Source organism: Neopsephotus bourkii, unplaced genomic scaffold (assembly GCF_033783945.1).
Source record: "Neopsephotus bourkii isolate Nb327-2 ecotype Australia unplaced genomic scaffold, CSIRO-AGI_Nbou_v1 NB_1542, whole genome shotgun sequence".
Taxonomy (NCBI): domain Eukaryota; kingdom Metazoa; phylum Chordata; class Aves; order Psittaciformes; family Psittacidae; genus Neopsephotus; species Neopsephotus bourkii.
Window position 1 is genome coordinate 3,703,765 of NW_026902018.1, and position 127,772 is coordinate 3,831,536.

The window sequence follows — 127,772 nt, forward strand, 5'->3', positions numbered from 1 at the left end:
ACTGAGGCACACGGTTACACAGTTTGCAGGTCGCACACAAGTGGTAGTGCCAGAAACATCTCGCTCCTCTCTGCCCTCCCCTCCCAACACCAGCTCTCTGTCCTCTCAGCAGGGCTGAAGGCAGCTGACCTTTTCGGTGAGATAAACACATGCAACTTAGAAACATTTGAAGTCAAACCCACTTCAGAAATGGAAAGACAAATGTGTCGGGTTTCTTGCCCTGCAAACCCTCCCCAGCTGATGCAGTGTTAACACTAAGGGTTCCGCAGCTCCTCCCAGTCTCAAAGCACAGACTGAGGTTCATTTGTGTGGGGAAACGTCAAAACCAGTTTCAGTGACCCCAGCTGGACAGTGAAGCACTGTGGAAGGTTACACAGGGCAGTGACCTGCAGCTTCCAGCCTAAGGTTGGGCTGGTTTCTGACACAGCTCCTCCCAGACCCCTAAATGCACCCACCAAGCTGGTACCACAGAACACCATCGGGTATTTCAACCTAATCCTTCACCTTCCATAGCACCCTCCAGCCAGAGACCTAAAAGTGCTTTAGCAAACGTGAACTAAGCCTCACAACCACCTCACAAATCCAGGCTGAACTGCCCCCATTTTACAGATGGGGAAACTGAGGCACGGTAAGGTTTAGTGACTGGCCCAAAGTTACCCAGCTAGTCAGGAACAGAGTCCGTCTCTCCCAGTGTCTTCTCTTTAGGCACAAAAGGAAGCCCTTTCCCAGTCAGCCCTGCTCTGGTTTCCAGGGGCTGAAGAGGAGAAACCAAGGGCGAAGGTCTGAGCTCTTTCCCCCTGCAGCATCGTATTAAAACTCACTCTAACATCCTGGAAGCTGGGCTTTGGGAGAATGGCACGCGATTCAAATACAGCAGTTTACAGGTTGCAATGCACCCCAAAACACACACTTTCAGGTGACTGGGGGTGGGAGCTATTCACAGTTCACCTGCCTGTGCTAGGAGAAAAAACCCATACAAGTCACATTCCCTTCCCTGTACGATTCCAGCCCCTCCCAACCCGCAATAAAAAGAAACTATTGAATGTTAGTTAGGCTTAACAAAGCGTTGAGGTTACAGATGCAGTAACCAGCACAACTGGCACACTGCCTAGAACAGCACAGCTTGATATAAAAGTTGCTTTCTTAAAATCACTTCAAAATCAATTTCTGTATAAGAGGATTAAAAGTAAATTAGATATGAATTCAAAATCAGTGTAGAAATCTACAGTTCTTATCAAAGACAGGATACAGTATTTGCTTGGATAGTAAAACCCCAAGTGTGTCACACACCAGACCCAAGGGACGTGTTATACCAGTAACAGTCAATATAAAAGGTTATTGCTCTAGCATCTCTCAGTAGAACATGTTTAACAAGAGCACAGAAAAGGAAAATACCACGGGGCTGACAAGTCTCATTAGCAAAGAGAGGAAGAAGAAAGGATATAAAGTTTGGATCTTTTTTTTTCCTGGCTTCTTAAACCCTCCACTTCTCCCCGCTCTTGTGATGGTTTCAGGCCCTGATAGGGGAGAGTTTCAGGCCAGATAAACACACACACGTCACACACTCGTGACAGGGATGGATGAAAAAGGCTGTGCTCTAACCTGTCTGCTCCTGCTTTTAAAGCAGTGATGATGCTTCTTCCTCCTGGGAGCCAGCAGGCAATGGGAACAGATGCCCTGAGCAAGCCTGGGTGCTGACAGAGGTGTCTGGCACAGGATGTCACCCACAGGAGCGCACATCAGTGCTAAGGGGTGGTTGGGGCTTACTCCACCTCCTGCTCCAGTGTGTTGAGAAAAGGCAGGGAATAACAAACTAGGGGCAAAAAAGAAAACAAAACAAACACCCCACACAGTAACACCTTGATTCCTCTTTAAAAAAGAAATAAGTGGTATCATCTCCTTACAGTGTAATGGAACTGGAGAGACCCTTGCAGGGTCTTGGCTGCCTGTGCTGATGCTCTGATCTCAGTAAGTCACACACCCCCCTTGGCTCTAGTGAGCAGAGATCTGAGGGTGTCACTGAGATCACAGGGTGCCCTCGCTGTGCTATCGCTCAGCCTGCATGCACGCAGACTAAAGCCTGAGAAAGGTGTCAAAGCAGAGGGCTGTGCTGTCTGCAAGCGTCACCATTTGCTCAGGAAGCTGACACAGGCTGAAATGTACTGGCAAAGACTCCTTCTGCCAGGAGGGGGCTGGGTAAAATCTCCCTGTCGGAGCCCTTGAGCTAAGCTCAGCTGTCAGTCACACACACAGACTCACACCATAACGAGGGATCTCGGCCTCTCTCTACTGAGACACAGCAAGGGCATTTCCAGTTTAATGGTCCGTCTCATCTCTGGATCTACTGCCTCTCATAGCAGCAGAAAGCACTCCCCCCCACTCCCACCCACCCTCCTCCCCTGCCTGGTCAGGTTTCTAAATCACAGTAATGTTCAGAGAGATAGGACTGCCAAGGGGGTGGCAGAAAGATGCTTAGCGCCCGTCTATGATGCCTCTAACAGAAGAGCTTGAGAAAGCAGTTCTGGCAGTAGGGCTTGTCGTTCTGTTCTTTGAAGGTTCCTTTGTTGAGCTGCTTGAGGCAGAAGGCACAGACAAAGTGTTCGGGGTGAAATTTCTTGCCCATAGCAGTGATGCAGCGTCCTGTGATAGGCTTCTGGCAACCGGAGCAGAGCGAGCCGCGGCGCTCGTGGTAATGCACCTCGCAGTAGGGCTGCCCGTCATGCTCGAAGAAGCTGCCATTGATGAATGGTGTGAAACATTCCTGCAGGAGGATAAAGCACAAGGGCACAGATTGTGTAACTGGGGATGCAGGCAGCTCCTCAAGCCTCCTCTGCTCTGTGGCACAGCCTAGCTGTACTGTGGCCAGGGTGAACTGCTGCCTTTCAGCATCGTCCTGTTATCCAAAGAGCCAAACCCTGTCCATCAAGATTTTCCAAGGAAAGGCTGATAGATAGGCAGTTACAGCCACAAGCAAGGGAATTCACCACACACCTTCCCCTAGCTCGTTTCACTTCTGCAAGGAAAATATTACAGATGAGCTACCAGGCATGCCCAGCCAGGAGAAAGGAGAACACCCCTTCCCCTGAGATGGAAAACACTGCAGCACCTTTCCCTGCTGGGTTTTGTTACATTGGGGTTTTTCTGGTTTATTTTTTAATCCCACTCCAGCTTCCCCACAATGGCAGGAGAAGCAGGGATCAACAGAGACTTTAATGCAGCAGAATTCTGATGAATGTGGGATTGGTTCCAGCTGAGAAAACGAGGCAGGACTAATCTTTACAAACGATGCCTCTGGAATGGCTGTCATTACACAGGAACACTGCAGGATCATCAAACCTGAAACATCTCCACCAGGTACCTAGACACTGCTACTGGGAGAAACTTAGTTCTACAGTGCTAATGATACTGAGCAGATGAGAAGAGGATACACCAGCTATGTGCTTATTAGTGCCCAGAGCTCCTCACCCAGTGCCAGGCAGCTGAGGATGCTACACTTCAAAACTTATAACAGAAGCATCCACCATCCCCACAGGGCTGGGGTGACCCCACTCCTTGTACAAGTGGGAAACTGAGACAACAGGGAGTGGGTAACAGTTGAGGATGCTGCCAGGTTTACCAAATGTACCAGCAGCAAGGCCCAGAGAAGCCACATTTCCAGAATCCTGGTTTTGCTGAGCCCCAACACCATCCTCTTCCCCAGGGAGGGAACAGAGTATCACACAGAGCCAGGCCCTAATGCGTACACAGGAGTCCAGCAAACAGCCTGCAGAGCCATGGATAGCTGAACATTCACAATACTGGGATGAATGCAGTTTGCCTGCAGCAAGTCCCAGACTTTTCTGATGCTGACAATTAGTTCAATGAGCAGCTTCCTCCCTCAGTCAGGACAGTTGAAAAGTCTGCTCTGCTTTAGCAAAAACAGGAAGAGAATCACATCTCATGTCCTGGAAGCATTGGTGCTGGCCCCACTAGTAGAGGCTGTGTGGCAGCAGGTGGAAAGAAAAGCAAAACTGCTTGACAGAAATCTCAATCTCTGCACAAAAAGGCACAGCCTTCCCCAGCCCCACAGTCAGGACTGTAGCCTTCTGCCTCCACTCTGCACACCACTGCAGGGGTCACAGTCAGTCCCAGCAGCGTGGTGAGTCTGCTCTGAGCATCACACCAGGTATCGACAGCTCATGGTTCTGGCTGCTTGTTCTGGTCTCTGCCCTTCTTTCCCACCCTAGGAAACACTGGTTGATTTTGTCACCTCTTGGGGCCTGGAAGAGTTAACATTTGCAGTGCTCTCTGAAAGAGTGCCAAACATTTAATCTGCAGTATTCCTGTTTATGATGCCTGTTGTATGGAGCCTGCCACTATTTCACTTACTTGCATGTTTATCTGAGCAAGGTCAGTCTCATTAGTTTACGTTGTCAGATGGAGCATGGGAGAAAGATCCTCACAATCTGATTGCTGAGGCAAGTGCTTAGAAGAAAAGCTTAGCTTATAATTACTTAAAGGTCACAGAAAATGTCTCTGTTTATCTGTGAGCTGCTGCAGAAGCCATAATTTCAGCTGGGAACAGAAAGAGCAAAACAGCAAGAAAGTTTAACATAAACAGGCAGAGGAACAAGAAGGTGTTTGGTTGCTGACATGTTTTTATCTTGTGGGTCTGGCTGTCCTTCACTACTCCACAGTTGCCTTTTCCTGATAAGGGACCAGATGCCTGTAGGGTAGAAATGAGAGGGGTCGTGCAGCAGCAGCAAAAGACCTTGGGTTCCTTACCCGACAGACAAAGCATTCAGGGTGCCACAGGGTGTTCAAGGCAGAGATGTAGTTTTCCAGGATAGCCCGGGCACAGCCTCCACACTTGGGAGCAAACATATCAAAGTAGTCCTTGCGGCAATAGGCTTTGCCATCCTTCTCATGAAATCCTGCCAAAGAAGAGAGGCACAGTCCATCAGTTCCTCACCTTTACTTATGGCCAGGCAAGCTCTGAGGGATAGGCAGTGTGGGTAGGATCATCCTCCCCCTTCTAACACACACAGCAAGTTCCTCATTCTGCTGCCCTTCTTGTCCCATGTGCACACAGGCACATGCATACTCTTCCTCCCCAGGGAGAAAAGACTACTGGTAGCATCTTTTCCCCATAAACAGCTATAGCCCCTGGGACTTCCATCTTCAGTAGTTCCCCTGTCATCTCTCAGGCTGTCCCCTACTAGCATCTCTGCTTTACACACTTGTCTGAGCTCAGGGAGGACACTGTTTTCCCCTTACATAAACCAGCAATACCTTCAGGCCCAAAGAAAGCTCCACACTGGGCACAGAAAAAGTGTTCCGGGTGCCATGTCCTGTCCAAAGCCGTCACCACTTTCTGTTCAGAAGAAGACACAAAGTGTAAGTTGTGTAAATGATGGCTTCAGCTTGGAGGTGAGCAAGGAGAGTCTCGGTGGGGGGAAGAATGGTGGTGCTGACAAGAGCATGCATTAAAACAGACTGTCATTTAGAGAGCTGAGTCAGTTCTCCCCTGCCTCTGGCTCGTTCAGGCTTTCCCCACTGCACACTTTTTTTACCCTAAAAGGATCTTAGGCTCTGCTTCCTCCCTTATACAGGGCCCCGTCCAGCTCTTACAGCACTGGTGCCTGTTACTACAGGCTACCAACAGACAAAATCATTACCAGAATGATGTGGAGCTCTGAAGGAACTTCAGTGAAGGTAAGAGGGATTAACTCCTCTCACTGGTGTAAGAACTGGACTGAGACAAGTTGTTCCCTTTAAGAGCCAGGGTAAAGGGAAAAAGTAAGTCCCCAAACAAAATCTTCCACCCAGGACACATTGGTGGAGTGGAGTTTTTACCACCCAGGCCTGCAGCACCTTGCCAGCACCCTTAATCTCCTCAAGGAACTCACATCAAGGATCGGCCCATTGCAGTAGTAGCAGCGAGGGGAGAAGAGGTTGTGATAGTCCTTCTCACAGTAGGGCTGACCATCCCGCTCAAAGAAGTTTCGCGACCCGATCTCCTCCTGGCAGTGGGTGCAGACGAAGTGCTCAGGGTGCCAGGTTTTCCCCATGGCTGTAACGACCTGTTGGGAAGACAAATTATGAAGGACAACTCCATCTCACTCTCCCTTAGACCACACGACAAGATACCAGCTGCAGGTCAGCAAGAATGACAAGTTCTACTACTCAAGTGAGCCCTGGACTGGGGTAGCATGAAAACTGAATTACCTATCATCTCAGGAGAGGGCAGTCCCTCAAGGGCAGGGTAGAGGTCACTGGAGGAGCTTACAGCGTACCTAGCCAGTGGATAAATAGAGTACTTCAGTTTCTCCAGCATCTCCAGTCTCTTCAGCCTCACGAAACAGCCCTCCCCATTACTCCCAGCTGCAGCCCAAGATCCAGCAATGAGACAGCACCTTCCACTCACCTGCCCAGCAATAGGCTTCTTGCAGGCTCCACAGACACCTTTGGCAACTGTAGCTACACCCAGTTTGTTTAGATCAGACTGCAGGCTTCCCAGCATGGTGTCCAGCTGACTGCCAGGCTTGGAGGATGTGGATGGAGGGGAGCTGCTCCCGGCTTTCCCCTGTGCCATGAACTGCAGGGAAGGGAAAACAAAGACCATAAGGTGAGTGCTGCTGTGCTTACAAGATAAATGCCTGCTGTTGCTACCCATGGCTGGCTCCTCTGCAGAGAAGAGCAGGAGATTGCTAGGAGACAGCTACACTCTCTGCAGAAGCCAGTGAAAGCCAGGATCAAGTACTTATCTGTATTCTGCCCATGCAGAGACCCTGGGATGTGTAACAGCAGAGCTATAAACTGAGGATTTGATTTTCCTTCACTGCACATACAGCAGAAGTCACCAGCACATCCAGGCAGTCAGCACAGTGCTCTCTAAGCCTCTGCCAAAAATCTCCCTTTACCTCATCAGCTCCTGGCCAGCTGACAAAGCAGAGACACCATCCAGAGGGCCCCTTCCCCTCAGCCTCTCTGTTCTGTGCTGTTGCTGACTCCCAGTTGTCACTCTCTCCTCTTTGATGGAGATCCCTCTTCCTCACCTCCCTTTCAGCTACAGTAATCTCCTCTCTTCCCCTCCCTCCCTTTGCACCACCTCTGCAGACCTTTTTGCCAAGTCTCCTTGGCCCCCATCAGGTGGCTCTCATCCCATGCCTGAGCTAAGCAAGTGGAAGCAGGAAGGGAATAACTCCCTTCAAGTTGCCTGCTGTTTACCTACAGAGAGGGCAGTGCACCCGCAGCAAAGCCCAGCAGACAGGACTGCAATGGAAGGACTGCCACGTCTGTTGTGGGACCGCTGGCAGTGCATGGGAATGGGGGGAAGGGGGTTAAGGTACTTGTCTCAGAGGCTGTTTCTGAAACTCACACCACACCACAGCACACATGGCTTGGAAAGAACTCCCAGAGGAGGGGGAGAAACGTTTTACTTGGGTTCATAACTTATAACCAAAGTATATGCTCTCCCTGGAGAACAGCCCCTTTGCAGACAAACTGCAATAATGAAACACAGATTATTTCAGCTGACTTTGCACTGCAATAGCTACTGTCAGGTTCAGAGAGAGCCAAAGAAGTCCTTCCCCGAGGTGGTGGTCTGCAGCACACGTTTTCTCTTACCAAGAGCACAGATTAAAACACATAAAATCTACATTTGTGAACAACCCACCAGCCTCCTGCCAGCACAGCCAGGGCAGCAGGGACGTGCTGAAGAGCCCCAGAGCCTTGGCAGAACCTGCCCTTCCAGCCACAGGAGGAGCTCTATTCTCCATCCTGCTGCTGGTTGTACTTGTAGCCAGTTTACTCAATGACAAACTCTGCTTTCTACTTGTTTGGATAAAAATCCTCATGCCATACATAACTTTAGCTGTTTTGCACACACACATGCACACACTCCACGTCAGCCTTGCCTTGCATGCAGCACAATTCCCAATGGAGCCTAACACACAGCTCTTCCCCTCCTATCCTAGCCATTCTGTAACTTGCAGCCCCCATTACACTCCAACATCCTGAACCTAAAACAAACCCTCAGCCACACTGTGGTTACTTCCTACCAAATAGTTACAGTGAATGTCTCCAGAGCACATCACTGCAAGAGGACTTCTCACAGAGACAACAGGCCTTTGTATGCAGAGCCAGGCCAGAGCCCCAGGACAAAGCCAGGGCTTCCTGCACAGCACAGCCGGAGGAAGAGGGCTGAATCATACCCCCTTCTCACTCTAACCAGGGCCTTGTGGCCAACACCACACACAAATGGAGAGAAAAGAGGAGTTCAACATGCAGTGCTTCATCCTTGCCTGCAGCAACCACACACTCCTGCAAGCCACAGCTAACCTCAGTGCATGTACAACAACCCATGTACACTAATTGCCACCTGGCCTGGCAATCCAACCTTCTTGACAGTTCATAGATTAGTCCTTACCTAAGAGGTTTGTTTCTGCCTCCTGCACACAGTGCCTGCTGTTTACAGGGGACACTCAGCACAGCATCCATATAAATCCATCATGCAGAGGCCCTTCAAAGTCCTACCCTTCATTTTTGAGATCTGCCATCACTCCACTTCAGCCAGGGGCTCTATGAGCAGCAAACCATGCACTACCGGACACCATTGACATTAACAGCACTGGGAGCTCCAGGGACAGATCCCAGCAGCATTGGCAGCACACTCATGAACCAGAAGAGCACACACCATGCTAAGGAAATAGAAAGGAGGTCCTGCCTTCTCAGGGGTGGGTGGGCCCAGGGGTGCATGAGCAGCCAGCAGATTGGTACTGTGGATGAGGGGAGGAGCAGAGGTCACCTGGAAAGTACAACAGGTCAGGATGCAGAGGTGTTTATTGCTTGAGCTGCCTGTACACATAATACTGCACACCACTGCACTGCTCATCTACATTCAAACTTCCCACCACCCTGGAGATACAGCCCTTCCCAAGGAGATGCAGAACACAGCTCTTAAATCACATCATCTCCTCCCCAAAATCTGCTCGTGCTGTGGACACCCGTCTAAACAGGCAAACACAGGAGGAGCTGCTCATTTGCTCCTTTCAGTATGGAGATTTTGCCATCTTTTACTCCTGCCACTCCAAGAGAGATCATGGCAGGGAGAACTGCAACCTGTGGTTTGGAACTCCCTTCTTCATCCCAGAGGAAAACAGAGCCCCTGCTGCACAAAGTGATCTTCAGGACAGACAGGAGCCACACATGCCCAGCAGGTTATAACAAGACATGTATTTTGCAGTGCCAGACAGGCACAGATGGAGCTAGATATTGCCAATGAGTCCTCTCTCCTACCTAGCAGTTCAGTACCAGTTTTTTCCTGAATGCTGTACCTACTGAGCTATCAACTTGGGAGCAATAACTGAATGGGAAACACTGCTAACAAAATAAACCAGAAGAGAGAAGCCTGCCTGCACCTGCAGGAAGAAAGCATCATCTTCAGTCTGACAGGCAACAGAAACAACTGTCTTGGTGCTAGGGGTCCAGGCCTGGGGAGAGCAGCAATGCCTAGGATCTTCAGAAGGAGGGGTGCCCACAACAGAAAGCTCATGATAATCATCATCAGAAGTTTCCCACTGGAAGAGAGGCTGGGGAGCCAAGCTAAAGGAAGAGGAGGAGACTGGACTAGGAGCTGGGGTGGACGGCACATGGGAAGGCTGAGGTGTGAATGGGAGGAGAGGTGTAGGGTCAGAGATATGAGATAGAGCAGCACTGGCAGAGACTGTCTTTGTAGCTTCTTTGGAAGGCTGGAGAGGGGGAGAGGCAGGAACAGAGACCGTCCTCCTTGGAGGGAATGGGAATTCTGGAGGAAAAACCACCTAAAAAGACACAGAGGAAGAAGAAAGGTGAATAAACCCAAAGAGAGGAACCCACAGGCACTTCCTGCAACAGGAAGGCTGGTTGTTACCAGCATGTTTATCTAAGGGGAAAAAAGCAGCAAGAAGGAGAAGGGAACTAGAAAACATGCTTCCTTTTAGCTCCAGGAAGAGCACCATCTTACACCCAGAACTTCCTGCACAGGTACAGTACTGGGGACAACAAAGCACACCTCTGTGACAGGCTTCCCAGAGTGGTTTTAAAACCACATGTGGTTTTAATCCCCACATGACATTTGCCATGTGATAGTAGCAGACTGCCCAAACAGATATCAGCACTCTCAGATCCTACTCCAATTCTTAAACATCAAGAACTAGGCCCTGCACGTAGGCCAGACAAGGGCGAGTAGAAAGAGTTCTTCACATCATGTTGCTTAGGACACACAGCAGCTTCACCTGCACCTCCACACAAGGCTATCGGGACAGAGGGACATGCTGGAATTTCCAAGAGCATGCCCCTGCTTTCTACCTTCTCTACCTGCTGTCCACCATTCTGCTCTTCCCCCTGGGCTCTGGCAGTGACCCCCTCTGTCAGCCAGTCATCCTGGCCTTCCCGTTCTTCCTGCTCCTGCTTAGTGACGCCCAGTCTGTCCTGCAGCTCTTCAATCAAGCGGTCCTGGGACTCAGTCTTGTGCAATATGGCAGGGCCTAGTTTACGCCTTGGAGAGGGGTCCCGATACATTGGATGCACATTCGCAGTCTCTTTTGTCCTCTTGATTAAAGATTTAATCTAAATGACAAAGGTAATAATATCAGCAGAGAACAGTAATGTCAGAGCAAGCCCCAAGATGCAACAACATAAACTCAAGCCATTAGTGACAATTGTGAGCAGGAGAGTGATGATATTTATTCCATAGTGCCAAAATTCCTCTTGGCACAGCCCAGAACAGTGAGTCAGTGCAAGGAAAAACCCTGTAAGGATAATCACGGCAGCCAAAAATAACTATCTAGAAAAGGAAGGGAAAGATTAAACAGCAGGAAGCCAAGATAGGAGGTGCAGCATGACCACGCCACTGAGCATTAAAGAAGCCTCAGCGTCACAAGGACACCGAGCAGCCTCGCTGTGTTTGCCCTTTACAGGCATAGGACTCTTAGTCAGAGCCTGTCTGGTGCACAAAGGGTACTTCCAGCACTGGAAAGAGCACAGCTCCAGGAATGAGAGCTAAAAAGGTGAGTGGAAGAGCTGCCACCCCAAGTCAAGAACATGTGGCATGAAACAGCCCTTTTACCTTATCAGAGGCCTCTGTGGCCTGAGCCGTACCCCAGCTAGGGAATAAAAGTCCATTTCACAGGGAAGTCCCTGCAAATTGCCATGTTCTGTGCTGCTGACTGACATGCAGAAGAGACCACAAGATAAAGCAGAGGATTTCAAACCTCTGTGACATGCAGCTGTCAGTAACACTCTCAGAGCTGCATGCTGTTAGTGTGGGTGAGCCCAGGCACACTCACATCACACACAGAATGTTAGTGTGCTGTCACAACAGTCCTAGCTAGGACTTGTCCTACTCCTACATTCATTCAGTGCCTGCCTGGCCTGATGCAGAAATCCTCTCAATGGGTGGTTTGGAGGCGCATGGCAGATCCAGTTCAGCTTTCCAAATGTGTTCAGGTGATTCTGGAGTGACTGCAGAGCTTCTGAACTGCTCATTTTCCTGGTCTCCTCCGGCTTTGGTCGTATGAGCAGCACTTGCCTTCTTAGGAGTTCTGTCTCTGCTCTGCCTCTTCTTGACCTTATCAGGACAACCATCTACCTTGGTTTCATTCAGTACTTCAGCCTTTAGCTCCTGTCCTTTCTCCACTGCAAAGCCCAACTGTTGTTTAGTGTCTGGGAACACATCCCACCGATCCAGGGCAACAATAGAAGGTTCATACACAGGATTCAAAGTGCTGTCATTCTTTGCCTGTACCTCTGGTACATGGGCAGACAGTTCCAGGGCCCACAACTCATCTAAAGCTGTTTCTGCACTCTTGCCCTGGGAAGGAAGGGTTGAATTGTCCCTGAATGCTCCCTGCTGATCCAATTCTTTAGGTATCTGCCCCTTTCCCTGACCATTTAAAGCATCTGAAATCAGAACATTTGAGATTCTGGGGTCAGTTCTCTGCTCCTTCTTCCCAGTCTCTTTAGCCAATGTGTGCTCCAGGCCTTGTGCCTCCACATTAGCAGATCTACACAGAAGCTCCAAACTGGAAGCTGGCACAACCTGGGAAGCATTTCTAGAAGAGTCAGGCTTCCTGCTCAGCCTTGCAGAGGTCATTTGCTCCCCACAGGTAGCATAACCCGAGGAGCCCCGTGGTGGGGGCACAGGGGCTGTTTGTGGCAAACAGGTCATACGTGGAGGAGGAGTGGCAGGATGCCCTGAAGCAGGCAGAACTACAGTGCTACTGCCTTCCTCAGGGCAGGGGACTGCCAAGGGGGCAGATGTTGGCACTTCTGAGTCCCCACTGTGACTTGCACAAGGGTGTTTGGAATGGGATAGCACTGTTAAACTGCGAGGGGTGTTGCTGGAGTCTGCACTGGCTGAACTGGGAACTGGTTCTAGAGAGGGTTCAGAAATCAGAGACATAGTAGAACTGGTCTGCAAAAAGGAGACAGAAGGAATAAGGAGAGAAAAAAATAAAAGACAGAGGTAAGGTGATGAAAAAAAGCAAAGAATTGAGCATTATAACAATCGTGATCTCCAAATCAAAGAGCCCTATTGATCCAACGCCTTGCTTCCAACAGTAAGGAAGGAAAATGAGTTATCAAGGAGCAGAACTAGTATGACATTGTGCTGATCTTAACATGAGATTACAGGAAATGAAATTCTACAGCCATGGAGATCCTTTTCCTTTGCCCTTCCTAAGTGACAGCTCATGTGTTCACCTTCAGCTTGATGGAGTCATGAAGCAGCCGCCACAGGGAAGCCAGCTACAAGCCTAGGACTGTCCAGACTGTGAGTAAAGGTCACATTAACTTTACACATAGTTGGAATGTAAATTTTACATTTCAAAGCTGAGGAAAAGCAATCAATGAACAGAACAAAGCACAACATTTTCTTCTTGATACACTAATAAAATGCTCCAGTATGATGAGTTCATGGCAATGAAAACAAAGCTTCAGGGCATTCACAGCAGGAACAGATAACACAGGCTTCATTCTATTCACATCACTAATCTCACCTTGTAGAGACACATACTGAATGTACATGAGTCTGTCAGTCACTCCATGCCCTTGTAAGCATTGCTTAGGTGGCTAGATTAGCCTCTTCCCCTTAGGCCAAAGACTCCACATTTATACTGTAATAAAATCAGTATTAATTTTGATCCAAAATACATTCTCATTAAAGCAACCAATACAGTTTTTGCATTTCCTTGACTTACAGGGTCTTTTGAAAACATGGGTTTTGGAAAGACCTGGGATCATGGGTCCTCCTTTCCCCATTTTCAGCGGTTCCTGGCTAAACCCTAAGAGACAAACTGGCATTACTCCTTTCTTTAGAAGGGAAATCAGTGGCTTGGACAAGTTCACACAGCCATTAGGGCTGTTCACCTAAAACCACTGCTGAGCCCTCCTAGTTTTAAAAATGTACCTACAAAGGATTTCCAAACCCAAGAGCTATCAAGACCTGCTCTAATTCTTAGTCACATTTTCCAAAGAAGCCTCAAGAAGCTGGATGTTTATAAGGTAGCAGGGCACAGAACTTCCTAAGCCCATGTAAGGTATCTCAGTCTCTACTACCTTTCTGAGATACTTATCACGAATAAAAGGATGAAATTAACCAGAACATGAACAAAATCTGCCAGCAGATCTAAGAGACACTTTCAGCTGCTGCCATCCTATGGGGTCAGGAGCTGGCACACACACACACAACAGCAGTGCCATAAGGAGACCATGCTCAGAAAGGAGCGAGCAATAGGACAGCTGTAAGGAAGAAGTTATTTACTGTGAGAGTGGTGAGGAACTGACACAGGTTGCCCAGGGTAGTGATAAATGCTCCATCTCTTGCAATGCTCAAGGCCAGGTTGGACAGAGCCTTGGGTGACATTGTCTAGTGTGAGGCGTCCCTGCCCATGGCAGGGAGGTTGGACCTGGATGATCTTAAAGTCGTTTCCAACCCAACCCATTCTATGATTCTATGAATAGGAGACCACAGTTCCTTACAGATTGCTCCTCCCTTTGAGGAGCACAGCAAGACCCACACTCACAGCAGAGAGGAAAAGGCCCAATAAGTACATTCAGCAGTTAACATGAAGGAATTTCCCAATATTGCCTTCCCTCTGTATTTTGCCCAAGCTGGATGCACCTGTAAAAGTAACCTGGGTTTCTGCTGTGGTTCACATTTAGGTTTCCAGACTTCCTAAAATGAAGTCAGTCATTTTCAAGGCAAGACTAATGTTTCACTTAGTATTTCCAGCATATTAAAAATTTATTAGCTCAAAAATAAGAGCTCAATAGTAATAGAACAGTTAAATACAAGCATCCAGCTCTGCAGTAAGCAGGCATTGTATTACACAAAATGGCAGGGGTCAAAGAAACAAGAGCATTAAGTAATCTCAATGCCCACTGACTGATGAGCTAGATAACCAAAATCAAATGGATTCTGGAAGCAAAAAGAATGAGCAACTCATTACAGCAAGCAAAAGATGTAAAAGGGTAATGCATCGGTCTGTAATGGTACCTTTTACTCTGGGTGTGAGGGAAATTAAACAGCAGTGCCTCCACTCCCCCAATCCCAATCTAGTGCAACTTCTAGTTGTACTAACTCCAACTGATTACACATTGTACTGAGTTTTTCTGTCCCATTTCTTGCAGCCACACACGGGCCTGGTACTCAAACAGGAGCCTTTCATCCTTCACCTCTGCAAAGACTCCACTTCTCTCCCTTACATCCTAGTACCAACTAGAAGCACATTTTTACAGACAACCTAAAACCACTAGCCTGGCACAAACAGAGGGGGTCAAAACAAACAAAAAGGGACTGAAGGGAACATGAAGCAACATGGAGGTCAGGAAAAAGGGAAGTAACTGTTAGAAACAGTCAATGACAATATTAACACAAGGAAAATGATCACAGAAACCACACACTTTGTGCTTCGGGAAGAATGTGTAGGCACAGACAAGCTCAGTATCTCACAGAAATGCTAAGGCTGTGTTTATAAAGCCCAAACCTTAAAATCTTGTTGCAATTCAGTTTGCTCTCAGAGCTCAGCCAGACACTAAGGCAGGAAGGTGGACAGTACCACAGAAAGCAGCTAGTCTCTGTCATGTAGGTGTTACAGGAGGTGCACAAATACTCTGAAGCCTTTTCTCAAGACTGAAAAGCATTTGAACAGCCATAGTTAAAAACGTCCTCTCCTTGTATCTATTAAGGAAATCCTGTGCTGGGCAAGGTCATTCTTAGTTGCCAAGAGCTCACCTAGGAGCAAAGGTTGGTAGCAACAGCCTCACCCCAAGCCTATTTGCTAAGCCCTGATAAAAGCAGGTGGGGGACAAGGCCATGGTGCTCAAGCTCCCAAGGGATGCAGAAGGAGCAAGGCAGGGTATGCCAGCAGCACGGGTGGGAATTTGCTCCAGCTTCACAACTGTGCAGCTTTTCAACCAGACTGACCAGACTCTTGTGGGTATCCTGTGCTCTACCCTAGGACCTGGTATGGAGGGAAAAAGGCAACACGAAGGTGTCAATATTTGCAGTTGACTAAATGATCACTACAGGAAGTCTCGAGAAAACAGTGAGTAACTCCTAGGTTCTCACCAAATGAAGTACACGTGCCAGAAAGGGCGCACTAGACTCAAGCCCAGCAAAGGCTCACAGAGCATGCACAATTGCTGCTGGGTTCTGAACTCAAGCACTAGGGCAAAACTCAGGGCATTGTACCAATGTCCATGAAACCCCTCTCCTGAACGGTGGCACAGAGGAAACAACAGCAAAGATGCCACTGAATTTCCTGCCTACATCTCCTCAGAAACATCAGCTCTGGCTGCCCCACCTAAAGTGATGGCAGGAGGAGGTGGAGCTCAGCACAGACAAGAAACATGAAGCATCAGCAGGATTGTCCATATGAGTAAGGGACTTCCCTACGATTAGAAAGCACTTGCCTGTGTACGTACAAAAAGCAAACCTAACAATAACAACGAAGAGACATTAGATGCTTGATTTCTCCACCTATCTGAACAAATTCAAGTGGATAATTCAGTAAGGCTATAAGCAAAGCAACTGAAAGTAGAAAGTAAGAAAAGGAAAAATTTCTCATTTTGCTATTATGATGGGTAAATGAAGTATCATGGAAGTAAGCTCCACAGTTAACCATTGAGTACAAGAATGGTAACATACCTACTGAATACAGAACAAGTTATCCAAGTACACATGCTAAGTAGATATCCAAGTATCATGTAACAAGATGATCATGGGCAGGTTACTCCTGAGCTTATCCTATTATGGGATTTTTATGTGCTACTTGTGACTGAAGTAGCAGTTCTTTTCCAACAGAGTAGTTTGGCTTCCAAGAAAGATTCTGAACAACACTTGCCATTCTCTGCCCCCACAAGAAGCCCAGACTTTAATCCCATTTTGAGGTGAATAAGAGATACTGTTCTAAGATGGAAACCTTTGAAGCCTCCAGCTGTCTGCTGCAAAGGCTTCAGTGCCTGCTCCACATGCCTGGAAGATCCTCCTTAGGAAAAGCACATCAGAGCAAAAATACCCTCTGAAGAGGAGGGTCAGCCCAGAGATCAGAAGAGCCTGGTCTCTGTCAGTAAGCAGACTGATGTTCCATGCTCCCCTACCTCTTGTTAAGTTGTAGCACAGCAAAATAATTCATGCTGTACTGAGCAGTAACTAAGCTCATTATCTTTGACAAACAGACAAACTGCAGAGCCAAAGAGAAACAGAATCCAGAACTGCCTTACCCTGCCAATGATGAAAATTTATAGGAGTTGAGAGCACCTACAGGAGCACTCAGAAAGCACAAATACCATGACAGGAAATTTCCCAGAGCAAGTCTGGGAGGGAAAGAAGGCATTCTGGAGACCAAACAAGGTCAGCAAATGTGGCTAACAAACAAAGGGAGTCCGAGGGTGGGGAGGAACAAGATGAAGTCTGAAGCTGTCATGATAGCGTACCTTAAAGTCAGAAAGAGATGCCATCAGCTCATCCAGTTCTCGTGTAGCTGAAGAAGCAGATATACGGGTCTGCTGCTGACTGGTGACCCGCTGGGGGCTGCTCACCTCGCCCTGGCTCACAGTGATTGCAGGGCTGACAAGGGGAGGGAAACAAAAAATGAGTGTGCTTAAGCCTGGGAGAGCACTCCTAGACTTAAAGTGCCACAGCATGAGGAGTGTCCTCAGCACTGCCCACCCTGGCCAGCCCTCCCCCAGACCCAGCTTCTACAACACACACAGACCCTGTCTATGCCAAGTCTAACATGAGTGTACACACACACCCCCCCATCCATTAAGAAACAGATGATGACCAAACATGCATTTTGTCACATGGTGGATATTTGCGATCAGCTATAAATCAGTTTGAACAATCCACCTCTTGTAATGTGACTTTTGTATTCTTTCATCCAGGAGTAGATAAAAAAGCACCTGCATCCTCATATGCCTGCTTGGTTTCTGACCCCTTTAGACAAAGCCCATTTTCTGTCCATCACTCTCCTGCAGCATCTGCCCCTAAGTCCACAGTCACTATTCCACAAGAACCAGTTCCACCCCACCCAAGCCAGCAACCCCCAAAGCACTACTCACACTGGACTTGGCACAGAGCTCTCCAGCTCATCCAGCAGGCTCTCCACACTGGGACGCACATCTTCAATCCCACGTGCACCATTTCGCTTTGGCTTTTCTTTTGTTGGGGGTGCAGCCTTCTCTCCCACAGAGCTGCTGCTCTCTGGGACAACATAGTGAGGGCCAGTGACGCTGGGCAGCGATGGGCTTCTGTTGGGTTCATCTGAGAAAGGTGAGCAGGAAAGAGCCATTCAGACCCCTGAAGCCATACATACATTTTGATCACAGGCAAGAGCAGCAAAGTGCCCAGGTATCTTGTGAACATCCACCATTGAGGACAGTCAGAACTTAACAGCACAAGGGCCTGAGCAACCTAATCTAACTCCAAAACTTCAGTTAAGAGCCAATTTTGAAGCTTGCCTTGCTTCGAGCAGAGTGTTGCACCACAGACCGCAAGAGATCCCACCCATACTAAATGAATCTTTGATCAGGAGCTGGAGTGGGATGCTGGAAAGCAAAAAGCAGGCTACCATTTTGAGAATCAACCTATCCACTCATACCAAATGTCTTGCTACTCCTTACCTGCTGGGAAGCCACTGGTGGGATTATGTTGAACAGCATTCAGTTCCAGAAGAAGTCTGTCCAGTTCTGAGAGGTTGCTGCCCAGAGAGGAGCTGTTCATTGTGGGAGATGGCTCTGCAGACTTCTGCTTGTTTGGGAAACTAAAGACAAACGGGAAATGTAAAACTTCCATGTCAAGATACAGCCGAAGGATGGAGGGAAACTTATATCAGGTTCACAAAGTCTACACAGGTACTGTATTCTTTTCAAGCTGATGCCTTTAGCTCTGGAGGAAACAAGATGTGTGCTTTGTGAAATTACTACAACACAGCCACATCTTCAACTGTCAGTTACAAAGAAACAGCATTGATGGACAGGGCCTCAGATTTTAGGACTGTGTGCTGCACCAAAGAGTTAACCCCATCTGCAGATCCAGGACACACACAACAGCAGCAGAACCATTAGCTTGCGTACAGGAAAATGACTTGTTTCTGCTGACATCACACCAGGCAGCAAAACCCTCCTCCCTGAAGCAAGGGAATGCAAGGCTAGCAGAGACTGCAGAAAGAGGCATAGAACAAACCTCAAGCTATCAACAAAGTCAAAAGCAGCAGGTTATGTGGCAGCCTCCTGCAGCACTCAAGGTCTCTATTCAAGTCCTCAAGCCTTTAATTTGGGGAACTCTGATCAATTTTTAAGACTGTAATTTGTAGCTATTTTCTACTCTGTTAAACATACACGCCTTGAAAGAACTTTACCTGTGCACAAGTGTGTATGAAACACTGGCTGTAATTATTGCTTATCCTATATGGGTGATTCCATTTACCACACATAACTGCAAACTGTTTCAAAGCAAAACTTAGCACTGATGCAGTGGTTTTTATAGTAATTACACTGTAATAACAATCTTTCCAACATCAAGGGCAGAGAAGTTACATTCTCCTAGTTCTACCAAGGAAGAAATAACTTTTAATGCTCTAGAGGGTCTTATTTTATCAAAAAGATACTTTCCAAATCCAAAATGGCAACATCTTGTGCACACTTCCAGGTTAGGCTGTTGATATGTAACAGGCATTAGGACTTTGACACCTGTGACACGAGCGACAATTATGGAATTCCATAAGGGCAGTTACTATCTTTCTACAGTGATCTGAGGAGGGCACACTTCATCCAATGCTATAATGCGCACCAGAACCAAGCCATGCCTGACCCTTGTACAGAACTTTCAGGCTGTAATTACCCCCAGTTTGTACTAATTGCATGCAGCCATCTGAAAAAATAGCAATTACTGTCTCCATTGGGCCAGCTCTTGCCTCTACCCAGAATTAGTTCTGGTTGAAAGCAACTTCTTGTCCAGCAGAAAGGGCTAGGCATGTAGATCACAACACCAGAGAAACACCAGTCTCCACACTGTAAAAAGGTACCCAGGACAGAGTGCGCTGTGGAGAGCCATCAGAGATGAAATCCTAACAGCCTTTTCCTCACTTATCCCCATGTCAGTAGAAAAGTCTGTCCTACCATATAGCACTCCTCCAACCCCCCACTGTTAAGAGCAGCCACATTTGCAATTATTTGCAATAGTTATCTACCTATCTACCTGTCTACCTATCACTAGTTAAGATGAAAGTTTAAGAAGTTTAAATTTACTTGAAACTTCAAGTCACTGCACATCCTGCCAGGCCATACAGAATCAAGTTTCCTGGGATAACTGACTCCAAGGCCACCCTCCCCCTAAAGAACTTTTGTGCTGCTTAACAGGGGGATGGATTTGCCAGTTGTCTCTGGAGTGTATCCTTCACAACACAATCCAGATCCTGTTCTGTCTAACAGACCCTTAAACTCTTCTGCAGCTGAGCAAATCAAAGAGCCAGGTCAACGTTTGGAGTGAGTATGAAAGTTACAGTGCCTCTTACAACAGAGATAATCGAAATCCACACAAGGCAACATAATATACACAGGGAGCACTACTTGTTTCCACTTATAGAAGACAGCTCAAGCCACAGCAGGCTCAAGTCAGGCTTATCTCTTAACAGGACTAGATACCTGTAGACGTGTTCCTCTTCACTGGCACGGGGAGAAGGAGAGCTCAGTCCATCTCTAGGAACAGAGGCACTGGAGCTTTTGGCACTACAGCTGTATATAGGAGACTGGGACTGAGGCTGTGGAAATGAGATTTGCATTGGAAACAGAGAATATAAAGCAAATATATACACTAGTACATTGCAACCCCACACAGGGGCATGGCAGAACAAAGCCCAGGAGCAGACAAAAACATCTGCTCCATAGCCAAGCCAGCCTCTATCAGATGAGCTACACCAGGAACAACTGTTCTCCACTTGCTTCAGATTTGCCTGTGAGTCGCAGACCTCTGCTGGAAAGCCCCAGCCTGTTTCCCACAGGCTACAAGACAGATGACTAACTCTAATCTCACCACACCATCTTGCTGGAACAATGATGAGGGGGTTCAATAGTTATGTCTATTAATACCTCACACCTCCCCTCATTTTCCCACCCTGTTCATAGCCAAACTCATCCTCACTTCTTGCTACCGTCTCCCCTTGCCTACTTCCTTGAGAGATACTGCACCAACAGAACAAGCAGGCACCCCTCCCTCCCATGCACACACATTCACTTACTTGCTGGTGGACGTATCTGGATGCGTTGGGTTGCCACTGGTCTAAGGGGTCAATCACAGTGCCATTCAGGGCCTCACTGGAAGGTGGCGGAGGCACGGGAGGTGGCACAGCAATCTCCTGGTATGTGTGGTTTCCAGTTGGATAGGAGTAAGGTGTTTCCTCCGTTAGAAACACTGGCCGTTTGGAGATATGGGAGGTGGTGGATTCCAGGTCTGCCAGTAAGGCATCTGCAGGGGGAAAACAATAAGGTAGAATCCTGGACTACAGGTTTTTTCTTTCTTCCCATTCATGGTATGTATCAGAAAGTCTTTGGGAAGACTTTTTACCTAGGGTGATCTGCTAAATGCCCTGGACTGAATGAGTTAACCCAACTGCTAGCACAACAAAACCACTGAGGGGTAATAAAGCAGCCAGAAAACCTGTGTCAGCCTCAGAGTTTTGTCTTAACTGCGAAACTGCCCAACAAGAGGGACCTGCATCCTCCCTGCCCCTGCAGCACAGGAGAAACCTGCACGGAGATCTACTCGCAACAGGATATTGACACAGACTAATTACAGGCCCCACATCATCAGAGAGTCATTTACCGTGGCCGCAGGCACTGCTTTCTGCAGGAAACAAGATCTCAGGAGGGGTTTTCTCCAGAGTCTAAGGTAGTGGAAGAAGCATGGAACTTCCAATTAGTCCATCAGTGCAGCAGGAGCACGTGTTTCGGTTTTGCTCACAAAAATCCCTCTGGATACATCACACAAACAGTTAACGTGCTTCCAGAGGCTGCCAGGTAAACGCCATTTCTTCTCCTGGCAACAATTCTCAACTTGCTGGGTGGAGACTGCTCACAAATTCCTGAAGACAAGGAAAACTTCCACCAGCTACAGACACTGTCACTCATGCCAGGCAGAGGGACCCACGTCACAGCACTGCGCAGGGATTTTAAAGTGGGAAAAATGCTCCCCCCTCACAGGGAGGGCATGAAAAGACATTCCCACCTTTCCAGATCGCTCCCTTCAGACTGGCCTCTGCCCATTCCCAGCCCTGCACTGCTCTATGGTGACTCACAGGCATATCCTGACTTGTTGGACCTCCTGTCCTGTGAGCCCACACTGCAGAGCCCACTGCAGTCCCTGGTGAGGAATCTCCAGCCTGCACTCACTTTCTAACGAGAGCCTGGCTGGCCGGGTGCCCGGCTTTCTGCTGGGGCAGCAAGCTCTGCTGCACGCCTCTTCAAGGCAGTTAGAGAGGAGCTGGTTCACTAAGGACATCAGTGCTCTTCATTATAAGAGCATCAGGACATAACTGGTAGGTCCCTTTGGAGATGTGGAATTCAGGCAGACAACAGTAACTCAACTTCATGAGAATTAGAGAAGAGGCTCACAGAAACCCCCTGGATCTCCCTGCCCTCCCAGGCTCAGCAGGATTTGTGTTTCCCCTCCTGCACACAGCACCTGCAGTCAGGTTTGGGGTGTGAGGGCTCAGCCAGAGCGTAGCCATCACAGAGCATCCTCCTCCAGGGTCTCAAGGAGCTCAAGTTATCAGGTGGCCCCAGACCAGCACCTAGTGCTTGCCCTAATGGCTGCCCATCATCTCCAAGAGGGCACCTGCCAACTCAAAGCCACTTCCTGAGCAGAGCAGACCACACCAGCCAATGTACTTAGCAACCCTTGAAGAAAATATATTAAAGGGTCAGATGGAGGACAGTATCACTGCAACATGAGGAAGGTGCTGCTTCTATATTCACCCTCTTCCACAAACCAAAGCATCACACACACCAGAAAGAGCTCCTGCCCTCAGAGAACAGAATACAGCCATTAGCAAATCAAACACTGTGTTAAATTAACTCTATACACCTTTCATTTAGTCAAAAAGATGCTCCAAATCATTCAGGCCACAGGCATCTTCCTAGAGGGGCCAAAATACCCCAGAAGCAGATTGTCCGGAGGGGTACAAGTTTTCTGCAGCTGGGGAAAAATGAACTTCATCTTTTTAAGCAAACGAACAGCTGGTGGATTCCAGAGTGAACGGCACATACCTCAAGGAAACTGCTGCAGAGCTGCAATGCCTTCGACCAGGCAGGTCCTATGACTGGAGGTTTTGTGCACAGAACCTCCAAGAGAAGCGCTGTCCCAGAAGGTGTGGTTTTTGCTTCTCCCCACCAATGACAAAGGCAAAGCAAACTGCACCAGGAAGTGAAAATCCCATGAGGGTGCTGACTCCTCCAGCCCTACAGAGAGGACCCAAACCACTTTGCCACCCTCCACCCCCCCGAGCCCCTGCTGCAGGACAGGCAGATGTAACCATCGCACCACAAAATTCACCCCCTCTGCTCGGTACTGGGCTGAATGAACCATCATCAGACAGGAAACCAGCACGTTTAGGAACGGCACAGAAGAGAGGAGCTCAGCTGCATTTACTGGTTTGCTTTTACTCGTCTGCAGACAAGCAGCAGCCCGGAAATCCCAGGAGCAGCCTGCCCCCAGGTCGTGAAGGAGTTAAGGAGAAGACATCACTGTGTAATGATTAACTTCCCCCATACCCTCCCCCTTCCTGACTTGAGCAAACAAGGCAGAGCTGAGGAATGGGAAGCGGAGGGAGGAGAAAAGGAACCACTGGGTTGCTCTAACTGCACTTCAGCTGTACAACTGAGACTGAAGCAGCTGCGCAAAGGCACCAACCCACCCGGTGGGGCAGGAGGAGCAAGGACAGCCAGGAGCAGGACAGGAGCTCACACGCTGCTCGATGCAGCGTGGCAAAGGACCTCTCCTTGAGCTTGCTGGCCCCCATGTTCTGCAAACCCAGGGTCCACCCTTCCACACCCCACTTGCTCACAGCCATGACAGAGGGAGGGTCTCCCACTGATGTCCATGCCCATGCCCGTTGCTGCTTCCAGCTACTGTTCTCCAATCCCATCAGCAGGCACAGTTCCCTGGAGTTATGCTGGCCTGGGAAGTTCTGACCGTTCAAACAGTCCAACAGGAGCAGCAGAACTTCCCTGGGGAAGGCAGGCTGAGAGCTGCGGTGGCACAGAGCCCGCTCAGCCCATCCCACCTCATGGGCTTTGCCCTGGAGAGGGGACTGACTGCAACCCACAGGCACAGGCTGCAAAATCACGCTCTTGGAGGTCAACCCTAAGGAGTTATGCATCCAGAGACCAAAACCCAACCAAAGCCATTAACATTATGTTTTCCATGCAGCACCTCATCCCAAGAGGTCCCAAAGCACTGTGCATTCATTTAGGATTTGTGCAACTTTTTAATGTTACCAGAAGAAAAAGTAAAATAAGAGATGGGGGAAAGGAAAGAGGATTTATTAATGGAAAAGAAAGATACATTGCTCTCTATCTTTCTTTCCAAAAGGGACCAGACAGCTGTAACGGGATGAACTGTAACAAAGATGCCCCAACCTTGGCCAGGTTGGATGGGGCTTGGAGCAACCTGCCCTAGTGGAAGGTGTCCCTGCCCATGGCAGGGGGCTGGGACTGGATGAGCTTTAAGATCCCTTCCAAACCAAACCAGGCTGGGATTCTATGATTCTATGAAAGATGCTGTGCCTTGTGCAGCGCTGCACCTCACACTGCAGTACTGAGCTCACTATAGTGACTGCTCCTTAAATAGAATATTAAATACATCAAAATATAATGGTTCAATCGATTTATTGGGCAGTGAAGCGTTCCTCCCCAAGGCGACTCCTGAGGGTCAGTGCTGCAGGACGTGTAAATCAACCAGTTAGTCCCCCACAACCCAAAGAAAGCAGTTGACTGGATCCTCCTACACCCACCAGCCATCAGAGGGCACTACCACATCCTTCCACGGGCAGACAGATGAAACCCAGCAGCAATGGCCAACTTGGCAGTAACTTCAGCTCACTTGTTCGTCCCTGTGGAGCTGAGAACCGGTCCCTGTTTCAGGCACACAGGAGTTTTCTGCCGGTGCCACATGTGCTGCACCTCCACCAGCAAACTGCAGCGTCTCAGGAGCTATCACCCAGCACTTTGGAAACAAGCACATGTACTGAGCTCATCACAGTTCTACTGCTGCCCCAAATACTCCCCAAGATAATACAGACTCAGCTCTAGGAGGCAGAGTCTCCCCAGGTTAAAAGATCAGAGATTCATTTATCTCTAGAGAATAGATTTAACTATATTGTGGCACTAAAGTAAAAGAGACAGGGTTATACTAATCTCCAAGCCATTGCTCCTCCACAGGATCACTTTTCCTTCCACTCTCACCATTGTAAGAAGCTATTGACAACCCACAGACACGTGCATGGAGTAGAATCCAGTTTCCAAAGACTCAGTAGGGCTCAACCCACCCACAAAAACAGGCTGTGTACAGAAATGTGTATTTTCCCCTCTATTAACAGCACGCTGCTCAGTGGGGTGTGGAAGAGTGAGGGATACTTGCTAAAATGCCACCAACCCAAGTGCTCCTGCTTGTCATCACGATGCTGGTGCAGTCACTGCAGCACAGTGCATCCCAACATGTGATACCCATGCCTGGGTACTCCATGGGCTCAGGCAATTTTACCAAGCACAGGGTAAAACTGCATGCAAAGATGAGACTGAGGAACAGAAGGAAAGAGTCCTCCTCCCTACACTGGGCAACCCACACAGTTGAAATCATACTCATGCCACTAAAACCACATCCTCCCCAGCATGGGAGGACATTTGTGTTTGCATTCAGGTGGGTTTTCTACACAGATTTTCCTGTGGAGGAGGGACAGTGAGAGAATGATATCACATTTGGTACCTTTACTCCTATAAAGCACTCCAAGACATCTGGAGTTTGCCCCTCTCTCCCTTGTCTTCCTTTTGCCAAAAATCATTGTTAACTATAAGGTCCTTGGGATTCTGGTCTTCAAGCACCACCTTCTCCAGCTTTGCATACACATTAGATGTGTATGAGTGGCTCCTAATAGCAACTACATTGTTTCAAGGTAGTTGCCAGCATCTGCCAAAGCTCTGCTAGTCATTTAGACAGCTTGGGATAAGACCTCTGCAGCTGATGTCCAATGCACTGAACTGCTCAGAAAAGAAAATGCCTTTTACCAAGAAAATCAGCAAGATAAAAGAGCAAAACAATACCTCTGGGTAAATCCCATTTACCAGTCCAAGCTGCACTGAAGACAATGATCATCTGTCAAGCTATACACTGTGCATTCCTGCACTATCTCCCCAGCCCACACCTCTGTCAGGCCGAGTTGCAGCTCACACATTCCAGGGGCTCCAACGCAGGCTCCTTTGCCACCGCTGCATGTCAGCACTTGCTGTCCTGCAAATGCACTGTCCTCCAGCAGAAACACCCCTGTGCAGCCTCAGGGGCACATTCTTCAGCTTCCCACATCCAAAGTTTGGCTGATAAAGAGCAGCAGGGATCACAACACAGTTCCGAGGTACAGCACAGCAAAGGATAACACAGGGCCCCTTTGTACTGATGCACACATCAATCCCCTTAAATAGAGTGAAGTTATTAAAAAAGGAAAGGTATTTGCATGCATCTTCCCATGCATTTGAAAACCTTGTTCACTCCCCTCTTCCTGAGCCTTCTGTGCATCCCCAAAATGCTCCTGGATTAAGGTGGCACAGTGAGGCAGAGCATATCATGAACTAATTCTGGAAAAACCTACATGACAAGGCATCAGCAAATACACATCTGTCAACTGGCAGCAAGCAGCTCTTTAATGCTCATTTCTCCTCACACAGAAAATAGTTTTCCACTATTCTATTCACAAGCAGTCTAGGATTTTTTATTTTAACTAAGGCAATTTAGAGAAATCTACATTTGCTTTCCTCTGTTAAGGAGAAGCCTTCTACTACGGAGTGTCCAGCACAGCTCTAGCCTGTGTGAGGGCTAGAGAGACACAGTACATGCAGTCAGCTCAACAATGACAGCGTTAATGCCAAAAGAGAGAAAACTACCCCAGATTTCCATATGCAGTTCATTTCTCTCAAGAACTGAGGATGAGCTATTAAGCCACGCTGACACAGCAAATCAGAGCATTATCAACAGAGTAAGTAGATCTAAAGGGTGGGGGTCAAATTCTTTTCTACATCTCATGTATTGCTGGGGAGGAAATGGAAGCATAACTTCAAATGCCTCAGATATCAGCCTTTTCTTTTCAACAGCCCAAAGCCACATCTGCACATCCATCAAACTGCACATTGCCTGGAGCTCTGCTTCTTGCACGGGACATCTGGAGAGCGAGTGACACTGGAGACAGGATTCTTCATCCAGCCACCACACAGAACCAAACCAAATGCCTTCCATCACAGTCCCATCTCCCCCAGCATCTCTACTGCCACATGTGACAGCCCAGGCACAGCACCATGGGTGCGATCACAGGTGATCAGGGTGAGATGGCTGAGAACAAAGGACAGTATTCCCTCTACTGCACAGAACAAGTGTCTCCACCTCCCCTGTTGTTCCCCACACCTCTGTTTACCCAAATAACTAGAACTGCTACAGGTTTTCCTGGCTTTAACAGAAGATTCCCAGAGGATTGGCAAACGGAAATAAAAAGCAAGATAGCTGTAAGGGCAGGTCTAAATGAGGACATGGATTTTACATGATAATCATGGTTCATTCAGGGTAAGACAAATTGCAGACCTCTGACTTGCAGAATGACACATCATTCTCCAGTCCTTTTCCCTCAATACCTGCAAGATGCTGAATTCAAATCCTTGGGTTTTTTTTGGTCCCCTAGAAGTTCTGCATCTCCACAACTGAACCCTGAGCTTGCAGACTCATCTGAGCAGCCTCTGCAAAATCCATGAATCCAAACTTTAAAAGCTTCCTTAGGCTCAAGTAAGTCATCTCCCCACCTCCAGGAGTAAATAAAACTCCAGCTCACATATAGGGAGACAGCTTGGAGCGGTAACCCAATCCCTGGCAAGGCATTTTTACACTGTGAGTAATTGCAGAGGAATGGGGAGCTTGGGTATATTTATCCTGTTAAATAGCTGTTCAAAAGAAACATTTGCAATGCTCTAGCAGAGCTGCATCCAAAAGACTTGTTGGAGCCTTCCTACAGGGCTTCTCACTGCCCTTGAGCTGAGTCTGGAAGGGTGGGAAGCCCCAGAGAGGAACACTGATGACAGGAATTCCCTGTTTTAGCAGCTGCTTTTATTTTTCTCAGCAACATGGAAGAGCATTATCAGGAACAGGAAAACCATGAACAAACAGGTGACTGCAGCACCGACTTCCAGGTGAAAAAAACGTAGTACGAGGCTCTTAAGGTATTATATTCTCGTCAATGTTTTTCAATGCAAAAAGACCAGAGACTACAAAAGCAATAAAATACAAAGAGCGTATTCAAAGTAAGACCTTAAAAACCTGAATTGCACTTAGATGCTCTTAGAATCCCGAAGTTCTCCGGTTCACACATATGGAAAGCACGTCAAACAGCTTGACTTGCTTTCCAAACCATCTGAGAAGGAGACATTTAAAAGTTCCCCAAACTGCAACCAAGCTGGTAGTTCGAATGCAGGACACACAACAGCTCCCAGCTCTCTTGTGAAGCAGGGACAGGTTGTTCTTTAAGATACAGAACAACTCTAGGCACAAAAGATAAGTCATCTGCCAGACCTAACCACTGCTGGAGGCCCAGTACAGAGCAGCCACTGGTATTTTTACTTCACAGACCTGCCTAGAGGAAGTTCAGGTGACATGGTCAAAAATCATGTAGCTACTTGTTTAATGTATTCCAGTGACTGATGTTCATTTGAAGCCTTCTGCTTTGTCGTTATCAAGGTACTGGTGCAAGTCATGCCTCGTGTCACTGCTCAACAAAAAATATCCAGACTAGTATCAATACATGCTATGGTTCCACATACAGCTTCAACAAAAGACAATATCTATGAAACCCTTGAAGCTCCTCTGTTCTTTGAAACCAATATTGCCCCTTAGCATAAGCAAGACTATGCATTTGTGGCACTGATTTACAGAGTTGGGTGCGTGCTTCAGAAAGGCTTAACAGCAAAGGCAACCATCTAATAGTTATGCCTAGCTACACCAGGCTGCAGAGACTAACTAAACAAGAATTCATCCCATGACAGACAGAACTGCTTTCAAAATCACGTGATGGCAGCCACCATGAATCCTGTCTATGCCGTAACTCCAATACAGCCAGCCAAACCAGTTAGCTTCCCCCAGTGCAGCTGCCCCTGCATCCAGCTCTGACCACTATCAGCAAATATCTAAACAAAGACAAGACACTGCACTGTGAGATGTGGTCTGCACAATCAGCGGCAGCAACCATTGTGGTTTCCTGTCCCAAGCACTGAGATCCAAACCGGAGACTTGATTCCAGAGCTTGTCGCCAACTAAGCAGTCACAACTAACAGGCATCACTACCACCCCAGGCACAGGGCTGTAAAAGAGTGTGCAAATACAGCCTGTTCAATGCAGTTTCAGTAACTGCTTATCAATAACTGCTCACTGCACACTGCGGGGTGAAATGCAAACCCTCTCAGTGTTCTAGCTGCAGTTTCTGCAGTGCTGACACCACCACATGCTGCCAGTGTAAGGGAAGGGCTCAGGGATCCCCCCTTCCCCAGCATGCAGACCCTGGAACTCACCCTGACCATCAGATGCTTTCTGAACCAGTTCAGCTCGCTAACCCAGCAGACATTGGCTGGGCTGTTGGCATGGGTTTTTTAGATAAACTCATTACATTTCTTGGAAGCACAGCTCCAGCCACTCTATGACTTAAGCAGCTTTTAGAAAATGTTTTAAAGAGACCAGTGCCAGAATTTAGCCCTTGTCTAAGTGAAGTGAGCGAATCAGACTTCTGCTTTGGGAAATACTGTACTTTTACCTCCAAAACTCAGGCCAGGACATAACTGCAAAAGCCCCATCCAGCCCCAGGCCACCTGAAAGAAACCACCCATCCACCCGCCCAAATCCCACAACTAATCTACATCTCGGATGCAGCCCAGAAAACCTGCAGCCTGAAAAGAAGCAAGCAGCAGGTAGCACAAATGGAAATGCTCCTGAATTTTGGAGGCATCCCTCAACACTGCCAGCCACCTCCACCTGAGCCTACACTGACACTGTATTTGGCTTTGCAGCCCTGAAGTTGTAATATGGTTCCATCAGTAAGGCTGCATACATGATGTACCATACGTGACGGTGCTATCTCATTTGTCCCACTGAGGTGAAGAGTTAGCTTTCAATAGAGACTACTCCCATCTATAAAACTTTGAAGATTAGCCAATTCTGAATGCTACAAAATGCACCAGAAGCCATCACGTGAGCTCAGACCTTCCACTGGATCCCTTGGGGGGGCAAGAGGGTTATTTGTCCGTGTGCTGGAAAACCATGAAGGTCACTGCAGGATCCCTCCTGGAAGTGACCACACCGCTTCCTTTTAAATTAACACAAGCACTTCACTGAATCCCAGACCTGCCCTGTAACCTCAGCAACGGTGCATTCGTCAGCATGGTGTGCATGCCAGAGTGCCAGCATCATGAGGGGTCAGCTAGTTCCTGTGTAACCCAGCAGCAAGGCTTTCAAGGGCAAGGAGACACTGGGGGAAACCAGCTGAGCAGCCTGCAGCTTGACACCAGCAGTCCCTGGGAATCCCAGCACCATTCCTTGAGTGAGCATCTCAGACCTACCTCTTGTCATCTTTGATGCAACAGGCTGAGACATCCTTCAACTGGTCACATCACCGAGTTAGCAGGAAGGCAACCTTATCTTAACCAGACCCATAGGGCATGGGATCATAAACACAGCACACAGGCTGAGACACGCTGCAACTGCCTCAAAGATCTGAGTCAGCACAGTTTCCTGGATGAAACAACCCAAGTCTCTCTGCCCTACAGTCCAAGCTGTGTAAAGGAACCACAAAAGATTTTCCTGGAGGATCAGAATTTTTCCACTTAGCTCTTGAACACTAAACCAGACCCCAGCTGAAACGGGCCCAGAGACTTGAACTCCCACCTTACAACAAAGACAGGCACCGTCATTCTGCCTTCCTCCAGCTTCCTCAGAAAAGCTTTCATCCTCTTTCTGCTCCCTCAGAACAGTTCATTAGATGACTGAGACAACAGAAGTCCCACAAGGCACGTAACTGCTTACGTGGTCAGAAAGAAATATTCCTCAATGTGCTATAGGTTTGCTGAGCATCCTCACACTGGAAGTGATTGGTGATTTAAGGACCATCTCCTTTCAGAAGGATGTACCTGTTGCTCCAGAAAAGAAGAAGAAATAAAGTTTATATAAACTGCAACCAGTGAGGTGACCAGACCCACGTCCAAAGAAAATATCGCTTGAATAGGTTTTATTTTGTTTGCTGCTAAACCAAACACAGCCTTTTCAGGTTCTTCAAATCAACCTAAGCTGTCCACTGCTGCAGCTATCACCTTCAGCAGCTGCCAACAGAAACACCAGGAAGAACAAGTTCTTACTGGTACTGAAGATTTAAGGATAGCACAGAGCAAGGCAAGGCCATACAACCCAGCTTAAGTTGGCTGTTGTGCTCTTCACATATGGCCTCCAAGAGGAGTACCTGAACTTAGCAGCCGCACTGTGGCATCTCTGGTTTCAAAGCCTTCTCGCTCCCAAAGGTGTGTCCTCCTGTACAGTTCTCATTTCCAGAAAGAGCTGGGGAGGGGGAGGGAAAAGTTATTTCCTGTCATATACAGCATCCTCTTTTTTATAGCATGGCTTTCTCCACACTCGAAGTGAAAAGCGACGTCTTATATTTACTTCCCTGTGTTTATAGTCCTGAGGAGCAAACAGCTCATGCCAGGAAAAAACACCCTGTGCAAAGACCTGCTGCCTTCAACTGAGGTCATGCTCCAGCTTACTAAACAAATGTTCTCAGCTTCTCAGCTACCAAAGGCTTCTGAGCATGCCAGATCCCCAGCTACACAAGCCTCGAATGCTCCCTATCGCGATCCACAGTCAGACAACGCAGAGCTGTGTGAGCCCGAAGGAGAAAATCCCTTCTGTGGTTCCTCTCTATCAGGATTCCCAGTACTCTCAAACAGAGTCCTGAACAACAGGAAACAATTACCAAAGACAGATCAGCTTGGTCAAAAACATTCTCCCAGTGCTCTATGAACAGTCTCCAGGAGGGTCAGGAAGTTTGTAAAGGGTTTGTAAGTCACGGCTCCAGCACATCCTGTGACACAGCGCACGCAAAAGCAACGGGCTGAGCTAAGCTTAATGCTTGTACAATGTTTAAGAGCACAAAGGATCTGGTTTTGGTTTTACTGGTTTACAGGACAGACAAATTGGAGATTGCACAAGAGAAGTTTGTGATATGTAAAATGCTTCATACGGACTCAACCAACCAAAACTCTTGACCTCCAGTGATTCAGACCACTGTGACTGCAGTACTGCTGTCCTCAGATGAGTGTCCCACCCACAAGTTACAGCACTAACCACAGAGGGGAAGCCATTTGCAGCCACGTTTTTCAGTCATAGCAGTCGACAGCTCCACACCCTAAACCAAAACCTCCACGTATTCCATTTTATATTGATGTAACAGGCTGTGGCCTGCAGCAACTATAGGTAGTAAAGGCTACAGCCACTGCACCTGAATTCCAATGAGGACCATAAATCAGAACCCTTACCCTAATTCACATTCACACCCCCTGACAGCACAAAAATAAATGATCTACCTTTCAGAAATGCAGAACTGATACACAGCCCAGCACAACATGGCAAGGCACGTTCTATCAGAACAGAAAGCAAGTCTGACTCTCAGGCCTGTACTAAAAATACTGAAGTTGGAATTTCCCAGTCTGGATCCGCAGCCTGCTATGAATGAACTCCACCTGCTGCTGAGTCTTTAGTCAGAACCCACTCCTTTGGAAGCAGTCTGGTGTTCCTACAGGCAGTTATAGTTAGCCCTGTGAAACATTACGAGGAACAACAATCTGCACAAATTAGAGAGTTTCCATTTTCTTCCTGTGTGTCGACAGCCAAATTGGAAACAGCTTTGGTCTCCAAGGATGTAAGTACAGCCTCTGATGGTCCTCTCAGTCAAGTGACAGCTCCTTTTGTGCAAGATCTATTCCTGATCTCTGCCTGACAGCAAATGGATCTTCAGGCATTTCCAGGAAGTCCCAAAGCTATTAGCAAATAGCCAATATTGAGCTAAGTGTCTCTGGGAGGGAGAGGTGAGTTGTTGGCTCAGCCAAAAGTAAAGGACATTAGCTCTGTTCAAACACAGCAACGCAGGAACAAGATCCAGAGAGAAATGGATCCTGGTTGAGTTTGGTGGAAGGCACAGCTTGGAGTGAGTGTCAGTGTTTTACACAAGCAACTAAGCAGTTTATTCCATCTCAGTACTGCCCTGGGCTGCTTTCAGCCACTATCCTAGATGGAAAAAATAACAGGTATATAAAAATTAGTTGCCAGCGCACTAACCTTTTTAGTTCTCTATCCATATTATTTTACCCTCTATTTATCCTTACACACATGAAGTAGCAAGTTAACCCTCCTCATGCATCTTGTAAGGATTTTTATTTGCTGCTGCTTCCCTCAAAGTTTCTGGAAACTGCCAAAACAACAACAAAAAATGTTCATGGAAACCAAACAAGCAGCCACTGAACCGACTCCTCAGGGACACTTTCCCAGGGCCAAGGCCTCTGGTCAAAATACCAACTCCCTTTATTCCTACAGGAAGAGGGGCTCAGCCAAGCCAACTATCTGAGGAACCAGACCCTTCCTGCTACATCACCACATAGCTACTCACTAGGTCAAAACACAGCACATGCCATTTCACAAACATCTAACAAATCTAGTACAAAGGAGACCTCCATTAAACAGAGCAAAGAGCCCGAGGATGGCTATAGAAACAGCAGGAAGCAAGACACTATAGATTTCAAACCACAGCTCTGCTAAAGAGAATAAACAGAAGCTCAGAGTTTGAGACATTTCTAGTCCATTGGCTGATCAGTCAGGCAAACACTCATGGAAACAGCAGTAACAGCATCACAGTGCTGGCAAGTTTATCATACCCTACAATTTTGCTACAGCAGATGCCACTCCAAACCTGTGCTGCTTCCTCCAAGTACATCAGGTCTATACCATATAATTAATACCCAAAGTTGGCTTGCCTGCTTGTACAACTAAAGGGAAGACTTCCTTTACCTATTCCTCCCTAGCAGCACACAGAGCTGCTGGGGAAGAAAGTCATGGGTCTCCTCCTGCAGAGTAGCTCTGTTCCTTCAGGTTTGCTTGCTAGAAACCTGAACAGGGCAATCTGTCCTCATGCTTTTCTGGAAACAGAGAGGCAAGGAATGGTAATGACTCTAAGGAGAGCAGAGGAAAACAACTGCCATCATCTGTGGGCCAGCCCCTGTGCTACGGGACTTGAAGACAAACTGCCAAGTGCAGAGGTGTGTGGCACCCAGCTACTACAAAGCAACTCTTTACATGCTCACATTAATAAGGGTAGAAAGGGCACTTTTTAAGCCCTGGGTGGGCTGTATTTAGTTGAGATTTGCGTAACTGTAAGCAGTTGGGTCTGACTTGAACTAAAAATTGTCATAAGCAGCACTGAGGTGACAACACACACTAACCCAATACTGGATAATTCTTTTGAGCAGCTTCTAAGCAGTAGCTTGGTGCCATAAGCAGTGGCAAATCAGAACAGTGTGAACACACAGCAGTGGTTTCCAAATCTTTGGGGAACAGCAACGCTTGCTTGTACTCCAGAGCTCTCAGGTGGAAATAGCAAGTGTGTAAGTGTGACCACCTAAAAGCACACCTTTCAACAGCTTTAGAGCTATCACCTCCGGGAGAGAATTTGGTAACTGCTGATTCTAACTCATCTAGGGAAGGAAAACGTTACATCAGGATTCACACAGGAAAAGAGCACATGAGCTCCACTGGACAGTGTGCACCGTGAAGGATACAGTTTCACAAGATGCAGAAAGGCGACTTAACAGTTCACCACTGCCAAAAATGGAGAGGTTTTACTCCCTCTCCCAGACACGTGCTGCTGCCACTTTACTTGTGCTGGCTCTGGCTCTCACAAGACCCCTCTGTGAACCAGTTCTAAAGAATATACACCCAGCCAGAACACTTGCTCGCTTTCTTTTGGGTTAGAAAAGAGCACAGCAAACAGGAAGAAGGAGTGGGTATGTCCAAACAGCCAGTCGAGGGAGCAAGAAAGGGGTTAAGGATGAGTGAAAGTAAAGCCACCCCCTCTTTCAGCAGCAGCAAGCCACTGTATTGACTCAGCTGCCAGCAGAACCCCACCTCTGACAGCCCAGCACCTCACCCGTGCCCCACAGATAACCACAGTCAGTAGTAAGATTGCTAAAGATGACTGCGATCCTACCCACCTACAGATGTAAAAATGGGTTTGGACACAAGCAGAGACAAAATACTGTCAGAGCTTGCACATTCTAAATTAATTATCTGCCTTTAAAAAAGTAACAGAAACAGGAAAGCATGTGGACCCTATAACCAATAAAGGGAAGGGAGGATTCACACGGTTATGCAAGAACAGACATGAAACTTCGGGGGGGGGGGGGAAATGGCATCTTTTAAACAGTGGAAATCCTATCCAAGCAGCATAAACAGATCTGAATATAGACCCATCCAGGCAAAGTGCCAGTTACAGAATCCGAGACACACATAAAGATGATGAAATGAAGGGCAGAAATATTAGTATAAATTCTGAATTCATTAAAAGCATTAGAAGCACAAATTCTGCCCATGAGATGGAGAATGCTCCAGCTAGCAGCAAAAGGAGGATTCCAGCCATGAAGAATGGGGACACTAAAGAGATGCTACAATCATACGGACAGTGCAATCAAAACCATATCTTGTACAGTCTACCTGAGCCATTCCTATACTGAAGGCTCTTATACAGGAAATCAGAATGCAGACTTGAGACATTTTAGTCCTTCAAGAGAGTATTTTCTCATTAATTCCAGCAATTTTCCATTCAGTAAGTAAGCACATCTCCCAAGAGAATAAATGCAAAGAACATTCAACAAATGCAAATCCAGCCTTAAAACCCAAGGTATCTCAAGTTTTAAAAGCCTGTGCCTATAAGAAGAAATGAAGTCCCAGCAAATCTCATCCAGATACCAGGGCTGCCAAATGAAAGGTTAGTGTATATATATTAGCATAGGTTGAGATATAAATAAAAAGTTAAAAAAAGACCTGCTGGTTTGACCTGCCAACCACTCTGAGGCAAGTTGTTTCCCTCTTCTTGAAGAGCAGCTTTTGTCCAACGTGTTACATGGTTTAACTGCCTGCTACAAACCTAATTACTAAGAAAGTGGTGAATTTTTAAGTCTTCATTTCTGCAAGGGTCCTCTGCACCAGAGAGCCAGAGAGTGGGAGCAGACTTGGAAGCAACACCAAACTCTCTATAAGCCAAGAAGTGTAAGCATCACCAGCAACTTTACTCAAGGCGCTGCCAAAAGCACAATGTAAACTCACAGAGCAGGGCAAGGGAAATGACAACGAAACAGTCAACATTTTTCAGTCCTATCAGTCTTAGTGCTACCTCTAACTGTCACAGGCAGAAAGCTTGACAAGAAAGCTTTCAATCTGATGAGCATTCTGCTAAAGGATAACCCAAGTAATTACAGATAGTGGGCAATGTCTCTGATAGACAACAGAGTACACGGGGGCAAGCAGCACATGGTCAGAAATCTGATTAAAGCAGCAGCTTTTTACTTTAAAAGCAGCTTCTGGGAACAAAGAGAGGACAATGTTTCAGAAATGAATGCGGGAACTGGTCCCCAGTCTACTTAGGGAGAAGATGTGGGTGGTAATTTGATGGAGATCGCTGGTGGCTCTTCAGCTCTAGAGCTCTGCTTTGCTGTTTTGTCTGTTAAGCACTGGCAGAAGAATGTGGTTCAAGAGTTTCACAATGTCATGATAGAGGCCCACTGAAAGAAAGGAAATTGTTAAAGTCAGCCAGAAAAGTACCATTTTTAGAACTGGGATATATTGTAGCCGGTAAGAGCTGGAGAACATGGAAGTTTAACCTCTTCCTACTGTGAGAAGGTACATGACCTATCGTTCCACCTATCATCTGGCATCGGGACAGAAGTATTAGTCACAAGTCTTCTGCTTATTTCATCACCAGCAAGAGGAACAGTGAGGATTTCTTTTTACCAAGAGCAGTATTACTAAAGCAATTAAACGCTTGACAGCTTCTTCATCCCAGCGCCCTGCACAGAAGTTGTTGTTTTCTTACAAAGCAGAGGAAAATTCTATCAACCGAAGGCTGTTTTACTCACAAGAGAGCTCATGACAAGGGAAAACTGCAATGAAAAAACCAAAGAGAAAGTAGGTTTCTGAGAGGTAAAGATGAGTAAGAGAAACGAACCTCCACCACTGACCAAAAATGGAAATGCCAGCAACACTGAAATAGAAGCAGCATGAGAATAAACTTCCCCTTCATAGGTACATGAAATAAATCCTTCAAATTACTTTCTCAGAAAGGTTTTTCAGCATGGTTGCTCCTCCACCAAGTCCTGTGTTAAAAGCCAACAATCATCTGAGATAACTGGAGACAGTATTTTGCACTAGTCAGGATTCCCAGCCTCTACATTTCTGCTTTGCTGAAAATTAAGTTGACTTCTTTGTCTCAACCCATCACATTCTTCCCTGCTACACACTGAAGCAGGGCAGGGTGGAAAATTGATTCATTTTCCTGTCAGGTACCTCGATGGACACGTACCCACTCACACCACTACCGTCCTTCCACTGTTGGGTGCTTCAAAATGCATCTGATCTCCTTCAGAACCATGCCGGCATTCCCAACCCACAGTGACACAGAGAGACCAGGCTTTCCACTTACACACTGAATGTACAAAGACAACTTCCCCCACACATACAGCAGTGTAACTGCCCCCTTGCTGAGAACAATATTCCATCCCTATCTCTGCCACAACCCCAAGCCTGACTGCTTAAAGCAGCTGGAAAATAGACTAACTCTAAACCCAACTCCCCCCCAAATAGAAAATAATTGCCGTTTCTGCCAAGCAAGCACTGAATACACTGCATTCCATTGCATTAAAACAATTACTCCCAAGCCAGCCAAGAATTACATAAAGCTTCCTCCCTGCACCACCCCCAGCCCCTTCCCTTCAACCTCCTCCCCTACAGCTTCCCGACTGCAATGGCAGGATCACACCAGAGGGATACTGCTCCAGAGGAGAGGAAGCGGCACTGAACACCTCACACGGCGCTGGCCATTCCATTCCATGTACAGCGGTTTTCAGACCTAAGCAGTGTCATCAGGGGACTCCATCAGATGCAGCCAGCCTCAAAGGCCTCCGAATTTCACACCACCATAAGGGGTGTACCATGTGACGTGCTTCAGGCCGTTTTCTCCCTCGAATTTGATGGTAAAGTAGCACCCACCAACTGAATCAAACAACAACAAACAAATCTTAACCAACTCCTACAGAAAAATGAATGAGAACCAAACAGATTTTATTCCTAGCTCGCATGGTCAAGGCTTTTAAGCATGATCCCAAGGCAGAATGTGCTGGAGGCACAGGATTTAAGGAATTAAGAAGCAGGAAGCAGCGTGCCAGAGCAGCTGTGCTTGTGAGGCACTGCCCAAGGGAACTGCTCAAGACAGTCAAGTAGCAAATCTCAGATTAAGCACCAGCAGGAGAGATCGAAAACTACAAGCCTGGGGTTCTAAGAACCTCAGTGACACATTCATCCCGAACTCCACAGCTCCCAGCCTGACTGACAGCGCTGAGCTCCTCACATTTCACAGCAGAAATAAAAGGCAGCTTCTTCTGGCCAACGCTGCTCACCCACCCACAACACTGAGTTGGCCACTGATAAGAGATTTCATGACGTTGGTGAAATGGCATTTCATTCCCTCCCCCAGCGCTCCCGCTCTCTGCAGGGATCCAGTCTAACTGCTGGAGCTGCTTGCAGCCAGGCAGAATAGTTCCAGCTGTGTATCATGCTGCCTCACCAGACCTACACAGCCCAAGGAGAGTCTCCCTCATAAACCATAATGAACAAGAGGGAGAGCTGTAAACCAGAAGCACTGCTTGTAGGCATCTTACTCTTGTGGGCCACCTCTGCCCAAAAGGGGTAATTTACCAGCAGCAACCAAAACCCTGAGTCCCAGTACAGCTGGTGGTGAGGAACTGGGAGCAGCAGACACAACTGATGGTCAAACAAGATGAGCAGCAGAGAAGAGCAGCCAGGCCATCACCTTACTCACGGGGCGCCAGTAAGCTCAAGTGACATGGAGTTAACCTTAGGCTCTTCTGTCTGATCCAGCTGAAATTAGTTGTCTCCAGCCCAAAAGAAACCTCTTCAGTGAGAAACCTTGAGCTTGTTTAGAACCATGAAGGAGGACAGAACATGGGAGTATTAAGCCCCTAATCCATGGCAAATCATTTACAGCCCTCTAGCCAATGACCTTTCCTACTTCAGGCTTTTTTTGGTCCCTCTTCTGCTTTTAGAAAATCCCAGTCATCAACCAACCACAACCTTCCCACCAGCACAAAGTGAAATTCTCTGCTCACCTTGCTCTTCAGTGATAGAAATAAAGCAAGATGTTATCAAGCGTCTAGACAGACAGATTAATTCTGTCTGCCAGCTCCATTTTGGGACAAAAACATGGGACTGGTTTATTCCTGGAGACCCCATAGAGTCTGATTTATAGCTGACCCATTTAAAGCACAGTTCCCCACGCAAAGTGTCATTCAGAAAGTATATTCCCTGGAGTGCCATTTAGTTTTTTATGTTCTTCACATCACTTGCAAAATGTTAGAGGTTTAGACACGTGCAATAACGAGTGAAAAACTCAAGAACTCAAGCTACACTCCACTGTGTGCTGCCAGCCAGACGTACTCTAGCTCACCCAGCAAAGCCATCTAGACCAAACTTGCACATAACAAGAACACTGTGAGAAGTGGCATGCCTACCTCATCATCATTTAAATAACTTGAACTAAACTTGTTCACAGTGTACAGACAGTCCAGCACAGGGAAAAAGGAGCCAAGCAATAACAATGCAGGCTGCCTCCCCCTGCGGCTTGCCATAAATTCTCTTGGATGCTCAGCTTATAGTTGGCTTAAACTGCTTTGATAAATTTCCCATGTAAATGCAGAATAATTACTGTCTGCTAAAAGAAAAAGCTGCATTGATTTGAGCAGCAAAAGAGCTTACCAAACTCCTAAACAGCACAAACACATAACCTCAGGGACTCAAGCTCCTGTAACTGAAACACCAACACTTGCTCCACAGCACCCCAGTTGCCGTTTCCACTTTGTTTGCTTCATCAGGATTGAAAAACATACACCAAAGAGAAAGTGTGGATTTTAACACCAGTCAATGAAGGGAGACTGTCCCAGGCAGCTGGTTTCTGCTGCTCTGGGGCCATTTGCAATGAGAATAAGCACAAATGGGAAAAATAGCTGAGTGATATGAGAAAGTCATCACCCACCTCCTATTTTTATGGTATATCTTTAGCACACTACATTCTTTGAATGACTTCATGACGCTCTGTGGTAAAGGGAAAAACTAGAGTAGAACTATTGTGGGGAACTTGGAAGGGAAAGGAAATCTTTTCTCCCTACTCACAGCCTGTCATAGCAGAGGATGAAGAAAGGATGAGCAATCAGAAAGGCAGAGAAGGAACATTAAACAGGGTTGAGAAGGGAATAAAAATTTACCAATCTAATTCAAACGTGCCATTGTAAGCTTTTCCAGCAATGGGGACCAGAAAAGCTTGGAAGAGCTGCTATTCTGATATATTCAGCTGGAAGCATCTCAGAAACACACAGATCTCACCAAACATTAACCACACTTTGCAGGTAAGGAGCCATTATCCCTACTTTGCAGATGGAGAAACAATATGCCAACAGTTGGGGCAAGTTTTAGAGGCTGTGGATAAAATCAAGTTAAACCAATTTCAAGACACAGCTTCCACTTTCTCCCCAATCCATTTAACTTCAGCCTAAAGCGGGAAAGAATTGTGCCACTCCTTGCACTGGATCTAGTTTTCTTGCCGCAAGGCAAGCCAGTTCAGCTTACTGATCCAATGGCAAACCATTTGTTCAGTTTGGGGGAAAGGGCTGGTTTCCCAAAAGGTCTGAAGTTTGAACCAATTCACTCTGGAGCCTGACAGTCACCAAATAAGCAGCAAGCGCACAAGAAATGGGGGAAGCTGGGAATCACCATTTTTGGCTGCCATCTGAAACTGGACGAGATGCGAGGCGAGATTTTACAAACACTGAAACAAGAACAGGACCCAAAGGTCTCCTCAGTTCCCCCTGTAGTGTTTTAAAATATTATAGCTCAGCACTCATAACAAGCTGTACTTCCAGGGCTTGTTATTAAACCTAAGTTAGTTAGGACAGGCTGAAGTGAGCAAGAAACTCATTCCCCAAACCCTATCTTGTTATCGTAGCCCAGAGAAGCTTCCCACAGACAGTATCTCACTTTGAGCAGCTGGAGTAGAACAGCATCTTCATTAACAGCTTCCGCCTCAGACAAAAAGGGACACACAAGATCAGTACACAAAGGGCGGGAGGCGCAGCCTGAGCAGAGCAGGAAACTGGGAGCAGAGATCCTATTCACTCACACTGATTTTCCACTAGCCCAGCGCAGCTGAATTTGGAATCTGTTCTGGCTATCTCTGAAGCTGCAGCAGATCCTGGATACCACAACTAACACATTAGTCTGATTCAAACAGATTTGGTTTGTAGCCATGGATGGGATTTCTCCCCACTCTAGCTGCACAGATCTAAGGAATTTATATACATCTGTCTTAGCAGTAGATCAGGAAAACAACTCTGATCTAACCAGAAGTGCACTCTTACTGCTTGTTCTGCTGCCAGAGGTCAGAATTTTATCCACCATTCTTGCAGTTTCACAGCCTGTTCCGTACAATAAATTCACTTCAAGGGGAAAGAGGTGAGGGGAAACAGGGTCTGGAGAAACTGAAGTATCATGATTCCCTGGGAAAGAACAGGTAGAGAGACAGAGTTAAAACAGATGATGTATGAGAGGTTACCTATTTCTTTCTAGTGGTAGAGATGGTGTCAGAGGATCAATTTTAACCAGGAGGGCAGCTGAACACTTCGGATAAGTTGACCTCTCCCAGCAAGGGACAAAGGAGCTAAAGACAGCACAGAGTCCAGCCTTTCCATGGAAATAGAGCAACAAGAAAAGCAGCCTCTCTCTGCATCACACACTGCTCCAGGCAGAGGACTCCCTGTCTGAGCTCCTCTGGACAATGAAGTCCCTGTTTTAGGAGGGGTCACAACAGCAAAGAAGCTGAAACAAGTCAGAACCCCATTGTGCAGAGTATTCGTTCTGTTTGCAGTCCTCTCGCCCAGCAGCAGGAATGACTCAGAAACCTGAGCCAGGAGAAAGCCAAGGGAACAGATTACTTTACCAGTGTTTTCTCCAGTACCATTTCCTGGGTGTAGGTGACCATGATCAATTTCACACTAAACTTTCAGACAAACAAGACCAAAACCCACTGCACAGGACTCCCAAAGTGAAGGAACCAAGTCAGAAACAGGCAAGCATCCTCCTTACAAGGACAGACAGCATAGCCCTGCAGAGCACAGCAGTCTTCCAAATGTTAGGAGATGACAGATGGAAACACGTGCACCTCCCTCCACAGTGCCATGAAAAATCAATGCAAGATTGCTTCCTTTAAACCTTGAGAGGATTAAACCCTGAACAGAGGGTGGGTTAGAGTTCCTAAACCAGAGAGAAACAACTTTTAAAGTAAAACCTCTTGTGCTGCTGAACCTTTGGACCCAGACTATTGAAGCCACATTGCTAACCAAACCTTCTGCAGCAAAGTCCTTCTAGAAGTGAGCAAGCACATCTAAAATCAGCAGTTCATAGTCTAGTCTATATGCACAGCCAAAACACTGCCATAAATACATTCTCATTAAAGAGAAATAACTTCTTTGTAGAGCATCTTTTCCAAGCTCAGTGAATGCTGATTTGTGTTAGATTGCAAAATCCTGTTGAAAGAAAATCTCAAGCCTTTTAAATAAATAAATTTTATATATTAAAAAAACAAGCAGTAGAGAAGTGAGAACTTCAAAACCATCAAAAGAAAGCTTCTAAAAGCAACAGCATTTCTGTTTGGTGAGTTTGCAAACAACCCCTTTCAGAAAAATGCTGTAAAATCACATCCAAAGTCACAATCAAAGAGTATCCAACTAAAGCAAATGTAAAGTTTCCTTTCTCCTATTCCCCTTACCACAAAATATTTGACACACTACATGAATTTGGTTTCTTCCTCCTCAACCAGCAGGTCCTAATGGGTCTGGTCACACTTACTACTTAGGTAGCACCACAGAAGCAAGAAGTCAACATTTAACTCAGAATCTCAAATTGTCTGAAGCAAATAGGAGCTGTTGGTCACTCGTACCCTGGAATCACAGCACGCAACAACACACTGAAAGGGGGGACACCCTGAGTTAGGATTTTCAGTCCTTAGAGCACAGTTTTACCCTCTGTGCCAATTTACAACAGTGCAGAGCAGCAAACTCACTGAGCAAGGCTTCCTGTCAAACTCCAGCACATCCGCACAACATGCTTCCTTAGAGGTTGGAGGAAGACAACCTGGACAAGCCTGGTCAGCTGCCCTACTCACCCTCTCCTCCCCCCTTTCCACAACGTGCTATTCTGGTTTATACTGGCCCCAGCACTGCGTGCCCTGTGCCACGGAGGCCCCCCCAGCTCATTGGGGTGCACAAGCTCCGCCTGCAGAGCTCTCCAACAGTTTCCTGTGTGGTGTAACACTGCTTCTTCAACACTGAGGGGGAAGAGAAGGAACAAAGGGGTATTTTTCAACCCCAAAGGGATCCCCAAAGCAATACAAATCCATTTGCACATATATTTCATACCCTCTCCAGCACAAGCAGCATGAAACTGAGATAATTCTGGACCTCCAGTTCAGAGTGCACTAGTACACACTGATCAACTGCATCAAAAAGGAGGAGACTGTCGATAAACAGAGGTAGGACAGACACACCAACAGGCTATGTGAGGTGTCCCCTCATGCCCAACAAGATCCATCAATCACTAGTCACTTCTGCATCACACAGATTCAGAGCACCATGGGGAAACAGCCAACCTGATTTTACTTGACATCAGCTCTGAACCTGCAAGGCCTATTAGCTCAGGCCCAACGCTAAACCACTTTTGGGGCAAAACTGGCCCTGGAAGCAGTGCAGCTATGTCCACATGGCATTGTGCCTGAACCAACAAGTCCTGCCCGACCAGTCTGATTCTGGACACAGCCAGCGCAGGCGTCTGTATCCATGGCACAGTTAATCCACAACTCGGATAATCCACCCATAGATAATAAGGAAAGAAAAACAAACTCTCACTTCGGTTTGACTTGTTTCAGGGGAGCTGTATCAGCACAGCATTGTTCTCCTGTGTATGCATCCCATGGTGAATGGCTTTAGAAAAGTAAGTGAGCAATTTGGGGGCTAACAATGATTTGTAGAGGGAAAACAGCCAGTGTGCCTCCATGGATTCTGTAAACCAAAGAAAAGCTTTGAGAGAGTCAGGGTCCCACTCCTTTATTTTTGCTTACTATTAGATAATCAGATCTTGACTGAAAGTCTGACAGACTGCACAAAGATTAAGAAAGGCCTGGTGTAATTGAGACTTGATGAAATCAAGGTGCCGAGACACAAGTCAGATCACAACTTCAACTTTTAGTGCTGCCAATACATTCAGCACTCCAGAAGAATAAAACAGACACAAACTTAGGTCTTGTTCATAATTTCTTTGCAGATCAGCTCTAAGCTTCCTACAGAAGAAAGGACAAATGTGTTGAAACTGTGGCTGCCTGACTGAACAACTGGGAAGTTGGAAGGCAACGATCACAGTGGGCGCAGCACAGCTCCCATGGTTGTTAAAGATGAGACACTAAACTGGCCCTACACAATGCTGTCTGTATGCTCACCTTGAAGGGCCACTCAGCAAGTCAATACACAGGCTGGGGGAATCCTGTTCTGACAAGAACACATTCCTGAGCAGGCTAGAAACTTGCACCCAATCTCCCAGAGACAACCAGGGATATGAGAAGCAGTAAACAGAACTGCCTCCCCTTAAAGAAACAACAACTGCGAGAAGAAGCTGCAGTAGAAGTTCATCCTGTTTGCACCACCAGCTACTTCACCCAGCCGGGCAAAGGGTGAGGTCTGGCTCCCTCAGAACGGTGCACCTTTCAGCAGGAAGCCATGTAGCTGATGGACTCCTTACCCTGTACGTTTTATCATTAGCCCAATTTAAAGTCTGTTTTCCGAAGGTGTGACCAACTCCACACCAGCGCCTCAATGAGCTTCCAGTTCCAATGAGAAAACTGCAATTTTCCTGGAGCATATCTTAACAGAACGCCTGGTTTCTATTAAAGGTAGGATGGAAGTAACGGATCACGGCCCCTCCCCAGTGTCTGATTTAATCAGTTTCATAAGCGGAACTCAGCCACCCTAATGTCTCCCAGAGCACAAGGGATTTTGGCAGATCCACCCCCTTTCCGGCTTGGTACCAAAGGAACTCAAACTCTCTAGATCTTTCCAGTGAGCCCAGCTGCCTGACACTTCCCCGCTACACGGTTCTGGCAGGCTTCAGCACACCTGGGCGAAGCAAACAGAAGAGAATGAGCTCTGAGCCCGGCGGCTCGCTGGGCAGGGGCTGGGCGCTGCTCGCCCCGAGGGCTCCCTGGGACCGCTCCGCACCCACGCGACGTTACCGGTCTCTCCCAGGAACAGCCTGGAGAGGCAGAGGCAGCGGCAGGGTAGGAGGCGCACGCTGAAACCCGGCCACGCTCCACGCTGCCCCCGCGGTACGGGACCGAAGGGCGAGGGGCACGGCCGGGACAAACATCGACGGCTGGGACCGCGGGCTGGGACGGTGTCCCCGGGGCAGCCCGGCCGAGGGCCCTGGGCACGGGCTGCGGCGCGGCGAACCGGGAGGCCCTGCGCGCTCGGCGGGGAGCGGACACGTCCCCGGGCGCCGGCAGGCCCGGCCCGAGCCCCAGGGCGCGGAGCGGGCGGCGGCGCTGAGGGGCGCAGCGTGGCCGGGCTGACCGCGGGGTCTCCCCGGGCCCCCCCCACCCCCCACCCCGCCGCTGGGGTACGCGTGGCTCGGAGCTCACCCAAGTCGTCCATGGTGCCGCCGGTCCCGGTGCCGCTGCCGCCGCCTCAGAGCCTCGCAACTTTGCCGGACCGCCCCCGCGCGCGCCCGCGGCCCGAGCTCGCTCCCGTCGCGTCGCGCCCGCCCGGCGCTGCCCCCTGCCGGCGACAGCGGGAGCCGCCAGCCCGGCCCCAGGCGGGGGGACGCGGTCTGCGGTCCCGGGCGGGGCCGGCCGCGCTGCCGAGCGCCGGTGCGCAGCCCCGGGGGTGGGAGAGTGCCCGAGGAAAGGACGGGGCCTCCCCTGGGCCTGTCCGCGCCTCCTGCCCTCGCCCCGGCCCCGCGGCAAAGCCTGCACTGCCGCCAGCAGCCGCTCTGCCCCCGAGGCTGCCGGTGCCCGGCCGGGAACACTATCGGCTTAGTTGGAGCAGCAGGAGCCTCCACAGGGAACGCACCCCCGAGGGCAGCGATGTGTGCTCGTGCCCGTGTCAGCCGGAGTGCGGCTGTCCCTGAGGAGCCCTGCGCCCCAACAGATGGATGTTTCCAAACCCTACATGATTTACACAATCCACAGGGAAGCTTGGGCAGGTGAAACCCTGCCTGAAGAATTTTCCATGAGTTGTCACCACCATAAGCGAAAGCCACCAAGTACTTCTCCTTTGCTGTGTGTAAAAACTGTACCAACCTTCCTGGATTTATCATGTGCATCTTGAACCACCACTTCCCACTGGCTTTCCCTTTCCAACCACTACCAAACCCCACTCCAAAGCAGTAAAGGCCTCAGCTGTGCCCAAACCACGGAGCAGCTCCAACCTCACCAGAGCCAGTGTTTGCCATTGTGCCCCAGCCAAGTTGACATGGCAGGAAAAACAGCTGCTCAGCCTAAATGTTCAATTCCTAATCTGATGAGAGATACGCTGCGAACTATCAGTGTGGGAACAGCCAAGAATGCAGGAAACATGACTCTTGTAGCACTTTTCCTTACAAAATGACTACTGAGTCAGAGAATGCTCTCAGAGCTGAAAAGCACATGTCCTGTTGCTGGGCTGCGATTACGGGATCGCGTTCCCATAAAGGCAGAGAACATGAGGTCAGCTGCTTGCAACCTCTGATGCTTCAGTTTTCACTCTAGGCACAAACACACCCAGTTCCCCAGCTAGCACAATCCAACAGACATCGTTATTTCCTGTGTTAACATGTGCTATAATGAGAACTATCACTAGGGGGGCATGGAAATATCCCCTCCCTAGCCCCAGCCAAGTTGTGGATAATCAACAGCCTCCGGGAAATTCATTCCAAGTTTGACCCTAAATCCAGGACTTCTCAGAAAATGACAGCCTTACCTAGCTCGAAGTACAAGACTACTATAAGCAAAGGCTTTCACCATCAAGGCCAAGGATTTCACCCAACACCCCCCATGCTGGTCCCTGAGCAAGTTTCAAGTATTATTTTAAGGGACTGCTCTCTTCTCTCTGACCCCCTCATAGGGTGTACAAGGCTGTGTAGTCAAGGTGTGTCCAGAGGCTGCACTTCACCATCAGCACTGATACTGATAGTAATGAACTATTATGTACATAGTAATGAACTATCAGGGGGACAAATCCTACAGGAGCAAGTAGGGATAGGATGAGGGGAATGGCTTTTAACTGGAAGAAGAGAGATTTAAATTAGACATTAATCTCATCACAGGAAGATCCTAACATCACAGGAAACTGTTCCCTGTGAGGGTGCTGAGGCGCTGGCACAGGGTGCCCAGAGAAGCTGTGGCTGCCCCATCCCTGGCAGTGTTCAAGGCCAGGTTGGACACAGGGGCTTGGAGCAACCTGCTCTAGTGGAAGGTGCCCCTGCCCATGGCATGAGGTTGGAAATGGATGAGCTTTAAGCTTCCTTCCAATCCAAACTGGTCTGTGACTCTGTTAAATGCAGTCTGTGAGGCTTCACTGTCACCTGAGGGCCACTGTTGTGTGTACTACCCCAGCAGAGCTGAACATGACAAGCCTGATAAAGAAGGAATATTAATGTTCATTTCTACATTTTCTACTCTGCCCAGCTCCAGTGTAAAACAGCTACCTGGCTATGGGTCTTACCAGCAGAAGGGCAAGAGCATCTGAATAGCACATATATTCAGATTGCTTCCAAGGCGCCCTGCCAGCAGCACCAGCTCGATCTAACTCCTACAGAGTGACTGAGGGCAGCTGCTTCCAGCTCCAGAGGAGCTTCAGCCCAAGGAGCTGGTCATTAGCCTCCTTTCACAGGGTCAGTTTGGGTATTAAAAAGACAACAGCTGCAAATTAGAAATGGATGGGGTTTACATATGTAATAGGGTCTTCCACCAAACCCACAGCTGCTTGTTTCAGAGGTCTGGGATTTCTTTAACAATACAGAGCCTCTATTCTTTTCCAGCAAGTGGTACCAATGGATATACAATAACAAATCCCCACAAAATGGAGCTTGTGGTACTGTGCACTGAAAGCTGATCCTCAACAGCTTTTGGAGCACTTCCGGAGCCAGTCAAGCACAACTCAGATTTTCACTCCCCCTGACTTACTTGCTCGGGAAATACCTCCCATTGCTGCCCAAGCAACCTTCCAAGAGAAAGGATTCTCGTTAGCACGAGCAACCCTTCTCCAAGCACCCCAGTCCCATGTTCACAGCCCAATTCCTCCTTCAGTAGCTTGGGAAGAAAAAGGCCAGAACCCAGCTTTTTATGCGAACGCGCCCTTCATTTATGAAACCGTGATTTGGCAAGAGCACGGCCTGGAAGGACTAGGGAAAACAAAAGCCTTTGGCTGTCGCTATTCCAACAGGAGAGTTAAGAGACCCTGACTTTACGAGTTCAGCCCGCACTCCTACTTTTGTCATTTTTCGCCTGTTTTTTAACCATAATGTTCAGTCTCCGTAGAGACTGTCAAAAATTGCCAATGCCGACTATATTTCAAGTCGTCATGGCGGGGTATTGGGAAAAGTTTTCAATTAGCAATAATCGCGCCTCGGATTAACCTCATTGGCTACGATACTGCCACTGCGCAAAGCTGACCCTCCTCTGCTGCCGCCGAGGCGCCTCGCCCCGGGGCCGCCTCCGAGCTCGGGGCGAGCTCCGCCGTCCGCCTGCGCCTGCTCCGCGCGTCCCCAGGTAACCCCCGTGGTCCGTCCCCGCCCGCCGCTGAGTTCCACACCGCCGCCGGTAGCGGAGAGCCCCGTTTTCCCCAGTCCCGTGCTGCGCGGAGGGGCAGCCGCGAAGCCTAATGGGAAGGATATGCAAAGTACGTGTTACATCAGAGGGGCAACTTCCCGCGGTACGGGGGATCCTCGCTGCAGCGTGACTGCCGGGTATCCCGTGCCCGAGCTGGTCCCCTGGACATCACCGGCCCTGCCCGAGCCGCTCCTCGAACACCACCGGCCCTGCCCGAGCCGCTCCCCGAACATCACCAGCCCTGCTCGAGCCGTTCCCCGAACATCAACCGGCCCTGCCCGAGCCGTTCCCCGAACATCAACCGGCCCTGCCCGAGCCGTTCCCCCGGGCATCCCTGCTCTGCCCGAACCGTTCGCCAAGCATCCCTTCCCCATGCCGAGCCCTTCTTCCTCCGGCATTTCCGGCCACGGCCCGAATTGTTTCCCAGGTATCCCCTGCCTAACCGAAGCCACCACCCGGCATCTGCGATCCAGCCTGAGCCATTCTGCCGGCATTCCCTGCCCAGCCCTAACCGTTCCATGGCAATCCCACTGAAACCCACATTTCGCTGTGTCTGCTATTAACCACGTGTAAGCAGCCTCCGTAGAGGCCCTCAAAAATTGCCAATGCCGACTATATTTCAAGTCGTCATGGCGGGGTATTGGGAAAAGTTTTCAACTAGCAATAATCGCGCCTCGGATTAACCTCACAGGCTACGATACTGCCACTGCGCAAAGCTACCGGATAGCTCCGCCCTCCGGGGCCCCGCCGCCGCCGCCCCGCCGCCGTGGTCAGAGCGCGCCGCTGCAGCCCCAAGCGCCCCGCGCTAACGCTCGTCCCCCACCCTCAGAGCGCGCTCCCGGTGCCGCTGGCGGCGGGGGCTCCACCGGGGGGGTCCCGATGGCCGCGGCACGGGGCACGCAGGGCGTGCCGGGAGGGCATCATGGTAATGAGCACTGGGGAAGGGGCCCGGCCCGCCGGGAGTGGCCAAATCACAGCGCTCCACCCCCCCCGGCCCCGTGGAGGTGGGTCCCGGGGTTCCGCCGATGTCCCGGTGTCACCGCCCTACGGTTTGGAAACACGTTTAAACCCCTAAAGCAGGCACCGGCAGCCTGACGGTTACCGTTACTCACAGGACTGCCAGGGGAGGGTCGTGCCGCGGGACTGACACTGGGCAAGCAGGATGCGGGATTACACATTGCTGGTCACAGGCTGCAGGTCCTCTGGGCTTTAACTGTAAGAGGAAAGAAAAATGGATTAAATATCCCTGCAACGTTTTTAACCAACTGGCACGAGCCATTTGGGGAGAGCGTTGGAAAAGTAGTCGGGTTATCAGCAAGGGCACATAGTGTGTGAGGCAGGTGAGGACCCAGGACCCAGCTGCCACCATGCCACACTCTGGAGTTCCTCCTGTTCAGATCTTCAGAAGAATAAGACTCCTTTGGGAAGAAAAGGACCCAAAATCCCTTTTTGCCAAGCAGTCGGTGCAGTTTATAGTGCAATTATTGAAGGCCTGCAGTTAAAAACCATCTGTGTGGTGTCAGCGCTGGCATGGACCAACAGTGTGTACACAGCACCATGGGGAACGCGCACACAAGGACACAGTGAAGCCACCCCAAGCACCCACCCCTGTGCACTTAGGAAGGAACTGGATCACATGGAAAACACTGGAAGAAATCCCACACCATCCCCCACTAAAGAGGCACAGAGGGGCAGGAGCAATTGGTATGGTTCTGCAAAGATGGGTTGCACTGGTCCAGGAACTCCTCCATCCCACACTTCCAGTTCCCCTTCCACCTGCTATCAGGTTTCATGGGGTTGTCTCACCCAGCCAGTATCTGCTCAACTCCAGCAGAGCAGCAATGGGTGATATAGACTGAGCCTTGGAAGAATATCCTGAACTGCACAGCCAGCACAAGTCCTTTGGGGGCAACAAGTTGAATCCCAAAGTGGCTCAGGGTGCCTAACGGTGCCCTGGTAGAGGTCCAGCCAGGCCAGAGGAACTGCCCTGCCGTTTTTCACCCATGCCTCCTCTGAAAGCTGGGCAGAGGTCACTTGCCCTATGCTGACCTGTCGGGTTTTGTCTGGCCACACTAACTGCAGGACCAGATTTTAATACTTGTCCATCCTTGTTGCCACGGGCCCTTTCCACATCTGTCTCCCAAATGTTTTTCCTGTCCTAAATGTGCTTAACTATGACCACTGAACTGCCAGACAGGTCCATCTCTCATGAGGCCAAGTGTAGGTACCAAAGGAGGGCACCAGAACAGGCCAAATGTACCAGCCCAGTAACTCATAGAGCCTCCAACAACTGACATCTCAGGAAATTCCTGCTCAGGGAGAGATGCCCTTAACAGCCCTCGGTGGATTTTTCTTCCATTATTTGTTTAGTCACATTTTAGACCTGAAAGTGTCAGTGAAAATGAAATGCATTTACAAGGACAAAAATCTACAGTGCATTTTATCAAAGCTATCACTCGCATTTGTAAGAAATCAAATCCGATATCATGCTTGTGTCTCGCTGGGGGCAGCTGTGAAGCTCTTGGCTTCCTTTCAGCTTGGCTATCGGGTGTCAGGAACTCGTGTTTTTCCCTTATTTGAAGCATGGGAATTGTAGTCTTTGGGCTTGGGGCTTAACTTCTCCGTGAACTACATTTCCCAGATCCCTCTGCTTCCGGCAGAGCAGCACTTTCCGTCCGCAGCGGCGTCAGGGGAGGTAAGATTTGGGGCATTATTTCCCTATCACTCTAGTCATTCCATTACACGTGCACGGGTCAGGCCCACCCCCCATCATTATTACAATTCAAGAGACTGGGATGATGTGGGGTTCCTTCTGAACTTCTGGCCTTGGCACCACTGCTAGGAACGTTTATCTCTTGCCCGGCACTTGTCTGATCTCTGCCTGTGGAGCCCCTTGGATGCCAGCCTCAGATCTCGATAGGTGCGTTGGAAGAGTTTCTCTTGTTGTAGAGAGCGGTTGTTATTTTATAATGTGAGCAGTTTCATTGTAAAAGCAGCTTTGCATTTCACAGGAAGCACTCTGTGTTTCCTCTCCTATGCTGCCCTGCTTCCTCACTTCATAGCAGCTCTCAAATTCATCTGTTATTTTCTTCTTGTGGGCAGACCCATGTTTTGTCTCATTTCATTCCCTTCAGAACATTTCATTCTGAGAGATCTTTTGATGAAAAGGGGCAGGAATTGAGTTTTCAACAGTTGAAGCAATTTAAATACTGTCAAACTGCCTCGATAGCCTCAAGAGCATCATGGCAGAAGGTATTCTCAAAGCAAATTAAAGGGTTTTGGGGGAGACTTTGTCCCTTATAATTAAATCAGATGGAAAATTAAACCTCTTCAGAGCCTACCACAGTTCTTGCTAAACAACAAAACAAGGCAAAAATAATTGTGAACAGAATCCACTGCTTAGATTGAAAAAGTCATTCAGACTATGGAGGAAGTCGAATCTTCCCTGTAATTCAACTGATGATGACACAAAGCTTTGAGAATAGAAGATTAACGGAGGCAAACCTGCTCTTTGCCACTAGCATCAATTTAGTGTCATGATACAGCTGAACACCCAGACTTTAAATGTATTTAAATATTGCTCCATTTATTGACAGAACTGGTACTGAGGGGAACTGGGGACTTGAGCCAAAGCCATTTAGACACAGCAGGAGTCTAAAAGCCATCCAGGCACTGACACACACTTCATCAAAAGTACTTTGATGCAGCCTTTTAGACAAGTAAGCTCACCACTTGAATCCCCCCAACTTCCCAGAGCTGCCCCAGACTTCACAGGCACTGCAGGTTTCCTGTAGGCAGCACCTATGGAACTGCCCACGTGCTTTGAGAGCTGACAAGCTGCACAGAGCCCTCCTTCAAACCACTGTCTGTGATACCTGAAGGGGATATGAGACTGGCTGAGGGCTCCCAGTGAGATCCAGTTCCTTAGGTGTCCTCCCAGTAATCTGTGATGAGGAGGGCAGGAGTGGCATGAATCTGCACTCAGTCGTCCCACATGACCACACTAGTTTTAAGCACCAGACTATGAGGCGCCTAAATAGCTCTGATAATTAAACTCCTTCCTCCATCTTCCAGATCTCATACAAGCCCCCTGGCTAAGGGAGATGGTGGGAGGGAAAAATACCAGGCAGTCAATTCTCAATACTGTTTCTTTCCAGACGTTTTGTACTTTGTATGCAAAACCATGGAGAAGCCCAGAAAAATAGTTTTGAAAGGGAGAAAGGAGAACTGCAGACTGCTAGAAAGACCAAACAAAATCAAGCTCCAAACCAATCCACTCCTGTCACAACAGATCTTGCACACAATTCCAGGCTACTTGTCAGCAAAGCCATCCTGCCTGTCCCCAACAGGGCACACCGTTCCTCCCTTAAAGCAGGATATCCCTCCCTTTCCTACCTGCCAGGCACATTGGGTGATGCTCCTTTCTCAGCAAAGTCCCTTGTTTTGCTGGAGAAGCAAAGCTCCCTCGCCTTCCACTGACTCTGGGGAGGTAGCACCCACAAAGCAGGAGGTACCAGAGGCATTTAGGCAGTGTCCTAATGATCCGCAGCTCCACTTCAACGACTGTTCTGCACCAGGAGTAACTCCAGGCAAGGTCTTTGTCCTGAAAAGCAGTATTTCAAGGTTAACTTTTGTTTTCCTTCCCACAACACGTGCAAAGGACTGAACTGGAACAGGCAGAATGTTAAAGAAGGCAGAGCAAGGGTCTTCTGGGGAGGAACCAGCCAGAGAGTGCCTCTGGGGTTGGGTGCTTGGTCTTCCTGACATTTCTTCTCTGCCCTATTGCACATACCTAGGAAAGACTTTGCATGCTCGGGGCTCTCTGGGCTCTTCACAAGTCCTCTTAGGCAGCTGTTCTTCACACCAGGATGCAAGAGTGGGAATCCTGCAAGTCAGGGGTGCTGACTTTGTCCTTGTACCTTGAGTAGTCCTCAGTGTTGCCCTCAGTTAAAGGGACATGTAAATACTGGTCCTTAGAGGTTAGGCCTTTAATTATTTAATATTTCCAAAGTAAGTTGTGGTTTTTTACCAAAAAAAAGAAAAAAGCAAAGAATACTTAGCATAGTTTTCCAGAAAATCCCATGAAAATGGAGTTAAGGACATGCGCTTTGCTTTCTTTTACCTGCCATGTGTTCTGCTCTTGACTTTTAGGTGAACATGTTCTCTGCTAGGAAGTTGCCTGAAGTACACAGAACGATCAGCTTCCATAATTTCAGATTCCATTTTGCATCCAGAACCTCTCCAAACTTGGCTTTCGTGCCAACCTGTCTTCCCCCGGATCCTATAGAAGTAGAGAAGCTGAAGCACTTTGTTTCTAACTCCAAGAGGCTGTTTGTAATAACTGGAGCTGGGATCTCGACTGAATCAGGGATCCCAGATTACCGCTCTGAAGGCATTGGGCTCTACGCCAGGACAGACAGACGGCCCATGCAACATGCTGAGTTCATGCGGAGTGCCAGTGCCCGGCAGCGGTACTGGGCAAGGAACTTTGTGGGCTGGCCCCAGTTCTCCTCCTACCAGCCAAACACAGGACACTTGGTCCTAAGAGACTGGGAGAAGCTGGGGAAGCTGCACTGGCTGGTGACCCAGAACGTGGATGCCCTTCACACCAAGGCCGGGAGCCAGCGCCTGACAGAGCTGCACGGCTGCACACACAGGTAATGTCTGGTGGTAGATGATGATTGATCCTCTGGTCGCTTGTTCAGGGTGACTGTGTTAGCTGCTGAGAAAGGAGGCACAATGTCAATGCTATGTTCCTGAACATGACATGCTCAAAGGTGGTGTTTGGCTGGGGTGGAGGAAAACATCACAGAACAGTGCTGTTCTCAGCACAGTATTTAAGGAACATGACCACTACTCTGACTTGTTAGAGCATTGTTTGTATCATTTCCCCTAAAGCCTGAATCAGTCAGAAACTCCCCTTTCTTTGCTACAGCATATGTCCTCTTAGTGAAGAGGACAAAAGGATCCTGAGGATACAAGGCCTATGCAGCATGATAGTGCTAGAAACGCACAGGATGAGTGGACTGGAGAAGGGCCACCACAGCCTGGAAGTGATCACATAGTTTCCAGATGCAAAAGCACGTCCTGAACTGGGAGAGAGGACGCCAATAGGGTTCAGAGTGCTTCCTTTAGAGCATTCCTACGCAGCAACAATGAGAGGCAGAAAGACAGCTGCTTGACCTGTACTATTTGGTAAATAAATGTGAATGATGACAATAGACCTTCCAGGCCTTCTAAGGGAAAAATTGCAGACTCCAGCTCTTCAGCTCACGTGCAACTCTCCATTAAGACTTTCCTCTGAATTTCAGGGTTTTCTGTCTGGCCTGTGGAGACCAAATCTTGCGCTCTGAGCTTCAGGAGCAATTTGAAGCTCTGAATCCTACCTGGAAAGCTGAAGCATTCGGTGTGGCTCCAGATGGAGATGTCTTCCTGACAGATGAGCAAGTGTGTAATTTCCAAGTCCCAGCCTGCTGTAAATGTGGTGGAATCCTGAAGCCCGATGTGACATTCTTTGGAGACACAGTTTGCCCGGAGAAAGTGAATTTCGTGCACCAGCGCCTGGCAGAATCAGACTCCATGCTGGTGGCAGGATCCTCTATGCAGGTAAGTAGGTTTTCCTCCCACACTGCATTTCCTGTTTCTATGGTACTCTGCCTGCAACAGTGCTTGCTCCCACAATTCAGGACTAGTGATTGTGAATCCGAACAGCCTCTCCAGAGCTTCTTTGTATTTTACATTTACTCTGGTTGGGATCTGGCTTCACAGTTGGCCTGTTTGGGCTTCCCTGTCACTCTGTTGCCAGTATACTTCCTGCTGCTAGAAATAACTCCATTCAGATCTCTCTTTGGTGGCTCCTCCATCAGGACATTGTAGGTTCACAATTGTCCCTAAAGCCAAGATGCCTGATACAGTTCAGTCCTGCAGAGATCACCACCTCACATCTTTGTGCTTAGTTTTTTTAGCTTTTGGCAGCATTCTGGGCCTCATGGCACACTGTATGAAATACCAGATTTTGGGTCCTCTAGTTCCTAATTAAATGCTCGATAAGAGAGCAGAAATACCTCTGGTTTCTTCTTAGGATTGCCAGGATTGTCCTTTGTATCACAATGTGTTTTTTCCATTAGCTTCTTATCTATAAGGTAAGGTAGTTTAGAATCCCCTGTTGTTTAACCTGTGGAAGCTTTTGGAATAGAGTTTGTCTAAGAGCGTTTTCTTTCCAGGAACAAGTTCTACTACATTAAAAAAAAATACTCTTAACACCTCCCAGAACAAGGTGAAACCAAGGCTGCCTGATTGTGATTTTCTTGGCTTCAGGATACTGGAGACAAATTCCTTGAACTTGCACTTCTTAAGCATATAATCCTTTGTACAGGAATGATTGAAATGCCTTAGGTTCATTCTTGTCCTACCTAAGCTGAGCCATGTGAGAATCATCAAAGTAGAAGCGTTTAAGTGCCAGTGATAACTAATAAAAACTACTGCAGAGATTTACTGAAAGACAAAGACATTTCCCATTAATGTACTGTGAAGTTTCAGTTTCTATGAAGCTGCAAATCCTGCACTGACAGAGGTTAAGAGCTTTGCTTTTCTGTGCACTCCTGGATGACTTCCTGCCTGAACTCAGTGCAACTGCCTAACACAGCATGTACATATAGCCCCTTTTCCCACTGCCAACAGCAACTAGTTTTACTTTCCTTACTCCTTTCTGTAGCAGTTCTGTTGCCTAAGATGCTGGAAATTTTGTCTTCTGGTATTCCTGCAGGTATACTCTGGTTACAGGTTTGCTCTTGCTGCCCGGGATAAGCAGCTGCCAATTGCAATCCTTAACATTGGCCCCACGAGGTTAGATCACTTTGCATCCTTAAAACTGAATGCCCGCTGTGGAGAGCTGCTGCCTTTGATTGTTGCACCTGACCCAACAAGCTGAGCTTCAGGAGCTATCAGGAGTAAAATTATTACTACAAGGTGAGTACCTGCCCTGGTCAGTCACCTTACAGGGTAAGAAGGTGGCTTCCCATCAGATGCTGAGACTGAGATGTGCTGATGGGCCTTGATACTGTTTCTCATGATCTTAAACAAAAAGCATAGTAAGTGCTAACGTTATCAGAAAATAGAGCAGGAGCAGCCAGAAGACCCAGCAGCTTTGACTTCCAATCCATTTATCTCTATCAGAAACCTTAAGGGGATCATCTGCAGATTCGGAGAACGTGATCGATACTCTTGCCTTTGCAACTGACAATTCAAAAGCTCTGCCTGGTTGAATTGATCCAGCTAATCCTCATCAAAACACTGCTGTTTAAAAGAATCAATTCCACCTATAAAGCAGCTTTTTCCCTCCTCTCCTGCAGGACTCATGGTCTTAAAAGGGGAACACCTCAATGTAAGAGGCAGCTGAGATCCAACATACGGCCCTTGATAGCACCAGGAGAGGGCAGCAAGCCCCGCACATGTCAATCTGATCAGCTTTCTCCATCGAAACCGTCTGCACTTACCGGGAAAGAGGATGATAATGAAAACACTTCTGGCTTTGAGGTTACTTTTGTTATTGTAAACGGTGCCTTTTCAATCACTGGGACAGGATAATCACACTATCGTGTCTGATAACAAACTTCCTTTTTTATAACTGGCCCCAGGGAAGAACAAGGGACAGGGATTTTGACCTGGTAACTTGAGGCTATAGCACAGGCAGGCAATGTGGAAAACCACAGGGTCTGCTGAAGGATCCAGTACCACTAGTGGGAAACTGTAGAGCATGCAAAGAAAAGGAGGTAAAGGAACTGCAGTTGTCATTAAAATAAAAAAGAAAGGTTCAAAACAGAAGCTAAACAAGAATATTGCTCTTGTAAGATACTATTTAAAAGCACAGACTAGAGCTGACATCTTTGGGAAGGAGGGGAGTCAGCATTTCTCTCCACTGGCAGTTGACAAGCTCAGCTGCTTACTACCTGAACCGTTAAAAACTCACATACTGGGGAGATGCCAGAGGAGTTACTTTAAGCTAATTTGACCAGCACTGCTTTCAGTGTGGCTATGTTTTCCAGAATGCACTTCTTTAAAACGTTATTTAATTAATGAATATTTAAGTAGTGAATTAAAATTGTTTACAAGATTGATGCTATTTGCATTGTAATTTCCTCTCCCTCTTATGATTTAAGTATAGTCTCAACAACCAGTTCAGATTCATTTTTTCCATTACAAAATGTAGGATGTAATTACTAACAGCTGATGAATTAAAGGCAAAATACAGCTAAATCTGTACAATAGGTCTCCCTCAGGAGGTAATCTCAAGCTATTAATAGATGTAATTTTCCACACTCCTAACAGGAGATCCCTCACTACTGGGTAACCACTTTTTGTTACTCCTTAGGGTGGTAATTTAAACCATATTAAACCATTTATGGGGTAAAAGACAGAATCTTGCTCAGACTGTAACACTTTGTGACCTGACCTTCTGCATAAATCTACCAGTTCCCTTCTGGCTATGAAGGAGAATAATTGTTGGGGTCTTCCAAATGCCCCAGTCCTACTCTCCACATAACATGTCCTGTATTACTGTTTTGACAAGAACCATAACAAGCAATTGGAAATAAGGATGCCAGAGTCAACTGCTGAAAGGTCAAGTAGCAAAGCAAGCACAACCGATCATGTCATGCAGAGGTTTTTTTTTGCTTTGCTGCTGGTTCAAATCCATGCCAGGCAGGAGGAAATAAAGCACGGAATCTGAGTGATGCAGAGACACACAGTTTCTGCAGAAGGTAGAAGGAAGTAAGATACATAATGCATTTCAGGATCTGGTTATTATGGGTCAGAGGAGAGATGGCTTCGTTTAGAAGCCAAGCAAGGTAAGTTCAGAAGCCTTAGTAGCATCTTGCTCTCGTTCAATGGAGATCTCACTTTACAATGAGATGGGTACCCACTGTTTGGTGGTGAAGTCAGCTCACAGAAATCACTCCATATTTAGCATAGTACAGCTGTCTGCTAAGCAAAGCTTTTGCAGAACCATTGCCAAGGCATAGCAGAGTCTCCACACACAGCCAGAGCACTTGCACAGAATGTTTATTCACATAGGTCTTTTCTACATAAGAAGAAACATTTATGCCTCCTTAGCAAAGGAACTGGGGCCAGGTTTCTCACTGTGTCCTCTTCTGTATCATCTTGAAACTTGCATGATGTAGATGTGTTAGAAACAGGGGCTGCAGATTGGGTGCTAGTGGAGCCAGAAGACTGAGGTGTGGGAACGTTTCCAGGAGGTCTAAAACAAGAAAACTTCTCGAGGACTTGGCATTGCCAATGTGACAGGTAGCTAAACCTCCCTCAGCTCTCCCTGCCTCTAGTTCAGCAGCTGAGCCTGTAGGAAGGAGTCAGGGTCTCTTCAGCGTCACTAATAAAAGAGTAACATTACCCTGACCCTCCACTAATTATGCTATATACTTTTAAGTCACTAGGGCAATGACTTACAGTAAATGAACATTACAGTAAATTTCCTGTGTATGGTTTATGACTATATGTTAATGAGCATATATACAACAAGTATATGAGGCTGAGATGAAGGAGTGAAGGGTTTTCTGCTAAGCTGATCCAGCAATATTAAAATTTACTTCTTTCAGAGCACTTCTCCCTTTAGCACGTTCTCCAAGACAACACTGAAAAGTTTACTCAGCTGAGAAATGTCACAGAAAGACTAAAGTTCCAAGAGCCAGATCTGCATCACTCTTAATGCTGAGTGATGCCTTCCCCTGTTGCTCCCTGCACACTATTTGTGGGAAGATGCAATCCAGAGAGATAGCAGCTATCAGAAGAGGCTACCTGCACTGCAGGTAGCTAGCAAAGATCTATCCTGAAAGTTTGTGTTTCTCAGCTTAATGATGTACTTACCAGCCTGGAGAGAGCTATGGGTATCTCCAAGGCTGAGCACTATAGGATGTGAATTAGCCATGCTGTGGGAAAACAACAAACTCAGTATTCAAACTAGTGTTCAGCTTTATTCTCTCAGCCTATGGTGAATTTGCAAGGAAGAAGGGGTTTTAAGGGGGGAGAAACATTGTTGTAAAAGACAAAAGATGGTAATCTTTGTGTTGCTGGCTGAAACTGTAGAAAGATGGTGTTGCAGTGCCTGAGCGGTGGTGTCTTCCCTCATCACCAGGAAGGAAATGCAGATCCTTTCTACCTATCTTGCAGATCCTTTCTACCTATCTTGTCTGCTTTAAGCCAGCCTTATCCTCTACATGATTCAATCTTCACCTACCTTTTCTGGCTCACTGGTTTTAGAACAGTCCACCGGTATTTTAGATCAGGGCTTGAAGTCAAAGCTCTCTCCCCCTATGGAGAAAAGTACACATCAGACAACAGCACAAGGACAGGTTTTAACCATTAAATTAGTTTCATGAACAGCTTATGCTCTTCCCTTTTTCTCACAGCTGTTCCTACTAGGACAAGCTCCTGAGGTTTGGATAAAGGAGATTAGAGTGCCTTATAATGGATTTTTCTACCACTCCACTGAAAGTAGAGTTGGGTTTACCCAAAGCAAATAAAAGCTACTTCCTGTTTGGCGAATCTTGTCTTTCTGGGCAAATTCTCAGAGCAAACTTTGTAATCAGCTCCTGCAGCCTGAGAAGGATATTTCACATGCTGTGCTCCAGTGAGGGCAGCATAGCCTGCAGGTGGCCCAGAAGATTTGTGCCTGGTGAGTATGGTGCAAGGGCAGCCTCCCACATCAAACAGTCAGATTGCTTCTACTGACAAACCTGCTTATTCATGAATTCTGGAAACAGACCGAAGACCCTGGGCATGGTGAACTTGGGAGGTTCAGGAACCTTGGAATGAAGTTGATTAAATCTGTCTTGTAGAGTGTGCTTCTTCCAGTGTTGCCCTTTCCCAGTCTTTGCGGCTGTGAGAAGGAAACATAGTATTTCAAAGCAGTGCCAACTTCCTGCTTTCCTCAGGCTATTCATTCAAAACTCACGGCTTGGGCAGGACAGATGGAGTCTTCCTCTCAACCTGCCCCAGGGCAGCCCCACGTAAACAGCAACTGAAAGCAGCAGTCCTGAGGGTGTCCAGAGTCAATGGGGAAGGAATGAGGAAGGCCTCAGCCAAACTCAGGGTTTCTTATCACCACACCATTCTCTATGGTGTCTCAATGCAGGGTCTTTGAGATCTGGATTAACTTGACCCTTGCAATTGTGGTTTTAGATTACAGAAAAGACAATAGTGGTGAGAGAGTGAATTTCCAACAGAGGACTTTACCTCTCCAGTCCTACTGGTCTGACCATTTTCATCCCTGATAGATACTGTGAAAATACCTTTCAGATGCCAGATTCCTCCTGGCTGATGCTTTCTTTTCTGTAGGGACAGGAAATTCTGGTAAATAAGCTGTTAAACAGCTTTGATTTGGTTGGTTGGAGGCTTAAAAAAAGAGATGGATGGTGCGCTTGGAATAACAACACAAAGGATTTCCTCCTATCTTACCAGTTTTATGGGCTGTTCTAACTGTTCTGTCACCTGTGCACCTAAGTCCTGATAGATACAGGAAATCATGCAGGGGATACAGACGGACAATAAGAGCTCCATACCCACTCAGGCTAAAAATAGGCTAAATAGAAAAAATTATAAATAAGAAACTATAGATAAAAATAGGATAAAAATAAGGGGGAGAGCGTTTTGTGTTAGAAGGCCTCACGATGTAGAGCTGTGACTTTTACACACTCCAGGGAAGCAGTTTTGAGTGAATGACCTAAGTGCTGCTTGCCCTTGTTCAGACCCAGAAACATATGCAGCTTCAGCATATGCAAATCAGAAACAGTGCATTTTTGCTAATGAAAGCGGATTTCTGGGACATTCTGCTATCCCTTTATCAGAAGACTCTTGCAAATAATAGTTTTTTAAAGTATAGAAAGATTTAGACACATGCTGCATCCAGATTTCCAGTGTGATCTCATAACTTCACATTGGCAAGGGCCAAGGAGAAGAAAATCCAACTGCACTCAGTAACTCTAAAGACTAAATATGTGCAACAAGTCAATCTGTGCCCCAGAATTCAGTGTCTGACACAAACTGCTGCTGGTGGGAGATCAGCAGTGCTTGGCTTCTCACTAAAGCAGGTGGCACATGACAAAAATCAGATGATACCCTCTTTAGCACTTGGCATGACAGAACTTAACTGGATTTAGCAATCAATTCCTGTGTCTGTGCACAGAACTGACCACGGCTGCAGCAAGGCTCCTACTATTTCTACAATAAAGAAGCTATGCCTGCAGGTAAGGGAAGCTAGAGGATCCTCAGGAAATTGAGGCTATCACACAAGTGGGATTAAGGCTGCCTTTGCACCAAGATGACTCTCTTTGTTGCTTGGGGAAAAACAGCACTGGACTTGAGACAAGAAGCAAATGCTTTCTGATGTGCTTTCACAGCTTAGCATAAAGGGGAATAATAACCTCCATTTATTGGGTTGCACACAGCCAAATGGGTTGAAGACAATTCCAAAAGCTCTGACAGATTTATGGTGATTGGCCCTTTCAGTCAGAGGGAAATCTGGAGCTGTGAAGAGCCGATCAAAGAGGAAAGGTTTTAAAGGCGGTTGATGAAACATGGAGCTCACATCTCGTGAAAACCACAAAAAAATTCCAGGAAATAAGATTTAGTGGTGCCCTGCAAAATGGAAGATAAATCAGATGTCTTGCAAAGCAAGTAAATATGTTTCTGCTATAGAGACTTGCAATTGTAGTAAGTGTTTTCTGCTCAGGTGGTGATAAAAAAAGAGGCATATACAATACTGTACCCAGCAGCAAAACAGATGATCTGGGTTAATACCTTCTAAAAAAGTCCACAGAATATCAGCCACCTTTCTGTGCTTTCCCTGAACTCCTTCTGCAATTCATGCTGGCCATTCCCATGGGGAGAAGCCTTTGGGAGCAGCAACAAAGGCAGCAGGGGCATTTCAGCAAGGTGTGGGCTGGACCCTCCTCTGCCAGCACACTCCAGTGACCAGAACCCATAACACTGAAGGCCTTTCCCTCTCCAGCTTGTCCTATTACACTTAACTCTCTGCTGCACTAGTTTACTATATGCTCTCGGGCTGTTACCAAGCTTTGCAGTTACAAAGCACTGTAATGTATACCACTGCTTTGCAGTTACAAAGCAGTCCTTGCAAACAGCATTTAGCACATAAATCATCTCAACCACTTTATACAAAAGGAGGTATAGCTCCTTCTCCATAACGGACAGGCCTTGCCCTACTTTTATGGCACATACTATTGGGATGCAGAACTGGAGTCAGTCTTACTGGTCACTAAAACAACACTACCCCTTGGCGCATTGGGGAAGGGAGCAGAAATTCCTCTCAGCAGGCTTTTACCCACCTCCCCCATGCAGATACAGTGTGAGAGAAGCATATGCTAGTCATAGGCTAAAGCACAGGGAACAAGTAACCTATGAGTGAACCTCATCCTCACTGCCAAGAGACAACAGCAGTTCAAGGAGGTAAGGCTGCATGACAGAGCAATTAAACCAACAGAATATCTAGGTTCTTTCTAGACAGAGGTATGCAGTTCAGCTCAATGGGGCACAGGCAGCTGAGCATCTAAGCACTTGCTCAGCAAACCCTCACATTTAGGAAGCCAGGTTCATGGCTTGTACACAGTGTTGCAAGCTATCACTTCTGCTCCCTCACTTGTAACAGTCTCCACTGATGCTCAGTCCTGTTCACACTGTCTTAAAAAGACTTCTCCTGCCTATTAAACAGGAATAAACAGCATGCATGTACAAAGAGCCACAGCAGAAACTGTATTTGTATTTGTATTGAACCTGCTCTTTTCTCTCCAGGTGGCAAAAGAGCATCTAGCTCTAGGAGCAAGCATGTTTTAGTAGACTTAAGCAGTCTGACACAATCCAGAAAGTCACTAAAATTTTCAGAGACAAGCTGGGTAAAGTTTTTGAGTTCCAGTCATCAATAAACAGTCACTGGTCTCTCAAAAATACCATGAAAGAAAGTATTCTGAGCCTTGTTCCTATCTCCATACTGCCCGTCTTTCCAAGGACCACTCTCCACAACAAAATAGGGTAAGAGAGGGTGACCTAAGAAACACATATGGTTCCCATTCCTATGACAGCAGCACTGGCATCCCACAGCCTTGGCATCCCACCAGCAGGCCCAGCCACCAGACCAAATGCATGACAAAGTCTGTGGAGCACTTACTTTGATAGCTGCTTATTTCACTCGATACCAGCAGAGCAGTGACTGGCTTTGAGGATTTTTGCACATCACAGACTTCTCTATGTCTAGCACAGCTGGCTATTCCTATACTCCAGCTTGGTGGGCTACAGGAGATTTTTGGTGTTGTGTACACAGTGTAAGCAGTGTGGTTTCTCACATAAGGCATACAGGTGGTGCCCAAGGAGCTGCAGGCCAGTGACACTCTCAACAGGAGCTGGGCCAATCAGGGGGGTGGGGAGGGAGTGGATCAGGCCCCAGAGAGGAGAGATGCAGGGAAAAGAAGCTCTGCAACAGTTGGCATATGAACCACACAGGATCTGATTTATTTCACTCTGAGGGCCTTGCCCCACTGACCCAAACTGCAGGAACAGTCAGTGCTGAAGAGTGATAATTGTCCAACTTCTTAGAGGCTTATATACACCCACTATATGGCCTGGAAACTAAAAATCAGGCTTCAACTTGGGGCCAGAGAAGAAAATATTAAATAGAGACCTAAGTTCTTCTGACTTAAGGAATTTTTAATACAGACTTCAACAGCAGTAAGTTCTCCCTCTGAAATGAAAATCAAAGTAATATTTTCAACTCAGTGGTTTGCAATCCCCTTCACTGTGTGTGTTTTATTCTGTACCTTGTTTGTGGAACACTAGCAGTAAGTGCTTTCAAAATGCTGCATATTTATTACTCACATGTTCTTCCATCTATTCTAACAGACATTGCTGCTCCAACAGATGCATATTCTTTATGTCTCTTATTTTCTGGGGCACCCAGCCCCAGAGGCCACAGGATAACCAAGAGGCACACAGAGGAATCAAAGTGAAGAGGGAAACTTTGGTAGTGCTGCCCAGGGGGCAGGGCACTAGGCTTGGAAGGACGAGACCAGAGTGAACTCTCAGTCCTTTGATTAATCCAGAAGTCACACTGTGACATTCAGAAAGCCACTTTGCCTCTCTGAATCTGTTCTCCATGTTGCAATAGACGTAATACTGTGTGGCCCATGCCTTTTCTGAGGTCTACTGAGGAAAACCACGAAAGAGATGGTAGAAAAACAGTATCACTATTCTGCCCCAGATCTTACCTGAATGATCAGGAATGAAACTGCTTTAGGAAAGTGAAAGACAAAGTCAAGCCAGTTGGGGTTTAAAACCACTCTTCCAGATACATTGATATCTGCAGTTCAGAGTGCAGCCCCCCATTCTCCCTCCTCCCATCAGGGAAAGATACAAAATTACCAATTTCTGCATTTTTTTCCCCTTCTGCATCACTAAAAAGATAGGAGCAGAGAAGGAGAGCTGAGCCTGAGAGAAAGAGCAATAGTACAAGTGTCTACTATTGGTCTCCAGGCCCAAACAGAAACTGAAACATGCTCATTACTATGAGCATAGTTGTTTGCAATCTGCATGTCTCATCTCAGCTGAAGCACTTTCTCTTTCATCTCTGCACCACCCATAGAGTTAGAGTAATTCAGGTCTCCCTGCAGAGCCCGAAAAATCTTGGCCTAGGAAACAACAATAGAGAAGAGGAAGGCTGGGACTTCACTTCTGCAACATAGGGCCATCATCCCCCCAGCATCTCACACACCAGCTGTGGGGGTGTGTGCATAGGGTTTCAGAGCTCCCACGCTTGCAGAGCACCTGGTATTTCGGGTGCTCTGCTTCTGGCCTTGAAACAGAAACACAGACCAGGATGGCAGAAGATCTTTACATTTGTACTCCCCACAAGCTGGCAGTAAGTCACTTAAAGCAATCACTGGCCTGCTCTGAGGCTCTGGCCACAACATTCCTGAAGAGCCACTTTGCACAACCCCTTCAGCATCCCCAGCTGCACCATTTACTGGGGCCTCTCACTTTATATGATGTGGGAGGATTCCCTGTCTATGGGCTGGCTCAGGGGGCTGTTTAAATTTACTGTTAGGTCCTTTACACTGCTAAAGTGACATGTAAATGAGACACATCATCAAGGGACTAAACATAAGTGCAGGCTTATAAAAACCTGTATGGAGTCAGAGAGAGAGAGTGAATTGGTGCCTTCACCTACCCAATTGAGCTTAGTTAGGGAAGGCCAGCATGGCCCAAATGCTGGATACCAGGACATAAACTACTCACCTCAAATCTAGAGAATTCCTACCACAAGGAAAAATTTATACCAATAGCTTCTGACATGCTGCACCCCAGCTCTTTCCTGCTTGTGCTGCTACAGCTCAAAAGTACCATGTTTCTTCTAGTGATGGTATTTTACTTTTTTCTCTACAATGGGATTTATTATTTATCCCTACAAAGATATTTCAGTAACGTTCACTTAGGACCTTTACTATTCTACAAACAGTTGAGGACAGGAGACCTCATCTTGCACTTCTAGCTCTAGGAATGGTTCATCTCAGCCAATGGTGGGAGTGCAGCCAGGATCCTCAGAATTTCTGTGGAGGACCCCAACAACTCAATATTTCCAGGAAATTAAAACATTTTGTACAGTTTTGTACACAAACACCCAAGGAAAAATATGCAATGAATATTGGTACAAAACTAGGACTCAATCTGCCTGAAGATAGAGTACCCGGCTGAGACACACACTTTTTGTAAGAGGAAAAAAAGTGTGATTCACCATCTCATTATCATCCCAATGCCCTCAAAAAATCCCATGACCTTCACGAGGGAAGCATTGCAAGTACCTTCAAATAAGATATCAAGCCAGCTGCTTCCTTCTCCATCTGTTTCTGATTTCTCAGGGCCCTCTCGCAGATCCTTGGGTTCTGCTCCATGTCTGAGTACAGTTCATGCAGGCATTGCTGGGTGTAGGACGAGGACGGCTCCTCAAATTCCTCTAATGAAATCAGCTTGCAAAACGATACACTGAGAGGATACCCGTTGTCAAATTCATCCAAGGTCTCCATCCTGTACCTGATCAAAGATGACAGGGTGGGCTGCATGCTCTTCTCCAGCTGGTGGAGGCAAGAGAGCTGTTTCCTGGGGATGAAGCATGGCTTTCCTCCTGCCCTGTCAGGAAGCAGGGGCACAACAGCCCCTGCCACAGCTCACCACCACCTTCCTAAAAGAGTTTGCCAGCAAAACCACCTTTGTAGCGTGACAGAACCAAGTCTGGGTGGAAACTTTGGCACAGGACGCTGTCAGGGCAGAAAAAACTGGGGCAGATATGGTCCTTTAGAGAGGCTCCCTGCCCTCCCCTGGTTTCCAGGACAACGTCTCCCCTTTCCCTCCAGCTCCTGAGGACGCACAGCGCTGGACAGGCGCAGACCTCCCTCATAAGGGTCTCCCAGAGCAGCAAACAGCCAGAGGCTCAAGCCCCTCACACAGACATGCCCCGGGGGATACACACCCCCAAGAGGGGCAGCAGTGCGGTAGCCGACACGGGGGCAGCCGCGGGGCTCAGCGGCTGTGCTCCATCCTTCCTGGGAGGGTGAGGGAGGGCAGACCTGAAGAGACCCTGGCAAGAGCGAGCAGCCGCGGGGCTGCGAGTACCTCAGATGGGAGCGCGGCCCCGCGGGTACCTCAGGGGGCCCCGCCGGTTCTTGAGTGGGGAGCGCGGCCCCGCGGGTACCTCAGGAGGGAGCGCGGCCCCGCGGGTACCTCAGGGGAGGAGCGCGGCCCCGCGGGTACCTCAGGGGGGGAGCGCGGCCCCGCGGGTACCTCAACCCCCCGCGGTACCTCGGGGGGGAGCGCGGCCCCGCGGGTACCTCAGGGGGCCCCGCCGGTACTTCAGGGGGGGAGCGCGGCCCCGCGGGTACCTCAGGGGGGGAGCGCGGCCCCGCGGGTACCTCAGGAGGAAGCGCGGCCCCGCGGATACCTCAGTGGGGAGCGCGGCCCCGCGGGTACCTCAGGGGAGGTCGCGGGACCGCGCAGGGAGGGGGGGGCTGCCCCTTGGGGAGCACCTGCTCCCGCCGCCCGCTCCCAATGGCCAATCAGAGAGCGCGGGGCGGGGCCGCCGCACGCGCCCCAGTGGACCGTTGGCAGAGACACGCCCCCGTTCCCCCCCTCCCGAGCCGTTCCCTCAGCGCAGCGCAGCGCGGCGCAGCGAGGCCCGCGGGCGTTGCAAGGCGTTTATTGCGGGTGGAGCGCGCCGCGGTGTTAACACTGCGGCTCTAGTTGCAGTACTGCTTGGTGTCCAGCCTGCTGTACTCGGGGTTGTAGGTGGCCGTGGCGAAGCACATGGCGGCGGCCCGGTCGCAGTTGCAGATGAACATCTCGCACTCGTTGTTGCTGCCTGCAGGAGAGAGCAGGAGTGGTCAGACCCGCAGCTCCTCCCTTCGGCCCCCATCGCGGTACCTTTGTGCTGCCAGGGCACAGCCCTCCCGCCGCTGCCGTCGGTTGGGGGGTGCGACGGCAAAACTGACCCTTTGGCCACAGAGCTGTGTGCTCCGGCCCAGCCAGCCCCCTATTCTCCTTCCCTGCAGGTCTTTGCCAGCCTATCCGCTGTTTATCCCCATGCCGGTGCCCTTTGAAAGCTCCACCATTACATTAGGGATGCAACTTCCCAGTTAGCACGCTGATCTCTTAAATACTGCATTAAAGGACTAACAAAAGTGCCACTCAGAGGGGACAAGTTTCCCTATATCTTAATAAACTTAGAACTGTGTGGTAGATGGACCATGTCCACCCTAGTGCCTGCGTGAGGTGCCCTGTGTCTAACAACCAACCCCCTGGCAGGGCCTTGCCCAGTGCCATCGTGCCACAGAAGCGTGGAGTGTAACAGCCCACTCTCCTTCAGAAGAGAGGCCGGGGTGATGGTTGGAGTGATGTGGAAGTGGACATACTTTTACATGTAATCTGCCCGCTGGAGCAGCTGAAGCTGTATGAATTTGTGTAGGGGTTGTCCGCCAGGGTTCTGCAGGATTCTAGTTTATTTGCCTGCGAGTAGCAGTTATCATGTACTTGACAGCACCTAGAAAACAAGAAAGGAAAGGTCAGAAAATACCAGGAACACAGACTCAGCTGAACTGTAAGACACGTAAATACACTGATATTGCTTTGACTAGTCACTGAACACAAAAATAGATACTCATTGGTAGGAGGGCAGATACAAAGGACCTCAAAGGGGCACAGCTCTGCCAGCTAACGCTCCAGAAGGTGCCTGGTACACATCGACTGAGTGGAACATCTTCACGGTTGTCTGCTGGGCACTAGGAAAGCAAAAGCCAGCATTTACCCTACGTGCCCTATCGGTGCCAGGTCACTGAAGAGCTGACAGCCAACACAACTCAACACATCCTGGCCATCAGACTTGGGTATCTCTAAACTGCCTATACTGCTGCTTAGTGTTTTACAGCTCAGCCTTGCACGTGTCGGCTGTTGTGCATGGACCAGTGGGAGCAGAGCTGCATCCAGGCTCCAGGCTCCTGGCACAGCACTGCTGCATTAAAAAGAGCTGGAATAACTGCAGCATAACTGCCACAGAAAACAGAGTCATTTGGATTATATTTTATCTTAGTAATAGGGCATCAAGGTGTGAGACTGCACATCATTTTCTCCTTGAATCAGTCTTTGGAAGAGAGCTTCACTCACGGCAGCCAGAGAGTCGGTGAACATTTATAGGCAGGGCCAGAACCGTGAAAGCACAAGGAAGGAAAGAGGTTTGTAAAAGCGGAGCCCTACGAACCTGTCAAGGTTATCCACCGGTGTTCCGCTGCCTCCCAAGCCGCAGTAGCAGCCGTAGTCAGCAAGTTCCAGCAGAGGACGGCTGTTGGGCATGGTGCACTTGATCATGCTGCGGAACTCCCACACGGCCCGGGATAAGCCGGCACCGCTGGCTGCACCCACTGGGAAGAGACACAAAGGTTAGAGTGAGGAACGGTGTTACCAGTCCCGGCGAGTGCCACCTACCCACCAGACAGCAGGAGGAGCAGGACCAGGGACTTCATCCTCGGAGGAGTTGATGGAGAGGCTGGTGCTGAAGGAAGTTGGGTTTTTATACAAGCAGCTCACCTTGACATGGGTATGAGATAAGCAAGCCACTATTTATGTTACTAAATGCAGACTTCTTCCATCGGAAGGCTGTGGACAGCAGGTTGTGACTTGACCAGTTGAAGGCCAGGGCAGTTAAATCTGTGAAAGCCAAGAAGGCAAATATTTGCTTTCTGGATTCTTGCTATCAAATTCTTCTAATGCTGCTATTAGAAGCCAGCCTGAAAGATGTGGACATTTCTAAGGACTCTGCTCAACAGTAATAGCAGTGTGGTAGTTATGTTGGAAATTGCTGGCACACACCGTTAACAATCCTGCTAACACTGGCATCTTCTTTTATGGTGTCCCACTTAATCAAGTTAATGCTGTATTTATGGGTTCTCCTTGCCTAATTCAGAGAACAGAGTACAAGTCATCCACTCACCCCAAATGACTATTTGGCATAAGCTGAACTGACATAAAACCCCCATTTTTTTACTTTGAAACCATAGAGGAGAAGGAGGTATTGCTAGGTGTGAAACAGGAACCAGGCAACCTGGAAAGCCTCTGTGTCTGGGTTAAACAAGGAGTAGTGCCCGGGTTTGCATGACTGTAAGAGAATTACACTGGAATTGAACTGGGCTTAGAAGTTTCAACACACAGTGGACTCAGCTTAGAGACAGCACCAATGCAGAACTCAGTCAGGCCCTTTGGTTCTTCTCTATGCCAAGGCATGAGGCAACTTGGGAACATTGAAAGAAGATCAAAAAAAGGGTAAGAAAAAGCTTTCTGGAATCAGCTGGGGGCAAGTTCAAACACTGCACTTGTGTTTAGAGCCCAGAGGATCTAACACTGTCAGGGCTACAGGCTTGGCATTTTGACACACTCAAGATACAGATCCTAGACAGCTCACTTGATAGCACCAAAAATGCCTTCCATTTTTAAGAACAGAGGAAGAAGCGAAGCCCACATTTCCACAACGGCCTAATAAACCAGAGTGCTTATTCAGGAGACCTAAAGTCCACCACCACCTTTCAGTAGGTTCAAATGCATGTTTCTGTAAGGGTCTGTAACTATGCTAGGGTGCCCATAACATCCACAGGATGCTGACATGTCCATAGGACATCTAGTTAAAGCTAGACATGCAACATCCTAACATTTTTGCTCTCTCCTATGCTCTTTTCCCCTGGTATTCCTCACTTAGAGGTTACCTAAACCCAAACAGATGCTGTGTTACAGAGTCAAGATTCTTATATCCTAATAGAACACTGAGCACACATTAAAGGCTGTGGTAAAGGACAGTCTGTATCACAGATCAACCTGTTGACTTTCCCTTCAATATCCATTTAGGTGTTTTCTTTCTCCTTCGCTGCTTTGGCCACCTTTACTCTTTGTAGAATTTTTTCTCTATCCTCTTACCTATGAACCTTAAGACCCTGGTTCCTCTTTCCTCGCTTCTCAACGTCCAATTTATTATTGATATTGCCAAAAAACTTAAAATAAACTGGCTTTTTTTAAGTCACAAAGCAAAAAAACTGCTGTATCTTGGCTTTCATTCATTTGAATTCAACCAGAGTATCAGCAGGTGTGGGAAAGTGGCCGTGTGAGCATTATTAGAATGCCTCATGAGAAAAATCCCAGCAGGGAAAAGCTTGTCACCAATGCTATTTTTGGCTTCCCCCAGCCTGTGCTGCATACCAAGCCTCTGGTCCTCGGTATGCTTGTGAAGACATCCCAACTTACAGCTGGTTCCTGAACTTACTGGTCTGAGCCTTAAGGTATTTTTAAGACTTGTCTGTATTTAAGACCTGCTGTGCGGGGTTCCTTGCTATTTCACAGTCACAATTCACCTTCCTCTTGCAGGGTTGTCTGTTAAGGACTTTTCTTCCCTTCCCATCTCCACATTTTACTGCCTTGGATCAATCCTCCTTGGTCCACCAAACTGCCGAGCACCACACTAGCTTCTCCCTTCTTCAATCTACAGGTATCCATACAAAACCTCTGGAACATAAAGAAGAGACACGATCTGTTAAAACCAGACCTGCCGCACATTAGAAACTGGGCCACTGCCAAAGACTGGAAGGAGAAGAGAGAGCCCTGCCTGGGGCTTTTATCCTAACGGCAGGATGTGAGTCTGGCTAGGTCCGAGTTCACCTGAAATGTCCATGTGAAAATCTCCCACCCCAAATAACGACAGAGAAGGCCAGTTTTCAAATAATTTATTAGGAATTTAAAACTGAAATCTGGAAAAAGGGTTACAGGTGTGGAGAGAACAAACACGGGAGTGTAATAACTTACTGGCTTAAAAACACAGCTTTTATTCCTTTAAAAAAAATGCCCACCCTGAAACCGGAGCCCCAGTCTCCAGGCAGCGGCAGCACTGGCCAGAGAGTGATCACAGCCCAGCAGCAGCACAACTGGCCTTGGATGTCTGGAGGGGGCACGGAAGCAGCTCAGCGCGTCTACCAAAGAGAGAGGAAAGCGCTGTCCGCAGACCCAAATTTGAAGTATATAGAATAAAAATAAACCCAATAAAATGCAGCTCTTCTTTAATTAGGAAATATTTAAAAAAACAGACATACAGACTCTTGTCTCAGTAACAAAAATTATTGCTTTGTGTTTTCAGTACTGATCTGTTACGTACCCTCTTTACCTAAACAGAACTCTCCAAACACATCGCCTGGGTCAGGACAAGCTCTGGCAGACAGGGAAAGGATGGAAGAGAAGAGGACCCTGTGGGCACAGTGGCCCTCCAGTCCTTTCCTAAATGCCCTTCTCCCTTACAGGGGCTCAGTTTGGGGGAAGAGAGGGAATGATTTTTAAAACTTAAGATGAAGCTGTTATTTCCCTGGGAAAAGAGTTTGGCTGCATCTTAATGAAAGGCTTAATCACCCCCCTTAACAAGGTCTTTGGTTCACTGAAATCCAGACCCAAACCTGCCCCGTATACTCCTGCTGGAGGCCTCCTCTGGCACAGTGTTTGTTAGCAGGGGCCTGGATCACACCAGGGGAAGCCCCAGCAGGTTCTGGAGAAGGGACCAGCTCACCCCTGGCACAGGAAGGGACAAATTCCCACAGTCTTCAGAACACAGAGTAAAGCAAACGGGAAGCTGCAATTCTATAATTCATATAATCCCTGAGAAGCCCTTAACCCGCCCCCAGATCACCACCCTAATGCTTTTCTCCCCCATTAACGACTCCCCAGCCCAGCGCCCTGCCCTTCAGAGAACAACCACCCAAACCTCCCCCTGGCCCTGGCTGAAACCCCTTCCAATACCCTCACCTCCAGAGGAGGAGCCCCTTCCCAGGAAATCTTGACACAAGCGATAGCATTTGGAGAGCGAATTCCTTTCAAAGTAACCAAGACAAGCAATGGCGTTAAAGCCCTTTACCTAAAGCCAAGCCAGAGGCTGGCACTACGGAGCCCAGTGATGGAGTCTGTACATCGAGCAACTGGAAGCAGCTTTAACCCGCTCAGCAAACCAGCCGATGGCTGGTACGTTTCACCCCCCCACCCCCCTTTCATCTCAACAGAGGTCTTAAAATCTTACAGTAAAAGGTGTACAAAAAAAGAACGGAGTCCTGTCAGGATTCTGCTGGAGAGTATTGCTCACGCTGCGGCACCAGGTCCAGGACCTGGCGCTGCTCCTGGGAGCCAGGCTGCAGGCAGCAGCCAGGTTCAGCTCACAATATTTACATATGATACAGGAGGAGAAAGAAAACCCCACAGAAAACTAAACCTAAGGAAAAAAAAAACCAACAAAACAACCCCAAAACCCCCAAGTTCTTTCAGCTGTAAGGATAGCGTTTCTCACTTAGCAAAATATACATTTGTTCTGTTCCATAGCCGTGTCCAACGCGTTCGGATCCTTGGAGTTTCACACTTTTCAAAGCCTCACATTTACAAAACAGAAACAATTAAAAACAGTTTCTTTAAAAAGAAAAAAAATATAGAAATACAGCAGTTCCTCTCCGCCTTTGCTCTCTCTGTGTCTCTTCTCTTCCCTTCAGAACTGCATCCTTGTCACATACCGTGCTTTAAAAACACTGACGACAACAACAACAGAGTCGAAAATATTCCAAACAGTTTCAAAGCCAAATAAAAATACTCCTCAATAAAAACTACCTAACACAATCACAAAGCCAATTCATAAAATAGATCTACTAGCTCGGGAAAGAGCAAACAACAAAAAGAAGGGGTAAGGGCCCCCCCTCCCCCCCCAAAGATACAAAAATAAAATAAAAAAATAAACCTAACCACTAATAAAATAAATAAAAGAAGAATCAGTGGGCTGGGGGCGGGGGGGGAAGCGTAAACCGTCGGTGGTTAGTAAGAAAGCGAGATGATCTCCTCGGGTTCAGTCCAGTGTGGTCTGGTCAAGGGCAGAGATCAGGGCAGGGCGGCAGGAGCCTGGCAGCCAGCCGGCAGTGTGCAGTTTGATTCAAGAAAAAGGTAACCTTGGCTCATCCCCCGAGGCTCACCCCATCCTCCAGCCGCGCGCTGTCCTCGGTTAGGTCACTGGGGAATCTGCGGGACACAGCAGGGGAGGGAAGAGATGGGATGGAGAACAACCAACAGCTTTCCTCTTGGGGTGTTCTCCCGGTGTGATCTGACAGAAACACGCAGTACCCATGACCCAGCACAGGCTTGCCCATGGGCACAGGGATGGGGCACAGCAGAGATCCTTCCACCTTTAATGGTGGAACAAGGCCTCACATGCCGCATCCCCTGCCTGGGCCTGTGGCACTGCTGGCCCTCGAGAGGCCTGTGACCTGCCAGGGTCCAGCCGCTTCTCCAGCGCTCCTGGAGTGTCCTGTTGGGACACTGCTTCCTGCAAGGTTTTGCCCTCCTTACTGAAAAGCTGGCAAAGGGGGTTAATTCATTTTCACCTTAAGCTAGCTAACCTGCAAAGCAAACAGAGACCATCCCACCACCTCCCTCTGAAGCCCATCCGAGGACCAGAGATAGAACTGGTCAGACTCAGATTTTCCTTCTGCGCCCTTCTCCAGGCAGGAGAGGAAAAACCTCAATCCCACCTCAATCCCGAGACAGTGATCTCAGCAGCAGTGAGAACAACCAGCTGCATGGAGAAGGCTTCCCCAGCCATGCAAATGAGCCAAGCTTGTCCCTCAGGACCACTACTGGGTTGTGATTCTGGCCAGCCCTGCAGACCTTTCCTCTTTCAGTGCTCCTGTTTCCATCCTCTTTGTGCCCAGACACTAAGTGACCTCTGCAGCACTCCCAGCTTGAGAAGCATAAAGCAGAAAACTCAACCTACAAGCTGCTGGTGCAGAAGGGAGACCAGGCTGGCCACAGAACTCCTCCTGCAGGTTGGGTCAGGCCAGGAAGCATCATAGCAGCATCCAGAATGCCCAAGCACAGGGGCCAGCTCAGAACTACTCTCATTACCCATTCCTGTTTGAAGCTCTTACCTCCTGCCTCCTTGGTCCCCAGCTTCAGTGATACCCATTGGTAAAAGCTGTTGCAATCAAGGGACCCTGTGAAAAGAGTTAAAACCCCACTCTTAAAAAGTGAAGCATTGCCACCACATATTCAGTTATACTGGGAAGGCTGGCTTCAGTTGGAGATGCCACCATCTAAAGAGCGCATCACCCTGCATCAGGGCCAAGATGAGTTCTTAGGAAGTCTGGGCCAGAGCAGGGAAAGGTCTGGAAGTGAAGACCTTGAATGGTCAAGGGAAAGCCAGCGGAGACCAGGGACACGAGCTCCAAGTGAACTGCTGCATTCTGCACTGTCCACCTGTGCTCTGGGCTCCCCGGCAGTATAGCAAATGCTGTGGCGGGTGGTGTTTCTTAACCAGAAAGCAGGCTGTGGGCTGAGAGCTGCCCACCTCCATCACCATGTGGAGATGCAGCCCCTTCCCTGGCCATGCCACTTTCCATCTTCCGCCCCAGATCCTGGCAGAGAACACTCACCCCTAGGCTGTGGCCAAAGCCGGTGCTTGGGGCTGGACTGGCAGCACTGATGTAACTGCTGACCCCTGAGTCCTGGTTGGCGGCTCCATAAAGCTCTGCCATCGGTCCGGGGCTGGTGGTGCCCAGAAATCCACCGGTGCGACTGGGGGTGGAGCCTACAGGAGGCAGCAGAACTACAGAGTGAAAATCCTAAAAGTGCAACCCCGTTCCCACCCCCCTCCCGCAGCCCATTGCAAGCCTCTGTGACCAGGCACTGTGACCGGGCACTGTGCTGGGGGGGAAGGTGGAAGTTACCTGTCCCTCGCACCACGGCTGCCGCAGCCGCTGCTGCTGCCATCGGTCCATACGCAGTGAGGGGGATGGCTGGAAAAGAACAGGCACTTCAGGGGCACTGTGGCTGTGGGGAACACTCCTCAACAGGAGCCTTCATCTCCTGCTGCGAAATACCAGCCCCACACAGACGTATCAGCTTAGTGCATCACACAGACATCAAAGGATGACAATAGGGAAGTGCACAGCTTGCATTTATTGGTACCCTTTTGCACAGTGAATGTCCTGGGGAACGCACTGGCCATGCTCTGCTAAGCCCACATCCTAGTGCAGATGAGGGCATGATGTGGGAGAGCTGAACCAAAAGTGGGCAAATTCAGATGTATCCTGTCACTACTTAGCTTGCAAGATGCAGTTAATCTGAAGCTACAGATCCAGACTTGGGCTGTAAAGGTGAAGAAAGGCAGCAGCTCAGGGACAGCAGCTGACAGCTCAGTGTCCCCAGGCTCAGCCCCTCCTCTCCATCGCCTGATAGTATTCCTGAATAACAGTTTAATAGCCTCTTTCTCCCGATTTCTCTGCTCAAGACACACCATCCTCTGAGTTTTGCTCCGGAACTGTTCAAACCCTTGCTGTTCATTGGAGAAGAAAAGAAAACATATACCTAGGGAGCAGGAACTAGAAATGGCTTAATTGAAACAGTAAGTCTTAATTTATATGTAGCAGTTCCAATTCCCAACTCTACTGCCGCAGGCATCCAGCCCTCAGGGCAGGAGGCATCTAGCCAGTATGTTTCTCTTTGCCCTTAAAATGACTGGGTCAGCATTTCATGCTTGAATGTGAAATTCACTGTGATGCTGTTTAGAGCACCATAAAAAGAGGTCAGAACAAATCAATCGCGTTAAGGCTGAAACTCAGACTAGCTTAGGAGGGAATATTTAGTAGCAGGCACCAGCCTGTTTCAAGCCAACGTCATAGGAGGCTTATATCTGGGTTAGCTGCTCATTACAGGCCCTGGGCCAACGTGAGCATGTTGCTGCTTCATATCACCCCCAAAGATGCTGTTCCACGGAGGAAAGGCTGCTGACAGCCACCCTCTTGCCCCATCATTGCTTCAAGTCTCTGACACACAGCCAAATTAATGTGGCCAGGTCCTCCTAAAAAGACTGCAGTTCTTTTTTCCAAGTAAAAACCGTTCTTGCCTTTGCAGTCTATCCACTGAGACACCAGGTTAGCACCTGCATGTGAGCTCCCTGTGTGTTGGAGAAATCATCTCTGCTTGTGCCAGCCCCTCATCCCAGTTCCACTTGCCAAGCCCATGAAGCGCAGCCCATTGACACGCACGCACCCACTTGAAGGCACAAGGGCCCTCGAGCACTGCACAGCTCGCTGGGCCTTTGTAGGAGCAAAGGAGGCTCTGCCCTTCATGGGACCAACTCCAGCCTATACATGGGAACTGCAGCTCTGTGCCTGGCTAAGAGGCTGCACAGGGGCTGTTTAACAGTAGGTAAGCGTAGTGAGAAGGGAAGAATGCCACGATCCCCAGCTGGTCCTTCAGCAGACACTCAGGACTGTAAGCTAACGTGGCAACCAGCCAGGACAGCAGCATTAATAACTTCTTGTTGTACAGAGCCCTGGTGCACCCCAGCCACTGGTGGCAGCCAGGCCCTGGGCAATTCACCCCTGCTAGGAAAAGCCACAGTGCAGGCAGGGGTGGGCCCTAGAGGGAAAAGGACTTGTGCCAAGTGACCAACGTTCCTCTACAGATTTTAGGGGTTTTGCTTGAAAAACAGATATGTAAATAAACAACTGGACCCACATCTCCTTTGCTTGGCAACCAAAAGGCTCAGAGGTGGGGGTCAGGTGCATATGCAGCTGCATACATAGTGTAAGGGAAGGGTTTTATGAAGAGTGAGCTAGGATTTAGTCTCCCCCTACCTCTGTCAGGGACATTTCTTCATTGGTGGCTGCCAACCTCAGCATCCTCAGGAACAGACTCCCTGAGGATCAATATGATCTGTGCCACAGAAACTCCCTTTCAAGCCTGTTTGTACCACTAATTACAGCAGAGCTTCCTAAGAAGCTTTTCCACACCCACACTGCAGAGAGATTCAAACCCTGAACCAGGTGGGGGCAAGGAAGCGCTGGGAGGAGGAACACCATGGAGATGAGATGGCACACGGGGAGCAGAGGGCTACATGAAGCTGTTGTTCTACAACAAAAACCATGGACAGGACAGAGCTGGGGAAAACATGGCCATGGAAGGGGGAGCAGACAGAACAAGCATCACCTAGGGAGAACACACTGCACACAACCCAGGATCCAGAGGGTAGCTGCACTGTGAAGACACTGAGCCAGGACTGGTCTCTGAGGAATGGCTGTCTGCCCCCATTTCATTCCACAGTTCCCTATAAGCACTGCAAGACTTGTGTACCATGCTTGCTTCTGATTGGGATGCTCATGTGGGAGCAGCTGGGGAGCTGCACCACCCAGAGTATGGAAAGCATTGCCTGCAGTCCCCCCTGCACAGGGAAATGGGATTAGAGCAACCAGGAGTGCCCCCATGCCCTCTCCCTCCTCCCAGCACTCCAAATCTTGTCCTTGCAGCAGCTCAGGTTAAGGTCATTTGTAGACCTCTGAGAAGTCCCCCTGCTCTCTGCAGTTTTCTGTATCTGGTTTACACCCAGCCTGGGGCAAGGAGCTAAAACCAAGGCAAGCAGCAGGAAATGCAATCTGAGGATTACAGGCCTTCATTTGGTATGACCTGCATTGCCCTTCTCAGAGGCAATACACATGGCTCTGATTGCCTGTCCATCTTCCCAGCCCCAGCTTTGAATGGAGCCCGTGGGGATGGCAGAGGAAACAAGGAACCCTTCCAGTCTAACTGCACCAGGCTGTGGAGCAGTGACACCACCAGGACAGCCCCAAGTCCCCTTCTCCCCTTCCAGGTTGTGAGCATAGGAAACGAGCGGGACTGACCTGTGAGCTCAGGGAGGACGGGGGCACTCGGGAGAGGGGTCCGCTCTACACGGAACTCTAAAAACGAAATGCAACACAGCTTAGGAACCGAGCAATGCCCCGAGGGAGACCCCACAGAGAGACAACAGCCAGGGTCTGCTGGGGGAGCAGCCTGTCACCAGGCCAGGGTCTTCTTTAAACTGATTTACAGCTGTGCTGAAAGGTGCTGGGCTCCTGCCCTGGAGACTGAAAGGATCCATTTATCCTTAGAATAAATCTCACTAAGGCAGGGTGAGTGCAAGCTCCACTGCGCAGCCTCAGGTCTGCCCCACAACACTGCCCTGTGACCCACCCAATCCGACCCACGGCTGCAGTGCTCAGTACATGCCACCCTCATCTGGGCACGGGTTTACAATGAGGCACTTGAAGCCACTACAGCTGAGACCCATAAATTGGATTCACAGGGACCTTCCAGACAGCTAGGAGGCAACAGCAACTTTCAGCCACAGTCAGCCTGGGCTTGCCTCAGGCGAAAAGGAAACTTCCCATTCGCAGACCTAACAGCAAGACTTCATATATAAACCATCACACTGAGGGATGGAGGAAGGAAGGAAGGGATGCTCAGAGTTGCCACTTCTCTAGAAAACAGCAAGACAGTCTCTTCTCTGAGTGTGCTCTGCCTCACTCCCCTGTCTCACAGAGAGGGAGGGAGGAGAGGCCCCAGAGCAGCTGCAGCACAGCAGGTTCCAGCCATTGATCGCAAAATCCATGTTCTGAGCACATGGCAGTGTTTGGAGCTTGGAGCCACCCAGTTTGTGGGGGACCTGCAGCCCCCTACCCCAGCAGATGCTTTCTGGAAGCTGGGAGTTGCCCAGGCACTGTTCACAGCCCAACTGCAGTGCTGCAGGCTGGGGTTTGGGTGCCTGGGTCCCTGGAAAACCATGGTTTAAAATTCTGTGCTGCTTTGAGAGTAGCAACAACTCTGGTAGAGAGACAGAGACACACAAAGGCAGCGAGACAGGCAGAGCTGCAGGGGCCCTTCTGTGTCACAGCAGCAGCCCTATGGAGGGGCTAGCATAAGGGGCATCAGAGCAGCCCTGGGCTTTTCCTGCCACTGGAGTGTGAGGATAATCCTAATGAAGGACAGGCTGTTCCCACCTATTCCAGGGATTCCCCCCTCCCCCTTCCACATCCGCCTCCAATTTAAGGAAAGACCAAACAGGGGAAAAGGTGAAGGGGGCAGAGCTCAGGTCACCGATCATTGCAGGGACTCCCATCACCTGAAGGCAGACCAAAAACCAGAGCAGGAGCACCACTCACCAGGGAACTGGTAAGTGTAGCCAGGTGCAATGCCAGTGTAACTCCGACTCGCGTAGGTGGCAGCTTGGAAGCCTGGATAACCTGGGAGAAGAGAAAAGGGCTCTGTTACTGCAAGCTTGCAGGGATCATGTCCTCAGTGCCTGTGTGTGTGACCATTAGTGTTAGAAAGCACAAACAGGGCTAAGAGCAGAAAGCCCAGGGAACTGCTGGGCAGATGCACAAAGTACAAGCCTGCAAGAGAGTTTTAGCAGGCTCATTCCATTTGTTCCTCGCTCCAAACATGTAAGGACATGGAGATTTTCCTTCTCAGGAACTCACAGCTCTGCAGCTTAAGGCTTTCTGATGCATCAGCTGGATTCAGGAGGAGATCGGGGAGGTGGGGCATTTGAACAACTGAATAGCTCTGAGTCACTTTGCAGCAGAAGTGCTGGTGAATGCAGGCAGAGCACTCCTGCCTGGCGCCGGGCAGGGGGACGGTCCCTGCTGCTCCCCGGGAAGCTGACCACCTATACAGAGCAAGCCTGGGAGAACCAGGGCATTGACCCAGAGGTGAATATTTGATCTGAGATCTCCCCAGACATGAGTACGTGGATTTCCCAGTGACTCAGCTTGAGCCCTGCTGCTTTAAAATACAGACAAGGCAAACCCCGAAACCACAGGCTGGAGATTTATTTTCCTTCAATAAGTCAAGAGAAAACACTGGGGGGGAAAAAATGCCCTTTTTGGGGTTTCGTTCAGTGACTAACTGCTACTCGGCAGGCTTAGCAAGGTAAGTCAGGCTGAGTACACCCTGCCCAGCAACACCAGCCATGATCCTGAGCAAACACTGTGCTCTGGGGTCACCTCAAGCCTGGCCAGAATGTGGGGAGAGGAGCCAGGAGCAGCACCATGCTGGAAGGATCATGCTTGACTCTCAGGTCCAGGCACAAGGGTTCGTAGAACTGGAAAAGGAGGCTAAAAAGGACTTTAAGAAAAGATCTTTTATCTGAACACCTCTGCCTTAGAATCAGTGACAGCCATGAACCCCAGCCTGCACAGTCCCATGGTAAGTGTATGGTTTTCCCTGCAATACCAGACACTTGCTGTCCCTGAGAGGGAGGGAACAAACTGAAACAAAGCTTGACTAGAACTCCAAGGGTATTTTTACAGTCTTGAGACAGCAGTGAGGACATTTATATGTGCTGCTGGTCCAAATGGAAACTCAGAGGCTCTTTAATCAACTCATGTATCAGAAAGCCTGTAGAAGCAGCAGAGGAAGCTGTCCGGGCACAGATCACCCCATGCTCGGCTCACCTATGGATCCTGTGCCACGGGAGGCACTCAACAATCACAGCCCATGTGCACCGCGGGGCCAGTAACGGAACCGCGCTCAGCCCCGGGCCAGCTCCGGCTGCCGCAGGGCACCAGAGACAAGTTTGCAGTTTACTCAGGTGCCACCAGAGGGCAAGTTGCGATCGCAAACAGGTCCCGGCACCCCCCTCAGCGCCCAGGGAGAGCTGCCCTTGGCCGCCCTCGGAGTAAAACCTCTAAGCCGCTGGCTGGCACGGCGGGGAGCTGGGAGGAGATGTGTCCTTGGGCTTACCCAGCATGCCGATCCCGAGCATGAAGGCATCCATCCCGTAAGGCATGACTCGGGATCGCCCTCGCGCCGAGCCCGTTGGGGACATCACCTCCTTCGGCTGAGCTTTTTTACACTCCACCTGCCACAAGAAAGCAAAGATGAGGCTGGGCCATGAGCACAAGGCTTGGAGCACAGGCAGCTCCGGGGCTCTGCTGCTCCCTCTGCAGACACCACGGGCAACGGGGGCCTCAAACACTGATTTTTGGTGGTAGAGCATCAGCTCTGCCAGGCCCTGCACTGAATAAAGGTAAAACCTGCCCCATTGCAAGCCACCAGGAGTTTCATCCAACTTCAAAACCTCCACAACAGCTCATTCCAGTGAGCTCTCCTCCTTAAAACCTCACCATTGTGCTGGTTCACCTCCACACTGTGAGTCTGTTTCCCAGACTGCCTGCTGTGATATTGGGGAAAAGACTCAATTCCCCACTGCAGAGCAAGTGTATTGGGACCAAGCTGCTTCCTTCCCTTGTGCCTGTACCACTGCCTTGCCCCATCCAGTGCCTCTGTCCCTTCTTCCCCAGTTCTGCCCCAGACACTCACCATTTTGTTGTTGATCTCATGGAAGTGGATTTCACACACTTTTTCCACAATGTCTTCGCTTTCAAATGTGACAAACCCAAACCCTGAAGAAAAGGCAAAAGTCCTTGATCAGGTCAGAGCTCTGCACAGTTTGCACCCACTACCCACATCCTTTTACTGGCAGAAGAAAGGGATGGTACAATCAGCCCTTTCTAAACCAGCTGCCACTCATCTTTCCCTCTCCTCATCTTGTTTTTATGCACAAGAACAACAGGACCAATCCTTTGCAGATTCCCGTTTCCTCATATTGTACTTCCCACCTTCTCTGAACCCAACCGCTCTCAAAACCAAGCTTTTCGATTTGGTTGGTGAACTGCTGGTTGAAGGCAAACCACATGGCTGGTGATGCTGGGGAGGATCCCAGCAGACACTCACACAAAGAGTCGGTGGGGAAATGAACAGCTGCTTGCCAGGACATCACCATCCCTGCTGAACACACCCCACCAGCAGCAACACCCTGCACGTTTCCTTGCCAGTCACTGGCCATAAAGCCTTGTATAAGCAGGTAAATCTCAGCGATGCACTTGTACAGAGCAAGTCAGACGCAAGCAAAGCGCTCTGCAGTTTCACCAAAGTGAGGGCAGCAGCAGGGGTAAGGCAGGACAGCATGCTCCTGGCTGCTGGCCTAAGCTCACATCTCCTTGCTCTCCCCAGCCCCTCTACTGACACTCCTGGCAAAGCCCAGCTCGGGTGCGCACACTAAACTGCTCTCAGCTGACTGCAGGGCTTCCGGAAGACTGAGGCAGGTGGGAGGATGTCTTTAAGCTTGCCTTATGAGCAAGCTGGGATTAAGCAGAGCTTTCCACTTTCAGGGGCTGGCCAATTCCATGGTGCTTTAAAATAACTTCCAGAAAGACAGCGATCCATTGCCCAGAACCGCACTTTTTCTCCATACTCTCCATGAACTCCTCTGTGCCCAGGTAGTTTCACACCATCCATGAGCAGAGGAGGTCAGGAATTCAAGAGCAAAACCCTGACTCCAAAACCAGTCCTGAATCCCATCAGACCCCCACCAGGCTGCTGCATCCTAGGCAGAGCCCCTCACTGCCAACACAGCGGCTGGGAGCAACCCCAGCTCCTTCCAGAATGCCCAACAGCTCTTTAATTGGACTAGTGGCAGGGAGGCACCCATGGAGGAACAGGGGTTAACACTCCTTCCCTTTTCAGATGAAGCTGCAAACATGTCAGAGGACAGGCAATCAGATTAGATTTAATGGCTTTGGAAAAAAAGCAAAAACCTGAAGGGCACACAATGCAGAAAGGAGCATTCCCTCGCTGATCCAGGGGCAAAGGTGCTTGGAAGTGCTTCAAACACCACACAGACATGAATGAGAGTGGCCTAGCGCAGGGCTGTTGCTGGCCCTGATTTCGAGGACGCTCAAGCTAAGCTTGCAGGTTACGTTGTTGGCAGTAAATCTCAGAGCTGGTACAAGGCTTGTGTGGAGCTCTGCCATGCTGCAGGGTGACTGGAGTGAGGATGCAGCAGGAAAGCGAGAGGTTGGGACTCCCATGGGTGGGCTGGGTTTGACCAGGGCAAATATTACAGCTTTGCTCCCATCCTGTAACCAGACTCCTCCAGCAAGACTCGGGTAAGAAAAGGTGACCTGGGAGCACAAGCAGGCTGCGGGCCGAGGAAGAGGCGAGGAGCAGGCACTCTTCAGGCTCTCGTGTCAGCTTTCCCTGAGCTCAGATTACTCAGGACAAGGTAAGACACACACTGCGGGCTGCAGCCATGGAGGTAAGCGGGCAGGGGAGGGGGCCATCTCCTCTCACATATCTGCAACTCGGCAAGTTTACAGCACAGGAAACACACTGGACAAAAGCTCTCTGTGCTGCAGGGACGCTGGTAAAGGATGCAGATGCAAAAGAATGGGGCGACTGGAGGAAAGATAAAGAGCAGCTGCGCCCCGCATCCCCTGCTACTGGGATACAAACCCCTCCCTAGGCAAGGCAGGAGGCAAACCCTCCCAGTTCCCTCTCCTGCAGCAGGAGGAGCGCTCTCACCTCGGTGTCTGTTAGTTGTCTTGTCAAACATCAGCATCGCATCATCCACCTGCAAAGAGAAGGGCTCTCATCAGATTATTGTATTGCCACGAGCATCCTCTGACACATTTGCACAGACCTTCCCGGGACTCCCCAGACCTGAGGGGATTAAGATAAGACCTCCTATCTCCATAAAGGCAAAAGGATGTGCACACACACGTCAGCTACCACAACCAGGCACTTCCCAGGCCACCACCAACATGGTCCCCCACCAGCCTAGGGCAGGTGCTGCTGAGCTGAGCCCCCTCAGCCCAGCCCCTGGCAGCAAGGACCCGCCTGCCTGCGGCTCCAGCCGGGGGGCAAGGAGCAGGGGGAAGGCATTGTTCCCAAATCCCGGCCTCAAAGGAGCGGAGAATTAAAGAGGGGGGAGAGAAGCAAAGCTGGAGAGGGGAGAGGAATAAGGGGCCTCCCAGCGACAGGGGAAGCGGAGGCCTCAGACAACAGAGCCTGCCTGGGAAAGCTGGGAAGCGCCCCTGCCCCCACCCCAGAGGAGCCTTTCCTCTAAGTGAGGTTTCCCACTGCTGGAGGCTGTAATTAGAGCAAATTTACTGCAAGGCCTGAGCAGGGCTGCCTTCCCGGGGGGAGGGGCGGCCGGCTCCCATCCCCCCGCCGGCCTGGGGCTGCTCTCCTCCCCGGCGAGCACATCATCACCGAGCGCAGCACCGCCTGGTGCCACTTTCCCCCCCCACGTCCTCCCGCCGGGTGCCGCCTCGCAGAGCCGCATCTGCACCGCTCCGCGGGTCAGGCCGAGCAGGGTTAAAATAGACACTTCAATCCCCTCCGTGTAAGCCCCAGTGTAAACCTGTCCCACTGACCCATCCCTCCTCTCTAATACCACTGCCTTAATCCGATTATGAAACTGGACGTGCAAGTGCTCAGGGGAGGAGGCAGCAGTCTCCAGCCAGCAGCTGCCCCGGCCCTTCCTCATCCTCCTCCTCCATGCAAGACAGCCGCCCCTGGGCAGGCAGCTCCGCGGGAGGATGGATTACTCCCATTCCTCATTCCCAGGCAGCATCTGCATCACTGCCTTCTCCAGAACTGCCCACCAGGGAGGGCAGAGCGCTGCCTGTACCCTGGAGCAGGCAGCCACTGGCTTTGCTGGTGGAGAGCCCACAGCCCCATCAGGGATAGGAGAGGGCTCCTGGCCTCAGCCCCCCAGGAAAAGGTGGGACATCCGGTGCCACCTCAGCGCCACGAGGATGGGAGGAGCGCTTGCTAACGTCTCCAATGCCACCATGAGCAGAGAGAGATAATCTCTGATGCCCTTGGGCTTGTCCAACACATCCACCTCAGGTGATAACAGACAGCCTGGCTCCTGCTCATCTCGTGCTCTTCCAGTCCCAGCTCAGCCTCTCTCAGCCAAGTCAACAGGCACCTGAGAAACACACCAGGCATGCAGCTGGAGCCATGTGGGGTGTAATACTGCACACAGACCCAAAGCAAACCTGATGTGGCTTCAAAATATTTCAAGTGTTACTGTCTGTTTGTTCATTTATAAGCTAGATCCATTCCTCCATCCAGATCACAAAAATGCTGGGCACGTAACTATCCTCCTCCCCAGTACACACTGGGAGAAAGCTGTGTCAACATCGCTCTGCAGCGGTGGCACTCCCAGTGACTTCAACTCAGGTAACTGGGCCCACAGACCTCCCATCCGATCATGATGGCAGATGGGCACAAGGAAGAAAAACCCAGCGTGGATGAGCATAGCCCAGCTGCTGACTTACTCTGTCCAACCAGCCCCAACAACAACCTCTTCTTTGCAGAGCCTGCAAAGTGGGAGCAACTGCAAGTGGCAGAGCCCTGCACGCATCCCCACACAAACCCACTTCCCACCAGCATCCCAGAGACAATGCATGGGCACTCCTTTATCCCAAACCACGCTCCATACACCAAGAGCTGCAGCCTCCCTCCATCTGAACCTTCTTCTAAGTTTCTGCTGGTGCGTCGAGATCAGGTGTCAGCACCCTAAACCGCACTCATCTTGCAAAATCATATTTACAGTAACACACACACTCTGAAAGCGGGTTCCTGGCATGAACTGAGTGTATGATAGACAGATATGTAAGTGTATACACACATAATATATGAATAGTCTTGCTCCACTCAACTCTAGAGTCTCAACTCTGCATATGGCTATAACTCCTTGGTTTTATTGCCAACAAAACCTACATGAGCATCTTCTCCTCTCCTTCCAAGGCAACAGGTGAGGAGAGTTGGGTGGTATCAGACAACACAGAGCCAGTGCTGTGAGGCAAATCGGGGACCTGCAACAAGGAGAGGTAGTGCTGGAGCCTACAAAGGCCAGTGGGACACTGCAGAGCCAGGAGAAAGGCCTCACCTGCATCCACAGGGAGCAAGCCATTTCCAGCACCCTGCCCAATGGGGTGCCCCAGATTGCCCCTAGCTCTTGCTAGGTGAAGGGATTCGGGACCAGCTGCTGCAGAGATTCCCGAGGCCCAGCACTACCAGACCCCTGCATGAAGCACTGAACACTAAGGTGATGGAGGTACCATGGCCGGTTCCCACCAAAGCCCAGACCCCGGCGGCCCCAGGCTGGGGGCAAGCCAGGCCTGCACCGACCCCACAGCCACATCCAGGCCTGAGTGGCAGCCCCCGGCCGGCTGCTATTGTGGCAGCGAACCGACACCCCCCCCCCAGCCGCGCCGAGCCCCAACAAAGGCGGCCGCCGGCGGGGCCGTCACCACGGCAACGGGCCCGCCAATAGCAGCTGCGGCCCGGATTAGCGCCGCGCACAAAGCCGCCCCGCTGCGCCCGCCCCGCCAGCGGCGGCGCCCTCACACGCACCGCAGCCTGCGCCGGCCTAAGGGAGGGACCGAGCCCCGGCGCGCCTCGGGGTGCGCGCCCGCAGCCCGGCACAAGCGAGGCACCGCCACACACCAACCACACCAAACCGCACCAACCAAACCGCACCAAACCACCGCCACACACCAACCACACCAAACCGCACCAACCAAACCGCACCAAACCACCGCCACACACCAACCAAACCGCACCAAACCAAACCGCACCACCACTGCCATACACCAACCAAACCAAACCGCACCACCACTGCCACACACCAACCAAACCAAACCAAACCAAACCACCGCCACACACCAGCCAAATCAAACCGCACCAAACCAAATTGCACCACCACACACCAACCAAACTGCACCAAACCAAACCACCGCCACACACCAACCAAACCACCACCACACATCACCCAAACCAAACCACCACCGGACACCAACCAAACCCAAACCACACCAAACCAAACCACCACCACACACCAACCAAATCACCACTGCACTCCAACCAAACCAAACCACCACCACACACAGTCGAAATCATCACTGCACACCAACCAAACCAAACCGCACCAACCAAACCAAACTACACCAAACCACCACCACACACTGACCAAACCAAACCAACCACCACCGCGCACCAACCAAACCAAACCACACCAAACCACCATCACACATCAGGGACTCTCCCGCAAGGAGCAAGCTCTCACAGCAAGACCCCTCCCGCACCAACTTTGTGCCCCTCTTGGTGCGGGACAGTGGTACTGCCATCCTGGCTCCCGCCTCAGAGGGACGCAGGGGGCCTGGGCTGAGGCAGGTTGTGAGGGACTGAGCGGGCACAGGGCAGGGGTGTGGTGGTGTGAAGGGTGGGAACAGGGGTATCTGGAGCAGGGATATCCGAGGCAGAGATAAGACAGGTCAAGTGCCCGAGAACTGGATGCACAAGTGAGGAGAACAGCACTGAAGAGTTCCAGAAACACCACCTGAGTTCATTTGTAGTGGGATTGGGAAATAACCTATGGTCATGACTGCACTTTAAAGGATTTTTTGCCGGGTGAATTGTCTTTCTTCCCATTCTCCCCCCTCCCCCTTAAATAAATATTTGTTTCAATTCCTCAAACAGAGTTAAAGCAGCAGATCATTTTCCTAGCAAACTGTTTAGCTCAGTGGTCAAGGCTCTCTCTCAGGGGGAGGTTTAACTTGCTGTCCAAGCCTTAACTATCCAACACTTGAAGTTAGAAGTTCAAGGTTTGCTCATTTTAAGGGCTGAAGCCTCTCCCCATGTTTAGCCATGAGGGTTAAAAACACCAAGGCAGACAGACGGGGTCCCAAGAGCACTGACTTGCTCTCCAGGTGGAACCTTCCCAAGGAACCCTACCACAGCAGACCTCTCTCCTTTGGCAGGTTATTTGGCTGCTCAGGGACAGCCACCACACCTGAGCCTTACACACAAGCTGCCCAGCATCACCTCCTCTCAGCTCTGTCTCCAGTGGCTCTCCCTAGCTTTGGAAAACCAAACGGGAGTGGAATAAAGATAAAGGCTTTGGCTCAGCAGAGGTAATGCATACAGAAGGTGAGGAAAGGTTTGTCCCTGGGAAGGAAGCTCTCCTAATCCCTCTTGGATCTGCCACTGCTGAGACCTCCTGCAGGCCAGGAGCAAGCAGCACCTTCCCGAGAGGAGGAGATGGACCCTTCCCAAACCAGCACCTGCTTTTGATGAGAGCAGTGTGGTGGTGACAGAATAAAACGTGACAGTCACATGTTGCAGAGACACTCCACCAGAGCGGCCCTCAGCCTAGCTGAAACATGAGGCATTTCACACCAAAACAGAGCACGCTTCGACCCACCCGGCCTTGGCCAAAAGGCCTGATGTGTTAAAATGTCTTGCTCTAATATCTTTAAATATTCCTGGGACTGTCACAGATGTCTGCAAAAGAGGAAGCCAATGAAAGCCTCATGTAGATTTAAAGTAAATAATGATGGTATTTCCAACCCAAGCCTGATGATGTCTGTTGGATGCACTTCCACAGGGGCAGATCTTGAAGAACGCTGTAAACATGCAAGCAAAGGCTGTGCAGAGATAGGCATCTTCCACCTGAACAGCAGCTAAAGGTGGCAGGGCCGGGCCTGTGAAGGACCATGGCAACACACTTGTAGCAAAATCAGGCAGAGGGATAACAACTGCTGAAACAGCTTCAACATGGGAAATACAAACCAAATGATCTAGAAGCGATCCAGTCGAGGGAGGGCACCGCGAGGCTCTCCCAGCTGCTTAAACAGGACAGGCTGATTGTGGGGCGTACACAGTGACCCAGGTGTGCTGCATGGCCCCAGGAGGACCCTCCTTACCCTGCTCTGCAGGCCCGACCCCAAAACTCTGGGAATGGGACTCATCCAAGGGACAGAGCCCGCTCCGTGCCACAGGTGAGCAGGACAGCCTGTCCAGGTGTCCCTGCCTGCTCTTGCACCGTGCTGTGGGCACCTGGCAAATATCAAATGAACCACTGAAGACCTGAATGACCATTACTGCTGCAGCATTTCTGGCTATCTGCCTACCAGATGCGGAGCACAGAGAACCCTTTGTTCCAGAGGCATTGTCACCACAAGCCAAACTGCCTACTGCCGCAAGAGAGGTGATCAGATTCCCCTTCTCCTCCCTTCCCCATCTGTTCATTGCAACCATGTTACGCGTGAGAATTTGCATAAATTGCCCTCTGATCTGTGGAAGAAAATCCAAAATCCAGTTTGGAAGCCCACAGCAGGTTGACAAGTAGCTAGAAAATTCCAGAGAGCAGCAGATTAAGGATTAATTCATTAACATTCCCCTGATCCAAAGCGGGGGAAATCGTGCCCGCTGTAAGCGCAGGAACAAGTCTTCCTTTAAAGAAATCCCCCAGCAGTCTCTGAAGGTTCTCCAATTAGTCAGCAGGGGAAACTTATTTCATATACCCAAGTCAACCACATCATTTTCCTGGCAGGTGCACATGAATATGCATTTGTGACACAAACCCTCATCAAACCCAGTGCCTCAGATACGGTGGTTTCCCCTTGTTTGGGACAGTACCAGAGCTGTTGCTCAAGTGAGATCTCAGAACCTGCCTCAGGCAAGCGGTCCAGAATCTGGACTGAGTATTAGATGGCAGCCTAAAGGTCAGAATCGTCCTCAGACCTCAGCAGATCTTTTTTCTTGTTTGCTTCTAGGATATTTTTAGAGAGCAGATCTCTCCGCGGGCATGATCTTGCCTCAGAGAGGCTGAGCTTTCCTGACCGACTCATCCACATCACCTGCAGGCCCAGGGAGGATGCAGGCTGGTTTAAAGCACTTCTCAAGCACCCTTGGAGCCACAACTGACGAGTGAGTCATGCAAAGACGTCACTGTGAGGTATACTTCTCGCACTGCTGCTTCATGAAATGCAAAAGCGCCCAAGAAAACCATGAGTTCAAACACCCAAACTGGGTCCAGACCCCATTTCTTCCAGTACTTCTGCATTTCTAGTTCCCAACAGGATCAACTTCTCTCCTAATGACAAACTAAAGACTGGCTGCACCAAGTGAGAGCAGAGGCTGACCTTGCCCAACACACTCCAAGGTACCAACAACAGACACCTTTGGAAGAAGACAAAAACAAGGCAAGGATATTACAACAGACCCCAGAGAAGTCCATCGTCTCCCAAGCCATTTGTGACTTGGGGACTTCCTGAACTCAAAGGGGTGTCTGTATATTTAACACTCCTTCCATGGATCTGTCCAATCCTTTTGGAGCCTATGCAAATTTCAGCAACAACATCCTGGGGCAAAGATTTCACATCTTTAATAAAGTCCATAACAAAAAGACCTTATTTGTTCTGAGCCTCCTATCTCACATTTTACTTTATCACAAAACCTCATCAGACCCAGCTGAAAAAGAAAGATGATCCAAGCTTTTTCAGTTATGATTTAAAGCAAATAACCTTGCTTACAAGATCAGAGACCCAATGGTCCAAAGCAATTTTATAGACAAACCCTTTCCCCCTAATAGAGAACTTGTTCCCACAGGTTGAAGCAGAAAACGGGGAAGCTGGGACCCGCGCTCCTCTGAGACACCCTCATACGTGTTGAACTAGACAGAGGACTAGCTGTGCCTGAGGTGGTAGGCACAAGACATCCTCCTCCTCCTCTCTTTCTGTTTCAGGTTTCAGCGAGGGTGGTAGCCTGAATGTAGACAGGCTGTTGAAACCCTTCCTTGTGCACTCTAAAGATCTCCAGCACCATCCAACTTAAGCCAAGAGACTTGGCTACACATACCGCAAATGCAAGTCTTTCCAGGACTTCTGTCCTACAGTTTAAAAGATAAGCTCCTTTAGAAAGCACGTCCATGGCCTTAGCTTGCATCTCAGAGAAATCTGGGATTTGGAGCCAGCAGTGTTTCCTAGAGATCCATCCCCCTATGTTCAAAGCCCTAGCAGCTGCACCTGACAAATCACAGCCAGCTCGAGAGCACTTCTCTCAATCACTGCACTAAAAAAACAAACCAAAAAACCCCCCAAACACTCCGTGTTTTCTTCCTCAGAAAACAGCCCATGTTTGTCAATCACAGTTGTAAGCAGAAAGAAAAAAGATGGGATCCTTCTTTGAAGCAGAGAAGCTCACACTGCTTCACCTTTTGTGCCTGCTAAAACCAAGTACTTTAATACGCAGAACTAGGGTGCCAGCATCTCCCTCTCCTCCCTCATCCCTCAAGTCATACTCCCGGGTTTCCTCCTCACAGTTTCATTTTTCTTCTGCAACTTCCATATTACGAAGCTGAGCGGAGGTTTTAGACACAGCGAGGAAAGAAAACAAAGCCAGGAGAGCAAGTGGAAATGCCAAAATGGAATAGCGAGGCTTGGGAATTCTGTTTTATGACACAGGAAACCATTTCATCTCCAGCCCAACCAAACTCCCATTTTTCTTCCTGCTAACGGACACACGAGGCACGTCGCTTCTGAGCCAAGATGCACTGACACCAGCTACCTTGGTAGACTTGGGAACTGCAGTTCACGGATTTGGACTGAAGAGAACATTATGATAATCTAATTTGACCTCATCTGTACTGCAGGCACAGCGCTTCCTCTCCTAATTCCTACAGCATGTGCATGCTTTCTGTCTGGACTAAAATGTAGTTTTCAAAAAGCATCTATCCTAATTTAAAGGCCTTAAGTGGTGGCAAATCTAACACGCACTTAGGCTTGTGGCCCCAGGGTTACCTACAAGATAACCTTCATGCACAACCCATTTAGCAGTCTGTACTCCCTTGTCCTTAGAAGCAGAGGATGATCTCTCCCTGAAGCCCAGGTCCAAACTGAGCTTGCCACTGGGTTCTCAAAGACTGACTAAAATCATTCCCAGAAACACAGTACTTTGATGTTGAGGAATCAAGATAGGATGACTTAGTGGTGCCTGCTCTCTCCTCTCTAAATCCTAAGTGTTCCTAAGCCTCTCTGGACAGGCAGGAGGAAAGGGGAATGTCTCCTCCTGCCACATCCTATAAAACTGTAGGGTACCTCAGAAGAGGGAACACAGACAAAGCCATTTCCTCAGAGTCTAAGTCCTCCAAGGGAATGCTTTAAAAGTCCACCCTTAACAATTCCTTTTCACACAGTTCCAGAATTCCAGAAGTAGTACTGGCCCAAACAGCTTGGAAAATATCTTCTCAATCAGGATAACGTGACTGAAGCTTCACCACCTCTCACTTAAAGATGAAGACCACAGAATCAGGTGCCAAGAGTACCTCTGAAGAAGGGATCCCAGGAGGCCTCTGAAAGCTAGGAGGCCCTCGAGTATCGTGAACATACACCAAAAGAGCCTATGTATCAAAATCATGCTCTCCAGGAGTCACATCTGAGCCCATCATTCTCAGCCTTACCAGAGTGGTGCATTCAGAGCTCAGAACCCCACTGCTGATGGCCACAGAGGCTTCCCTCTGAAACACACCTTCCCCCTGGTCCTGCTCATCATCCATGCAGAGCTACCAACTGGAAAGCAAGCATGTCTCAGGCAACAGTTCTGGCCTTTGGTGAATTATCTGAGGCTTAGCCTGGAAGCTGGTTAAAGGCCAGGAAGGGTGGTTGATACAAGAGCTCCATGGAGTCTCTCCTCAGCTGAAGTGTCCAGACGAGTCAGGAAACTGCCCCAAACACAGAGATTCAATCAGCCCAGCCCTGGAAACTCCCCAGAGCCAAGAGGCCACCTGCATCAGCCTCATGCAGACCGTGAGCCCTGGATGTGTTCAGGATGCTGGCTCTTCAGCAATGAATTGCACTGAGCTATGCAGAACTCCCTTCTGCCCAGGCCCCAAGAAAACAATCTGACACAACCAGTTCTTGCCAGTCTTCTGACGTCAGGACAGCTTTCAGCACATGACCATTAAACTAGAGGAAGACAGCAGCATGACACCCCACAAGAACTGGAAAGTACTTCTCAAAGTAGAGCAACTGTAACCACTTGTAAACAGCGCTACATAACATGCTTCTGCTTCAAATTAGCACAGGTACAGGAAGGTGAAAAGGAGATTAAGCCCAAGACACTTTGTTTTCCTACCAAACACATCCACCAGCAGCATAGGAGCACATGCAAGTCAAACCAACAATCTGCAGACTACAGAGACACATGGACACCACCACCTTTAGCAGTGACGCCTTCAGCAACACCATGTAAAAGCTCCTGGGGACACAACAGAAGTTGCTTGTTTCTCATAGAAAACAAAACCACACAAAGCCAATGACTAGCAAACATGGGGCTACGTGAGTACATCTGCTATTGCCACTTACTCTTAGGACTGAACAGAAAAACAAAGGAGTCCCACTTTGCACTCATGATCATGTACCACGACATGCAGATTTGACTTCAGAAGCTGAACAAAGGTACCGAGCAAACGCTTGTTCCAAACTTTCTGCCCCAAAGTTTCAACAACATGGCAAACCCAGTTACGAAACCCCATTTCACCAGCTAATTAATGTGCCCTAACGTCACAGCACCTTTTTGCAATCTTCTTTCAGAAGCAAATTAATACCAAAGCCTTCATCCCTTACACACTGCAGTTCCCTCCGCATCCATGATGCTACATCCTGGCCAGATTACCACCCATCAAACTGTGTTCTGCCCCCACTGGCCAGGCAGGGAGGTCCCAACAGCTACAGAATCCACCACTTCCTTCCCCAAACAGCAAACCCATGGACACCACCACCGAACAACAGTGAAAGAGTCACGATTTCCTGTCCCAGAGGTGACCACACACAGCATTCGAGTTCAGTGATCCCCTTCAGTTCCTAATCCCATTAGAAATCTTGGGATCCTTCAGTCTAATTCTGAGAATGGCCTTGGGGATGCTCACAACCTCCTAATGCAGCTGAAAGGCCAAGACTGAGACCCCTTCTCTCCTCCAATTCGGTCCCAATTTACGGTTTGCACACCTGGCTGTCATGGATCATGGCACAAGTGACTTCCACCCACAGAAGCCCACCCTCCCCAAGCCATCAGCTGGCACAGAAGAACCAGACCAACACAAGGGACAGCCATAGCACCAAACTTTCTCCAAACATCCAAAACTAACATCACCACTTGCCCAAGACTCAGCATAAGTTTCAGGTCCAAAAGGCTTACTTTTAATAAAGGATAACTGAAACATCAATCACAAGGTTTCGAATTAGAAACAGGCCAAAACTTCACAGATTTGATGCTGCAGCTGCTCTGTTAGGAGTGTCTACAAATCTGCCTCCAGTGTTTGAACAAAGTGTAAATTTGGGGGCTACAGGAGGCCTCTGGGTAGGGAAGAACTGGAAAACCATTTCTCTTAGCCCAGGTTCTACCGACTCCAGGAACAAGCACAGACTCTTTGCTTCAAATCACCACAGGGCAGGAGTCACTGGCTGTAGCCCGAACAAAGACATGGCAGCACCCAGTGTCTGTAACTGACCTTCAATCTACTTAACCCCATGCAAAAGACTTGCAAGCTCCTAATCCCACCTCCGCAGAGGTTCAGGAAACTCCTTTCTGCCCCAGAACGTAACAGCTTTGATCCAACAGCGCTCAAGAGACTTACCTTCCCAAACTGCTCGAAATACTGTTTCACATCCTCCACAGTAGTGTTCACGGACAGACCACCCACAAATATCTTCTTCGTTCGGGTCACCATCTGGAAAAGGGAAGGACAGGAATTCACCGATTAAACCCAGAGCGAGCAGAGAACGAGATTCAAAAGGCCACTAACCCCCCTGCACTGACAGGAAGTGCCTGCCCTGTTACTGCAGCTGAGCATCCACCTTCTTGAAGCCCTCTGGCCAAACACTGCTGGCAGACCTGTCCCAAGTCAGAGCCCAACTCGTGCTCTCACGCTCACACCACCCCATCGTGCTTGCCAGCACCAAGCCACCTCCTCATCAGACAGCACGTTTCCAGCCTCTCTCCTCGCTAACCTGCTGCTGCTCCCTTGGCATCTTGACACCACTGCAAATGCAAGGGGCAGGACTGTCCACATGCCAGCCTCCTCCAGGCTCCCCCAGAGATTCCTGCTCTGTTTCCCATAGTGGAGGGACAGGCAGAAGGCCTGCAGCACAGACAGGCTTCCCCAGGCTTTGCCCTTCCTAGCTCACATATCACATAGCATCCACTGTCGAATAAAATAAGCTTCATTTCACACCCATTCCTCAGTCACTTAAATGGAGGTTAGTCAACTCCCAGTTAAATCTCTTTTGCCTTTGCAAGAAGGTAAAGAGAAGATCCCTCTGCCACTTGTCACTTGCAGCTGGGACAAGGAAGAACACTAACTACCCAGAGAGGGGCCACTGCTACCCGGCTGAGGCACACCGACATCCTTTGAACCAGCTCTCCAGCTGCATCCTCCCCTTAGCTGCTTGGCTACACCCCTGCTCTCAGAGGAACACATGGTCCTAATTACCCCAAGGAGCATAGGGCTAATCCGCAGCAATTCCCTGGCTTGGAGACCAGCCCGTTCTAACACTAAAGCACCTTCTGTCACCAAACTGCTTAATGGAATTAACCCAATTCCTACCATGTGCTTCCTGGCTCCAGTTACTTGGGATACCTGCTCACCAATTGTTCTCAGTGCCTGAACCCCTTACTTCCCTCCCATCCTCTTCCCTCTCTGCTTCTCAATACTGTTTGTCCCCAGTTCTTTCTCTCCTGACAGCGCTTGGAACAGAGACTCTAAACTTTAAAACTCTGATCCAAGGGCAAAGTTAAAGGGAGACCCAAAGCCTGAAGGCAGTGTCCAGCCTGCTGCTGGCTCCCCAGATAAAAGCTTCTAGCTGCACGCCTGGAAAAAGTTCCTGCAACTGCTCATTTCACTGCCAGAGCCTCCTGTAGGAGGTCAGACACCAAACTCCTGCCTTTTCCAGTGCTGAAGCACACAAGGCTATTCCACAACATGAAATCCTCCTCCCTGTCCCTGCCATACACCTATTCATGCACATGTGTATACACATAACCCCCTTCCTCCTGTATCATACTGCATCATGGGGCTGTTCCGGATCTCTTAAGGTCTGAAACTTCCAGGCACTGGCTGCAACCTCAGAAGGATGAGTTCCACCCTGCTCAGCATTTATTTCATCAGCTCTAACTACTGCATCCTAAAGTACAATAGAGGGGCCTCCTGGTTCCCCCAGTGCCACGCTGCAAGCCTGACAGGAGCACACCACAGCACAGGACACCAAACTGCTCCTGCTCCAGGTGGGTCCTGAGCAAACCCCAGGGAGCAATTCCATTGCATGCAGGGGTAACCCTGCACAGAGGGACAAGATCTACCACCCTCTGGGGTGGCAAGGGCTGCCCGCAGTGCTTACCTTGGGCTGTGCTCGGCGGGGGAACGCTACCTTCGGGTCAATCTGAAAGAGATGATGGGAATAAGATGTGAACACGGTTTTACTGCCTATTTACAGGCACAGGGTTCCCTCAAGCACACGGCTGTCTCTACCCACGTGGCACCTTGCTAAAACCCCAGAGGATCTACCTGATGTGCATAAAATGAAGCTGGCTGCAGACATCTTTCCTTCGCAGTAAGGTATAATCCACGGAGACTACAAGTCCCAGCATGCAGCGGTCTGTCTCCAGCTGAGCGCTGGCCAGACGCACCCGAGAGCCCATCACATGCTGGGATTAACAGCTTTGGCTGCACCCTCCCGCTCAGCCTGCCCCGGGCACCCTGCACCACCGGCCTCACATTAAAAGTGCTTTCTTTTGCCTTTTTGCTCTCCCCCTTCACTCCCCCTGCAAGTACAGAGCTCACCTGGGTACTAACAGAACAGAAACGAGGCAGCGCACAAAAATCCCAACATTTCATCCCACAAAACACAGGGTGAAGCCATAAAAGAGCAGCCAGGACAGCACCCATTACCCCAGGGGGGCCAGAGCCCCCCGCCTGCGGGCGCAGGGCAGCGTGCTGCCCCTGTCCCCAGCCTGCACCACACACAATGCCGCGCTGCCTCCCTCCATTGTGCCTGTGCAGCTCCTCCGTGCACCCGCTGGGGCCGCAGCCGCCGGCCCCACACCGCCATGCAGGTGCCTTTTGCTGGGCTCAGCACCGAGGAGCGTATGGCCGCGCCAGCCTCACACCACCAGCACCACAAAAGCAGGGACAACACTCATGCAGCTGCAAGCCAAATACCCACAAAGCCTCCTCTCCTCAGCCACCACCTTTCTTTATAGCCTATTTTTACAGCAACTCCTGTAAAGTTACATCACATCGGGGATGATCCAGACCTACAAATCAGCTTACCAAGACCTGTGTTAAAGGCAGGTCTGGCTCATCCCTGCACTTGGACAAGCTGCAGCTGGGAGGGCAGCCTGGAGCATTGTCCCATCTGCCCGGCAGCTCAATCAGCCCAAAAAGAAGCTGTGTTTCTCCAGCTCCTCTCGTTGCTTTGTTCAGCTTTCCAGCCTGGCCGCCCTCCCGTCCCGCATCCTTTCACTTGTCACACAACCCGGGAGGAGCTCAGCCTCCCTGCACCCTTCCACCAGCTTCCCTCCCTGCCTTCCCCACCTCCATCCTGACTCACAGCCTACAACATAAATAAACCCCGTAAGTAAGTAAACAGAGGCAAAAGCGAAGAGCACAAATAAACTCAAAAATAAACCTCCCTCCCCTTGCTCAGCACACCCTCCCCTCCGCTGCCTCCCTGGGGCACCTGAACCTCCGTCCCTCCCCTCCCCTCACACACCCCCATCACCGCTTCCTGCCTGGTGCAGACACCCACAGCGAATTGTGAGGACAGGGGACGGCAGGAGACCAGGAGGTTGATGGCAGATAATAAGCAAAAACAATAATCTACTGTCTTTTACTTCTCAGCCAGTGTCATTCAGCTCCTGCCAATAAGATGCTTTCATACTCAGCAATGCTAAGCTCAGCCTCATTTTCTCATTACCCTGAGTGTGATCAACTGGGCAGAGATAACGTGTCCTCCTGGCTGGAGGGAGCAGGCAGTCATTGCACAAATTCTTCTGCACAACCAGCTATTGTTGCAGGTAGAGGGAGACCAGGCGGCCCACTGCAGGGGCAGCCCTGGGAACACGCAGAGGGGAGCGAGTTCAGTGCCAGACTCAAGTTACTCAAACTGGACTGCTCCTCGGTGCTTGGAGTCTTTCTAATTAAAGGAAAAGCGCTGGTACCTTGTTCCCTCCTTTCTGGTGTTAAAACAAATAGCCCTGGAGGAGTTGTGTTTCAGTGTCACCCACTGACGTCATGGATCCCTTTGACAAACCTAGATAGAAATCTGCTAAGATCAGAAGAGCATTCAGAACTGCTCAGATTGTATCCAAAAAAAACCCAAAACCCTGAGACCAGGCTGCAGTGAGTGGGAGTCACTTGAGCTCAAACTGCTTCCACTTCACCCCACAAGACTCTGGGGAGGAGGCATCCCACTGATGTCGCAGGTGTACCAGCGAGCCAGCCAGGCTCCTCCATAACACTCTTCAGGCACCTACAGCACCATTTAATAGCTCAGGTCACGTAATTCCTGCGTTAACCCAGCTGGTGTCAGTGCCCCAAAGCAGGGGGAGCAGAGGGAAGGACCTGCAAGACCTCAGGACTGGGTCTGTTCATTCATCACACCTCCAGTCCCTTCATTCTGTTGCCTGCACTGCTCCCTGCACCACAAAAGATAAACCCAGCAAAAACTCAGCAACAAAGAACCACCAGGACGGCCCAGCACTGCCAAGCCCGCTCTTCCCCAGCACATAAAGGAGCAGCTCAAGGCAATGGCCAGCTGCAGCTTTACAAAGTCACACAAATCTTTTACCTTGAGCCTGCAAAAACAATTCTCGCACCAAGCATTTTCACCAATAACCCTGTAGGCTCCTGTTATCTGGCTTACAAACAAAGAGAAGGCTGATAAGCACAAGGTTTCCCCAGAGAATCAGGCCAACAGCCCTTGTTAGGGTAGGAAGAACCAGAAAACAATGAAGCAACAAGTTGGGCAGACACTGTCTATCAAGCGCTGCCTGCCAGAAGGCACCAAGCCTGGAGAGAAGGCTGTCCTTTCAGGACACCGGCCTTTTCCTGCGAAGTTTCATGAAACCCTAAATTAGGGTTCAGATGAGTTTGTGTCATTTAACCCATGACTCCCAGCAGAGCCTTTCAGCTCAGTGTTTGGAAGCTCCCCGCGGTACCACAAGACCGACCTCTCACCAGGCAAAACACCCCAAAACATCTGACCCGGCCGAAAACCACGCTAAATACAAAATCAAAGGGAAGAGGGGGAGAGGATGGAAGTTCCTAACAAAGGAAGGGCCCTGGTGAGACTGCCCCATTCTCTCTGGGGCAGCGGCAGGGCGAGCGGAGCAGACGCAGATGGGAATTTCAATGGCCGGTCCCCACGCGCCCTGCGCCACGAGGCCCTTCTGTTCCTCGGCAGCGCCCGCCCGGCCCTCCCTGCCTCGTGGGCTGCAGTTCAGGGAGAAGAATGGAGCCCATGGGCTCCGGCCTGCTCCTGGCCCCAAAAACGCTTTTGGGATTCATGCTACAATGGATATCCATCACTTGCCTTTCCAAGAGGGGTCTATGCCAGCCCACAGACTCATGACGGGACTGGCTCAGCAGACACCATGTTTACACAGGATAGTGCAGAAAAAAAAGAAAGGAAGAGAAAAAAAGCAAGCCCTGGGCCCTCCTCAAAAGACTTCACCATAACCCTCCCCCAGAGCAAAACTCACTTTACATCACTCCTGAAAGGAGGAGGGCTGTGAGTCCTGAGGACCCAGCCTGGGCCAGGAAGGCTGGGGTAGGTTTAACCGGGAGCTCCCGTGGGGAGGAAGGACCTGTGCACATCAAAGGGAGCGATCCAGGCAGTTAAACAGGAACAGACATAAATCTCCCTGCAACTCACGCCGTAAACCCTACGGAAGGGGGTCTCGCTCTCCCGCCCTCTCCCTTCTGCCAAGATAAAGGCTGGACGCCCGAGCCACGCGCTGCAAGAAATAAAGTTGCTCACTTGGACTCCTTGGCAGCCCGTGCCTGGAGCCAGAACATCTGCCCTCACCATGCCACCCCCCCGCGGCGCCCCCCGCTCCCCCATCCCTACCCTCACCTTCACCCCAGGGCAGCAATAAGGAAAAGGAATTCAGGGGCAGGCAAGTCACTAAAAGTAAAGAGAAGGGACCTCCCACTCAGACACCTCACCCCCACCCCCAAAACAGCCTGCACATCTCCCGTGCAGCCACAGATTTACAAGGCAGGACCGGGCATGATACGCCACCAATCCACAGAGCCACCAAAATCTCCCTGCTGGCCCAGCCGGGGCTCCCAGTCAGCCCCCACTTGCAGAGCAAGGGCTGGAGTTGCAGCCACTCCAAGAGGCCAGTGGTAGCCCGCAAGGGCGGGTGCTGGCCACATCGGAAACAATAAAGTCCTGAATCTCCACGACCGTTACAAAAACTTCACTGGGGGGAAACCACGGCAGGGTCCTGAGGCAGCAGCACGAAGGGTCTCTGCCGAGGGCACAGGCCACCATGGCCGGGGGAAGCAGAGCCTGGGCACTGAGGAGCAGCACCCCTGGGGAGGGAGCTGTGCTCAGCAGCACATGGGGGAAGGGGCGGCTCCCGTTCATGCAAACACAACCGCATCCATTTCCCACTGTGAACCCCAAAAGCGCTCAGGTATCCCAGATCCCAGAGAGCCACGGTCACTCCTTAGAGGGGCAGGAGGAAAACTATAAGCAGTACGCACAGACCCGCATCAGCACATCGGCCCCGGGCCGGCAGCAAGCGCGGCTCGGGCGGCAGCCAGTACCCGCCGGTGAGCGGGACAGAGAAAGGACCAATTGATCCGTATCAGGAACCGATAGTTTACAACCTCTAACTGGAAATCAAACACCGCAATCAACGGCTGCTCCGAACACAGCCGCTCTGCCGGCAAATGCACCCCTGAGATGAGAGAAGTCATCTCACCGTCTTGGAGTCCAGTTCATGTCTGGATTGGGCCAGGACCTTGTCGACGCCAGCCTGGTCCATGAACGTGACGAACCCGAAGCCCCTGAGCCCCGCAGCCCGGGCAGGAGAGGGGATGCGGAGAGAAGAGAGAAAGTTGGTTAAAGTGGCGGCCGGGCCGCGGCGGGGGCGAAGGGAGGCGCGGGCCCGGCCTCTCACCTGGATCTCTTTGTCAGCGGGTCCCGCATCACCAGGCACTCCTTCACCTCGCCGAACTGGCTGAAGTACTCCCGCAAGCCCTCTGCAAGCACAGCGCCCACCGTGGGTGTCCCGGCCCGGCCCCCGCCGCCCCCACCGGGCTCGGCCCGGCCCCGGCCCCGGCCCCGCCACCCCCGGCCCCGGCGGCAGGTGCGGGTCCGCCGCGGCGCTCACCTTGCGTGGTCTGCCAGCTCAGTCCCCCGATGAACATCTTGCTGCGGGAGGAAGGGGAGAGCCGTGAGCGGGGCCGCGCCGGGGGGCCGCGGCGCCCCGCGGGGGTGGTGGTGGTGGCGGCGGCGGCGGCGGGGCCGGGCGGGGAGGGGAGGGCGCGGATCGGCCATGTTGGCAGCGGCACTGCCGCCGCCGCGGCTGCCCGGGCCGGGCGGCCGGGTCCAGGGGGAGGGGGCGGCCAAGGCCGGGGCCTGGGGGGGGAGGAGGAGGGAAAAGGTTGGGGGGGAGGCGGTGGGGGCGGCCGCCGCGGCGGTACCAGGGGTCGTGCGGGGAGTCCGGGGAGGCGAGGCCGGGCTGGCTGCCGTCTGTCTCCATTCGGACCTCTTCTCCCTGCGAGGAGCGGCGCCGCACTCCCGGGGCAGATGAGCGCTGGAAAAGGGGCCGGACGGACAGGCCATGCTGCCCCCTCCCCCGACCCCTCTCCGCCGGGCGGGGAGGGAGCGAGGGAGGAGGGCCCGGCGGGCACAACCTGCCCGGCTCCTCCCACCCCCGCCGGCCCGCCGGCCGCCCTGCGCATAAAACCCGCCGGCGGCGCCGGGGCCGAGCGCCGGGAGCCGCGCCCGCACCGCGCTGGGGGAGCGCGCCCGGGCACGGCGGCGGCGGTGGGAGCAGAAGCAGCAGCAGCCCGGGAGCCCGCGGACGCTTTGTCCCCGGCCGCGCCGCCCGCACCTGCCCCGGGGCGGCGGACAAAGGGCGGCGGGCGCAGCTCCCGGCGCGGCGATGCCGGAGCCAGGCCCGACCCCGTGTGCTCGGGCTCGCCGCGGCGGACCCCGGACACCTCGGCCCGGACCTCCGGCACCGGGCGGGTTAAAGCCGGCGCGAGGAGGGCCCGGGACCGGCCCCCGCCGCCATCCTCTTCACCGAAGGCGCTTCCAGGGCGGGACCGGGGGCTGCCCTCTTCACCCCGGTACCCGGGCCGGGCAGCGGCGAGCCCCGGAGCCCCCTCGCTGCCCGCGGGGACCGGCGCTAGGTACGGCCGTGGAGTCCCCGCAGCCCCGGGGACAGCGGCCCAGCCTGCTCCGGCCTCTGCCCATGGTGCTCCGGGGAGGGCGGCCGGGCTGGCCCCGAGGCCACCGCGCAGCTCCTCGCTCACTGAGATTGCCACAGAGCCGTGCCAAGCTCCAGCCTCTCACCACTGCCACACAAGTTCATCCGCACGCTGATGGCTTCGGGAGCCAGGTCTGTGCGCTCTGCCTCTGCTCTTGGGCAACCTGGCCCAGGTGTTTGGAGGAGCTCGGTGAGGAGCAAACGCAATGCTTTTAAAGCTAAAGTCAGATGAGAGTTGCAGCCTGTCCTGACTGTGCCATGCATCGCTCCGAGAGAAAGCGCTTGTTTGCATCTGTGGCACAGCAGAACACAGCAGTGCATAAAAGCTCTGGTGATGGTCACTGTGAGCACCTCTCATTGCGAGAGGGTATCACAAGGTGCCAGGCTCTCTGCTGCCAAATACTCCCCACGCACAACTCTGGCTCTGCTCCTTCCAGCACAAGTCCCCCCTGTACCCTCTTAGTGCCTCAAGCAAGGCACTGACAGCACTCAGGTCAGTGTCATCCTCGTTTGACCTCTCTCATGACTGTCAATGCACCTTATCTCCCTCCTGGAGACACCTTTGTTCTAACAGTACTTTGTGATAGGATCTTTCATTACATGGGCTCATCCCGAGGCTACAACTCCGAGTTAAATTCATCCTCTGCCCGTTACCTCTGCCAAACCACCACTCACCCACTCCATTTCCTGAGCTGGGTCACTGATGCTATCCCTGCTCCTGGCCCTGCACGTGGGCCCAGCAACACAAAACCAGACACTGTAGCCATCGCTGAGCTACACAGCATCCCAGCTCTCAGAGCTGTGTCCACGGAGCACCTCCAGCTCCCACCACCACCCATCCAAGCTGATCTCCTCCAGAAGCAGCTACTCATCATTCTAAAGGGCTGAAATCACCACTTTGGGTTCAGGCTCTGGGCTGGTGCAGAAGAGAAATACAAACAACAGCATACAGAGATGGCTCTGCAGTGGGCAGCAATGGGGAAGGGCTGTGTGACCAGTGGAAGCAGCAGAGCTGAGGCAGCATCCCAGCCACCTCCCCTTGTAGATCCCAAGAAACCTGGACGATAGCAGTGCTGTCAGGAAGCCACCGCTGCTTCTGGCCACACTGCCCACACTCACTGCTGCTGCACTGCCTCCTGGCACTGCTCCCTCCAATCTGGATGGCAAATACTGCAAAGGGGGAGGACTAATGTTTTCAAGTTGCCTGGCACAGGCTTCATGCTCCATAAGTGCCCAATGTAGGCACAGTACTAATGCTAAGTAAATAGAAGATAGATAAAAGACACAAGAGCTCAGTGCTGGACACACTGAAAGATAACATCTCTTGGTTTACCACCAGTGCATTGCTCTCTTTTAAATGTGTGTTATTTCCAAGACAGGTAAAGTAGAGCAATCTGAAGGATACAGTGTTAAAAAGTTTCATTGCACCTTTTTTTGCATGATGCTGTTTTATTCTTGTTCTCCATCAAAGCAATACTGGAGAAGGGAGAACAGGATCAATGCAAGTTAACATCTGTGAACACCAGAGACAAAAAAAAGAGTGAGCCTTCAGGAGGACTTGGATGGAGGATGTGGTTGGACTTGCATCACAGGGAATGACACTATACCATGTAACTTATTCCAAGGCCCTTTCCAAAACATACATGCAATATTTTGTGTTTCCACCTTAGGACCCCAAACTGCTTTGTAAATACCAATTCACTTCTCTCTATAACACACAAGACAGTGGGTCTTGAAAAAATCTGTTGATTAGGGACAGTAGGAAGCTTTCCTCATAGAGAAGTAAATATATAAAACATTCCAGACCTTATGATTAGAAAGATGATCTGCTGAATATCAGATAATGCAGCATTGTGTTCCTGGGGCTGCAGACAGACAGCTGTAGTGCCTCTGTGGCTGCTGCTGAGAGGTTGCCAAACACCAGCCACATTAACAAAACTGCTCAGTTTTCTTGCTGCTATTCAGTGTCTCGTGTGTGGTAGAGTGACACTATCAAAATCATGTCCACTTCCTGCTGAGGAGGATGACTGGCAAAGCGCTGCCCAGCACCAGTGGCAGACACTGGAGTTATTCATGGTGAGAGGGAGGTTCCAAAAAGTGGAGGTTAGGGGAGGGGCAGCAGCGGCCTCTTTTCCTCCCTCATCATATAAGGCTTAAGGAGAGACTGTGTCTTGGAGCCCTGTCTCTATCCAGGAGGTTTTGGCAGGCAGGTACTACGAGATGTTTCACTTTTCATTTAGTTTGGGCAGCTGATAAACAAACTTGAACTGGAATTCAAATCATTTTTGTAATATTTGTGTTATGATGCTTGACATGCAAACCTGGAAGATGTTAACCACAGCCTGGGGGCAATGCCAGCCTCTGGCAGCAGCTTCCAGTGGTGCTCAGGCCTGCTTTGGGAGGGATGCTGACCCTCTGGAAAGGCTGGTGGCAAAACCTCCCTGCTAGCTCTTGCCCAAGGCAGCCAGGGGTGTCTGTGCCCCCAAGGGAACCCACTGCTCAGCCAGCTCCTTGCTTGGGGCAAGTGTCAGGCACTTTAGATTTAGAGAAATCTAAACATCTAGGCTCCTCTAAGGTGGGGGGAACAACAACACGTTGGCAACAGGAAGAGAGGAATGGCTGCAAAGGTGCCAAGGATTTCTTTGCTTCATGTGAGAAACCTCATGGAGCAAGATTTGCAATGGGAAAACAAGCTACGTGGTGCAGAACATGGAAGAGCAGAGTGGGAGAGAATAGAGAGGAACAGAGAGGAACAGGCTGCATGCAAGAAAGGAAAAGAGAAACAGGTGTGGGTGAATAAAAAGCAGGAGAACGAGGAGTACGAAGAGTAAATAAAGACAACTGGGATAACTGGAAGAATGGAAGGAGGGACAGAGGAGGAGAGCACCCACACAACAGCAAGAGGGAGCGTAAAAGAAAGAAAATAAAACTAAAAGAAGTCTGCATGGGATGTAAAGTACATCAGCAAGAGAACTTGTAGTGTGGTGAACAGGGACTCAGCATAAAACAGCAAAAAGGAGAAGTCTCTGAAGGACAGGAGGAGATGACATGCTTCCACTCACTGTCCTGGGAAGGATGGCTAAGGAAAAAAAGAAATCACAAAGCCCTTCCTGCTATTCTCCTTCTCTACAAGCTCTAAAAACTACTACATGGTGTCCAGTCCCCATGCTCCTATCTAAACTGGTCCAGCAAACAAGGGAGGAAACACTGACTGCTCAGCCCTAACGCTGCAGCTGCTCCGTACACAGAGAGTGCCCAGCACCGCACCAGCCTGGTGCCACCTCCCTGCAGCAGCCTGCAAAGGGTGCCCTCTCCAAAGAGGAGCTCAAAACATTTTCACTTCCCAGTAACTTTTTTTCTTAACCCAACCCTCCAAGGATTGCACATAAGGTGACAAACACCAGGTTTAAAAATGAATCCTCTCTCCTGGAAGGTGCCCTGAGCTCCACCTCCCCCTAACTGATTCATTGCCATTTGTCACAGTCTGCTTTGTGCTCCATCCTTGCTCCTACCTAACCTCTCCCCAGTCCTCACTCCAGCAACCCGTGTAAAGGGGATCTTTCCCGCAGCATCTGCTTTTAAAAGGCTCTTTCCCACCTCAGAAGCTCACCATTGCCTCCTGCTCTTCCCTTCCTTGCCTAGAAGTTCAGAGTTTCCCATGGGGTGATGCAGAGGGACCCATTTCCCACCTCTAGAAAAGAGAGGTGAGGACAGATGCTACAGAAATCCACCAGATGTGCTGGACTGTTTTGAACACAGTATCGATTAAACTGTTCCTTGTGCTTATTGAGGATAAGGCAATTTGTTCAGCTGGCACAGGAGATACAGGTTAGATATTAGGAGAAATGTAGTAACTATGAGGATTGTTAAAGGTGTGGGAGGTCGGCCAGGAAGGCCAAGGAACTCCTATACACAAAGACTTTTAAGAACAAATTAAGCCAACATTAGTTTGGCCAGGTTCTGTTTTGTCCTTGCCTGTTACAGAGGACACCTCCGGGCACCACTTTCAATCCTCAGTTTCTAAGTTTCAGGTGAGGTGAAAGGACAGAAAGAATTTGGAGTAAAGGAGGCAAAAGTGAGGTCTTATGTAATAGAAAGGGGAGTTCTGAGTACGTTCCAGTGCATGGATGGAGCTAGAGAAGAGAGGAATAACATAAAGATGTCAAGGCTGTCGTCCACAGGCACTTGTCAGGGCAAGGAACAGTGCAGTACAGGGCCGGGCTGCACCAAACACCACTGGGACTGGAAGAAAGGTCTGGGTCTGAGGCAGCTAAATAGAAGGGACAGACCAAAGTCTGCATCAGGTGTGAGAGCATCAGCCAGTGCAACAGCTCCCAAGTATCTCAGACAAAAATGAGTTTCTATATTAACAGTTTTTAAAGGTATTAAAGTTCTGTATTAAATGTGAAATCCTGTGTCCCAGGCAGGGGAAAGACAAAACCCCCAAACACAACACCACACTGAATATAGCTTTCACAGTGCCTCCCTGCAGTGACACTGCTTGGTTCCCTCATAGCCCAGTCCTCTGGGCCTCCAGGGACCAGGTTCTGAGGCAGGGACCAGTGATGCTGCACTATCAGTTGATCTGTGCATCCTCTGCAGGTCTGAAGCATGTGTGAATTATTAATCTGGAGCTGAAGTCAGCACCATGTCTAGGACCTCTAAAATCCACCTTAATCACAGCAGAGTCCAAGGGAATGGGGGAGCAAGGGAAGAACAGGGCTCAGGGGAAGGAGGACTGGATCCTCCACCAAGATGTTTGCAGGAGGCAGAAAATCTAGGTGCTGGCCCTGTCCCAGAGCAGCACCAGGAGCAAGAGGCACTTACAGGAGCAGAGAACTTTTCCCTCCCCACAGGAAGAGAAGCTGAGCAAGCAGAAGCTATTTCTTCATCCCTTCTCTTTCAGGACATAATCAATTTCCTACCTTTGCTATAACACACTGGCTTTTAACTCTCCCATTTCTTCAAGACTTATTTTCCAATCTAAGCTGACGGGACCTTTGCTCCACAAATCCCAACAGCACTTCTCAAAGACAACTTTATAGCATTTTGATACCAATGTGGTGTAAAGTGACTGGGACTACACTGCTAACAGCACAGAATTGAGCAGGTTTACAGATTATTTAAAGGAATAGGCAGAAAAGAGCATCTTTAAAATCCAGGGTGCATGCTGGAGCTCCTGAAACAGGAAAGGTTCAAATCAAGGCAAGTGTACAGGACAGAAATACACTCTGTAAATCTCCTTAAGCAGCTCAGCCTGTCCTGGTTCCTCAAGGTTTTGCCAAGGTATTTTGTTTATACTTGTCACATGACTTGCATCAGGCATCACATCCTAATCAAGACGGACATGAGTGTCTTCCCAGGCAAAGCTCCCATCCCCAGATTGCAGGAGCAGCTTAGCTGCTTTGTACACGCAACTCCCACCTGAGCCTCCTCCCTGCTGCACGGGGAAGGGAGGCATGAGAGGCTCCAGGTGCAGTTGTCATCTCTGGTTGCTCTTCTCTTTGCCACACAAGAATAGTCTATAGCAAGGCACAAACTCGCCCAGTAAGTTGTACTTAAAAGAACTCCTGTTTTCCTCCAGCAGAGAGCCTGGAACAAATGCTCTGGGGCCAGGAGTGGTATCCTCCAGAGAGGGTTTCCCCACCCCAGGGCATAACATCTTCACTCAGGCTTACAGGCTCCCAATCCTTCCACACTAGGGAATGTGAAATGAGATGGCTGTTACTAAGTACTCCAGCTGCAGCAACCTGCACCAGCTTAAATGCATTGAGTTTGGAACTGGAAAAGGTTCAAAATCTGTTCTTTGGTCCCAAGACACACCGATTTCTCCTGCCCACAGACCAGCGAGCTGACCTCTAGATGAAGACAAGCTCTGATTCTGCACTGCTCATAGTCTAGTGGGAAATACCTTGCTCCTGCTGCTACTTGTCTGTTCTTGCCTCTCTTTTTCTCACTTTTCACAGCCTTTAAGCATTCATCTTTTCACGCCTTTGCCTGCTCTGTATTTCCCTCAAGGCTGATTTCGCTACATAAGGGTCCTGATGCCATTTTCTTTTGTTTGGGTGTTTTTGGTCCGAGGCAGAATTTTCCCCACCTACCTCATGCCCATGTGGTTCCACGAGCTGAAGTAAACTGAGGAACTGACCCCTTTCCCAGCAGGAGCAAGCAGTGATTCACAAACCATACTCCTCAGAGCTCCCCACTGGCTGGTGGCCAAACCACAATAGCTGAGGACCAGCTCCCTCCAAAGTAACTGTCCAAGGCATTATTCAGTGCAAAGCTGGGACACAAGCAACATGGAGATACTCTGTCAAAAGTGGGGGGATGCAGAGGAGCAGCAGGAAACCTCTCTCACAGTGGAGGCACACAATATATATTGGAAACATCCCTTTATAAAAGTAGCAATGAAACAGTAACCTCTGCATTCAAAGTTTCTGTCAGATACACGCATCAAAATGGGGAACATTAAAAAACAAGGCCACACTTAAGGTTCCTACAAAAAAAAAAGTTAATCTAATTAAATGTTTTGAAGATTTTAGTTCCATTTACTTGCCATTTTAGACTAAGAGAGGGTGGATTCTGGGGGTTGGACTAGATGACCTTTGAAAGTCCCTTCCAAGCCAAACTGTTCTATATTTCTGGTCAATCAATGAGCAGATTCTGCTCACCAGTTTGCAGGAAAGACCAGTGCAGCTCTGGAGACACCAGAAGAGAGGAATCTCATGAGTTACACTGGAAATAGTGGGATCATACTCGGGGTTGTGACATCCTGACTCACCGGATTTGTAATCTCATTATACGGGTGTCTTTGGAAGCCCTGTGCAGTATGTCCTGCCCTGCTCCAGCATTTTCCCTCTGGGGATCACCAAGTTTGCTGCTTCACAGACACCCTTGGGGTCTGGAAACTGCCCACTTGTGATGGATGGAAACAGTGAGGCATCTTCCAAAACATCCCATCAATACCGGGCGCTTGACTCAAAAGCTGGGGATGCAGGAAACGTTCCTCTTTCCACTCAAGGCCCATGGAAGCTCAACTCACAGCATTCCCTTCAAAACAAGCACGTGGTGTCTCAAGGTAGGCACACCAGATCTGTGTTTCCTTACGCACAGTCAACTAATTGAAAGCATAGCACTCAATCTATAACTTTTCTATGTATTTAACCACAATAACACCCTGTTCTGAGTTTACTGTCACTCTGCTAGACATAAAGAAAGCTAGCACAAGCCTTTTCCCTTACAGGCATTTTCCTGTTACTGTGACAAAGTATATTTAAAACAAATCCATTTTGGAGAGTGAATCTTAAAGAGCTTCTCTGGTGCCTGAAGAAAACTAGGGATAGAAGAAATGTTTGCTGGGAGAGCAGCTCTGGAGCCAAGCAAGCGTTTGAAGTAGGAAAACTCTTACTCCTGCTAGTCAGACAAAACATGCTCAAGTTTGTTGGTCATTCAGGAGCCTTGAAAGCAATGCTGCATCTGGTAAATTCATTCCCAGACGCTGGGGGAACAAGGGTTTCTGGGAGACAGTGTAGGATGAGGAGGGATTTACTGCAGAGCAGAGAAAAAGCATATCAGTAGAAGTTTGTTCAGCCTTACTTCCCTTTTGGCTTTGTGCTTTTTTAGTCAGGCTGCAGTAGGAGAAATTCTGGCATTTTATGCTTGTGTTGCTTTAAGGAAGGAATGCTGGAAACGGAGGTATTTGATACCTTTGCTGCTAATTACAGTGCAAGCTCCCAGTGTCCTGACAATGCCCTTGTCCCTGACCTGGAGGGGCCTCACTGTCTCAGGGTCAGCTGTAATTCAGTTTTAGGTCAGACCTGGGACTCTCCTGCCAAACGAACTGCACTTTGTTTTGAAGTAGAAACCATTTACTAGCAAGTCTGAGACCATCCAACTCATTTCACTAATGAGAAACAGGAACAAAGTGCAGAGCCCCAGAGACAAAGGTCAGTGGATACAAGAAGAGCTCAGCTGCATCAAGAAGGGGCTGTTCTGCCCACCAAGCCACGCACCCTGAGCCCAGATCTCCTGCTGCCTTCATTTCAGCATGTTTATGACACAGAAACCTAAGGGCAAACTAAGCCCTGCAAGGCCCCAAGCGGGCACAAGAGTGCTGCCAGCCCCTCACCTCAAAGAGTTCAGTACATAGTTGATGCTTCTCACAAGAGGCTCAAGAAAGAGGTCCAAGCTCTTCAGTAAAACTCTGGTTTTCTACTTGAAAACTGAGGGGTTTCTTCCTTACCTCAAGAAGGAAAAAAAAAGCTTTGAGATCTTGAGAGAGAACATGCAGCAGAAAATAACCTCAGAGCTGTAAAAGGAAATATCTTCCACTTTCTCCAAATAATCAGCACTCTAACTCGAAGGGAATGAAGTATTTTCTCAAACCAACAGATTTTGATCTGATCTTCTTCCCCCTCACCATATTCATGGACAGAGATTATACTGTCACGATACCACACTGCATTGCCTGACATGAACTTGTCGCTTAAAGAGCCCTTCTTTACCATTTGTGGGTTCGTCTTTGCCCAGTGCACCCTGCACATTCGGCAGGGTCCCTGCTCTTTGGCATGTATGTAGATACAGGGCTGGGTTTGCTAAGGGACAAACCTATCCAGAGCACAATTTCTTTCCAACTCCTCATATCACTGCAACAAGAGACCAACTTGTACTCACAGGAAAAAGCTGAATGTAAAATTTGTGCCAGTTTACTAAACAGTAAAAAGGTCTTTTGACAGCAAAGGAGGATTTTGTGTGCAAATCCATAAGCACACAAACGAGATGGACAAGTATAGACACTCTTTGGGAGCACTAAAATAGATTCAGCACTGGATTCAGCTGGCCACAGTTGGGGTTGGTGATCAGATGTGAGAGAGACTGCAGCTATAGCTGGAAATAGGACCACTGAGGGATGCTCAAGTCTTTCTTCCATAAAGATTGACTAGAAGATGCAGCACACCCTGATGTGCATTAACACTCACTCGCTGTCATGTCCAACAGCTGCAAGGCAGCGTGGCAGAAAGAATTACCAGCTCTACAGACTGGAGATGAGTTCACAATGCAATACCCCTGTTGTCAGACACCACAGGTCCCTAACAACATGTAAATTCAAATCACTCCTCTCACCACTGGTGCCTCTGCAAATACCAAACCAGCTTCCAAGAGCTCATCTTAATTGCCAGAGCAATTTGTAGGACAGGTCATAGAATCATAGAATGGTCTGGGTTGGAAAGGACCTTAAGATCATCCAGATCATCTGTCCAACCTGGCCTTGAACACTGCCAGGGATGGAGCATTTACCCCTTCTTTGGACAACCTGTGCCAGCGCCTCACCACCCTCACAGTAATGAACTTCTTCCTTTTATCTAACCTGAACTTCCCCTATTTCAGTTTGAACCCATCACCCCTTGTCCTATCACTACAGGCCCTGATGAAGAGCCCCTCTCCAGCATCCTTGTAGGCCCCCTTCAGACACTGGAAGGCTGCTATGTGATCACCGTGCAGCTTCTCTTCTCCAGGTCCCAGCTATCCAAGAGCTGGTGCCTCCTTCGCGACCCTCTGAGAAAGCCCCGAGTTGCAGGAGCAATGCCACTGCCATGTACCAGCACAAGGCTCTGGAGCAGAGCAGATAGCTTCCTTGGCAGCTGGCCCACAGTGCTGGAGCTCCCAGGAGAGATTAGAGGGAGTAAAAACCTCCCTGCATCAGAGCAGAGCACTCAACCTGCTCCTACCACAGATTTCTCACAAGAGCAAAGAAAAAAATAATCCAAACCCCCAAATGTGTCTCTACAAATAGGAGGCTGCAGGAAGAGGGAAAAGATAACCCAGTTAATGTCATGCATACAGCTTTGCTAACAGCTCTGGTGACACTGATCAGTAAAGGACAGGCAAAAGCTCTGAGCAGAGCCTGTTTTACACGTGGAAAATTACTTGACTAACATCTGGACAGAGAATTGCCTCCCTACGTGAAGTCACCCAAACCCCGGACCTGCAGCTGCAAAGCTTTCAAGTGAGGTTTTTAACTGTGGAAGCTGAATAGCATGAAATATATTCTTCCCCCAGACGACCTTATTCAAGCCTCTTTTCTTATTCTCAAGGCAGAGGACAGAAGCTACCCTCAGGTTCCCAGGTAGCACAATTTATACCCTGAGGCAGATTAAAGTACAAACTACTTTGACTCACTTAGACTGTGTGTGCTTTTGGACTCCCCTGCTATTTCAGATGTCACCACATCTGTGTAATGCCTACAGTGAAGAGGACAGGAGAGGGTTTTCACTGGTTTCAAGGAAGGCTGAGCTCTGCCCATACACACACAAGGTAATTTGCTGCCTACATGCAGAGGACACAGCACAGATAAGCTCTTTCTCATGAGCACAGCAGAGGCCCTTCAGAGGCAGCTTCCATGGCTGGAGCTCCTGTGCTGCAGGACATGATGTGAGCTCTCCCCCCAGCCCAGCAGGCTCCTGGGGACCGGGCCATAAAGCCCATGGACTGCCCAGTTAACCTTATGGAAGTCATCTCCTGCTCTCTGCTGCACTGGAACAGGGCAGAGCTCTGCAAGGTGGAGTGTGAACCCTGGGCAGGGCTGTGCGGGTGGCAGCCCAGCCTGGGAACTCAGGAGCAGCAAGGAAGGAGAGGATGCTGGAGTGGAAGTGATTTGAATTAGAACAAACTGGCTGCTGAATAGAAGCTTTTATTCCAGCATGGAGAAGGCTTTGTTAGTCAAGCACATGTGATGCACAAAAGCCTCCACTTGAATTCATTGAGTTTTAATTGGTTCTCAGGTGGGGGAGGAGATGGGTGTTAGGAATTAGGGATTCCTTAAAGAGGCAATATCATTAAATCTTAACGCCTCCTCCCTCTCACCCCCAGCTTCGGCTTAGGAGTCTGGCCTCATTCAATTGTCTTATGTTAGAGAATCAGAAAAACTGAGGGAGAGAAAGGGTGGGAGGGGGAGTCACTAATAAAGCCTAAAGGGAGATCAATGAACAAGGAGGGTGAGGGGCAGGGGGAAGACTGAAAAAGAAAGAGCCTGGTTGGGAGAGGAGGGAGGTCACACACAGACAGGGAAGGCAGGAGAACCTCAAAGGGAAGAGAGAAAGAGAATGATGCCATTTGAGTCAGGCTTTCTTTTCTCCCTGCATTCCTTCTTTTATTGAACACTTAAAACTTCCCTTGGAGATCCTCTAGCTTGGCTCTGCGAGTCTGTGCTCCAAAATAACAGAGTCAATCAGCACAAGCAAGGAAGCAAATCCTGGGATGGGCAACGGGGTGAGTGTGCATGAGGAATGATAGCAGTGAGAGAAACCTGCTTGGAAGGACCTCGCAAGAGCTGCTGCTTGCTTTGGCAGACACAGCACATTTCGGACAGAAGTTTTGCTCCCAAGAGCCAGCCACAGATGTAGCTGGATCAAGGTCCTTGTGAGTGAAAGAGAAAGGAAGTAAATCAGGAGCTAAGGAGATTTCACAGTCGGCGTGGTAGGAGGTACAGCACGCTGCCCGGCTTACAACAGGGACCCTGGGTACCTGCAAGCCAGACCCTGCCAGACAACTGCTACACTGTGATGGGGAGCACACCTCTCGCTAATGTATAATGATTTCCATCACAGCAGTACATCATAGGAGAATGAATTAATGTTGTTTTACCCATTGCATTTGGAATTTAGATCGGTAAGTGAATGACATACCCAACACACTGCCAGCAAACACCAACTCCAACGTGTTTTCTTTCAGAGTTCCCGACAGAAGAACACTGCTTCTATATTTAAGCCAGACAGTTTATCCTGTATGAAGCCATACACAGCAGATACTCTTTGCAGGAAGCACTGCCTACTGTTTTACTATAATTCTTCATTACAAAATTAGACTACACAGTCTCTGCTTGTAGACACCGTGGCACTAATCCCCCCCAAAACAGGGCACAGTAACCAATTACTATACAGACTCAAATGGGAGGTCTCTGCCTTCTGTTCCAGGATAGTGTGGGATGCTGAAAACAGCATTTCCATGGTGGTTCTAAGAGACTGTCTGATCCAAGTCACTTACTGTGGTGTGAAATGCAAAGGAAACAAAAGATCCTTGGCTGACCCAGCTGTGGTACAGGGCACCTCTTACATACATGTGGGTTACTCAAGTATTTCAGAGCACAGGAGGGGAAAAAAAAAGAAAGATCAGTGAATTCACTCATTGAAAGTGTCATAGGATCCATTTTTCCAAACCCCTTCCCTGAAACACAAGCCTAAGTATCATTTAGAAGTGACACAGGGACCAGAGTCTCATTTGGTTCTTGACTCCAACTACAAGCAGACGTGGTCTCCACCTGGCAAAGGCATTTGCGAGCAGTGGGCCGCAACAGTGCCTGGCACCAGCTACACAGAAAGCATTTAACCACACATGGAGAACAGCTAACTGCTTGCCTTGATTTTTAATGCTGCAAAGTCCACACTCTGACTCCGCCAAGCTGCCTATTGTCACCACTTGACCAGTGGCAGCCCCCGAGAGCCCTGCCCTACAGGAGCTGCAGGGCTTTCCTCCAACAAGGGAGACTCTCCCCTGCATGGTTCCTATAGGAAAATACTAACACAAAAACCCTGCAAATCATATTAGAGAGATATTTTTCTCCCTTCTAAGCAATGTTCCTCATGTGTTTCAGTTTGCCTCTCATAGTGCACCTGCATTACAGGTAGCACACACACTGCAGACAGATTTATCTCCATTCTCTATCTTACAAGGTTTAATTAACCCACAGGCATCATTTCAAACGTTAAGCTGATTCACTTGAAGCAACCAGCTGCTTCCACCATCGAGCAGTGTTTTTTGAGTCCATCTTATTATGCATAGTTCTAAATATGATCCCTGCCTCATCAGAAAGGACTAAGCAAGTGCACCTTCTTCCACAATCCTGTGTTGAATGTTAGAGCAATTCCTGCAGCTATCTTCCCAGTAACAAAATGTAGGAAAAGGCTGTGTGGTAAGGATGGGCAAGGTCATGCCTCCAAAATTGTTCCCTATATTTATTCCAGACGTGTTGCCCTGGGTGTATTTGCCCTCCTCCCAGTGGTTTTCTAGTAACAGCCTTTCCTGTAATTGTTTCCTTCTCTTTCAGTTTATACTTCAGTGTTGGAGTATTGGTTTTCCTGATCCCACTTTCTCCACAGTCCCCTATTTTTTAGCTTCCAATAGGATCAGAGGAAACACCATTTGTGCCTTTGGGAAGAAAAACAATTACAAAAGAAACCTCCCAGTATGTTCAAGCATCTTGCTGCTCTCCTATGGCTTTCTGTAGACACCTTGGGTAGTTGGGATCCTCTCACAACATTTCTCCTAGTAAGTACCATTTCCACAGCCTTTTGGTATGCGACAGCAGGCACTTCTGAACTGCTTCACTACACAAGCCACAGATTTGTCTGTCACAAACAGTGTCAGCTATCACAGCATCAAATTTGCTGTGTGCAGCAGGTCTCCAAGCCTGCCATGAATCGAAAATTGTTTTGCTACCTCTTCTCACTGCCTGATGGAACAGGTATCTCAGCGATCAGCAGTGGCTTTGGGGCAAAGTGTGACTGGCACATCTGTATCAGCTATCCAGTTAATTTTATTCCCGGCCTGTTTTGCTACATTAAACCTCAAGATGTTCACTGTATTTCCTCCTTTCCAAGCAGGAGAGATAGCAAACCCATCCTTTTGACTCCAGAAGTTTAGCCACGGCTGCTCCATCAATTGGCCTGATTTCACCTTTCAGGTCCTCCTGTAACCAGGAGATTGCCTCTTTCTTTGCAAGTACTAACATTACACAAATGAACAAAATTCAGTGCTAACAAGGTATTGCTGCCAATTTCAACAACAGATATGTCCTGTGCCAAGGTTATTCACAAGGATTTGCTTTCTGTTAGCCTCTGTGAAGGGGCAGATTTACGTGGCTGCAGACAGTTTCAACAATTATAGCATGAAGACCACCTACAGCACAGGTCTTTACAAGGCTGCCCAATGCATGCTCTGCTCTCCTTGGAAATCACCTCCAGTGGAGGAGCACTTGAGAGGACTTTGGGAACACCCATCCTTTGTTGATGGCAACATCAGCACCCAGGGCTTAGCCCTAGGGTTTCCTGCAGCCTGCGGGGCAGTGAGACAGCTTCTGCAACTGAAGCTGCAAACCCCTAGCAGGCTCCTGCTCCAACTCGTGCCTGGGCTGTAGCTGCTGCAGGACCAGACATCAGAGCATCCACAGCTTCTCTGGGACCAAAGGCCACATCCAAGTTTGTGCAGGAAGAGGCCAGAGCTGCACTAGAGCCAGGCACTACGCATTCCAGAGACAGAATGAGGCTGGGATGACTAATGAGGGAAACCAGTGCGGCAGAAGCTTTCCAGCCCAGTGCCCTCACAGGTTTCTGTGCAGGGGTAATACTTTGCACATTTAGTGGTGTAATATTGCACACCTAACTCTTCCTTCAACTTGCACAAACCCACACCTCCACGGTCCCACCAGCCAGTGGACCTGACTTGGAAAGATCTTTACAAATGCACATCGCTCCTGACAAACAACACACAAGTGACCACTCTGAACTTGAAAGCAGTGCTCCGCTGCTTCAATGCATTTGCCCATTGTGCCTAAACATGTTATTTCTCTGAAGGGCATCAGTGCTCTGTCTCATGTGTTGTGACAGGTAAGTAGACAAGGAGCACACTGTGGCTTTAAGAAGGTCATTTCCACTGTCCTGCCGGTGTAATTAGCCTGCTAAAGAAAGGGTAGAGGCTGGAAATTGGATTGAGCAAACCAGGCTTTAGCCGCAGGATGAAGGCAGAGCCCCGGGATTGTTATGTTAATCACCTGAGCTCAGCAGTCCCTGCCCTTCAAACCAGTACAAACCCAGTAGGAACCCAGGACCCCTCTGCAGAACAAACCCAGCCTCGCTGAGGCTCCAGCTGCCCTAGGACACCTCTCTCCACCTTCCAGGATGCAGGGGCCACCCCTGCAGACAGACCTGTGGTCACCGGGCCCTGGGAGAGCTTCTCTGGCTGGCGGCAGCCTCAGCCCATGGCCATAGAGCTCCTCTGATCCAAAGCACTGGGCCGCAGCTGCCAGCGGAGCAAAGACTGAATGGGGGTCACGGGTGACACTGAGCTGATGGGCCAGGGATGCTTCACACCCCTGAGGATCCAGCCCATCCATGCTGAGTCAATAAGCATGTCTGAAAGCACAGATTGCTTACTGCTATTTCAAAGATGAAAAACAGCATTAAGAACAATAGGCCAGATTCATATCCGGCATAGTAACGGCGGCAGCAGTGGAGCTGCAGGCAGTTGGGTGCCAGCACCTCTGCAGTGACAGCATGAGCCCCCTGGTCCCTGGTTCATGCTCAAATCCAGTGTCTTCAGCACAACAGCTACCCTCAGGGGCAAGTCCTGGGGGTACAGCCCCTGCACTGACTTCAGGAGCGCAGCCACGCTCTGCACCAGCTCTGTCACCTGCACCAGCATCGCCTCCAGCTCCAACTGGTGCCACACCACTAAAACAAGAGGTGTTGCACAAACCAGTGGCAGTGTGAGCTTGGCCCAAGGTGGCTTGTTTGCTGAAGGGACACGTTTGCGACACAGCCAGCAAGAGCCGGCCACAAATCACTGCCAGTCACAGCCAGCTGCCTGCTGCCTCCTGTTTTGTCCCACCACCTCTCCCCTCCATGGGAAACAAGGCTGGGGTTTACCTCACTGCGCTTTACTAGCTTGTATCCCCTGGAAACGTGCCTTTTTGTCCTCTCTTTGCTCACAAACTTTGGGCTAGCAGCCCCTGCCTCCACCACCCACCTTCTTTTTAAGGCAGCAACCCATGCTGGCCATTGTCCCCTCCTTGCTGCCCCTATTTTCTTAGGGGGAGCTCACGCCTCTCCCTGCACCGGCCCTGCTGGGGCTCCGCGCTACCTCCCTTGTTCTTTGGCACATATTTTCACTGCGCCCCTGTGCTGCTGGGGAGGGGGAAGGAGAGGAGGAGGAGGATGGGAGGGCAGTGTCTGGCTCCCGGATGGCATGGTTTTGGAGAGGCCTGGCTTAGTGAAGTTATTCAAGCCAACGGCAGCCTGGCAACCGGGCGGCCACAATGGGAGCGCAGGAGGAGGAATGTTTCCACATGCCTGATCAATGGGAGCAAGGGAGACAGCAAAGCAAACAGAAGCTGGGAAAGAGACACAAAGAGAAAGCAGCCTTTTCTCTGCTCAGTTCCTTTCATTTGTCACAGCTCTTTGTGCAGCTGATGACAACGGAGGCCCTTCGGAGGCGAGTTTTAGGGAGTTTGGGTTTTCTAATTAAATAAATGCCGTGTCCTTTTTCTTCACTTGTCACCTTCCCGCTCGCCAAAAACCCCTCAGAGCTGCCCCATCTCCTGCTCCACGCACCTCCGGGGAGCCCCAAGCACCTCACTCTCCTTGGCAGGGTGGAAAGGCACCACCACCCCTTTGCTTGCTCAGAAGTGGCTCCCGGGCTGGCCACGGGCCCCTAGCCAGGGGGGCAGCAGTGCTGAGCAGCACATGCCACCCGCACCCCCCCGGCTGCTCATTATGGGAATAAAGGGCCCAGCAAAGGACAACTTCCCTGGAGGTGGTGTGCTCCCTGCAGCAGCTGCTGAGGAGACCAACAGGCAGCTTTCTATGGGAAAGGGGCAGTGTTCAAACTAGGGTTAGAGGAGAGTTGCCTTGGAAACTTGGACTGTTTCTGCTGAGGGGCTGATTTCCCCTGGGAGGGCCCAGACAGGATTTACCTGGGAGCTGGCTGTGGGACAAACTCCTGCAAGCAGCAAAGCAGCTCCCCAGAGGGGAAAGGTAGGCAAAGGAGGGGTTTTGGAACAGAGGCACCAGCTTGGTAGTGCTGGGCTACATGGTGACAAACAGCACCAAATCCATCCCTGTTGCATAACAAATGGTGGGAGTCCAAAGTTGTTTCCTCTCATTACTATGCAAGAGTTCACAGCAACAGACCTCCTCTGTGCAGGAGTTTACAGGAAAGGTCCTCCCTGGCTCTAAGGCGAAGCCAAGCAAGCCAACAGGAGAGCAAGCGGGGGGTAAGTTCTCCAGCACTGAGGCCAGAGCAGAGACTAGTCTGTCTCAAAAACCCCAGAAGTCTACCTGGATGTATGTAGCCCTGAAGAACAGGAACACCTTCTGGCTGCTGAGGAGCAGGAGGCAGGACACATGCCCCTTCCACACCTTCACCAAAACACAGGCTTCCCCTCCTGCGAACAACTCCATCCCCAATCAGAAGTTCAGCTCCAGCCCTCAGGGCATCACGAGTGCAGGAAGGGGATTAGTGATCCTGCACTGCCTTAGGAGGGAACTTCAGTTATGAACATGGCAGTGCTTAGGATCTCACCAGTCTTTTGCTCACTTAGATTCAGGATGTGACCAACCCATGAACGGGAGCTCTGGCAACATAACTCAGTGAATGGCAGTGTGAGCTCAAGGAAACAGAGCAAGACTTGGTCCTAATCATGGATGTAGCACTGGCTCAACAGGACAAGAAAATTCCTGCCCACTTCCAACAATCAAAGACACAAATGGCTAAATACAGGCTTCTCCATCCTCGTGTTCCAGACAGACAGCAAGTTCTTCTGCCAATACCAGTTTCTATTCCCAGGGCTGCTGCTGAGCTCAGGGATAAACCTCTCGGCTCCTCAGTAGTCCTGTTTCTCAGTCAAGAGTGGGGCTAATATTGGACCAGAGGCTTTGGCAGTCAGGCTCTGAAGTGATAAGGATGCACAGTCTTACCCCATGTGAATTGCACTTTACTCTGCACCTCCACCCAGCCCTCTCCTTTGGGAGCTCAGGCACATCCCTGTTGCCTGGTCAGGTGAAAGAGGATCTCACGAGCCATTTTGCATGAAAGCTGAATTCCAGCAGTGCGAGGATTTCCTCTGCCTCGCTCTGGGGGTGACACACTGCTTCAGTTTCACTGTTTCCCACTTCCCAACAGCATTAGATGTGATGTTCTGCTGGGTAATGATGTTTGCGAGGTGTTCATTTAATAACGTAAGTGCCTCTAAATAACAACAGTTACTGAAAAAGAGGATTCTACCATGCTACCCCAAGTCTCCTTAGTATCAAGTTACTTGCTGCCATGTAGTCAGCAAACTTGCTGTCTCCATTTCCATATCTAATAAATCACTGCTATCGCACAGTCCTACCTGGACAAGCAGAACCCTCATTTCATGTTCCCCTGGGGTCTCAGGGTGCTGATGACAATATACACCCTAATTACAATATAGGCCATACTGAGAATGAGACCTTGTCAGCTCGGTTAATGCTTCCTGTGAGTCAAAGAAGCAGTCTGGAAGTGCCTGTGATTATTTCTCAGTAGAACAGAAAAGTTTAACCACATATGTGAGAATATCTTTAAGTAACTGCCCTTCTCCCTGGCCTCAGTAAGAAACTTCCAAGACACGACACAGGGAATGCTTGAACTGGACGAGAGTATTTGGACACTTCCAGAGCCTGGGTTGAACAGAACAGCAAAATGTGCTGCTCCTTTATAGAAAAAGAAAGAAATCTCAGGTATGGAGACTGCCCAGGCAATCCATGACAGCACCCACTAAGCTCTGAAACAAAAAGATTGCTCTTCTTTACAAGTCGTGCATTTGAAGTGTCACAGTGTAACATGCATGGGACAAAAGAAGCAGAACAGCAGTATTCACTCACCACAACCAACCACCACAGAATGCTAACCAGTTACTGCAGACTTCAGAAATGCTGCAGAGCAGCACAAAATGCAACACAAGCGGTCCCCTGTGAGAAAGGAAAGCAAAGCAAACTCCCTTTTACCACGATCACTGCAAGGCAAAGCAGTTCTCACATAGCCAGTGCTCTTCTTTCCCTCCTGCACCTGCTGTGAAGACACTGTTCTGGTAAGTAGCAGCACTCTATAGCTCCCTGGTCTGCCTCTCTCAACAAGACCCTTCTGTGCTGCCTATGGATTCATCTCAAGATAACATTCTTTGGTAGAAGGACAACCTGCTGATGGACACATGCAATTAGCAGCCTGCTGACAGGCACCCTTTCAGCTGGTCTGTGAGCCCTTTTGCTCAGGTAAAGCTGGCACAGAGATCCAGCCACCTACCCTTTGTTACAGCACTATAAAGCAGAGGAAATCATTCAGATAGTTTTAAAGGGAGCCTCAGGGTGGGAAGAGAAAATGTAACAAGTATTCCATAAGGGAGGGAGAAACAACATTTTATCACTATCGAAACAGCTCCCACTACTGAATCAACAAGTTCTTGAGCTGTTTATAATTCTCTTTAGCACAGGTAATACCACAACAAGGCAAAGAGCTACTACCTGCAAATATACAAACAAGTAAATCTCAGAGGGGAGAAGGGTGGGGTGGAAAGAGCGTTTCTTGCAGTAAATACTGCATTAATCCCAACTGAAAGGGGAATACTTTCTCTAATAGCCTTCCTTTCAGTCTTCTGACAATGCAACCCTGATGCAGACAGCGCACAGATGACGTGGGCAGCACACACCAGGGGCCGGGGGGGAAGGCGGTGCTGCCCCCCTGCCCTGTGGTGTCCTGCAAAGGTACAGAGCATACACCATAACCAGACCACATCTCCAAGCAGCCCAATTACAGGACCTTGCCACAGGGGCCAAACCCAGGGCAGGAGGAAAGGAAATCCTTTCAGGCACATCCCATCGGAGCTTCTTGAGATCCTCCCCACTGACTCATGTCTCAGACCCACTGCATCACGTGGGCTTTGTACAGCCTTGTATAGCTGTTTTCTGAACAAGAACTAGAAGCAAAGTGAACCCAACTCTTTTTGGTATGGATCAAGCAAAACAATTTCATGTAGTTACAGGACAGACTGAAAATACTTATTATAACACCCTCTTTTTACTCACAGCCATAGATCCCTAACGAAAAATCAGAGAAATCCAGTCCCTTAGGTACAGTCCTTTCAAGGCCACAGCACACACAGGTGCCACACATAGCACAGGGCACATCCAACCCTGTTTCCTTCACCACTTGAGACCCTGATCATCTACTTGGCAGAGAACATACACTATGTTCAGAGATTGCTCCCTGCAGGGTTCAGGCTTCTCCCTTTGCTCACAGATACGTTACTACAAAAACACAGCCCAAACTTACCACAGTTAGTGTATAATTGTGGAGAAACAGCCATCCCTTCCTATAGAAGTCCACCAGTCTCCTCTTACCCTGCCAAGGCTTGCACAGATGTTCCTACAACACCAGGGAAAGCAGGTTTTAACCTTGTCTCATTTGCAGACCCTTACAGGTTTTTCGCTAGAAATAGGGACCTATATATGGTGAACTTCAGCCCCCTAAAAATACAGCCCATTTCTCAAAGCAGTGGGTAAGAATCCTTACAAGCTAAAGAAGCAAATGTTAAGCTGAGTCAACCAAGAATAACAAGGAAAAATTACAGTTCATTATCTTTACCTTGGGAAGAAATGTTCCTTTGCTCCAGTACAATAGCTGTGAATTCCAGGGAACTCAGGCACACCAACTCCTGCAGCCCAGCTCCCATTTGGCACCAGTCAGCCAGGCTGGGCAGTTCAAGAAAGCAAGCTCTTCTGGCTTGCAGTCTGACTTAGCATGGAGGAACCAAAGAGCAGATATGTAAGTGCTACCCATAACCACCACTGGGATCAAAAAGCCATTCATATAAAACCATCAGGAACCTCCTGTACCCAGCCAAGGTCTATGACCATGCACAGAAGTGCTCTCCTAATAGCTCTGCGAATTCCCTTATAGAAGGGCTGTGACAGCTGAGCTCTGTTATACCACTTAGCACTTGATAAGCAGCAAGGGGATGCTTACAGGTGGCCACAGTGATGGGTCTCTCAATACCGGGGGCCTGTACCACATGGATCTGAGGCAAAGTGGGTTTCAGCACCCTGAAATTCTGTCAGTACAGCAGGTTACCCCTCTTCTGCATCGTCACCCTGTCCTGCTGCTTATACACAACTGGCTTGAACTCCAGAAGCAGCAAAACTATTGTGTCATTTCCTCTGTCATCTGTATTATCTTAGCACTGAAAGCCATACGAATCCACAATTAAATCCACCCACTGCTGCAATTCCAGAAGTGCACACATCCTTCCATCATATTACAACTGCCACGCTAATGGCACCCAGCAGCAAGCCCTCCCTCCTGCCTGTTGGCCATTTGAAAATAGGTCTTGGTGATTCTCTGTCATGCTAGAAACGTTCGTCAGCTTCTCTCACACCCAGTTCTGAGGGTACTGGTGTACCCAAAAGGCATCTCACAACAGCCATCGCAAAACAACCACAGGACTGAGAACTGAAACTGGTCATAGGATGTCTGCCTGCAGCTCTGAGAGGCTAATTTGAACCAGGCCGAGCTGTACTGGACTCAGTAATTAAGAAAGAATGTACCTGAAGCCAGTGTATTAAGGGGTGAGAATGCGTTTCAGGTCTTGAGAATTAAACCATTGTAATCAGGAAAGAAGGGGGGGGGAAACCTGGAGCAAAATCCTTGCATGGACCTTGACTATTCCCTCAGCAGGACAAACCTGATGACTAGTTGTTGTTTACAACGATAAGGTCAGAGGAAAGGCCATTTCCTCTCAACAATTGTCAGAAAGGATTAAAACCTGCATTCAGGCTTGCTTTGAACTAGCAGGTACTCCATTCCCCGATGGTATCAGGATCCATTCAGCGAGGTCTCAAGCAGCCTCCGGGGCATGTCTCCATAATGCCCCTATTGTGGAAATATGCAGGACTGCTTCCTGCGTTCACTCTATCTTTCTGAAGCTTCACCCTTGTGGTCTGATACCCGGGTCAGGAAGCAATCCTGCAATCACTGTTTAATTAGTCATTTCCCAAGCCTGCCTCAGTTGAGAGTTGCTGCAGCTTGTCAGCTTCCGAAGAGGGAGGTTGGGAATCAGAAACATCGCTACCACATTGGGAAAGAAAAGTTGCTTGCACGGTTTTAGCTCCATAGGCCACGTTCTCCAGTTCCACTTCCCCCCCCCCCCTCCCCCCGAAGGATTTGAGCAGATGAAGGGGCCATCGCATCTTCTGCAAGGCACGACAAAAGCTGATTTATACAGAAGTGGGGTTATTTTTGTTGATTTGTTGCTACAGGCTTTTGTTGGCTTGGGTTTGGTTTTGTTTTTTTTTCCTTGAGAAATAGCATCTTTGATACAAAGCACAGACTTCAGGAGAGGTCTGTTCCAGGAATTCCAGTTGCATACTTTCCTTTGTGGAAGTCAGTACTGAGCCTGAGAGGTTGGATACATGCAGCTTCAGCCTTCCCAAATGAGCTCACTGGAAGAGGTACTTCTCCCCAAAGAGGCTCCAGTTTGAAAGGACTGAGAGTTATGTAGCATTAAAATATTTGTCTCAAGAACGAGTGTCTGTGTGGGGAGGAATGCTAAAGGGAAAAATTTATGTGTTGAAAACCAACTGTTTTGAAGAACACGGTGATTTCTCTGTTGAGCAAAACAAAAAAGGTATTTCAATAATGTCAAAAAGAGCTACTTGGCCTTTTTTTTTGGGACATTGCTGAGAAAAGCTTTTCAAAACAAAAAATACAACTATAGAAAAAGCGGCATAAAGCTCTATAAAATAACTTTTTCTGTTGAAAGACACTGAAATCAGAGGAACTGCTCTGATCAAAACAATGCTTTCAGAGTTTTGTTTTGTACAAAAGTTTGATTTAAACCAGGATTTGTTCTAGAATGGAAAAGGTTTTGAAATCTCAGCATTTCCCAGTAAAATGAGAACCTTTGTCTTTCTCTGCTTCCAGTTTCCTCTGCTGTAATGAAATAATTAGGGAAGTGGGGTATGTGATGATTTCCTTGTGGCAGTGGGACAACCCTGCTTTTGATAAGTGTGTGTAAAGCAGGGAAAGAAATCAGAAGAAGAAAAAACCTACTAAAGCAGTGATCCCACTGAGAAATGCACATACATTTGAAGAATTGATAGTGAAATTCACAGGCTGATGGGAGGGAAACTGACCCCAATGAGGAGCAGAACTGGTGAGGGAGTTATGAGTTATATCATATGAGAAGTTCCTGCTCTCTCCCCAGGTCTAGTATGTTACTTCTTATAACCTGGCTCAAATCATATCTTGCAACATGCTGGATCACTCTGTACTGGGTGATGCACATTCCTTCCAGCAGCTCAGAGTGCAGGCAGAAAAAAACAGGGATTTGCTACAAAAACTTGTGCAAGTGTGTCCTCAGAAGGGCTTTTTCCTCTCTTTCTCACAGTAAGGCTATACTAACCCTGGCAACAGCCAAATCCAGAAGACATGGGGATTATGGCACATGAGCAGCCTTTCTCCTCAGCCACTCCTTCACCACTCAACAAGACAAGTGGCATCTTCTCCATGCTCCTTTCCTCCGATTTCCTGGAAGCTCCCGTTTCTGCAGCAACATGTCTGGGATCACCCTATGCAGTCTTCTGTTACATGATCTTCCTATTGAGCTGCGGTTTCTTGCAAAGTGCCAAAACACAGTAAGAAAAATCATTTTTCAGACCCACACTGATGAGAAAAGGATGCAGGAGAGAGCTGTGAGGAGAGCTCAAGAACACCTGGGAGCTTATCATTTCCATCCCCTCACCTGGGGGAACAAAAGCTCAGCATCCAGCACTACCACAGCACCAACAGCCATCAATAAATTGCTCTTGTAAGAAAAGAACAGATGTGACAAAGATTGTTCCAGGGTCTATAGCAGGCCACAGCCAAAGCAGAAGAGTCTAAATGTGCTGGGCTGGGATGGCAAGGGAAGTCACAACTGGGTTCCATCTAAGGGGAATTATTCTTGCACTCAATTCATCAATTTATGGGCAAGTGATTCCACAGGCAACACTGACTTGATTAAACAGACCATAATGACAGTGAGTGTAAGGAAGCACCCAGCCAAGTATGCAAACCAGCCTTCTCAGCCTGGAATGAAAGCTTTCTAACCAATAATTTCATGCTTTTATCTATAGGATCATTAATACAGATCCCAAACAATGCCAGCTCGACGTGGTGTCAAAGGCTCTGACAACCTCTAATTGATAATAAATAATTCAATTTCTGTCCCAATCCAAAACTGCTGAATCTTGGGCCGTGTTCCAAATAAATGATTAAAAGGAACTTTGAATGTAATTATATCTAACACAATTGGGGATATTGCCCAGATGAAATTTACAGCAA

The 127,772-nt window shown here is 49.4% G+C and overlaps 4 protein-coding genes and 2 non-coding genes across 11 annotated transcripts; 1 reads left to right on the plus strand and 5 right to left on the minus strand.

Moving 5' to 3' along the window:
* Positions 1-1,043: 1,043 nt before the first annotated feature.
* Positions 1,044-45,982, minus strand: PXN (paxillin). 3 transcript variants are annotated; one of them, XM_061370587.1, is made up of 11 exons: positions 45,870-45,982; positions 20,763-20,989; positions 20,170-20,285; positions 18,148-18,287; positions 17,587-17,788; positions 16,960-17,092; positions 6,407-6,577; positions 5,889-6,062; positions 5,272-5,353; positions 4,765-4,913; positions 1,044-2,761 (listed from the first exon to the last, which is right to left on the minus strand). In XM_061370587.1, the coding sequence occupies exons 1-11, from the start codon at positions 45,880-45,882 to the stop codon at positions 2,495-2,497; spliced, it is 1,674 nt and encodes a 557-aa protein (XP_061226571.1). In that variant the 5' UTR covers positions 45,883-45,982; the 3' UTR covers positions 1,044-2,494. The 3 variants fall into 3 exon arrangements, with proteins under 3 accessions (XP_061226571.1, XP_061226569.1, XP_061226570.1); XM_061370585.1 differs by lacking the exons at positions 1,044-2,761; positions 4,765-4,913; positions 5,272-5,353; positions 5,889-6,062; positions 6,407-6,577 and adding exons at positions 8,777-9,803; positions 10,330-10,590; positions 11,390-12,436; XM_061370586.1 differs by lacking the exons at positions 1,044-2,761; positions 4,765-4,913; positions 5,272-5,353; positions 5,889-6,062; positions 6,407-6,577 and adding exons at positions 10,473-10,590; positions 11,373-12,436.
* A 2,755-nt stretch (positions 45,983-48,737) lies between these two features.
* Positions 48,738-48,878, minus strand: LOC133221756 (U4 spliceosomal RNA). The gene has a single exon (XR_009728061.1). It is a non-coding gene; the product is annotated as a U4 spliceosomal RNA (small nuclear RNA).
* A 736-nt stretch (positions 48,879-49,614) lies between these two features.
* Positions 49,615-49,755, minus strand: LOC133221757 (U4 spliceosomal RNA). The gene has a single exon (XR_009728062.1). It is a non-coding gene; the product is annotated as a U4 spliceosomal RNA (small nuclear RNA).
* Positions 49,756-51,883: 2,128 nt separating this feature from the next.
* Positions 51,884-58,153, plus strand: SIRT4 (sirtuin 4). Of its 2 annotated transcripts, XM_061370588.1 has the most exons (5): positions 51,884-51,957; positions 54,189-54,694; positions 55,349-55,643; positions 56,803-57,005; positions 57,389-58,153. In XM_061370588.1, the coding sequence occupies exons 2-4, from the start codon at positions 54,195-54,197 to the stop codon at positions 56,965-56,967; spliced, it is 960 nt and encodes a 319-aa protein (XP_061226572.1). In that variant the 5' UTR covers positions 51,884-51,957; positions 54,189-54,194; the 3' UTR covers positions 56,968-57,005; positions 57,389-58,153. The 2 variants fall into 2 exon arrangements, with proteins under 2 accessions (XP_061226572.1, XP_061226573.1); XM_061370589.1 differs by lacking the exon at positions 57,389-58,153 and having other exon boundaries at positions 56,820-56,982.
* A 10,180-nt stretch (positions 58,154-68,333) lies between these two features.
* On the minus strand, positions 68,334-70,206 carry PLA2G1B (phospholipase A2 group IB). Its single transcript, XM_061370429.1, has 4 exons — positions 70,084-70,206; positions 69,856-70,015; positions 69,014-69,141; positions 68,334-68,463 (listed from the first exon to the last, which is right to left on the minus strand). Exons 1-4 carry the CDS (start codon positions 70,115-70,117, stop codon positions 68,342-68,344), a joined length of 444 nt encoding a protein of 147 aa, XP_061226413.1. The 5' UTR covers positions 70,118-70,206; the 3' UTR covers positions 68,334-68,341.
* A 2,137-nt stretch (positions 70,207-72,343) lies between these two features.
* MSI1 (musashi RNA binding protein 1) lies at positions 72,344-103,023 on the minus strand. Of its 3 annotated transcripts, none has more exons than XM_061370592.1 (15): positions 102,817-103,023; positions 102,504-102,544; positions 102,291-102,372; positions 102,093-102,177; positions 97,496-97,537; positions 95,737-95,829; positions 84,828-84,876; positions 82,785-82,867; positions 82,206-82,323; positions 80,624-80,704; positions 79,325-79,381; positions 76,370-76,438; positions 76,076-76,230; positions 75,572-75,637; positions 72,344-74,666 (listed from the first exon to the last, which is right to left on the minus strand). In XM_061370592.1, exons 1-14 carry the CDS (start codon positions 102,873-102,875, stop codon positions 75,596-75,598), a joined length of 1,056 nt encoding a protein of 351 aa, XP_061226576.1. In that variant the 5' UTR covers positions 102,876-103,023; the 3' UTR covers positions 72,344-74,666; positions 75,572-75,595. The 3 variants fall into 3 exon arrangements, with proteins under 3 accessions (XP_061226576.1, XP_061226575.1, XP_061226577.1); XM_061370591.1 differs by having other exon boundaries at positions 76,076-76,248; XM_061370593.1 differs by lacking the exons at positions 102,093-102,177; positions 102,291-102,372; positions 102,504-102,544; positions 102,817-103,023 and adding an exon at positions 97,663-98,082 and having other exon boundaries at positions 76,076-76,248.
* Between the last annotated feature and the right edge of the window lie 24,749 nt (positions 103,024-127,772).

Excerpts from the sequence above, each read along its gene's own strand:
- SIRT4 (XM_061370588.1), top strand. The coding sequence starts at position 54,195 with ATGTTCTCTGCTAGGAAGTTGCCTGAAGTACACAGAACGATCAGCTTC. Across the intron at positions 54,695-55,348 it reads CTGCACGGCTGCACACACAG|GGTTTTCTGTCTGGCCTGTG; the intron begins GTAATGTCTGGT and ends TCTGAATTTCAG. Across the intron at positions 55,644-56,802 it reads TGGCAGGATCCTCTATGCAG|GTATACTCTGGTTACAGGTT; the intron begins GTAAGTAGGTTT and ends GTATTCCTGCAG.
- PLA2G1B (XM_061370429.1), bottom strand. The coding sequence starts at position 70,117 with ATGAAGTCCCTGGTCCTGCTCCTCCTGCTGTCTG. Across the intron at positions 70,016-70,083 it reads CCTGCTCCTCCTGCTGTCTG|TGGGTGCAGCCAGCGGTGCC; the intron begins GTGGGTAGGTGG and ends GTCTCTTCCCAG. Across the intron at positions 69,142-69,855 it reads CCGGTGGATAACCTTGACAG|GTGCTGTCAAGTACATGATA; the intron begins GTTCGTAGGGCT and ends CTTGTTTTCTAG.
- MSI1 (XM_061370593.1), bottom strand. The coding sequence starts at position 98,043 with ATGGGTGCTGTCCTGGCTGCTCTTTTATGGCTTCACCCTGTGTTTTGT. Across the intron at positions 97,538-97,662 it reads CTTCATTTTATGCACATCAG|ATTGACCCGAAGGTAGCGTT; the intron begins GTAGATCCTCTG and ends CATCTCTTTCAG. Across the intron at positions 95,830-97,495 it reads CCCGCCGAGCACAGCCCAAG|ATGGTGACCCGAACGAAGAA; the intron begins GTAAGCACTGCG and ends TCCCTTTTCCAG.
- PXN (XM_061370585.1), bottom strand. Across the intron at positions 12,437-16,959 it reads CATCTCTTTCTGACTTTAAG|ACCAGTTCTACTATGTCTCT; the intron begins GTACGCTATCAT and ends TCCTTTTTGCAG. Across the intron at positions 10,591-11,389 it reads GGATTTCTGCATCAGGCCAG|ATTAAATCTTTAATCAAGAG; the intron begins GCAGGCACTGAA and ends TTTGTCATTTAG.